The following is a 144,179-nucleotide window of genomic DNA, read 5'->3' as shown; positions in this document are numbered from 1 at the left end:
TTGATTTAGTTTTCTTAGTAATAAACATGATCTTATGCTCGCTCAGCGCGCTTCAAGTTTTGCCGTTGTGTGCTGTGTGCTCGAGCGGAAAAGCGTGTTACTTCTGTTTCATTGTTCAGTCAAATGAAAGCACTGCAGGGTTTCTGTTGAGGTGACAGCGGGGTTTGGGTTGTCAATGTGAGTATTGCAAACTTTTAAAGATGGAGGAGAGTACTTGTGGTCGCTGTTTCAAGTTATCCAGAGTTGTATTTATAGATCTTGAATATTACAATATTATTAAAATTACAATTATAACATCGACAGCAACTCGACTCGCGCACACCAGCTGATTCAGTCGTTTTCTAGTGACTTACAAAAGAGTGCAGGGCTTCTTTTTTTGTCAACCATAAAAGGCAGAAAAATAAGTGTTAAATGGACAAAACACGTCGAACCTCCAGAGCTGCGGTCATGTCACCCAGCCCATGAAATGCGGAGCCAGCTCCGGTGTCATCTACTGAACGCAAATGCCCAGCTAGTCCAGCCAGGTATGGCAGAGAGGCCTTTACAAAAATGGCCAAATACAAGAGAGAAACTGATAAATAGTAGACGTTGATGAGAAATGGAGCAGCATATTTGGTAGTTGAGAACGCGCCGCTCCGCGATGTAGAGCTGGTTTCCGAGAAATGCAGGCGGCGGAGCAAGATACCCTCTTTGCCACGGTTGCGAAAAAGTATCTGCATGCGCTACAGGCACACGTCTCAGTGCTGCTGGAAACATTGTAATCTCAAATAAGTCTCCGCTTAAATCGAACAAAGTCAACATGTTAGTTTTTCTGGCAAAGAATTTAAAATATGAATAGAAAACAAAAGGCGGAGAGACGCAGTTTTTTTTCAACATCTGACTTATGTTGTTACAAGCCTAAGCTAATATTTTTGTTCTTCGTTACTATTTATATTATTATTGATTAGTATTTGTGAAGTTTCTAAAATGTAACGTTTACTGTTTCAAGCAGTTAAAGTTATTTCTATTTAACTAGGCTACATTATTATAGGCTGTATTGTGTTGTTTTATCAACGAAAGTTAAACAACAAACATGTTCGTTTGTACGGATATTTAGCATAATACTTTGGCCTTTTTTGATTTCTTATTGTTTTACATGAAATGTAAATTAACTTAGGTAGGCTACTTGGGTACAGGGGCGTAATTTGTTGGTAGTATACCGAGGAATGCTTAGACAGTGAATATTGTCATCATTATTTAAAAAATTATAAATAAATAAATAAATAATAAATAAATAAATAAATAAATAAATAAAACACTTACGGAAAGGATGAAATAAAGGAAAGCATGCTCTTAATCATTCTTCATAATCTGATTCGTAGCTATACATGCATAAACTTATATTGCGCCGACAAGAACAAGGCTCTAAAAGGTAAAGTCTAAAGCCAGAGGAGTTATTGATATTAATGTTAGTTGTTAATATGATCGTAAACACTGCGTTGTATAATTAACGCCATCATTGTGTCGTGTCTGCGATTTTTTTTTTCTCGTTGAAGAACAGAAAATTCATTTTATCGCCATCTTCCCAGCCAGGTTTCATGCCACAGTTTCCGTTTTGTTCTTCTCAAACAATAAAGTTTCGCTATAGCAGGCCCGGCGGCAGGAGGGGCTATCATAAATGAGGGCGCAAGGGAGTCTAATAATAAATAAAATGCCATTTTCATTTTCATACATGTGTGGGTTTTGACAATATGTGTTTAATTAAGCTATAAAGATTAGCCTATCAGATGAAATGCATAGTGAAATATTAAATAAATGTCTCATTTGCTGAATATTTAATTAATCTATATCTTTAATATCTTTAAAATCACCTCGCTTTGGCCCAGAGAAAGAGGCGCGCGGCACCAGCGGACCTGTGCTTTCCCAAACAAAGACATACAGTAACTTGCAGGTGAACTATGCATAGTTTTGGGGGGGAAAGAATATAGTGATGAGTGTTTCCCAAAACCCTTAGTTTCTCTGTCGCAGATCCATCATTTGAATCACGTCACTATTAACCCTGCTTTTATTTATTAAATGCTTCCCAATGCCGCATTTCTGTTGCGCGAAAAAAAGCTGCTGCAAATAAACATTTATTTTAGTTATGCCAATGCCATTTTAATAGTTTCATTATAGTAGTTGCTGGTGTGCTTCATCTGCGTGATTTTGATTTGACATTCTTCCGCTAAACTTGCACTGTCTTGGCGTAAATGGGCTGTGAACTGTTGCTATTGAGGCTGAGGCATCACGGTGTGAATAGGCTATAGTTCTCTCTTCAACTTTCAGGTTTGAGGTGGGGGAAGAAGTGGCAGAGGCAATTCAAATGTACCATCTCTAAATTAAAAAAGGCCACTTACTCGGCATCTGTGTGTAAAGATTATTACCTTATTTTTATTTATTACTATTATTTATTTATTCATTCATTCATTCGTCATTCATTTTCTTTTTGGCTTAGTCCCTTTATTAGTCTGTAATTGCCACAGCGGAATGAACCGTCAACTTATCCAGCATATGTTTTACGCAGAGGATGCCAGGAGGGCCAGCTGGGGCTTCGGGACGGAGTGAAAGGAGAGGCAGGTCTTTGCCCCTAGTCTGGGAAAGATGGCTTGCCGTCATTACACTAGTTTTCCGATGGCACACGAGTTACATGCGCCAAACACATGAACAAATAAATTAATAAATAAGGGAAAGAAAACATCTAGCCTTATAGGCTGAGTTCTTTTTGATTTTAATCGCCGTTAAGTTTCCGTTTTAAATGTAAGGCTGTTGCGTAAAATAATAAAATTGCATAAAATAATACAATTTTAATTTATAAGTGACTTTGCTGCGTCCCCCTTGATGTTTCAATAACGCATAATAATCTATACACCATATTAAAGACACTTAAATAGTCTACTTAACACTTTCCTTAAGATCACAGAATAATATGCAACATCTAATTCCGGGGATGTTCTGGGGGCAGGGTTTGCATGCAGCTAGCCCGACAGTGAAAACGCGACATGATTTCGGCCTCACTGATGCCCATTAACACCTGACAGACAAGCTTTTGGTTATGAGAAGGGGGAAGGGGTCTCCACTCTTAAGTGTTTTCACAAACATGAATACACAAAATCGAAAACTCCGACATAGGACGGATGGCGTAACAAAACCTATGCGTTTAAAAACGAAACCGCATTAAATATGGGGCCTTATGAAAATGAATGTTTCTATGCACAACAACTTCTGAACTGAACTAGGCTACCTGTTAGGGGTGGGCGATATGACCTAAAATTAATATCACGGTATTTTTCATCTTTTGAACGGTGATGGCATAATATCATGGTATTACTTTCAATAGCAAAATAATATACATCTCAAGGAAGAACGGACAAAAGAAAGTCTCACTTCTATCACTCTTTAAAAGTTTCGGTTTGGGTCATTGTAAATGCTCAGTCTCGTTATGAGCTGATCTTCATTTCTCTGTGTTGGTGGAATAAAGCAGGCGAGTCAGCCGCACCAATTTATGAGCAGACAGAGCAGGATTCTCATGATGACCACCGGCGCAATTCCGCTCTGTTATGAGCTGTAGTTTCAGTGTAAACTTAGTAAAGGTGAGTTTCTTTGGCAATGATGTGTACAGTGTTAGATTTTATATTTAGCGGACATTTGCGCTGAACACGCGGTGAATGCAACGCATCGAGATTCGGGCACCTTCTCCGAAAACACTCGATTGATCTCAGCTGGCGGATCAACATTTACCTCATGTCATGATCGCTGCCATCTGCGCCATTATTATTATTAAAACTTTAAGTGAGGTTTGCAAACCTGTGCACTTTTCACTCTTCAGCTGTTTGCATTTCCTGCAGTAACAAAAGCTCCCTGTTTATTATATTCATTATATTCAGACACACAAATGCTCCCAAATATATTATGAGGGCGCATATATTAAATTTCGGGCGCTCATGCGACCAAAATGGTTGCAATTTCGAGCCCTGTAGTATAAGGACATGTATTCAGACCACAACTGATCGTTTGAAGAAAATTGAATGCCTTATTATTTAGAATTAGCTATTATTGATGTAAATGCAGCCGTTCAAGCCGCGCAAAATTGATTTATTACAGTATTGACGGTATTAGAAAATCCATGTCGTGGCGCAATGTCACACCGGTGATGACGATGACGATGGGTTAGTAATTATATTATAACTGGTTATGTTCAGGTCAATGAAATAATACCTTTAATAAATAAAATATGTTCGTAAGAACGTGGTGGGCCAGTGATTCCGTCGCTGTCATCAGTGGTTTAATGAGCTCAGGAGAATTCTGCTTTACATTTTTCTATGCATTACTAACATCACTAAACCAGACATTTGTTTTATAAGTTAACCAAATATTCGCAGAGATTGAGCAGTTTTTTTCTGACGCGTTTGCCAGTCAGTGAAAAAAAAGTAACCGTGGCCCTGTTTGCAGGTATTAATATTCGTTTTTTCGTCAATCTGATGCAACTTTTATTATTTATACAGGACGTTAAAATGCAATTAAAAGTTTCAAATCAATTAAACTCAATTTATAGAAAGGCTAGCCTATTTTATGCATTAAATATAACTAATTTCCTTTATTTCTGATTAGACCATGCATTTTAGACTATTTTACAATTGTAATATGTGCATATGCTTTTTTTAAATAACATTCGTTTAACAAATATTTTAGCACATCGAAAGTAATTAAGTGACCTGTTTTTTTTATTAAAACCTTTATGCAAAAGGATCAGAGGATAAATTATCGTAGGATAAAGGTATATGGAAAAACACCAATTGACGGGCTCTGCTTTCGGTTTTACAAGAATCAAGCAGCTTTAAAAAATATAATTTGCTGAAGAGAAATGACAGGAAAAAAAGAAAGAAAAAGATTCAATATATAGTGACTGTTAAAAGAACATTTCTCTTTAATATATTCTTTCGACTCTGAAACATCAGCTAAGATTATGATGAATGACGGAGTTTCTCTATTGCCTGCTTTAGCAGTGCGTCCCGGTCCCGCAGGTTATGAACGAGGAGGCGGAGAGAATGCGCTGTTTAGTTTCGGCTTGATATATTTAAATAAAAACTAACACCGAACTGCTTTATAGCTCAAAAAGTTAAACTAAAATGCACAATTCTTGTTGGTTGCACCCGCGGGATGCACAATGAACCAAACGCGCCATTATTTTAATTTTATATTCGTGAAGAATGAGCCATGAGATTGAGATTTTTGAAGGTGCTCTCTAGCGGCGAAGTTCCTGGCAGAGTAGCGAGTGAAAAAATGTGCATAAAGAAATTGGACAAGAGGAATAACATTTTAAATTATATAACAAGCATCTTATTCTTTCTAATCCTCGCCCAGTTTTAATACAAGTTGTGTTTTTTTTATATTTGTGGCTGGAAAGTTTATTAAGAATATATTTATAATTATATATAATGAAATAAATACATAATTATATATATATATATATATATATATATATATATATATATATATAGAGAGAGAGAGAGAGAGGAGAGAGAGAGGAGAGAGAGAGAGAGAGAGAGCAAAAATAATTTTTATTATACTTTTAGTGATCTGCTTAAGGTAGGTCAATTTATTTTTTTTGCTTTTGATGAAGCAGCATTCAACTTAAGCTCTTTAGACCATGCCCCTGACCGTTTCTCAGTGTTTCGCCGCAATATCTTTAAATAAATTATTTATTTAGGCATATTTTCATTATTAATTTATTTTCATTATTCGTTTATTATTATGTACAATAATTCAGACATAAAATAAGATAGTAAAATATAATCAACAACGAAAATGTAAATAAAAACATAAATAAAAACATAAATGAAAAAGTCTTGTCTTAGTCCTATCAAAACGGCAAACACTAAAAGCAGGCTAAAAGACTGCTTTATTTATTTATTTAAGACTACTTATTTGTACTGAATGTTTGTGCTTTCATGTTAGTTGTCTTTTATTTCTTCAATTCCAAAACGAGTCCTCTTTGCACTTAAAAAGTTTACAATAAAGTGTGTTAACAAATTTTAAATGATTAATGAAGGACTTATAATGCTTTGACCTATTGTTTAATATCATTTACAAGCACAGTAGCATATTTAAAGCTGCTGTAAAGGCTATTTCTTTCCGTTCGCATCCCGTCCCTTTGCGCCCCCTGGCGGCTTTTTCACAAACTGCGGTCTTACACTAAAAACAGAGCAGCAGTTATTTCAAACGGCGGCGGTATAAGCCACGGCGGTAATAGCCACTTTGAACTCTCACCTACTGTACCTTATGTGATCAGATGTGTTCAATTAAAATATAATTTTGATTTAGTTTTCTTAGTAATAAACATGATCTTTCCAGGGCTTAAAGTATTCCGGCACCAAAGATTTTCTTGATTTTGGTATAATTATAACTCCGCACCAAACTGAGGCTTTCATTTTATAGCTGATAAATTACATTGTAATTATTGTAAGGGCTGTGACAATCACTCTAGAACACACGTTTTCTGTTTTGTTGCCAAGTAGCCTATACATTTATGAATATAACGTTAACTTAGACGTGATACAGCAAGTTCAAGTTCAGCAATGAACCTCGCTGGAAAACATATATTACTTATATTACTTATTATATTCGTGGCGAACGAGAAAGGCGAATCAATAATTAGGATAAAGCTATTTGTTGGGCTTGTTTAGAAAAATAAGTGTTAAATGGACAAATAGGTCGAACCTCCAGAGCTGCGGTCATGTCACCCAGCCCATGAAATGCGGAGCCAGCTCCGGTGTCACCTACTAAACGCAAATGCCCAGCTAGTCCAGTCAGGTATGGCAGAGAGGCCTTTTCAAAAATGGCCAAATACAAAAGAGAAACTGATAAATAGTAGACGTTGATGAGAAATGGAGCAGCATATTTGATAGTTGAGAATGCGCCGCTCCGCGATGTAGAGCTGGTTTCCGAGAAATGCAGGCGGCGGAGCATGATACCCTCTTTGCCACGGTTGCGAAAAAGTATCTGCATGCGCTACAGGCACACCGTCTCAGTGCTGCTGGAAACATTGTAATCTCAAATAAGTCTCCGCTTAAACCGAACAAAGTCAACATGTTAGTTTTTCTGGCAAAGAATTTAAAATATGAATAGAAAACAAAAGGCGTAGAGACGCAGTTTTTTTTCAACATCTGACTTAAGTTGTTACAAGCCTATAGGCTAATATTTTTGTTGTTCGTTACTATTTATATTATTATTGATTAGTATTTGTGAAGTTTCTAAAATGTAACGTTTACTGTTTCAAGCAGTTAAAGTTATTTCTATTTAACTAGCCTTCATTATTATAGGCTGTATTGTGTTGTTTTATCAACGAAAGTTAAACAACAAACATGTTCGTTTGTACGGATATTTAGCATAATACTTTGGTCTTTTTTGATTTCTTATTTTTTACATGAAATGTAAATTAACTTAGGTAGGCTACTTGGGTACAGGGGCGTAATTTGTTGGTAGTATACCGAGGAATGCTTAGACAGTGAATATTGTCATCATTATTTAAAAAATTATAAGTAAATAAATAAATTAATAAATAAATAAAACACCTTACGGAAAGGATGAAATAAAGGAAAAGCATGCTCTTAATCATTCTTCATAATCTGATTCGTAGCTATACATGCAATAAACTTATATTGCGCCGACAAGAACAAGCTCTAAAAGGTAAAGTCTAAAGCCAGAGGAGTTATTGATATTAATGTTAGTTGTTAATATGATCGTAAACACTGCGTTGTATAATTAACGCCGTCATTGTGTCTTGTCTGCGATTTTTTTTTTCTCGTTGAAGAACAGAAAATTCATGTTATCGCCGTCTTCCCAGCCAGGTTTTTCAACATCTGACTTATGTTGTTACAAGCCTAGGCTAATATTTTTGTTCTTCGTTACTATTTATATTATTATTGATTAGTATTTGTGAAGTTTCTAAAATGTAACGTTTACTGTTTCAAGCAGTTAACGTTATTTCTATTTAACTAGCCTACATTATTATAGGCTGTATTAAGTTGTTTTATCAACGAAAGTTAAACAACAAACATGTTCGTTTGTACGGATATTTAGCATAATACTTTGGTCTTTTTTGATTTCTTATTTTTTACATGAAATGTAAATTAACTTAGGTAGGCTACTTGGGTACAGGGGCGTAATTTGTTGGTAGTATACCGAGGAATGTTTAGACAGTGAATATTGTCATCATTATTTTAAAAAATAATAAATAAATAAATAAATAAATAAATAAAACACCTTACGGAAAGGATGAAATAAAGGAAAAGCATGCTCTTAATCATTCTTCATAATCTGATTCGTAGCTATACATGCAATAAACTTATATTGCGCCGACAAGAACAAGCTCTAAAAGGTAAAGTCTAAAGCCAGAGGAGTTATTGATATTAATGTTAGTTGTTAATATGATCGTAAACACTGCGTTGTATAATTAACGCCGTCATTGTGTCGTGTCTGCGATTTTTTTTTTTTCTCGTTGAAGAACAGAAAATTCATGTTATCGCCGTCTTCCCAGCCAGGTTTTCATGCACATTTTCCGTTTTTGTTTCTTCTCAAACAATAAAGTTTCGCTATAGCAGGCCTGGCGGCAGGATATCATAAATGGGGGCGCAAGGGCGATGTTTTTATATGATGTGCTAAAATTGAAAAATGAAATTTACATGAAGAGCTTTATTAGTGAAAAGCTGCCGAGCGCAACGAAATGGGCTATAAGCTATATTTGCTCTTATGTGCTGAAATACTTAACACTTTCCTTAAGACCACAGAATACTATGCAACATCTAAATGTCATATAGCCAATAAGGAAAAATTAACATGTTTCAGGTCTCTCCAGTGCATTTGGACTGAATATTTGACTGTGTCTTACTGGATGTCTCCAGTAACTAACAAACATAGAGGCACAAGCAGACTGTAGAATTCATTCATTAATTCTTTCTTTTATTTATTTATTGTCAACCAAATATATATAAATTAATATGTTATTGTGTTGTGTATATTAGTGTTGGAAGTCTATGTGTTGTTGTATTTTTGGAAACACACTCTTTAGGTCTGCATGGTTAAAGTCCCCTGCCAGGATGAGAAAAGCTGCTCACTAATGTGCAGTTTCCGTAAACACAAAAGCACAACAGTCCTTTACAGTCCTATGTGATGAACGAAGTAGACGGATGTAGTCCAGTTTGTTGTCTAGCGAGCGTACGTTCGCTAGAATGATGGAGGGGATAGCGGGTTTGTGGGGGTTAGCCGCTAGCCTTGTTCGGATACCCCCGCGCTTACCCCTCTTCTGCTTCCTCTCGCGCCGCTTGAAGCACCTCCATTGTGGGCGAGGTGGTGAGGTGGGGGTCGGAAGATGGGTAGGCATCCGGAGCAAGCCGAGATCTTGCAGCTCATCAGTGTCCGCGGAGTTTAACTTGTGAAGTTTGTTTCTACCGATGTCGAGCAGAAATGTTCGACTATATGCGCACTTAAGGACAGATAAACGTGACGTTGACGCACAATAACACGGCGACGTACAAGACGAGGAACACAAAAACACATTAATAACATATTAATAAATAATACCAAGTTTTAACACATCTGCTACATTCCAGTGGAGCCTCCGTTGCGCTCTACCACAGCTGGCAAAACTTTCTGAAGGTGGTTTAAGCACCAAATAAGTGGTTTAAATTATGTTAGTCTCCTTATTTCTTTCCGTTTTATTTTAAATATTATAAATGTTTAAAGTTTTAGGTAAAGACGTCAAAATATGCCCACACATGCAAGCTAAACTAGATCATATCTGAGTCATCACGCTTTATTACCCAACCAAAATCAGCGAGGAAAAAATAAATGTTTTAAATTAAATTATATTTAAATGTTAAATTAAATTAAAAAATGAATTTAAATTTTAAATGCCATTTAAAAATATTTGCTAAAATTAATGTGTTACTTAGTTACATTTTTAGGCATTAGCCAAACAGAAAGCCTGTCTACGGTAAATCCACAGGCACTAAATAGCCTACCTTTTTCTTTTATAACACTGTAAACATAACTTTGCAGGTCGATCATCTTCAAACGCAAAAGGCATTTTTAAGTGTCCTAACTTGACTGCTGCTGTAGAATGGGATGTTTTTTTTACATAACTTTAAACGTGTGCTTTAGCTATGTCAAAATGAAAGCAAATTTTTTTAAGGGTTCTGCGTTTTGTCAATTGTATAGCTTTAATAATAATAATAATAATAATAATAATAATAATAATATTAATGGATATAACAAATTATAATATTATAGTATAGACATTTTTACTAGGCTACTTTAATATTAATCCCTAACTGAAAAACTAATGTGAAAATGACTGGCAGCTGTGCTAAAATTAATATAATGGCAAATTTCTTCTGCGTTTTTTTCCCTTTATAGCTCAATAGTTTTATTCAAAGAATATAGTTCTCTCTTTAACTTTCAGGTTTGAGGTGGGGGAACAAGTGGCAGAGGCAATTCAAATGTACCATCTCTAAATTAAAAAAGGCCACTTACGCGGCATCTGTGTGTAAAGATTATTACCTTATTTTTATTTTATTGTTATTATTTACTTATTCATTCATTCATTTTCTTTTTGGCTTAGTCCCTTTATTAGTCTGTGATTGCCACAGCGGAATGAACCGTCAACTTATCCAGCATATGTTTTACGCAGAGGATGCCAGGAGGGCCAGCTGGGGCTTCGGGACGGAGTGAAAGGAGAGGCAGGACTTTGCCCCGAGTCTGGGAAATATGGCTTGCCGTCATTACACTAGTTTTCCGGTGGCACACGAGTTACATGCGCCAAACACATGAACAAATAAATTAATAAATAAGGGAAAGAAAACATCTAGCCTTATAGGCTGAGTTCTTTTTGATTATAATCGCCGTTAAGTTTCCGTTTTAAATGTAAGGCTGTTGCATAAAATAATAAAATTGCTTAAAATAATACAATTTTAATTTATAAGTGACTTTGCTGCGTCCCCCTTGATGTTTCAATAACGCATTATAATCTATACACCATATTAAAGACACTTAAATAGTCTACTTAACACTTTCCTTAAGATCACAGAATAATATGCAACATCTAATTCCGGGGAAGTTCTGGGGGCAGGGTTTGCGTGACATGCTGCAAGCTAGCCCGACAGTGAAAACGCGACATGATTTCGGCCTCACTGATGCCCATTAACACCTGACAGACAAGCTTTTGGTTATGAGAAGGGGGAAGGGGTCTCCACTATTAAGTGTTTTTCACAAACATGAATACACAAAATCGGAAACTCCGACATAGGACGGATGGCGTAACAAAACCTATGCGTTTAAAACGAAACCGCATTAAATATGGGGCCTTATGAAAATGAATGTTTCTATGCACAACAACTTCTGAACTGAACTAGGCTACCTGTTAGGGGTGGGCGATATGACCTAAAATTAATATCACGGTATTTTTCATCTTTTAAACGGTGACGGCATAATATCATGGAATTACTTTCAATAGCAAAATAATATACATCTCAAGGAAGAACGGACAAAAGAAAGTCTCACTTCTATCACTCATTAAAAGTTTAGGTTTGGGTCATTGTAAATGCTCAGTCTCGTTATGAGCTGATCTTCATTTCTCTGTGTTGGTGGAATAAAGCAGGCGAGTCAGCCGCACCAATTTATGAGCAGACAGAGCAGGATTCTCGCGATGACCACCAGCGCAATTCCGCTCTTTGTTATGAGCTGTAGTTTCAGTGTAAACTTAGTAAAGGTGAGTTTCTTTGGCGATGATGTGTACAGTGTTAGATTTTATATTTAGCGGACATTTGTGCTGAACACGCGGTGAATGCAGCGCATCGAGATTCGGGCACCTTCTCCGAAAACACTCGATTGATCACAGCTAGCGGATCAACATTTACCTCATGTCATGATCGCTGTCATCTGCGCCATTATTATTATTATAACTTTAGGTGAGGTTTGCAAACCTGTGCATATTTCACTCTTCAGCCGTTTGTATTTCCTGCAGTAACAAAAACCAAAATGGTTGCAATTTCGAGCCCTGTAGTATAAGGACATGTATTCAGACCACAACTGAACGTTTGAAGAAAATTGAATGCCTTATTATTTAGAATTAGCTATTATTGATGTAAATGCAGGCGTTCAAGGAGCATAATTGATTTATTACGGTATTGACGGTATTAGAAAATCCATGTCGTGGCGCAATGTCACACCGGTGATGACTATGACACCGGTGTACCGCCCACCCCTACTACCAGTTATTTAAAATATCTATATTACGCTCCAAGCATTCGCCAAAACGAAAATATTTTTAAGTAAAAACACAGAACATAGCTGAATAGAGTGTTGCCTGCTTTAAACGATGGGTTAGTAATTATATTATAACTGGTTATGTTCAGGTCAATGAATTAATACCTTTAATAAATAAAATATGTTCGTAAGAACGTGGTGGGCCAGTGATTCCGTCGCTGTCATCAGTGGTTTAATGAGCTCAGGAGAATTCTGCTTTGCATTTTTCTATGCATTACTAACATCACTAAACCAGACATTTGTTTTATAAGTTAACCAAATATTCGCAGAGATTCAGCAGTTTTTTTTTCTGACGCGTTTGCCAGTCATGCCAGTCAGTGAAAAAAAGTAACCGTGGCCCTGTTTGCAGGTATTAATATTCGTTTTTTCGTCAATCTGATGCAACTTTTATTATTTATACAGGACGTTAAAATGCAATTAAAAGTTTTAAATCAATTAAACTCAATTTATAAAAGGGCTAGCCTATTTTATGCATTAAATATAACTAATTTCCTTTATTTCTGACTAGACCATGCATTTTAGACTATTTTACAATTGTAATATGTGCATATGCTTTTTTAAAATAACATTCGTTTAACAAATATTTTAGCACATCGAAAGTAATTAAGTGACCTGTTTTTTTTTTATTAAAACCTTTATGCAAAAGGATCAGAGGATAAATTATCGTAGGATAAACGTATCTTATGGAAAAACACCAATTGACGGGCTCTGCTTTCGGTTTTACAAGAATCAAGCAGCTTTAAAAAATATAATTTGCTGAAGAGAAATGACAGGAAAAAAAGAAAGAAAAAGATTAAATATATAGTGACTGTTAAAAGAACATTTCTCTTTAATATATTCTTTCGACTCCGAAACATCGAACAACGAGGAGGCGGAGAGAATGCGCTGTTTAGTTTCGGCTTGATATATTTAAATAAAAACTAACACCGAACTGCTTTTAACGCTCAAAAAGTTAAACTAAAATGCACAACTCTTGTTGGTTGCACCCGCGGGATGCACAATTAACCAAACGCGCCATTATTTTAATTCTATATTCGTGAAGAATGAGCCATGAGATTGAGATTTTTGAAGGTGCTCTCTAGCGTCGAAGTTCCTGGCAGAGTAGCGAGTGAAAAAATGTGCATAAAGAAATTGGACAAGAGGAATAACATTTTAAATTATATAACAAGCATCGTATTCTTTCTAATCCTCGCCCAGTTTTAATACAAGTTGTGTTTTTTTAATATTTGTGGCTGGGAAGTTTATTAAGAATATATTTATAATTATATATAATTAAATAAATACATAATTATATATATATATATATATATATATATATATATATATATATATATATATATATAGAGAGAGAGAGAGAGAGAGAGAGAGAGAGAGAGAGCAAAAAATTATTTTTATTATACTTTTAGTGATCTGCTTAAGGTAGGTCAATTTATTTTTTTTGCTTTTGATAAAGCAGCATTCAACTTAAGCTCTTTAGACCATGCCCCTGACCATTTCTCAGTGTTTCGCCGCAATATCTTTAAATAAATTATTTATTTAGGCATATTTTCATTATTAATTTATTTTCATTATTCGTTTATTATTATATACAATAATTCAGACATAAAATAAGATAGTAAAATATAATCAACAACGAAAATGTAAATAAAAACATAAATAAAAACATAAATGAAAAAGTCTTGTCTTAGTCCTATCAAAACGGCAAACACTAAAAGCAGGCTAAAAGACTGCTTTATTTATTTATTTAAGACTACTTATTTGTACTGAATGTGTGTGTCATGTTAGTTGTCTTTTATTTCTTCAATTCCAAAACGAGTCCTCTTTGCACTTAAAAAGTTTACAATAAAGTGTGTTAACAAATTTTAAATGATTAATGAAGGACTTATAATGCTTTGACCTATTGTTTAATATCATTTACAAGCACAGTAGCATATTTAAAGCTGCTGTAAAGGCTATTTCTTTCCGTTCGCATCCCGTCTCTTTGCGCCCCCCTGGCGGCTTTTTCACAAACTGCGATCCTACACTAAAAACAGAGCAGCAGTTATTTCAAACGGCGGCGGTATAAGGACCGGCGGTAATAGTCACTTTGAACTCTCACCTACTGTACATGCTACCCCTGGGAGACATTATTAGAAGACATGGGATCAGCTTTCACTGCTATGCAGATGATACTTAATTATATATTTCAACTAAACCTGACGAGATGTCTAAACTGTCCAAGCTAACTGAGTGTATTAAAGATGTTAAAGACTGGTCGACCAACAATTATCTTCTCTTAAACTCAGACAAAACATAATTATTACTTATTGGGCCTAAATCCTGTACACAGCATATCTCACAACTCGACCTGCAATTAGAGGGATACAAAGTTAGCGTTAGCTCTACGATAAAAGATCTGGGTGTCATACTAGACAGCAATTTAACTTTTAAAAATCATATATCCCATGTCACAAAAACTGCTTTCTTTCATCTGAGGAATATTGTTAAGTTACATAGTATGCTATCGATCTCAGATGTAGAAAAGCTAGTCCATGCTTTTATGAGTTCTAGGCTGGACTACTGTAATGCACTGTTTGCTGGCTGCCCAGCATCCTCTATTAACAAACTTCAATTAGCACAAAATGCAGCTGCCAGAGATCTTACCAGGTCTAGAAAATTTGATTACATCACCCCAATTTTATCCTCCTTACACTGGCTGCCTGTTAAATTTCATATTGAATTTAAAATATTGCTTCTTACATGTAAAGCTTTAAATAATCTAGCTCCTGTTTATCTAACAAATCTTCTGTCTCACTACAATCCAACTCGCTCTTTAAGATCTCAAAACTCAGGGCTTCTGGTAGTACCCAGAATAGCTAAGTCGAGTAAAGGAGATCGAGCCTTCTCATTTATAGCTCCTAAACTCTGTAATAGCCTTCCTGATAACTTCCGAGGCTCAGACACACTTTCCCAATTCAAAATTAGATTAAAGACCTATCTGTTTAGTTAAGCATATACTCAGTGCACCACTTAGCGGGTTTCCACACAGATTCTGCATCTTGTTTATATACACTATGAACAGCAGCTACGCTAATTATTCTCTTTATTATCCATTTCCACCTGGGGACACTCTTCCCGAGGCTCTTAGACTATGCAGAGTCATTGATTCAATCTAAGACCAATGACGAGATGATCCCAAGGTTTCCATATCCTGAGCAGCTACTGTGGTGGTCATGGAGGAGTGGAACATTCCTGTGACGCTCCAGAAACAGACGAGTCTTCGCTGAGGCCAGCTTCCAGCCTCCGCCGCTGAGACTGCAGCTCTGCACAAGACGTTTGGCCAGCAGAGAAATTAAAATGGTCGTGCCCAACTGAGTCTGGTTTCTCTCAAGGTTTTTTTTCTTTACTTTCGCCAATTAGTGAAGTTTTTTTTCCCTCTCCGCTGTCGCCACTGGCTTGCATGGTTCGGGATCTGTAGAGCTGCGCATTGTTGGATTTGCTCTTCAGTGTTTGGACTCTCAGTAGTGATTTTTAAACCACACTGAACTGAGCTAAACTGAACTGAATTTAAACACTACAAACTGAACTACACTGTTCCTATTTACTATGACCTTTTTTGTGAAGCTGCTTTGACACAATCTACATTGTATAAGCGCTATACAAATAAAGGTGAATTGAATTGAATTATTCACAATACTTGACTTGACTGCTTCAAAATGCTTTTAAAGCTCATGCTGCATTTTTGTTTCTTAAAATGTTCATTTTCACTGCAGCAGTATAAACCCTTCTTACTGAATTTTTACATCAGTCATTAAACAATCAGATTCAAACATTTTCATTCAACTTTATCTCTCTGTTTTACACAACATTTAAAAAAATATGTTCCTCTGCCCTTGAGGACACACACACAGAGAAAGAGTGGCTTACTGCTGCATTTGCCTTTAACACAAATTACTTTAACTCAATTATCTGCTTATTTTTCCTATGCTATGCGGGTGCTTTCTGGACAATTTGGTTAGTGACTTAGCCAATGTCACTATTTAAATGCCATCAAGTCTAAAATATTTACCTTTAACATTCAGTTAGCAAAGAGTTTACTGTAATTAACCTTTGAACACTCAGTGAATTTAGACATGTGTTTGTAACCTAATATGGATGACAGTCTTCAATTTCACAGTTAAATTAATAAAACTTTTTAAAATTATTATTATTCCAAAGAGTAATCTGAAATAGGAAAAGACGTCATCATTAACCATTGCAAACAGAGCCGGATAACCCATCCATTTAAAGCTCATCTCATGGTCTGCATCACCTTTTCATCAGATTTGCTCATCATTATTAACTTCTGTAAAGTTTGATATTTTGCTTAGACAATCTGTAATGATTTAACACTCATTCTAGAGGTTAGTGACAATATTCATACAACAGGGACAAATTATTCCCCCAAGGCAATAAGCATTATTGTAGCATAGATACAAATATTGTGACAGCTCATAATAAAGCTTGCTTTAGTTGTTGAACTTGCACAAATTTATTCTTTAAATTCTCTGTCTAGTTTTGCATAGTCTTTTAGCCAACCCAGGCTCATTCTGAGAACGTAGTCCCGGGGACGTTTCTGGAGACCGCGAAATAATTCCCGGGAGGTACGTATTTGTGCAGTTTTTGTTTTCGCGAGTCCGCGAGAGGCCGCTGTGCGCGCTTTTTCCCGCGCCGTTCTCGCGTAAACCCGCTAGAGGCAGCTGTCGAACGACCTTCCGCCTGTCTGCCTGTCTTCATGACGGAGTGATTGACCGTGCGACCGGCCAATCGGCTGACCCACCCTCCTCCGTCCCTAAACCCAACCAACCACGGTTCACAAAAGCCGTCCAGAAAAAGAAAAGCCCTCGTCCGGTTTTTACCACGTTTTCGGATTTTGACCACATTCTCACCCTGTGACGAACTTGTTCGCTTCATTTTTTGGATTTTGTTTTTGTTTTCTTACCTGATTCCTGGAACCGCTCTTCCCCGGACTCGAACCCGGTCATCGTCGTCGTCTTGGTCAGCCCCTCTCTGCGCCTCGAGTACACGAAGAGCTAACCGGACAAACTGGTTGCAGCGGGAAAGCCCTCCACACGGAGGCGAGCGGCCGGCTGGCGAGCTCCGAAGGGAACGGCGTCACACCGCCCCGCAGCGTTCGCTTAAAAAAATGAAATGCAGCCGTACGTACCCCCGGCTACGTATTTCGCGGTCTCCAGAAACGTCCCCGGGACTACGTTCTCAGAATGAGCCTGGGTTGCTTTTAGCAGGTTTCAAAGTTTTCCTGTTCATAATCAATGTCTTTTCTAAGACAATCAGCTGGGTTGTATTGTTTTCTTAATATCATTGCTTATTTTGGTTACACTTGCTACGCAAGTTGGTGACAGAAACAAAACACAACTGATGGCTTCACTCAAACAGTCTCTCTCTCTCTCTGTTTTATGCACACAATTTTCCAATAGTCTTAGACTATAACATTAAAATCATTACAATACAGAATGTCAAAAGTTTTTATCTCTCAAAACTCAGTTGGAACTATTTAAAGACAAAGAGAATTTCTTGTAATTATTTTACCTTAACTGCTTAATTCCATTCAGCTGTGTCATCCAAACCATCTCAAAGGCAGTCTTTATCTTTAGACAGCACCATCTCGAAAATGTCCTTTGTCATGCATGAGGACCTGCATCAGTAAAATACTATTAAAAATCAGACACATCAGTTAAAAATCATCTCAGCTTCACATTCAAGAATTCATCTTTCTTAAGAATCAGACCTTATATATCCAGTGCTTTTAAAGCAGCCAACCACATTGATATTGGTAAAATTTTAAGAAACTTTACTGTCTTCAATGGTTCTTGAAAGCCCATTGCCATTAACTTTTTACCAATCATCTACTTCAGGGTATCATACCCTGGCATAGTCCGTTGACTTGTCACAAAGACAGACATGTCCGGATCCCATGCCTTTGGGTCGCTCTCTGTTTGGCCAAAAGAAATTCTTACCCGTCTTAGGGTACCCTCCCCCCTCCCCTCCACCCCCCCCCTCGTGCCAACTGGTCAACTGCCACGCACACTGCAAGCTCCTGTGCATGCTTCCTCCTTGATCCAGTATTTTCTGCAACTTGGGAAAGTGCATTCAAGAAATATGAAAGCCATTGAGACTACCTACTAGAATTCAAACATTGAGACAGGTTAATCAAACACTTAAATCAACTGAACATCAACCTGAGATTTATCAGGGAGTTCAGATATCACCCTACTCTATTAAGTGTCAGGGTACCTCAGTAGCCACCGGGCCCTGTATGTGATGGTGGAGACTAAAGATAAGACAAAAGTTACAAACAGTACTACACCACTGAAGACAAGACAAGAAATTTCCAAACAGTAATAACAACCATTCCAATTAATTATATCTAAAGCTCAGTGGGTAAATTAATGCTTTAAGGATGCTTTAACAAAAGCATTTTCATTCCTTCATTTTCTTTTCGGCTTAGTCCCTTTATTAATCTGGGGTTGCTACAGCGGAATGAACCGCCAACCTATCCAGCAAGTTTTTTACACAGCGGATGCCCTTCCAGCCGCAACCCATCACTGGGAAAACAAAAGCATTTTGCAATCTCTTATTTGTTAAATTTAATGTTTAATTACTAATACCTTTATTAATGCATAAAAAATTATATGTAGAAATTCTGTATTCATTCTAGCATTTCCTTTACATCCGTGTTTGTGATTTCCAACTGATTACTGTGATTATCAATTGTTATGAAACAGGCAGATAGCAGCTCTTAGCTGACGTCTAATAAGAGAGAGAAATAGAGTTTTGTGCAATCCAGAACTATTAATGCATGTTTACTAATTTTAAACATACATTAAACATAACATTAACTTCAATAACATAATTTCATTGTAATATCTTTTTACTCAAGCCCGTCCTAAAACATATAAAACATATAAGTTGACATGCATTTTCAAAGTTAATGCTTTTACAGTCGACAATAGTTTTAGATCTTTTAGGGGTTAACTGCATCCATCAAATTAATATTTGAAACCCCAATTTATGTTACTTATTTCATATTAAAAATATATAAATCCAACCATGAAGCTGCTTGTTTACACAAACGTTTGGCCAGTGGAGAAATGGTTGTGCCCATCTGCGCCTGGTTCTCTCGAGGTTTTTTCTTCACCTTCGCCAATTGGTAAAGTTTTTATCTCGCCGCTGCACTAACTTGCATGGTTCGGGATCTGTAGAGCTGCGCATCGATGGATTGCTCTTCAGTGTTTGGACTCTCAGTAATGATTATTAAACCACACTAAACTGAGCCAAACTGAACTGAACTTAAACTTTGAAAAATGAACTACACTGTTTCAATTTACTATGATCTTTTATGTGACACAATCTTTGACACAATATACATTGTAAAAGCGCTATACAAATAAAGGTTAATTGAATTGAAAACTTACATGGCACATTTATTTATTTTTTTATTTAGTCGTGGTGAGGGCTAAACCAAGATAACAGTGCAGTCACACAGAATCTTATCTTCTAAGACAAAACATAAGCTATTCTTTATTCCCATAAAATGTTACTGTCAGTTTCTTTGCTTGGGGTTTTTGCTACTAGACACTCAATATTTAGATTTTAGCTTTTTAATCACAATCAAATGCCAAAGAAAAAATAATCTTTCTTAAAATCAGTTCAAAAATCATTTTAACCCGAGAGCTTAGCTGAGCCATTTACTACATTCTGCTTTCTTCTATTTCATAATTCTAATGGAGACTAAGCATGCTACTTAATTTCTCAATCATTTTATATTAGAGTTTAACACCAAAAGCAACAAGCAATTGAGAGGGCAATCTTACCAACAGCGCTTGGCTTCTCAGGTGGAACGGAAGGTGGAAGTTTCACATTATGGATGTACAGCTGACAAATCTGCAGCAACTGAGGAATATTTTAGTACCTTGTTTAATCTATGCCATGAAAGATTTAGGCAGTTCTGAAGGCAAAAGTGGGTTCAACCTGGTATTTGTAAAGTGTACCTAATAAAGTGACAAGTGAGTGTATAAGCTCTCTTAACAGGTCCTGGAAAACAACATTGTGTTAGACAATCTCTCAAAAATTAGTAAGAGCATTTTCTATCTGTAAAATAATTTTTTTTTCTTAAGGTAACCATTTGCAAAGGTATATTCATGATAATTTTCTATCTGTAAAATACAATTTTTTTCTTAAGGTAACCATTTGCAAAGGTATATTCATATTTAATTTAATGAATAAATAAAAATACACCTCTTATTCCAAATATATGTTGTGTGGGCTAAAATTATGTTTAAATATAATTTTCAATATAATAGTCTTGTTGATGAAAAGCAGAAAGTTTTATGGGGAGTTTTGACAATTCAAAATAATTTTGTAACAAAAAACTAATACCACCACATCTCTTAAATATAGCTGTAGGAATCTCAAAATCTTAAACCAAAAAGAAGATAAATTTATAATGAAAGATTGTAACTATTTAAGTTTATTGGACCTATTCATTATAACAAAGTCAATTGTTTTAAACCTCCCTCCTCATAATCTTTAATCATATCACTCTTATGTATGTAGTGAACTTGATTATTGCTATTATCTTTTTGGCTGAAACTGCTTTCTATTTTTAAGATTCTACCAAAGATTGTTATGTCTCTCTGGAACCAATTGGTCATTATTAATTTAAATAAATAAAAAATGTCAATATTTAAACTTTCTAAATTTCTTGTTTTTTGATAACTATATACCTAAATATTTAATTCAGTTTTTAACTGGAATATTGTACAATGATATATTGGTGTGGTCATGGATGGCCATTAGCTTGTATTTTGACATATTTAACCATAAACCTGAAGTTTTTGCGAAGTTTCTTATACACTGGAGTGCTATGGGAAATTGCTTTTCATTAAAAAAAAAAAAAAGATCGCATCATCAGCAAATTGGCTGATAAACTGTTTCCCTTCTAAATTAATACCTAATATATTTCCTATTTTGATAAAAATAGATAACTTTTCTGCAACTAAGATAAAAAGTATTAGTGAACAGCCACATCCTTGTCTAATGCCTATTTTTACTTGGAAACGTGGACATGTGCCTTGTGTAAGAGATACAGAGCTGTTTATATCTTTAGTGACATCATTGTAGCTGTTACGGTAGCCTCGTTGTGTGTGTTTGGGGCTTCGTTGCTTAGATTTGCAATTTTTTCTATTTTTTATCATAAAATACATCCCTGTTCACTAGTATTTGACTTTCATACTAAGGATAAACAAACCCTAAAGACAAATACAAATAAATCTTCTTTAAAATGTTCTGTCTCTTGAGCATCCACCTGTAGCTTGTAGCTTTAGCCTGATAGCACCGCTAGTCAGCCAAAACTACTTCTTTCACTTAGGCCCAATCCCAATTCTATTTTTGTCAGTTTTTTTTTTTTTTTGCTTAGTCCCTTTATTAATCAGGGGTCACCACAGTGGAATGAACCGCCAACTTATCCAGCATATGTTTTACACAGCAAATGCCCCTCCAGCTGCAACCCAACACTGGGAAACACCCATACACCAGTAGCGATTATGCTAAACTGAAATCTCGGAAAAAAGTGTCTGTCCTTCATAGCACTTGTTTCACTCAGAATAGAGAGATTATAATGAGATGTCAGTTTTCTCTTTTTCCTGCTAAGTATGCTTTATTAAATGATTTTGTGTAAATGACTGTAGTGGTGAACAGTGTTGTTATTTTAAGCAATGGTTTTCTGTGCTTTTCTGTAATTTCTGTAAGTTTATCTTTTTGTTTCAAATTATTGTATAGTGGGCATCATGGTAGCGCAGTCGCCTCACAGCAAGAAGGTTGCTGGTTCGAGCCTTGGCTGGGTCTCGGTCTTGGTTGGCATTTCTGTGTGGAGTTCGTATATTCTCCCCGTGTTCGCTAGGGTTTCCTCCAGGTGCTCCGGTTTCCCCCACTAGTCCAACGTATTCTAGGCGCTATAGGGGAACTGGGTAATCTAAATTGTCCGTAGTGTATGTGTGTGAATGGGTGTGTATGGATGCTTCCCAGTGATGGGTTGCAGCTGGAAGGGCATCTGCTGCGTAACACATGTGCTGGATGTCGGCGGTTCATTCTGCTGTGGTGACCCCCGATTAATAAAGGGACTAAGCCCAAAAAAAAAAATCAATGAATGATTTTTATAGCAGATCAAACAAACAGAATAAAGATACTATTTTTTTGCATTTTTTTTTCCTAGCCATCTACAGTACATTGCAAATACGGTTGAATGCAATTTGATACAACGTAGCTAACCTCAGAAAGTGAATACAGTCATAAAGTAGTCCAACAAAACATTGTTTGAGTTAAAAATATATCTTAATTTCATTAAAGGGCATTTAAGAGACATTTTGGAGAATGAATAAGAATAAAATAATGGTCAGCTGAGAAGCTGATTAAAAACCATATCTGATTGGTACTGCCCGCTCACACTGACCCTCTGCAATTTGCATTCAGAAACAACCGCTCCACTGATGATGCAATTGCTTTCACCTTGCACACTGCTCTGTTCTCTAACTACCTGGACAACAAAAACACATATGTGAGAATGCTGTTTGTGGACTACAGCTCAGCATTCAACACCATAGTGCCTGCCAAACTGGTGGTGAGGCTCCTGGCTCTGAGTCAACACAGCTCTCTGTGCAACTGGATCCTGGACTTCCTGTCAAGCAGACGCCAGGTGGTCAGAATGAACAACATCACCTCATCCACACTGATCCTCAACACTGGTGCTCCACAGGGCTGTGTTCTCAGCCCACTCTTGTACTCCCTGTACACACATGACTGTACATCCAAACACAGCTTCAACGTCATCGTTAAATTTGCTGATGACACAACGATGGTGGGCCTAATCACCAATAATTATGAGACGGCCAACAGAGAGGAGGTGCACACTCTGACGCAGTGGTGTGAAGAAAACCACCTCTCACTCAACATCATCAAAACAAAGGAGCTGGTGGTGGAGAAACCAAGGAGAGAGAAGAGAGAACACACTCCCATCATCATCAATGGGACACCAGTGGAGAGAGTCAGCACTTTCAAGTTTCTTGGAGTCCACATCGCTGAGGATTTGACATGGACCGCTCACACAGACGCAGTGCTGAGGAAAGTGCAACAACGCCTCTTCTTCCTCAGGTGTCTTAGGAGGTTTGGAATGAGCCCCCACATCCTTCGCTCGTTCTACACCTGCACTGTGGATAGCATCATGACTGGCTGTATCACCACCTGGTATGGAAACAGCACCAGCAGCAATCGCAAAGGCCTTCATAGGATTGTGCGAACTGCTGGCCACGTAGTAGGAGGTGAGCTTCCCTCCCTCCAGGACATCTACACCAGGCGGTGCATGAGGAAAGCCAAGAGAATCATCAGCGACTCCAACCACCCAAGCCATAGACTTTTCTCTCTGCTAGCCTCAGGCAGACGGTTCCGCAGCATCCGGTTACGCACCAGCCGACAGAAGGAAAGTTGACTTGAAAATCCCATTTGTTGACGTGACTTGAAAATCCCATTTGCGATCCTTAAACAACATGCCGAGAAATAATAAAAAAAAAACAGCTGATATTGGCATTCCCGAAGGCACAGAGGGGTCACATCTGTCTGCATTTATTGAAACTATGCTACTCAAGGTTTTTGGAGAGCAAAACTTTACCAGGAAACCGGAGGTGGATAGAGCCCATCGTTCTCTAGCACCCCTCTGAAACCTAATCAAGCCCCCAGGCCCTTCATCGTGCCAATGCATCACTACCAATTGAGGGAACTAATTCTTCGTTTGGCCAGGGAAAAGAGACATGTGTTGTACAAAGGAATGCGCATTCACTTTTACCCTGATGTTAGCGCTGAGGTAGCGAAACAGAGAGCGGAGTTTAACTCGGTCAAGGCTAAACTCAGAGGCACGGGCATTGAATTCGGCTTGCTTTTTCCTGCACGGCTACAGATAAATCAGAACGGACCGAGACATTTCTTTGACTGTCTGCAGCAGGCTTTGGAATTTGTTAAAGGAATTCTTCCCCATCACCAAATGAGTAGAGGCACATCGTGGTAGGAAATGTGTATTTTTATTTACTCTACTTAACTCTCCGCTGAGGTTGGATGACCTCATTGTTCCAGAGGATGGAGAGCTGGAGAGACTAACTTTAAGTTAATTTAAATTTAAGCTTATTCTGTCACACACTCTGTATAAGTTCAAGTTCAAATGTCACTTGTTTCTGTTATTTGTAATAATTTAGTCCCATTGGAGTAGAAACACAAGCTGGTGAGTTATGGTTGTTTGTATACCAGCAGACAGGTTTTGTTCAGTGTGGGTTAAGACATGGGTGGGGGAGGGGTGTGGTTACACAGTGTTTTTCTCTCTTTTATTTGTACCTTGCATTTATCACATCATGAAAGGGGTCAAAATGTTTGTGTTGTTCGTCGTAAACTCCGTATTTTGTCATTTATCTACAACTAATTTGGTATCATATCTAGGTTTTATCAATGTGATGTTAATTTCATAACATGGAATGTGAGAGGCATGTTTTAAAAAGAGGTAAAGTTTTTTTCTCACTTACGACAATTAAAAGGTGACATTATTTTTCTCTAAGAAACTCATATTATAAACTCAGACATAATTAAACTACAAGGGGACAAGTATTTCATTCAAACTTCAATGCAAAAGGCAGAGGTCCGGCTATTCTCATCAGAAAAATATTTCTTTCACCAGTGAAGGCTATCAGTGACCCTCATTGTCGCTATGTGATTGTTGTAGGTCATCTGCTGGACAAGCAAGTGATTCTTGTTAATATTTATGCCCCAAACTTTGACGATAGCAATTTTTTAAATAAAGTGTTCAATTTTATTCCAATAGCTGATGGTTATGAATTAATTATAGGTGGGGATTTCAACTGCATCTTGAACACATTCCTTGATAGATCCTCTTCTAAAATTATACAGCCCTACAAATCAGCTATAAATATCAAGAATCTTTGGGTATCAATTTGGACTATTAGACCCCTCAAGATTTCTTTCCCCTTCCTCCAAAACATTTTCTTTTTTTTTTTTCTGGTACATCACTCATACAGCCGCATTGACTTTTTTTTTTTTTTTTTTTGTGGATAAGAGTCTCATTCCCCTGGTTTCATCTAGTATGTATCATAGCAGTGTTATATCTGATCATGCCCCATCTTCTTTTGTACTTAAAGAACCAATTAAGCATTCTTCCTTTACGCCCTGGAGACTAAACTCTTTGCTTTTGGCAGATGAAGAATTTGTTAATTATTTAACCAATGAGATTAAGATTTATCTGGAGTTAAATGACACACCTGATGTATCTAGATATATATTATGGGAGGCATTAAAAGCTTACCTGCGTGGCAAAATAATTGCTTCCTCTTCATATGTGAAAAAGAAGGAACTTGCTAGGCTTCGGTATATTTCAGAGGCTATTAATAAGTTAGATGAACGGTATACCATCTCTCCTTGCCCTCATTTATATAAGGAAAGAGTTAGTCTTCAAGCAGAATATTATTTGCTATCGACAACACAAGAAGAGAAGAGGTTGTTAAAAACCTGACATACATTTTATGAATTTGGGGACAGAGCGAGTAAACTTTTGGCTTTTCAGTCTCGTCAATTAAGTAATTCAAGGATGATTACTAGCATTAAGGCTCCTTCTGGATCTATGGCATATACTCTTCAGGATATTAATGAGAGCTTTGTCCATTTTTACTCTACCTTATACACCTCAGAATATACCAATGATCTTACACTTTTAGATTCTTTTTTTGAAAAAATTGACTTACCCACTATAAGTTCTGACTTTAATTCTAATCTGGGAAGACTTGTAATAGTCTCAGATATCTTGGAGGATATTGCAGCAATGCAAAGCAGTAAAGCTCCAGGACCTGACAGTTTCCCGAGTTTTACAAGAAGTTTGCAACTTTACTGGGCCCTCTTCTTGTGGAAGTTTATAACGAGTCCTTTGTTGCTGGAACACTTCCCTTACCACTTACACAGGCTTCTATCTCCCTTTTAGCAAAGGAAGACAAGGATCCTACTCATTGGGAATCATGTAGGCCAATTTCACTTCTAAATGGGGACTTAAAAATTGTATCAAAAATTATTGCATTACGCTTAGTACCTGTCAAGTCTTCTGCAATTTCTAATGACCAAACTGGATTTATTCGTGGACGTAATTCTTTTAACAATTTACGAAATGTATATAATGTAATGTACACACATTCTACCCCAGGTGAACAAGAAGCAATAATATCTCTAGATGCTGAAAAGGCGTTTGACAGACTAGAGTGGGAATACCTTTTTTACACTCTTAAACAGTTTGGCTTTCCTACAGACTTAATTTCTTGGATCAAACTGTTATATGACTCTCCGGTTGCTTCAGAATGAACAAACAATGTATACTCTGAATATTTCCCACTGCATCGGGGCACCTGACAGGGGTGCTCTCTCTTACCGTTGTTATTTGCAATATCGATTGAATAATGGTTCAATCGATATTGCAAATAACAACGGTGAGAGAGAGCACTGCTACGCTTCGTCAGTCTCCTGACTTTAAAGGTGTTATGAGACATGGTACAGAGAATAACATTTCCCTATATGCTGATGATGTTTTGCTATATGTATCAAACCCAATAATTTCAATACCTAAAATTGTGTCATTAATAAAAGAATTTGGCAAATTCTCTGGTTTTAACCTAAACATTAACAAAAGTGAGTTTTTCCTAATCACTCCACCTTCCTATAGAGACTCTTCCTTTATCCCCTTCAAAATCGGATCTGAGAGTTTCAGATACTTGGGTGTAAAAGTCACCAGATCATTTAATAATTTGTTTAAGGCCAATTTTTGTCCACTTATGGATCATTGTAAAAAAGACTTTTTGAGGTGGTCCTCTCTGCCCCTGTCTTTAGCAGGTTGTATTAACCTAATAAAAATGTCTGTTTCACCACGGTTTTTATATTTATTTCCAAATATACCTATTTTTATTAGGAAGAATTTTTTTACTAAGCTGGACAGTTTAATCTCCTCCTTTGTGTGGTGGAACAAAACTCCTCGCATCAGGAAGACTTTTTTACAAAGATCAAAAAGTCAGGGAGGGATGGCACTACCTAACTTTCTATTTTATTACTGGGCAAGTAATATTCAGAAAGTAATATACTGGTTATCTAGTGTGGATCCCCCAAATATCCCTGTGTGGGTACAAGGGGAACAATCTTGCTCTAAATTCAAACTTAGTTCCCTGGTTTGCTCTTCACTCTCTCTAATAGGTAGCAATTATATCTCCTCCCCTAATACCGTATTGATTCACACCTTAAAAATTTGGGCCCAGTTTAGAAGACATTTTGATCTACAGTCAGCTTCCATTTTGGGTCCTGTTGTCTCTAACAGTTTATTCCCACCATCTTACATGGACTCTGCTTTTTCTACATAGGGGGAAAGGGGAAATGGGTTTTTAAAAGATTTATACTTAAACAATACTTTTTGCTCTTTTGAAGAGCTTGTAGGACATTTTGCATTACCCACATCTCAAATTTTTAGATATCTGCAGATTAGGAGTTTCATCAAGAAGGTATTTGTTCCCTTCCCAGAAATACCCCCTATATCACCCATTGAGAATTAGCTTGAGCTGAATGCACAAGGCAGGGGACTCATCTCAAGCATTTATTCAATTATTACATCTATAAACCCACAGAACTTGGAGTTTATTCGTGAAGCTTGGCAAATTTATTTGAACAGAGAATTTTCAGATCTAGAAGGGGCAGATGCCTCACTCTGTGCTAGACATGGTTTAGTTAAATTTAAAGTTTTCCATAGGCTACACTTTACTAACTCTAAATTACCAAAAAATGTACCCAAATGTTATCCCTGCATGTGGTAGATGTTCACAATCACCTGCTCATATGTTCTGGTTTTGTCCCAAGTTAGAAGAGTTTTGGAAGGGGATTTTTGAAACATACGAACAGATATATACAGTAGCATTCCAATTGACCCAGATCCATTGATGGACATTTTTGATGTCGTGCCTGAGAATATAGATCTCAGTAAAGACATACTTTCAGTTATTGCCTTCACTACACTACTAGCAAGACGTTTAATATTATTCAAGTGGAAAAGAGTAGACCCAAGGGGCGTCGCTAGACCCAATTCACTGGGGCACGTGCCCCAGTAAAAATCTCCAGTGCCTCTGTAAATGCATTGAGATATGATTTACTTCATATGCAAGTGCATTTATTAAGAGTGGTAATTCCAAAATAAAGACGGTTGTTTTCTATGTGCAACGCTGGTGAAAGCAATGTAATCAAATCGCAAGCTGACACATCTCCGCCTGTGCGCAGAGAACCCGCGAGCCTCTGGCACGCGCTGCTCTCGCACGCGCTGCTCTTCTGCCGGTGCGAGTCCCGGTAGTTAACATGCGCGCCAAAAAAGCAGGCAACCTGCTTGTTACGCGCCGCTCATGCGTTGTAAATCCAGCGTAACAGCCTTTTTTGTTTTGCAAATCGACAAAACTAAAGTTTAAACAATATGATGGTGATCTTACTAAGCATGCCTCCTGATAGATTTTTTTTTGTATGAAGCAAAAAGGAGGGATGACGAGTCAGGGAGGTAAGACTTAATACACCTAATTATCTGCCATGTGTCAAGTCTACAACAGATAATTCAATAACACATCTTTTTTTTTTGTATTTTATTGAATTGTCTATAGAATTTCATTCAAATGACATTAATATTTATGCAAAAGTAATTTCCTAAATGATCTTAGCATATCACTCCAGTTGTCTTAACATTGTTTTCCAGTTACATTTAAGATTATTTAGAAGAATAATTGTATAATAATAAGAATACTTTTATTTATAATAAATATATATATATATATATATATATATATATATATATATATATATATATATATATATAGTGTATTTATTTATATATATATATATATATATATATATATATATATATATATATATATATATATATATATATATAGTGTATTTATTTATATATATATATATATATATATATATATATATATATATATATATATATATATATATATATATATGTAAGAGAGGTATATGGGGCGGCATGTGTCAAAAAGTTTGATGGATTGTAGCCACGCCCCTTTTAATATTATAATTTAATTACCGGAATTATAATTTAATTACCGGAATTAAAATTTAATTACCAGAATTATTAATTTAATTAAACTGATAAGAATCTAATTACCGGAATTATTAAATTTATAGTAAAAAGAGGCGGGACCTAAACCGGAAGTCCCGCCTCTTTTTACTATAAATTTAATAATTCTGGTAATTAAATTATAATTCCGGTAATTAGATTCTTATCAGTTTAATTAAATGATTATTCATTCCTGTAATTAGATTCTTATCAAACTAATTAAATTATAATTCCGGTAATTGTGATATTAAATTAAAATTAAATATTATTAATTAGATTTTAATCAAATGAAATAAAATATATCAACCGTTATTAAAACCATATTTTAATTATTTTAATAAATTATAATATATTTTCAATATTGCAATAAACTGTATTATAATTATATACTATTATACACAATTATATTACATTTTATTTATTGCAGTAAATTATATTATTGTAATTATACAATTTTTATATTATAAGAATTGTATAATATTATTATTTGTATAATATTATAATTTATACTAATATATTATATTATAATTAATAAACTATAGTACATACACCACTGTCTGACGTAGCTGTCCTGGGTTGTTGCCTGCGCTCTGGTATGTGTGTGTGTGTGTGTGTGTGTGTGCGTGTGTGTGTGCGTGTGTGTGTGCGTGTGTCTCTGGTCAGGTGTTGGGCTGGTTATTTTATAATTACTTTAATAAAAGTAATTATAATTTAAGCAATAAAATAACCATAAAAAAATCCAAAATAAGAATCAAGTAAATAAAAATAACTGTGATGGGTAACGTAAATACCACGGATGATAAACACAAAAACCAGCCAGATCAATCATTATCAGCTACACAGCAAAGATCTATCGAGCCCCATACGGCTAGTTTCTTAGACGATTTGCAGTTCAATTATAGAGACGATGCTTTTAACATCAATCCTATTTTAAGTCGAAATTTAGATGGCCTGAATCAGGAAAATGAATCAAATTTGACAGAATACGAACGATTGCTATTATCTAGCGAACAGACCGGTGGAGCACTAACTCAGGAATGCTAACAGTAGGCCGTCAGATATTCCGATTGACTATGATCAACCATCGACTAGTAGTGCGATAGATAAAATGGGTAATAACAAAACAATGCATCCGTCAGTTGACGATGATCTGCAACCATCAACATCCGATATTGTTGAACCTTTAGGTCAACGACATATCGACATTGATACATTGTTGAGAGATGAGGGTGATGTAAACGAATATCATGTTTTACCAAGACCTCGTTTCAACAGCGTGTCGGTGCGTAGGTCTTTGAATATGAGAGAAATAAGATCTCAGGATTTAGCGACGTGCCACATACGTTTACACGAAACCATGGATGACATAGTGCATAGTGTCATTCGCTAGACATATTGGCGGTGATGGTAGTGTTATCAATTTATGCCTTAGAACCCCCGCTCTGAAATCCGATGTAAATGCTGATTTAACACAGAGTAATAATTATGACGTTAATCTTTTTACAGACCAAATTGTAAATATTCTGCAGAGCGATGACCAGTTAGCAGCTAACAATGCTGTCGAGACTGAAGCAGATGTTGTAATGAACAGACTAGGAGGCGGTCGACCTCGTCGTAAACTTGCTGATTTGGCATTTGATCAGGTAATCAAAAGAAAAAAGACGAGCTTAGTCATACCTACAAACATATCAAACAAACTATGCTTCTCTATATGTCTAGCACATTTTCTAGATCCTCAATTACCATAGTGTGAATTAGAAAACCGTGCATCGATCATACACAATAAAGCTGGTCTTACTATCCAAGACGAAGTAGGCCTTCACGACATAGCTAGATTTGAACGACTGTTTGATATAAAAATAGTTGTTTTTTTATAGGACTAACACGGGTGTGTTACAAACCTACGTAAATAACAGAGCGCCACACCTTAAAACGGTGTTCCTTTATTTACAAGACGATCATTACTACATGATTCTTAATTTGAAGTCTTTTATAGGCGCTAGCTATGTATGTGAATTCTGCTCTAAAGGGTTTGCGTACCTTAGACACCATCAATGCAATTACGTCTGCAACGTCTGTTTCGAAAGCGAATGTTACAAATATCCTAAAAAAACCATCCATTGCCCCGATTGTTTGCGTTATAGCAAATCGGCTTACTGCTACGATGCTCATAGGAAACCTGTGCTTGAAAGAGAAAAAGTACCTTGTGACGTTATAAAATACTGCAAGGATTGTGGTAGACGTTACGAAAAGTATAAGTCTCAGCACAAATGTGCACCGATCCGTTGCGAGGCATGTCATGAAGAACTTACCGACGCTGGGATACATAATTGTTTCATTAACCCTGAAAGAATTAAAATCCCTCAGAATAAATATATTTATTTATTAATATTCATGTTCGATGATACGTTTAAACATCGTTACATCGATAGCATATCCTTCATACCGATGGCTCTGTCCAAGATGCCCTCTGCATTAAATCTCACCACGACAGAAAAAGGTTACTTTCCGTCCAAAAAGTTCTATGGTTATGACAACCTATCTGAAAAAGATCAGGCAAAGTTCGATGCATGGTACACCACTGCTTCACAATCGGTCTTTAACTTTAAGGAGCAGTTGTACCACTATAGTGAAAATGACGTTATCTTGCTACGCGAAGCGTGTATGAAATATCGAGAATCCTTCATAAAGTGTACTCAAATTGATCCGTTCAGTTTCACGACTCTTGCAAGTTGTTGTATGGGTGTCTTCAAAACTCATTATCTCAGAGACGACACGGTAGCTCTAACCCATAATAATGCGTACATTCACCAAAATAAGACATTCTCAAGCGTATCGATCGAATGGCTGAAATATGTAAAAAAGTCTAGAAACGTTGACGTTCACCATGCTCTGAATCATGGTGAAATGCAAATCGGTAAATTTTTCTTAGACGGGTACTATGAATAGGACGGATCCAGGTATGCTCTCGAATTTAACGGTTGTTTTCACCACGGTCATCATTGCCAGTATGAGCCCCACAGACTGAAACGCTTTCGGCTATCCCGTACGGCGTTCTCAGAAGATAGTCTGACGAAAAGGTCGAAATTCTACAAAGTGTTTATGGTGTGAAAGTAGAGGTTACCTGGGAGTTTGAATGGGGTAAGATGAAGCAGGCAGATGCATCTGTGATAGAATTTATGAATACTTATTCGGCTCCCGAGAGACTGAAACCAAGAGATGCTCTTTTTGGTGGTCGCACGAATGCTTAAAAGTTGTATCACAAAGTGGCCGATGGGGAGAAAATTAGCTACCTTGATTTTGCCTCTTTATACCCATTCTGCCAATCAAAAAAGAGCTACCCTATAGGACACCCGGAAATAATTTTCAATGATTTTCAACCGATTAAAAATTATTACAGTCTTATCAAAGCCACTGTGTATCGGCCACGTAAATTACTACATCCAGTCCTCCCTTACAGATGTGGCGGTAAACTCATGTTCCCCTTATGCAGAACCTGCGCACATACTGAAAACCAGACATCAAGCTGTGGTCACACGGATGATGAGAGGGCTCTTTCTGGGTGCTGGGTCAGTATTGAACTTTTAAAAGCGATAGAGAAAGGTTATGTTGTAGCCAAAGTCGACGAAGTTTGGAATTTTCCTGAAAGGACGGACAAGTTGTTTAGCGAATACGTTAAAATGTTTTTACGTTTGAAACAACAAGCATCTGGTTACCCTTCAAACGTCGTCACCGATGCTGAAAAAGAGTCTTATATCCGCGAGTACTACGAGAAAGAGGGGATTCAACTTGACCCCACAATGATTTTTCATAACCCCGCCCAGCGGTCTATAAACAAGCTGTTGTTAAATAGTTTGTGGGGGAGGTTCTCCATGCACGAGAATTTGCCGTGCACAAGGCTTGTGCATGACCCTGAAGATTTCACCAGGATCGTTTTTGGTACAACTGATAATTTGAAATATTTCACATTCATCTCAGATGATGTAGCGCTCATCCAGTATTAACTACCTCAAGACACTCCTAGTACTACTCGCGACCTTAATGTGTTCATAGGGGTGTTCACAACAACGTTTGCCAGGTTGGAATTGTACAGTCTGATGGACAAACTCTGAGATCGTGTGTTATACTCTGACACAGATAGCATTATTTTTGTATCTAAGGACGGTGACTGAATGCTGCCTCTCGGTGATCATTTGGGAGAACTGACGGATGAAATAGGTGACGGTGATTATATTACTGAGTTTTGTTCCAGCGATCCCAAGTCATACGGGTACCGTACCGCCGCCAGTAAGGTTTGCATGAAAGCTAAGTGTATAACTCTGAATGCTAAAAATTCCCAAGCAATAAGATTAGACACATTGATTGGTCTGGTTGAAGGGTATGTAACATCTGGTGATGACGCCCAATACATTTTAGCTCAAGCTGACAACATTGTCAGGAATAAAAAACACCTGACGCTGCACAGCAAATCAGTCGTTAAAAAGTTCAAGGTGGTGTATAACAAACATAGACTTTTACCGGATTACACGACTCTGCCTTATGGCTTTTAATTCAATGTACAGAGGAATGCGTGAAGCGGTTGATTTTGATTTCAGGCTTCAACATCCATTTTCATGTGTTATAAGCGGACCATCCAATTCTGGAAAGTCCTTTTTTGTAAAAATGCTTTTGGAAAATGCTGTAAATACGGTTTTTAAAAAAATTGTTAATGTTCTTTTTTTTATGACTGTTGGCAGCCTTTGTATGATGAATTGCTTAAATTGTATGACATTAAATTTATTAAAGGTATATCTCAGAGTCTGAATGATGATCATTTACTACCATGTGATAAAACAAACTTGTTAATTATCGATTATATGATGAAAGAAGCTAGTGGAAATTCCGAGATTGAAAAAGTCTTCACACAATACGTCCACCATCGTAATCTCTCTGCAATTCTTATCGTACAAAATTTGTTTGTTCAAGGCAAATCCAGCAGAACCATCAGTTTAAACAAAAATTATTTAATATTGTTTAAAAATCCACGTGATGCAAATCAAGTAGCGGTGTTGGGTCGGCAGATGTATCCTGGTAACACAAAATACTTTATGGAATCCTACCAAGATGCCGTCAAGAGTCCTTTCGGCTATCTCATGATAGACTATAAAGCTAAAACTCCGGAACAATTTCGTCTCAGAGCAGAATTGGTTTCAGATCGCCAGGTGGTCTATCTCCAGAAAAAAAGAAGAGCGCAATAACGAACCATGTCCGCGAGACTATGTAAGCATCTACCTGTATTAAAAATGTTACATAAATCTAGTCCAAAACAAAGATGACTTATTCTACAGTCAGCGTCTGACGATCTCATTTTAGCACTGTGTGATCTCACTCTCAACATCTTATATGGAGTTATCCCAATCAACAGACATCAATACAGATAGTTGAAAAAGAAGAGGGAGGAGATAAAATTCCTTGCTAATAAAAAATCAACATAGCGGCTAAGAAAAAAGTCTTTAATCAGACCGGTGGGTTTCTTTTACCGCTCCTAAGCGTCGCTGTACCATTTCTTTCAAGTTTGATCGCATCTAGACGAGAGTAAAGGATGGAGTATGCTGAGAAAATGTATCTCGCAGAATCAGCTGGATAAAATGCAAACAATAAGCACTCGCGAGAACATTCAAAAGGTCGTAGAAAATGATCTTGATACGGCTATAAGAAATATTTTACTCAGGACCAATTTGGATCAAGGTGAAAAAGTTAAACTTTACTCAAACATCTTAACCAGATATTTAACAATTGTTAAGCTAGGCGATCGTGAGAGTAGTGTTTTAACACTTTCGCTACCACCATCAGAACACGATCATAAAGTTAACTCTGTCGAGATCCATGCTGAAGACAAGTTGAAAGATGATGTGACGTCTGAAGTTCTAAAGAACGTACCGACGAAACATGTAAAAAATAGCAGATATATATTAGACAAAATGTCTAAGGCTAAAGATCTCAGCTCCTGGTCCGAGTCTGGTGAGTTTGTGTTTAAGGGAAAAACCATACCTGGTTCACACATGCTTGATTTAATAAACAACGTTACAGCACCGCAACAAGTACGAGATGACAGAAGACCTAAAGGCTGGACAGAGTTTCTTAAAGCTGGCGCTGAATTAAACATTCCTTTTTTGACTGTACCAAACCAACAAGTTAGAAGCAAGATTATTACTTTAAAAAAACAATCCTATTGACGATGCTCAGCAGACTCCTAAAAAGGGTTGTAAAAAAAGAAAATCACATCAGAGGACACAACTGTCGGATGAGGACATGTTTAATTCACAGACTCGCGATAGCGGTCGATGGTTGGATTATTAATGTCAACATGTTTCGTGATCTTTAAATATTTTTATGTTTGTGTATCACTTTCTTGAAATAAAATTCAACAAAACAAATGATGATTGTGATTTTTATTTGTCATTAAAATCATTCATGCATCATGGAAGAGTTACAAGTCTGAACACAAGGGGTACACAAATACATGTTATCACTGCAAACATTAGAATTTATTTTTTTTTACAAAAAGTTCAACAATTTTGTCATTTTTAACATAATTTTCACTATACATATTCATCACATGGTTATAGTCACGACCCCTAGACAGATGATACAAGAAAAAAACACAGTGATGACCAAATACATTTGACATAAAATCCTAGACACGTTTTGTAGAATATCTTGTCACTGTAGTATTTGTCATTAAAAAGTTTTTGATAGACATTGGAAATCCTTCACTGTCCGGTTTGTTGCCAAAACTGTCAAAAAAACATCCGATACCATCTCGCGATAAATAAACGGCTAGCCAGTGTTCACCCGGCATGTCGGAAGGGTGTGTGTTAATAATAACCATAGTCGGTAAGTTTGTTAACGGTTTTTCAGGTAGTTGATCAGATGGTAGAGTTCCGAGAAAATGAGTGTTACACGTAATTTTATCCATGATAGCGTTTAGCTGTATGGTGTTCATAACCGATTAATAGTAATCAACCACAATCTGCCTTCGATTAGACACCTCAATGATGCTGTCAAACACTGAGTAGATGATGAGATTGATGGTATGCTGCAATGCTTGTCTGAAACGGGCTTCGAGTCTGATATTTCCAGACTTGATAAGCGATACGTGTTGACCACAGTCTTCGTCCGGTGTAAGGTTGAATGCATAGAGGGAATATCCCCTGGCAAATTCAGATCTGTTGATAGACAGAGCGTGGTTTTTAAGATGCCTGCCGGTAGCCGTTACGAGTTGATAAAATTCTCGTACCACAGAGCCGTCTGTAAAATTTGGCTGTAGAGGTTTAGCAGGAATTTGTTGACCGTCGACGTAAATGGCTGAGAACTCCAAATCCGAATGTTTGAACGCGAAGGGGTTTTTATCATAAGAACCGGTAAAGGCGTCGTTATCGGTCATCCCCAAGACGATTGATTTCGGTAGAGTACCCAAAAATAGATTTTCCTGATTTGAAACTCGGGCTCCTTGTGGTATGGAGAAATTTTTCAGGCAAACCCTGTCAATCGGATACTTAGCATTGGTGGACAGTAAGGCCTGAGCATGGGCCAGCCGCACATTCGGTGCGACTGTCACTTTCTTGACAAATAGGGATGCAGACACAATCTTTAATTTATAGGCTACGTCATCACTCCTCATCAGACAGAACTCGTCTTTACCTTTGATCATGCGTATTTTTATATCGACGCCATTGAGCATAAATTTTTCTTGAAAGAAAATAGGTGCCATCAGATCGACTATCTTGGTTGTGTATGATGCCCTTTTCGTCAACCCCTGGTTATTGTCAGCTGGATCTTTGTCGTTCATATGCCCAGCCGTGTGATAAAAAGACCTGCGGAGAATGATGATTCCAGCGTGTCTTTGCTGTAGTTGATGAGACTCTCGATGATACATCTGTACGAGTGGTTGCTCGAACTTTGGGAAATCAATCGGTCTCCGAGACTTACGTCGACTTGTGAGAAAATTGTGGCAGCAGGGTAATTGATTAAACCAACTTTTACAGGATCTGCTACTTCACCGCCATTAGGCTTTGTGATTTTAAGTCTCAGATGCATCAATGTGTTATTTAGATCGATGTATTCCTCACCGGACCCTGCTATAAAAAACTCCAAAGGCGACGAATCCGAGATGGCCGACAGAGGAGGTACCTCCACATACATATTCTTCTCTATAGACGTCTGTGTTAAAGGTACTGTAAATACGTCAAGCTCCGACTTAATACACTCTTCGGACATGCGATGCAGTAGCGCCATGTTAGAAAATGGTGTTTATGCTTCTCTTAGCGCCTTTGTTTCGTCTCACAGTCTTCCTACGCTTCCTGTGTGTAAGTGTCGTTTTCTTGACTGTGCGCTTTTTCTTTATAGGGTGAACACGCCTCCTGACTCCTGGTGGTTTAGACAATCTCTTAGGGGCCATACCATGAGCCCTGAACCGTCTTGTTGTCTATCGTCACGAGCTCTTGACAGCACGTTTGAAATGACGTCCGATGCTATGTTTTTGCAGCCGTTTTCAAGTGAGGTTTAGCGATGTTGAACCCTGTTTTTAACAACGGGACCGCCATCCTAAACAGACCTCTGAATAGTCCTCCCAGGCCTGACCCGTACATGACGGCACCTCCTGCATATACGGGGAGCCCGCCTCTGGCTTGATTTTGGTAGTAGTTGACATAATCGTTGATTTCGCCATGGTGTGTATTGTAATAAGACATTTTAAAGACCCGAATGTCTCACCCGTCTAAAGTGTAGTTTCACAATAACTTTACCGTAAGCAAATCTGACCTCGCGATTTTGATCGTCCTTTATTTCTATGTTTATGCGGTTTGTCGTATCTGACACTGACGATATCGTTGTTTTCACCGGTTATATGTACGCATCTTAAAAGGGGCACGTATGAATCACCAACTGATTGGTGGTCGATGATGTCGGAGTAGACATATAATGTGTAGAAACCTCCATTGATGTCAGCTTGATGGGGTGCATATGTGGTGACGGTCTTAGTAAAATCTGCTTTTTGATGGTAGGCTGAATGACCTAGTCCCTCTCCAGGTTTCACTCCTAATATGGCCCCTAGTTTCTCATAGAAACCTATAGATACGCTAGGTTTTGCCACCAAAGGAATTTTATTTTTTAATTTATCGTAAAACAATATCCTTGATGGTTTGATAACATCATTTATAATTTTGATCACGGTTGGTATATCCTTGTAGTACCCTCCTGGTATTCGAACCCGCCTCGAAACAAAGAAACCAGGTAGATCTTTAAGTACTTTTGTTTCTAGTTTTTTTCTCTCTTCATTATCAGGGTCGGGGTATGTGTCTAGGTTGAACATGCCATCATCGTCAGTAATGTTATACCAGCTTCTAGGATATTCAATTTCCGCGAGACCCACTTCCCAATCACCTTTCAGGTGTATGGTTTTAGACAAATTAGTCGTAAAACTAGATATACGATTTTCAGAATATACAGATAAAGAAGCGTTACACGGGAGCGTAACGTAGAAACCGTTGTTATCCATAGCTAGATTGTACAATAATTTAAGGTTTTTGCAAAATCCATCAGAGCTTTTTTGTCTATATAACTATTACATTTCGAGGGCCATCCTAACCATTTCACTAAAACAAGTGTAGACCGTCCTTGCTTTTTCTCACCTCTTTTCCACTTTGAACGATGTGTTTTCATTCACACATATTTTCTGTATCTCTTGCTCATAAAAAACTCCTTCGATAACATCACCGTCATAATCTTTGAACCTGTAGACGGGTGGTTGGCGTGGAATACACTCAGAAACTGTAAAGAATTCTTCGGTGTAGTTCTGTTCATAACCTTTGGCAAACGGACCTCTTACTTTGGAAATCCTAACTACGTCGCCAATGGTGTATTTGAACACTGGTTTCTGAATCTTTATGTTACCGTAAGAGTTTTGAAACACCGTAGCTTCATTTTCCTTGCAGACATCAACGGGTCTCATCTTAATAGTCTTGTGATAGCTGTTGTTGTATCCTGTCATAATATCTTGTAAGACATCGATGTATCGCTGGGAATTAGTAGCAGTTAGAAAACGCCACATTCTACTTTTTAATGTTCTATTAAAACATTCCACAACGCTGGCCTTTAAATCAGTAGCCATTGCAAAATGATTAATATCGTGTTTTTTCATAAGATCTTGAAAATGTTTGTTGAAAAATTCCTTCCCCTGGTCAGTCTGCAACTTCTGTGGAATGCGACCCTCCTCGAGTATAGACTTGAACACTTTAGTAACTTCGACTCCGCTCTTATTCTTCAACACCCGACTCTACGCATACTTGCTGAATACATCTATACAAGTCAGCATGAATTTATTACCGTCGTTTTCCGTAGAATAGGCTGACATATCGACGAGGTCGGCTTGATACTGAGTATCAACGCCATATACCGCTACTCTATTTCGTTTGTATTTTAATGGTGCTGTTTTATGTAAAGTGTAAGCATCTTCCCCGGTCAACCAGGCCGATACCTGTTTATCATTTAGACGGACTCTACTCTCCTTAAACACGGCATCTTTTAAGCGTTTTTTACCGCCTAAAGTGCCGGGGGTTGATGGATCATAATAAACATTCTTCATTAAATCAGACATGCTTCTGTTTTGCCAGCTCTCAAAGAATAATGCAAAACATTGTTTGTACTAGTCTTTTTATTTAAAGCAAGGAAACATACATGACATGAAATCAGAAAATGATTACATAACGACTTTACAAACTGTCTAGGTAGCATAGAAATTGTACACATTTTTCGGTACCGTTAACACAAACATTAATCATATTGTCCCATGAATTATCCAGAGTTCTTACAACCTTCATTTCATTCTTGAAATTTGCCACCCGTCTGGACCGTGATAATCGGTCAACATTCGCAGCTTCATTAATGATTTTACATAAAAGACCATTTAACTGATTTTTGTAGTACTCTTTTAAAAAGCTTTCAAGTATCTTACTAGGTTTACATGTATTCCCCATTGTGGAGTTTTAGCCAATTCGAGGTCTAACCACTGCGGTGCCAGAAATCGACAGCGTCGCTGACGATTTTCTCACAGGAGTCGTCCAGAATCTTGGTCCTGATGTCTTCCAGTCTTGCGACGATGAACGGTTCGCTCCTCAATTTATGTAGAATGCCCAGGACAGTCCCGTGGATCATCTGAGGCTGCGACTTTAAGCCTACACATATCATAGCCTGTGACACAGCCGTGTGATACTCAGGTTTGATCAGTTTATTGACGAGTGTTCCAAAGTGTGTGTCGAAGTAGAATGGTGATGGTTCAAACAGACAAGTGTGTTGCAGCTGGCTGGGGTGGTCGATAGCACAACCCTCGCATACCTTTTTCAGCTGAGCGTCAATGAGGTGCTGCATGAGCACTGTGATCAGAGCTTTTATGATCTTGAAACCGAACTGCAGAAACACCCATCCGTGACTTTGCATGATCATCTTTTTTGTACTTGTTGGTCAGGTATGTCAGGTTACGGTATCCTAGTTCGGTGCAGAATTTATCCAGCCAGTTTTTTTCATCGTTGTCCGGTTCAGAAGATTTGAATATCTCAAAGCATGGTAAGTCGCGGTCTAATGCCGAAGTTCCGAATTTCGGAAAGCACGGTAAGGCGTTGTCATCAGGAGGACCCGAATTGATATCCTCTGGCCTGAAGATGGCAAATTCTGAAGAGAGTTGTTGAGACATGCTGTAGTACTGTGGTGGTCACTCGCCGATTAGGACTTTTTATGCTCGTAGTAGATGGGCGGAGACAGTTGTGAATGATCCCTCCCACGGCACACAGACCTCTGGGGGTGAAACAGCTGAACTTTAATATTTCTGTATCGATCATTCAAATCACACCATATGAACAATTGGTTTATTGATCCAAAAATGTCAGCCATCTTGTCGACGTCTCTCCAGAGAATGGGTAGAACCATTTCATATCGTTCGTTATGCTCGTCAGCATGTATTGTTCTGGAACGCTCACGAAGCTTTGTCTTGTCATCGCATAAGAATATGTAGATGCAGTCTTCAGGGTTCTTTTCACAGTTGTTTCCAACCACTCGAAACCGATTGTTTGGTCTTTCAGAATCCCACTCTGCGATAAACAATGGCTCCTGTTTAGAATTACGGACATCTGGCCAGACATGTTTGTAGAATAAGAACCAGTCTTTAACTGTTAGGATCAGACAAGGGTCCTCCAGAGCATGCGGTTCTCCAGATTCTGTTATGTACAAGGTAACAGACCACTGCTTTTTGTCAAATAAGTAATGACAAATGAGCTCGCTGGGCATAGCAAACTCATTTTTCACGTATCGTTTATTTTCGTGAAGAAAATTTGTCAGTTTCACGCTGGTAATCTTTTTTCTAGGGGCCATCATAACCCTTCTCATTAGGTGGTCGCCCGATTTTTCTTCCATAGAGATAGGGTTACCGTTTAAGTCGGTATTGATCTCGTCGCACCAAATCTGACCGGGTCTGCTAGCACTTACTTCGAAGGCCGACATGGCTTTGACATAACAGTCACCGTGTTACTAGGTCTATATATATATATATATATATATATATATATATATATATATATATATATATATATATATATATATATATATATACACATAGAGCGATACCATCTACAGATGACACACCCCACGTTCTGACAGTTTTATGTCGTGTCAGCAATTTCCTATCATTATTTAACATTAGTACAAAGATTGACTCATCATTCTATCGTTCTGAAGCATCTGTCTGGTTGTGGTCTAACGGCCAACAATTTTCCCTTATCTCCTAACACCATATAGCAAATATGTTGTAACAACCACCATATTTCGTTATCTTCTAACACCATATAGGAAATATGTTGAAACAACCAACAGACAAGTCATCTATCTTTCACAAGCAGACTTTAACCGTCTTCAAATTACCAAGACACACACACAAACACACACACACACACACACACACATACACACACTTAAACAGCCGGAAAAAGCTGCGCTGAACGATAGCCATGTAAGCGGACGTTTGCGTTTATTAAGCAAGCGCTATCACAACGTTCTCTTATCACATAGCCGGATATAGCGATTGCGTTATAACAGTCATCAGATATGTCTTCTATCTTTCATAAGCAGACTTCAACCGTCTTCAAATTACCAAGACAGACACACAGCCAGACCCAGCCCAACACCTGTACCAGAGACACACACCCAGGAGAGCTACGTCAGACAGTGGTGTATGTACTATAGTTTATTAATTATAATATAATATATTAGTACATAATATAATATAAAAATAATAATATTATAAAATTCTTATATTATAAAAATTGTATAATTATGATAATATAATAATATAATTTACTGCAATAAATACAATATAATATAAATATGTATAATAGTATATATTTATAATACAGTTTATTGCAATATTGAAAATATATTATAATTTATTACAATAATTAAAATATGGTTTGAATAACGGTTGATATATTTTAATTAATTTGATTAAAATCTAATTAATAATATTATAATATTTAATTTTAATTTAATATCACAATTACCGGAATTATAATTTAATTAGTTTGATAAGAATCTAATTACAGGAATTAATAATAATTTAATTAAACTGATCAGAATGTAATTACCGGAATTATAATTTAATTACCGGAATTATTAATTTAATTAAACTGATAAGAATGTAATTACCGGAATTATTAAATTTATAGTAAAAAGGGGCGGGACTTAAACCGGAAATCCCGCCTAAAAGGGCGTGGCTACAATCCATCAAACTTTCTGACACATGCCGCCCCATATTCCTCTCTTACATATAGTGTGTGTGTGGGTGTATATATATATATATATATATATATATATATATATATATATATATATATATATATATATATATATATATATATATATATATGGGGGAAGGGGGTATGTGCCCCAGTAGAGCTTTATGTCTAGCAACGCCCCTGGTAGACCCCCCAACGCATGCTGGCTGGATAAAGGAAGTGATGTCTTACATTCAATTAGAAAAGATTAAATACATGATTTGAGGCTCGAAACGCAAGTTCCTAGACAAATGGTCCCCCTTTATTAATACTTTGAAGAACTGCCTGGCCTTTAGAAAAAAAATTATTTTATTTAAATTTTATGTGTTATTTCTATATTATACTCCTTGGATGTTACCAAACTCCTCATGTCAAATGAAAACATATTGACCAAAAATATGACAATGTATTTTCTCAATGTCAACTTTGATATATTTAGAAGGTTTTGTGATTCAAGAAAATATATATATTATAATTATAATTATTATTAATTAATTTGTTGAATTTTTTTTTATTTTATGAATTTTTTCTTTTCTTTTTGTATTAAGATGCACCTCTTTTGTATATTCCCTCTTTTGGATGCTGCCAAGCCTCTCATGTTAAATGACTGAATGGACTGAACAAATATGGTACACTCACTGTCAACTTCAGGAACTCTGGAATTTGTATATATATATATTTATATATATGTGTGTGTGTGTATGTTTGTGTATGTGTATGTTTGTGTATGTATATGTATGTGTATGAATATGTATGTATGTATGTATGTATATATATATACATATAAAAACATCTGGATCCAGCACCTAAGCTTTTCACTCATAGCATACGTGCTGCTGATGATGTGACAATAAAAGTGATTTTATTGATTTATTTCAAATTATTCAACTAAAGCAACAAAAGGGGGAGGGCGGTTGGGTGCTATTTATTTTTTTGTGCTTAGCTTGGGAATTATTTTATTGTTGCAATCAAGATTTTTTCTGATGCACTTCATGTAGTACAGCCACATGAGGGCAGCACTAATAACATGTTTGTAAGGATTAGGCCTGTAAAAAGTACATTTTTTTTAAAGAGAAAACTGAAACCCTTCAAGTTCCTCTTGAGTTAGAGAGGCCAATGAGGTCTTATCGTGTTAACTGCTTGTGTCCGTATGTTCTTGTATAATTAGCCAATTAAGTGGATTTTTTTCAGTGTTAAATGTGCACTTTATTTATTGGTTGTATGTATATTTCGTCCATTACGTGCAAACATTACCTTTAAAGGGTTAATTTAAGTTTATGTATTTCTTTTCGTAGTTCTGTTGGCATTGTTGGGACAGATTCCATCTGAGGTATGCCTTTAGTATGGAATGTCCTGTATCAGACCTGACCATTGTTTTTTCCTACTTATTTTTTTCAATGTGCTCTTTATATCCAAAATGCTGCTGGAAAAAGTATTCATATGTGGTATATGCATATAGCATGGGACATCCTGTATCAGACATCATCAGTTTTTTATTTAACTTATTACAAATTAGGTCTTTATTGCACTTTAAAGACACATTTCAACAAAAGTACTGCAGTAAAACTGGTTTCATAAGAGTTATGTATATAGTATGGGACATCCTGTATCAGACCTGACCATTATTTTATTCTACTTATGACAAATGAGGTCTTTACAGATCATTAATAGCACATTTCTCCAAAACACTGCTGTAAAAAGGTTTATTGTGAGGTATGCATATATTATAGGATGTCCCTTATCAGACCTGACCATTGTTTTCTTCTACTCATTTAAATGGGGTCTTTAGCGCTTTAAAGACACATTTTACCAAAATGCTGCAGTAAAAAGATTTCACATGAGGTATGCATGTATAAGCTAATAAATATAATATAGCATACGTAGCAGGAAAAAGAGAGAAACTAGCATCTCGTTATAATCTCTCTATCCACTTGTTAATCGGACGTCATGCAAAGCAGCTTCCGGGTTCAAACGCTTTATCAAACTGTAAGGAGAGACTCATCAAATGGTAATAATAAACGTTTACAAAGCGATGTATTACTTTTGAAAATCCTGATTGCAATATATGTGTCCATGCCTTATATCAGATGGCCAGAAAGTGATTAATTTTGTAAAATTTGTTACAATTTTGGTATTTGTGATGCAGCAAGCTCAGAGACTGTTGTGTACACCATGATTTTATATAAAAAACAATTTAATATGTGATATGTTTAAAAAGTGGTCATAAATATTTTCTCAATTCAAATAAGTAGCGTCTTGGACCCTGAAACAGTATTCCATACATCACCAATACGTTACAACTTAACAAGCAGATTCTGAGCGAAACGAGTGCTCTGAAGAGCACTTCCTGTTTTGTTGTTGAAATTATCATCGTAATAATAATACGTGCACACTGAAATACAATTCGCTGCTAGCTTGACTGTGTTTTTCTGAATCGTGGCTGGCTTGACTGCAGTTTCATCCTGGTGCAGTCCTTTTTATGTCGGAGTTTGCAAAATAAACAATACAAATGGCATTTTCATTTTGCTTTCAAGATGGCAGCGTACGACGGTAATAATAACGTTATGATTTAAAAAGCTTGGCTCTTATTGGTTAAACTGAATGACACACAATATTCATCTGATCTTGAAATGATCTTATAAAGTTTATTTATTTGCTAATCAATCACACAGTACTTTTGCAATGTATAAGTCTTTTGAAAATAAAATGTGTTTTAGAGAAAATTTGTCATAGCCCTGAAAAGTTTCACTTTCTAACAGCAGTAATAAACTGAATTGCAAGGATGAAAAAGTACACTAAAACAACAACAAAATGTAACTTAAAGTGTACAACACATACAAAGATGAAGAGATGATGCCAACCATCGAGGACCAACACAGACTTAATACATAAATACTTCATTAAACATGTACACATAGACATCACTTATATACCATAAAATTGCATTTGCTATAATAATGTGCACATTTTTGTAAAGCTGCTTTGAAACACAATTATTGTAAAAAGTGCTATACAAATAAACTTGAATTGAATCGAATTGAACCTCTGTTTATTTAATAATGTGCTTTGGAAGTATGCTTTTGATACATTTTTACAAAGTTCATTTTCAAATGCATAATTAAAGAGCCCCTATTATGGGTTTTTGAAAATTACTTTCCATGCAGCGTGTAACACAGCTCTAAGTGAATGAAAACATCCAGCTTAGGTTTAAATGTAAAGGTACAGCATATTTAAAACTATTGATTCTTTAGCGCAATATTTGACTCAAAGTCCAATAAACGAATCAAGTTGGGTTCGGATCTTTTGTTTGATCGCATCGACATCGATATGGTACATCACCAAATATGTATCCATATATATCCAGTTCCATTAAAATGTGCACGGGCTTTCCCTCCACACACTCATGACACGAAGATGGCGATCACTGACAGATGGAGATTCGGCTGCGGGGAATAAAAGGTTAAAGTTCATTTTCACAACCATGCCACAGTATAGCCAACCGTGTGCTTTGTTCCTGTCATTTTTCAGATTTTTGATACAATAATCTATTCTGCAGCGCGGGAATCGTCGGCCGTTTGCTATTGAAGGAGCAGCAGAGACTATAGGACTTTGTCAGTAACTGCTACAGTTCAAATAGACCAGTTTCTTCTTCCTCCGGATCATAACATGCAAGTGTCATTAAAATTGTTGCCTCATTATGTGTAGTTTGCAAAATATGTGTTTAATTGTGTGTTATAAGTTGTAATCACCCCGTATCTATTATAGATCAGTGCTTGGATGTATCTCTCAGGTTAAATCTGTATGGGGCTTTTCACATATCATGTCCAAAACCACATTAAAAACGTGAAGCATGCTTCTTTCTTTACTGATTTTAAGTGCGTTTCTGAACTGCCGATCCTCTGCTGTTTGCATTTGTTAAGGCCACCATCAGCTGTTCCTTACACATGTAGCGCAGTCAATTTTCAAAATAGTTCAGCTTTTGCAACTGTGTGGATTAATACTGAATGTGTGTCATTGTTATTACTTGGGGTTAGGTTTAAGAGTAGAGCAATATGCTAGTCTTTAACTGCATTGATTTATTGCATTCCTGCATTGGGCTCTCATATACTCTCTGGCTGCTATTTCATATTTTATCATTTCTCTCTGTCTCATGCTGATTGCAGTCGATCAATCGCAACAGACTGGGTCATTGGACCAATCACGCTAAGCAGGGGTTTGGGAACAAATGAATCGCTGAACGATTCATATGGGAGTCGCTGGGATAATTACTAAAACCAAAATATGACCTTTTTAAATGCAAAATAGCGGCTCTTTAAAATAATACTAAAATATATTTACATCAAATGCTAAATAAATGCACTTGTAAAAAGTAAACTAAACATTCAATTAAAGTGCATTTTTTCTGAAATATTTTTAGAAAATATACTGCATTGTAGTTTTTTAAGGTGTGTTAAAAGTTGCATTATAAAACTATGTAAAAGTATGTTGATAATACCTTAATATAAATGAGATAAACGTTTTGGTTAGCATACTTGCTATGTACTATTGAAATTAAAATGTAATTGCAATGTAACGTAGTATACTTTTTTAACAAGGGAGGACTGTTTATCTAAAAAAATGAAAAACTGTATTTTTGTTTGTCTTGCTACGATTTATTGTTATTTCTACACATTAACAAATTTGTCCATAATACAGTTGACAACCCCACAAAACTAATTTATGCAAATGTTTGGACACCCCCTGTGGCGGCGTAGTAATGTGCACCTGTATATTGTTTCCCCCAGAAAAATCATCATTTCATAAGTCCCGCAGCTGTAGAATCACACAACTACAGACTGGAAAAACTTTGACATGGCATTTTCTAGACCTAGTAAATTTTGGGAAACTTATGCAAATAGCAATGACATAACCATATTTTACATTTGTACTTTCTCAGATGGTATGTGATATTTTTACAGGGACACTTTGTGTGCATTTTAATGCTAAGCTGTTTTTTGCAAGGGGGTGTTTCCCAGTGATAGGTTGCAGCTGGAAGGGCATCAGCTGCATAAAACACATGCTGGATAAGTTGACGGTTCATTCAACCCCGGATTAATAAAGAGACTAAGCCGAAAAGAAATTAAGGAAAAGAATGAATGGTTGGCAAGGTAGACTAGACTTACATTGTCTAGTTCACTGGCGGTATGCTGGTTGGCAATGTAGCCAAGGACGCATATAATTCTCTACTGTTAAGGCATTCAACAAGGTAGCCCAGGCATACAGTCTAGTTCACCATAGTGTTAAACCCATCTGCAAGGAAGTCAAAGATAGAAGAACATGTAGTCCAACACATCTTAGCGATTTTTCTGCTTGTTTTGGAGATGTTTATTTCATTTCATCCACTACCCATGTGGATAAATGCATGTGCTTATGCAACTGTTGTTTATTCATTAATTTTATTGGTTTGTTTCGTCTTCATGTTCTCCTGCCTTGTATGATAGGTTACATGTTTAGTATGTTTGCAGCAGTGTGTTATATCTTCAGACTGCATTTCTGTGAATATGCTAGCAGTAACAAGTCTCAGTACTTGCTCTGCTAAATAATAAAAATAGCCATCACAACAATGTAGTAGATCTATGAAGCCAAGAATAAGCACATCAACATTGCTACATACAGTTCTCGTGACAGAAATATATATATATATATATATATATATATATATATATATATATATTTATATATATACATACAGTTGACGTCAGAATCATAAAATCATTAGCCCCCTTTGCATTTTTTTCTTTTTTAAATATTTGCCAAATGATGTTTAACAGAGGAAGGAAATTTTCACAATATGTCTAATAATATTTTTTTTTCTTCTGGAGATAGTCTTATTTGTTTTATTTCAGCTAGAATAAAAGCAGTTTAATTTTTTTTATGAACCATTTTAAGGTCAAAGTTATTAGCCAATTAGCCCCTTTTTTATAGTCTACAGAACAAACAATCGTTATGTAATAACTTGCCCAATTACCCTAGCCTGCCTAGTTAAACTAATTAACCTAGTTAAGCCTTTAAATGTCACTTTAAGCTGTATAGAAGTGTCTTGAAAAATATCTAGTAAAATATTATTTACTATCTGTGGTGTTTTACTCATATATATATATATATATATATATATATATATATATATATATATATATATATATATAAAACGCACTACATTCTGTGGTGAACACTCGACTTCTTTTTTATTTTCTACCTTCTCTCCACCTTTTATAAACTCTCTCACTGGAGTCCCCAGTGGTGCAGTTTTACATTACATGTTTTAAGGTAACCATGAAATACTGTATCCTTCTCAACACAGCATTTCCCCTTTTTCTCAAATGAATAAACTCTAAATTAATACATCTCTAAATATATCAACTTATGACTCACTCAAACAAAATTATCTTAAATCAACATATTCACTTTACCTATACCAATTCTCCTGGCCATTTTCAGTAACCAATTTTCAAAACAAATGCAACCATTTTTTCAACTTAATACTAAGCAACATTTACCAAACAATTAAGGATTTGGTTTACATTCAACTTTTTTTTTTTTTTTTGAATAGGGCAGCGATCTGCCTACACCCTTTACATGTCTTTTTGATCTGACTTATTTGTTTCTCACAAATACTCCATCACATAGTCCTGAGTCCAAGCAGGCGGGCGTCTCGGTCTAGAATCTCTGTTTAGATCCAAGCAGTATTTGCATTTGTACAGTCTCTTCCAGCTATTTCCTCTTTTACAGAATTCTCCTTTCTTTCTGAGCATCTTGAGAGACTGACTTGAGAGCTGAATTCCATCTTTTCCCATCACTTAACAGAAAAGTACTCGGTCCAATTTGTTGTTCCTCTGACATTGGATCAGTGAACCGAGCTTCTCCTTTCTTCACATGAAAAGGTTTTCTGACTCTCACCTTATCGCCAATCTGTAGATTTAGGAATTTAGATCCCCTCTTACAATCAGTGTACTGCTTGCTTTTGTGCTGTTGTTGTGCCACACGAGCTCTGACCTGAGTGAATTTATCAGGGCTATCTTTAGGTGGAAGAACATTCAACTTTGTTCTCATAGGTCGACCCTTCAAAAGCAGAAAAGGAGATTTACCTGTTGTGGCATGGGGCGTTGCTCTTTAAGTCTTCAACATAGTCAGAACCGCAGATTTCCTGGATTTACAAGTCATCTCAGCTGTCTGAAGACATTCTTTAAGCACACTGTTGAATCGTTCAATGGCTCCATTCGCTTGAGGGTGGTACACAGTTGACTTGATGTGCTTTATTCCCTGCATTTTCAGGAAATCAGCAAACTCAGAGGAAATGAACTGTGGTCCATTATCCGTTGTGATAGTACAGGGGTTTTCTTCCCAAGCAAAGATTGTTGTGAGAAATTTCACAACCGTCTCTGTTGTCACTGAAGGAGCAAAACCCACTTCTGGCCATTTGCTGAAATAATCAATCAGGGTTATGGCAAATTTACAGTCAGTAGAGCCCCTCTCGAATGGTCCCACTATATCAATGGCAACATGTTGAAATGGACCTTTCAGAAACTCCACTGGTTGCATTGGAGCTGCAAACGTTTTTGCTGATTTGTCACTGGAATGACAAGTCACACACTCTGACAGAATGGCATGAACCAAATCATCCATTCGTGGCCACCAATACAGTTCTCTCAGACGCTGTTTGGTTCGCACTAGACCTTGATGACCTTCATGTGTCAAGTGAATGAGGCATTCCCGCAGTAAAATAGGGACTATCAGTTGATTCCCTCTGAAAATCAAAGGATATTCAACTGCCAGCTCATCTCTCACAGGGAAGTATAGATGTAAATCATAAGACACAGATTTTTGTAGTTTAGGCCACCCTGCTTTGATGATTCGGTGTAACTGTGACATTTCTGGGCAGTCATCACATTCTGTTTTAAAGCCCATCAATGGCAGTGCTGCCAGAAATGGTTGAAATTCTGCAATTTCAGAAATCAAATCTTGTTCGATGGGTACATCAGCATCTGTATGGGTTAATGGTATCCTTGAGAGACAATCAGCTACACAGTTTTGTTTACCTGGACGGTACTGAACATCATATTGAAAGCACAGGAGTCGAGCAGACCAACGAGCAATTCTCATGCCAGCTCTATTCATGCCTTTTGTAGAAAGAAGTGTAGTTAGAGCCTGATGATCAGTTCTCAAAGTGAACCTGTGTCCCCACACATATGTGTCCACCATCTTTCTACAGCCCAGACACACGCCAGTGCCTCCTTCTCCACAGCTGAATATTTTCTTTTTGATGTTGTCAGTGTCCTGGATGCAAATGCAATTACCCGTTCAACCCCATCAGAATGAAGTCGTGGCAGGACAGCTCCAAGGCCATAATCGGAGGCATCTGTACTAATGCTGTACTGTGCTAAGATGGCGGCGCGTGCAGACGCAGCGGCTCGGAGCTCCCAGATACACAGCAGCGTTTTTTTTTTTTTTTTGTCTACTAAGTTTACTCTGCCAGGCGCTAAGCAAACAGTTACACTATGGACGTGCCGAACTACTTAAAATAGGGAACCGTTGTCAGAATTACTCATCTGGAAACTTCAGTTCTATTCCACCGGAGATCTTACTCTCTGGGGAGCTCAGTGGAAAGCTCATCATAACGCCTGCAAAGCGCCGGAGACGGCGAAGAGACCAGAAGCAAAAGCGAGGAAAGAGAGCTGGCATACGGGCTAGGCTACAAGCTAACCTAAACAGACCAGCACTTCCGAGTCTCTTTCTTACGAACTCCCGGTCACTCGTGAACAAGATGGACGAAGTAAGACTAAGGATTATTTCACATCGCCTGAACAACTGTGTGATGGTAATCACAGAGACTTGGCTGGATAGCGCTGGCCCACGATGCGGCGATCGAGCTAGCAGGCCGCTCCGTATACCGAGCAGATAGAACGCCCGACTCTAGTAAGAACAAAGGTGGCGGAGTGTGTATATACATAAATAATGACTGGTGTACATCAGCGGACATTATTAGGTCGCACTGTTTACCTGACATCGAATACATGTCACTAAAATGCAGACCTTTTTACACTCCAAGAGAGTTTGCTGCTATTGTTATCACAGCTGTCTACATTCCACCACGGGCTAATGCTAAGCTAGCGCTAGAAGAACTGCATGAAGCTATTAACAGCCAGCTGAATGCATATCCAGAGGGAGCTGTGATTGTAGCAGGGGACTTTAATCATGTGGATTTAAAAACGGTCATGCCTAAACCACACACCAGCATACACTTTCCCACCAGAGACAACAGTATATTGGATCAAGTATACACCAATATCCCAGGAGCTTATAAAGCAGCCCCATCACCTCATCTAGGTTTATCAGACCACATCTCCATGCACTTGACTCCGTCCTATAGACCGTTGATCTGCAGAACAAAGCCAACTGTAAAAACGGTCCAAGTTTGAAATGAGGAATCTTCTTTACGCCTACAAGACTGTTTTGAAAACACAGATTGGGACTTGTTTGCGAGCACGGATCTGGAGGAGTATAGTTCATCTGTTTTAGCATATATTGCTTTCTGTACTGACTCTGTGCTAACCACCAAAACCAGCGTGGTGTTCCCAAATCAAAAACCATGGTTTGACAGGAACGTGTGCTCTTTACTGAGAGTGAGGAACGCTGCCTACAGGTCAGGGGACAGGCAAGCTTACAGAAATGCACGAAAAGATCTAAAGAAAGGCATTAAAGCAGCCAAGTACATATATAAGCAACGGCTGGAGGGACACTTTGAAAACAACAACCCTCGCAGCATGTGGAGAGGCATTAAAGCCCTAACAGACTATAAGAACAGCCCCTCATTGTCCAGCCATGATGCCTCGCTTCCTGACACCCTGAACGAGTTTTTCGCACACTTTGACAGTGACTCCAACAGAATGGAAATCCAGACAGCACCATCACCCACAGAGGAGACGATACCCGTCTTCGAGTGTCATCAGGTGAGATCCACTCTAAGGAGGATCAATGTCAACAAAGCAGCTGGACCAGACAAGGTTTCAGGTCGCACACTTAGGTCTTGTGCTGACCAACTGGCGGGGGTGTTCACCAACATCTTCAATCTGTCTTTAAAGCAGGCCGTAGTCCCTATGTGCCTCAAATCAACAACCATTGTTCCAGTGCCCAAAAAGCAATCAGTGAAATGTCTGAACGACTATCGCCCAGTTGCTCTGACACCCATTGTAATGAAGTGTTTTGAGAGACTTATTCTTTCACACATCAAAACAAACATCCCTACTGACCTGGACAGCCTGCAGTTTGCTTACTGCAGGAACAGATCAACAGAGGATGCAATCTCAATCACACTTCACACTAGCGTTTCTCATCTGGAGCATCCCAATACATATGTTAGGATGTTATTTGTAGATTTCAGCTCTGCATTTAATACCATCGTACCATACAAACTGGTAAACAAGCTGAACAATTTAGGATTAACCCCTTCACTCTGTTCTTGGATTTTGGATTTTCCAGACCACAGAATGTAAGAGTGGGCAACCACATCTCATCCACCATCACCATTAATACCGGAGCACCGCAGGGCTGTGTCCTCAGCCCAGTACTTTTCACCCTATTCACACATGACTGCAAACCCATTCACTCTTCCAACACTATAGTGAAGTTTGCTGACGACACCACAATAATAGGACAAATCTCAGGTAACAACGAGTCTCACTACAGAGAGGACGTTCAACACCTAATCAACTGATGTGTCAATAACGATTTGGTTCTGAACACCTCCAAAACAAAAGAGATCGTTGTAGACTACAGAAGAGCAAAAAAGGACACCACCAACCCCCCTCCACATAAATGGCGAGGAAGTTGAGAGGGTAAATAACATCAAATTCCTAGGCCTACATCTGACAAAAGATCTCACATGGACCATTAACACCACCCACTTAGTGAAGAAAGCTCAACAGAGACTTTTCTTCTTAAGAAAACTCAAGAAAACAAAAGTACCGACCCAGCTCTTACTAAATTTCTACAGGAGCACGATAGAGAGCATCCTCTGCCACTGCAACACAGTGTGGTACACAAGCTGCACTGCGGAAAACCGAAGAGCTCTATCCCGGACTGTTAAGACTGCACAGAGGATCATAGGAATTAAACTTCCAAACCTCGATACAGTCTACGCTAGCCGCCTACAGAGGAGAGCTAGCAACATCATTAAGGACCCTACTCATCCAGGACACAAACTTTTTGCACTACTCCCATCAGGGAAAAGATATAAGGCAATTAAGACCCGCACAAACAGGCTAAAGAGCAGCTTCTTCCCCAGAGCTGTAGCCTGTGCCACCCCTCCTCTTTGAACACATTAACAGTCACAACCCCCCCCTCCCTCACTCCCTACCTTCCTGATGTTCTGCTGCTAATGCACAAAGACACTTTATGGATATTTATGTTTGCACTCATTTGCCATAATGTAAATACTGTGACTTATTACATTTAGTATATTTTATCTTACATCTTATATTTTTAGTATCATGTCTATTGTTGGTTTTTATGTGACTTATTACATTTAGTATATTTTATCTTGCATCTTATATTTAGTATTATGTCTATTGTCTGTTTTCTCTCTTTTTATATTGCTGCTGGTCTCTGTGAGTTACCAAACAAATTTCGTTGTACAACTACAATGACAATAAAAGTTCTTTACTTTACTTTACTTTACTTTAATGAATGTGGGCCGCAAAGATAGCCTCATAGATGGCCAAAACAGGACTCTGCACCGTCATTAGCTTAAGCTTCTCAAAGATTTCAACAGTGACTGGACTCCACTGCAGTGCTGTCTGTGCATTAGCTCTGAGCATCTGTCTCCATGGCTCAACCAACGTTGCGTAGTTTGGAAGAAATTTGTTGAACCATTAAGTGAGGCCTAGAAAGGAACGTAAAGCTACTGTATCTGTTGGCCTAGATGCTTCTGCGATGGCCTTCAAGTGTTCAGAGCTATGACTTGGTTCTTCTTTAGAAATGACATGACCCAGGTAAGTAAGGAATGGTAGCTCTATTGAAGGAGCTTTTGTAAAAGTTAATCTGCAAACCAACCTCCTCCCATCTTTGATGAACAGCTTGTAGGTGCTTATCATGGGCCTCCTGCGAATCCCCATACACTATAATGTCATCCAAGTAACTCCTTACACCATTCAGTTCCTTCAGGATGGTTTGCATCATCTTTTGGAAGGTGGATGGTGCTGAAGCCAGTCCAAACGGAACCCGAGTGAAACGGAAAAGACCTTCAAGTTCTGTAAACAAATCCTTCATGTGAGGAAATGGGTAACAGTTCATTATGACACTCTTGTTGGGTTCACGAAGATCTACACAAAGTCTAATGTGTCCATCCCTCTTTTGCACAACCACCAGAGGACTGACCCATTCCGATGCATCAATTGGTTCAATAATACCTGATGTGTGGAGACGTTGAAGTTCAGTGGACACATCTTTGTGGATACTGAGAGGCAAACATCTCAACTTCTGATGTTTTGGTGTCACTGTTGAATTGATTTGCACTTTGTGAACAAATCCTTTCACACATCCCAGGTGAGGAGTAGATATTGTTGTCAGTGCATTCACCGGACCTGTGGATTGCTCATTAGGTTGAAGTGATGCAACTAATGGTTTATTTTCAGGGTCAATGTGTTTTACTTTTCCACTGGCAATGTCCAGATTGCGTGATGTAATTAGGTCTAGCCCTAGCAAGGGGGATTCTTTAGTTACCACAAAAAAAGTTGCAGGGACAGCAGTATTATTCTTTGAAACATTTTTTAACGCTGAAAGCAACCAATCACTGGTAAGTTTGCATATGTAACAAGCTTGATTTTAGGCTTAAGCAATGTGCATTGGGAAAAGTGTTTCATATATACAACTTCTGGAAGTATAGAAACTGATGCACCAGTATCCACAACCAGTGGATCTATTGTGTGGAACCAATACACATTGTGTGGTACAGTGGTACAGTGGAACCTTGTGTGTCTATTACCTCTTGGTGCTTCAACATTCACTTCACATGTGATCTTATCACTGGCTGCAACAGTTTCTCTCATGTTATCCACACAAAGCACTGTCACATCTGGAACAACAACCTCTCTGACTTCACTTGCAGCAGCTTTACACATTCGGGCAAAATGGCCTTTCTTTCCACAGAATCTACAATTTACTTTAGCAGCAACAGAGTTTTTATCAATCGCCAGGGGTTTATCTGATCCACATTGTAAGCATTGTCGACGTTGCTGACCATTGCTGTTTGCTTTTGATCCTCTGATCGTTTCTGAACAGACCGTGCATGGTTTGCTGAACTTGTGTCTTTCTTTCCTCTGCTGTACTTAGTATGCTTACTAATGGTTTGTACAGGTATCGTAGCAGCATTGGCATTATCAAGCAATGAGGAGTTTTTAACTGCAGCTTCCACTTGACAGGCGATTGTAATCGCTTTTTCTAACGTGAGATGATCTTCTAAAAGTAATTTGTCTTTCACTGCAGACAATGACAAGTTTGTGATCAACTGATCATGTAGCATTTCAATTTCCATTTGACCAAACACACATGGAGCTGCTAAAGCTCTCATTGCTGCAAAGTATTGAGTAATCGTTTCATCCGCCCTCTGCACACGCTATCTAAAGGTGTGTCGGCATGCAATCAGGTTAACTTTAGGCACAAAGTGTTTCTGAAGTGCCGTCATCACTTCATCAAATGTAGTACCTTGGTCTGGCAAAGTATAAAACAAAGGCTGACCTTCCATCCCCAAACAATGTAGCAAGACCGCTTGTCTTCGCGTCTCCGGCTACGCATCTCCGGTTGCCTGAATAACTATCATATAGTTCTGAAAAAGTTTCTGTCATGTCTCAAATGGAATCGGTGGTACCCCACTGACAAACAGAAACGGGGCAGGCTCGGCACTGATGCTTTCATCCTTGTCTCCAATTTGTGGTGTTTTACTCATACATAACACACTGCATTTTGTGGTTAACACTCGAATTCTCTTTTATTTTCTTCCTTCTCTCCACCTTTTATACACTCTCACTGGAGTCCCCAGTGGTGCAGTTTTACATTACATGTATTAAAGTAACCATTAATTACTGTATACTTCTCAACACTACACTATCATCATGGATAAAAGATAAAATGAATCAGTTATAAACAGGGGGGTTAATAATTCTGACTTCAACTGTATATATATATGTGTGTGTGTGTGTGTGTGTGTGTGTGTGTGTGTGTGTGTGTGTGTGTGTGTATTTTGCTAAATATGTATTTTGCATAAAATTGTCAGAAATTATTATTGTGTTATAAATAATGTCAATGTTAATGAAAAAAAGTTTGTGGTGCTGACAATGTTGTTAAATTATTATTCAAGAGTTCACACTTAACTCATGATTTAAAAAAAGCTTGTTTGGCATGCTGTCACGGGAGAGAGGCCTGAGCTTAAGGGATCCTTGAGTCCAGGGGTCCCTCCCTTTGCAGGGCGAGGGGAGATTGAGCACAGGACAATCTCAAAACTCCCCCGCAGCTAAGGCCAAGGTGAACTTCCTGAGAGCGAGACGTCTAGTAAAAGAGACTTAGGTTTATTTCGTCTATAATGTAGAGCATATTTGGGTCTTGGGTGGAAACTGGGGAACCCGGGGGAAACCCACACGGACACGGGGAGAGCATGCCAGCCACGCACAGAAATACCAGATGGTCCAGCAAGGAGCCAGAGCCATTGAAATTCTTGCTGGTCGCTGGGCCGCCCGCTCTGGATAAAGGTGAAAAAAGGGGAGGAGGGGGGTCTCCTCAAGATGAAGATGGTTGTAGAAAGAAAAAGAGGATACATATATAGGAAATCAGGATCCTTTGATTGGAGGATCGTGATTAGTTAATATAAACCAGCTGGGTCAATCATAAGTGCGTACTTCTCTCGAAATTAGTTTAATATATTAAATTTCACTTTAAGAGTTCACACTTAACTCATGATTTAAAAAAGCTTGTTTGGCATGCTGTCCCGCGAGAGAGCCCTGAGCTCAAGGGATCCTTGAATCCAGGGCTCATTCCCTTTGCGGGGTGAGGGGAGATTGAGCTCAGGACGATCTCAAAACTCCCCAAGAAGCAAATAATAAGCGCTCGGGACAGCAGCCCCGTATTTACACAGAAAACCCCCCAAAATGCAAGAAAAAATGCTATATCCGGCTGCTGGATATACAATATGGTACAAAAGATAATGGTGAAGTTCTATGCAAATAAGTGAGTAAGTGACGCTGGGAATAGGGAAAGAAAAGGGAAGAGCTGCTGGAAGTAACATGATTACTATGCATGATACAGAATATGGTAAACATGAAATGCAAATGAACTATGCAGAATAACGCTATGTAGATATTGGTGAATAGCTGTACAGAATAAATAAACTGATGCGGCGAAAGCACTCGATGTTGGCAGGGGAGACAGGAAGGTGAGGGTAACAGGTCTTGCGAGAGCCGTAGCTCAGATTGACTCCTGGGGAGTCAGATGTAAAGGAGATTTGTAAGGGTTGAACAAATGGATGGCTTATTCTAGATGAGTGACGAAGGAGTGATCAATGTTGAGCTAAATGGTTTGATAAAACCAACTGAGCTTCTTTAAGGTGAAAACGACTGAGGCGAATGTAGGATTTAAAAGCTTCAGAAGACCAAAGACAGAGGGTCTGGATCTGATGCTGGGAAAGCCTATTGGTAGCTGCAGTAGTTGCAGCGCCAATTCTGAACGAGTGGCTAGAATATGGTTCAGGAGGGAATCCTGAGAGGCGGGGGACTTCTTTGAGATGTTTCTGAAACCAGAAATGCGATACTGGATGGTTAGCATCATCAGTAAAAAGGGTGGCTAGAGGGTTTGTTTCTTGTAGTCTCCTTAAGTTAAGGTATGCTGTGATGGTTTGAAAGGAGTGGGTGGGAGAGGGAGTATTGAAAATGTAAATAAAATGTCCTTTGTGGAATTGATCTATTTTACTCTGTTTGATGAGAAAAGCAAGGGTTTCCTCATCCTGCAAAGTTAGGTCTGCTATGGTGGGGTGGAGAGAATGGTTGAATTTGGATGTTACGGTGAGTTCAGAGCATCTGAGGAAGCCAAAGTGAACATGGCATCTAAAGTGCATGCTGTGTTAGGGGAGATGTAACCTTTGCGTAAGGTGCAAATGCATGAGGAAAGGATGTTGAGAATTGTCTAAAATCTGGAGTGGTGAGGTGAGTTCTTTGAATGCTTTTGATGAGGAGAGAAGTTTGAGAATTGAAAATGGCATCAGAGGGGGATCCGTTGATTCATTTGTGAAAAATTGGATCCCACTGATGTAGTTTTTAAAGAGCTAGCTTGGATAGGTTTGGCTGTGTGAAGATGCGAAATAAAGCAAGTAATAGAGAGTAGGGAAAAATTGGGAAAAGATAAATGATGAATGTTGTGAAAGTGTTTGAATGTGTTCCATGCTGTGATGGATGACTTCAGAGTTCTAGGGGCTACTGCTTGGAGGATGAGGGATAAGGATGTTTGGCAGAGACTAAAAAGGGGGTGGCTTAAGGCAATATAATTTCTGAAAAGGGAGGGACAGGTGTTGTGTTGAGGTCCGCTTCTGGAGCCAATGACCAGAATTTCTGACAGAATTTGATTGCGTACGGCATTAGAGATGGGCGGAGGCTCCATGACGAAAGCATTATGCGGCGGAGGTAGGGGCGTGGCAGTGTTTACGGTGAATGGAGAGCATGCTGAAGAAACTTGTGACTGGAGTGCCGGATGCTGAGCTGGGTTGTTGCTGGAGTGAGCTATGGGGAGAGAAAAAAAGGGTGGTTATTAGGAGGGTTTTGGGAAGAAAAAGGCAGGTTAGAATATATAGGGTCTGGGGCAGGGGTTTGAGAAGAGAAAGGAAAGTTTTGGTTGCTTGGAAGGGCAAGAGGAGCGAAAGTTGGAGTGTGAGCTGGAGCATTAGAAGTAGAAGATAAATGAGGGCTGTTAGTAGATGGCTAGGAGGGGCGGGAGGCCAGGAAAAGTGGTGGAGAAAGGTACAGTGAATGATTTAGTAGGAGGATTGTCCTGGGTTAAATCTCGTTGCATAGGATTGGGCGATGTCAAATGATGCGGATGTGCTTCCAGGGGGTGTGATCTTGGGGGGCTTGGCTTGAAGTATGCTTCTGTTTTAATTTTCTTTTTCCTGATAGCAGTTGAGGGTAGCGTGTAAATCGAGAGCTGCTTTTTTGGGTGGCTGGTCTGGCTGAGGAGCTTGTGGAATGGTGGGAATCCGATGTTGCTTTGCTGTATAGTTTAATGAGTTTCGATTTTTTTTTAATTATTTTTTTATTGAACATTTTGATTTTGAACAAAGTCCGAGATCCACCCAACAAAATATGTATAATAAATCTAAAATTAAAAAAAATAAATAAATAAATTTAAAAAACAATATTGTAATAACAAGTACAAAATTAGGATTGAAACATAAATGATAGTCTCTCTCATATTTGACCAAAATTGTACAGTTTTTTTTACTGGCACCAGTTATTTTGGCTGGGGTGTATTCCAGACTAATAATGTCCAGTAGCCTCCAGGATAGATCAGTTGGAGCAGATGGATCCAACCATAGTTTCAGGATAGTTTTTTTTTCAGCAGCAGCAGTCAGAACAACTGACAGAGTCCTTTTTTGGTTGATGGATAAGAAGAGTGATGAATCGTTCAGCATAAGAAAAAGCAATAGGTCGCATTGGATCTGAGTTTCCATTAATTCTGATAGAAAGTCTCGTACCCTGGTCCTTAATAATGCAATTTGGGGACATTCCCAGAACATATGTATATAGGTACCTTGTGTAGAGTTGTTACATAAGTGACAAAAGGGGTCCGGTTTTCTTTTCATTTTAAATAACAGGTAGGGGGTGGCATAAGCTTTGAAAATTAATTCATAATGAATCATTTAGTGAGCTGGGTTTTTTGAAGTTACAAAACAGTTCTCCCAAACAGTCTCCCAATCAATAATTGTATTGAGTTCTCTCTCCCAGAAGCTCTCAATTGATAAATTTGAATATTGTCGTACTGTAAGAGATTAATAAATTATATTTACAATACCTTTAGAGTCCAAGCTGGAATCTATCCAGTCTATTATAAGATGAGGGGATATTTTGGATGACCAAGGTACTCCATATGATTTCAGCGCAGACCTCAATCTTAAATATAAGAAAAAAGGAGAATCCTGGAAGAGAGAATTCCTCTTTCAAAATCTGAAACGATTTAAGTCCATCATCATTGTATAGGTCCTTTAACACAACGATACCATTTTCTCCCCAGCATTTGTATATAAATGGTTTGTTACCAGTACATATATTATTGTTATACCAGATGGGGGTGGCGGATGGATGGAGGATATGGCAGAAACGTAAGATGAGGTAGGTGAATTGTTATTGTTTCTTGAGGTCGAAGAAGAAGGTGATCTGTGGCGTGAAAGTCTGCTGGTGTAAGAACGGGTGATGTGACGGCATCTCTCGGCAGCCTCTGGCTCGGGTTGAGAGCTCGGCGGAGCTGAGCGTTGAGGGGCTGCAGTTGGAAAGTCGGGGAGACTAATTGATGTTATATCACTGGAATTTTCCTAGCCAGCCGTTAATAAAAAAAGTTGTACTGAACACTCCTGGTCAACACCATGATGCACTGGCACCTTTCAAAAAAAGTTAATTTCTCAGAATTTTACATGTATACCTGCATTGCATCAACATGTGTGACTTTTTATGCATATGACAAATAGGGTTGACGTGTTTAGACAAGATTTAGGAACAGTTAGCAAAAGCAAGTATTATTTTATTTTGACAAAATAAACAGTTCGATTCATTAGTCTATTTCAACATATGCACATTTCATATCTTTTATAACATAAACAAAGAAATCATAAATCTTGTAAAACATAAATTATGCATCAGAATGTTAAATATCTTAACATAAATAATCTAAGATAGACAACTCATATGAACTCAATGAATTTAACAAATGAGTTCAGTGTATTCACTTAATTTGACCTCTTTTTTAATGCTGACATACTATTTTCAATATCTTTATGAATAACATACATTAATTAATTCAATTCCTTAACCAACTCCCATGTTCTTCAAATAGCATTGTTTATGCTTTCTTAGCTTTTACAAAGAATACACCAGTAACATCATCCACTCCCACCTTCATTTCTGGTGGCATGTGGTAAATACAAAGCTGCAATAGCTCATATCCACTGTCCTTCAGGCTAGCACAGACCTGAGACTCATTCAGAGGGACCACAGGGATGTACAACCCTGGTGCACCCAAGTAGAAGCTTTCCCCTAGGGCACCAATAAGGAACAGATATCCACCTTTTTTAAGCAGACTGGAGATGTTACGCAAGGCATGGGTGAATGAAAGCAAGTCATGGGTTACACTCTCTAGGCAGAAAGATGACACCAGACAGTCTGCTCCAGAGGGGGGTAAGAGCCCTGGTAATAATGGGCAGGACTGGAGTACATCAAGCGGCAGCACATCAGACACAACTGAGCGAAGCCGTGTTGCTTTCTCTACCCATGCTGATGAACTGCAAAACATCAAAAAGTTGAGGACACAATCAGATATTGTTCAGAAGTTGTTTTGTATTTCGTATATGTATGTATATTTTGTATGATCATTTTACTGGGTGGTGTGAAATAATTATTATATAACATACAACCCCAAATCAGAAAAAGTTGGCACAGTATGGAAAAGGCAAATAAAACAAAATAGTAATTTCCAAATTTACTTTGACTTGAATTCCATTGCAGTACAATATAAACACAAAATATTTCATGTTTTATCTGGTCAACTTTGTTTTATTTATAAATATACATTCTTTCCTGTCATTCAGACATGCAACGCATTCCAAAAAAGTTGGGACAAGAGCAGTTTAGAGCTCGTAATCAGGTAAATTGGTTAAATAATGATGTGATTTGAAATAGGTGATGTCAACAGCTGATTGTAAATATGATTTGGTGCGAAAGCAGCATTCAAGAAAGGTCTAGTCCTTTAGGAGCAAGGACAGGCCAAAGATTGCCAGTTTGCCAACAAATATGTGAGAAAATTATTGAAATGTTTATAAACGTTCCTCAAAAAAAGATAGGAAGACATTTGGATATTTCACATTCAACAATGCATTACATGATTACAAGTTTCAAGGAGAAATGAATGTTGTGTGCATATGTTTTTGAATCACTATCATTATTGTGCTGACACAGACCGCCTGTGCTACTGTTCTCTGCCACTCAGGGCCCTTTATGCTTTATCTAATTGATTCATTAAATTGATTTGAACTTATTTGAAGCCTCTGACCAATCTTTGAAGCTCTACCAGTAAACCTGAGGGGAGGAGGGGAAACCTGTGTTGGTTAGCATGGTCAGTACGGCTTCAATAGTGTACATCAACCGTTTGGGTGATGTGCGCTACGGCCGCATGTCTCAGCTCACTCACCATCTGTACCTGCGGAGTCATGCGGCCAAATAGCTGCGCACCATTCATATGCTGGATGAGCTTTACTGTGCCAGCTTACACGCTCACACGACAGTTACGTTTCTGGGAGAATGGAGACTCCACCCCGTTATAGTCCAGCGTTTATAGGCACGCTTTAGAGAAGCCCAGGTCATCCTGCTACTTCTCCTGAGCAGTCCTTTGTTAGCTGCTTTCCCTGCTCTGCACGAATGTGCTGACTCTCAACTGGCCCCGGGTTTACACAATATCCATTTTTCCCCAGCGAGCCTGCTCACACAGACTCAGTGCAAGGTCAGGTAGATGAGAAGCGGGTCTCGCTCGTTGCACCTCCTTGGCCCAACCGGACCCGAGTTTCTGGACTCACACTCCTCCTGATGGCCCTTCCCTGACAAATTCCCCAGAAGAAGCATTTCCTTTTTTTGAGTCGGGCACCTGTTCTGGAACCTCCATGGATGGTTCTTTGACAGAGCGCTGAGGACTTAGGTGACCTATCAGTTCGATGGCTAACACCGTCACTCAGGCTAGAGGACCCTGTATAAGCATGCCTATGTCCTGTAGTTGAGTCTATTCATTGTGTGGAGATTCTCTCTGAGAAGAACACCGGACATGCCAGATTGGTGTCCCTGCTCTCTGTAGGGCGGCGAATGGTAGCGCGCTGAGGAGGCATAACCTCATCAGCCAGTTCCTAAGAGGCGCATGCCATAAGATGGTTAATTCCATCCCCGCCCCCTCTCTTGCCCTCTTGGGATCTCTCTAGCCCCAGGGGTTATGGTGAGGTCCATTGAGCCACTCCATTCAGTATCTGTAAGTTTTCTGTCCATGAAGGCAGCTCTGCTGGTCGTGTTGGTATCAATCAGGAGGGTCCGAATTTTCGGTCAGCGTTTCAGCCAACATTTACCTGAGACCCCAGTTCAGCTATGTGCCAAGTTTTCTACCACCCTTTTAATATTAGGTAGTAATCATACAAGCGCTGTCTGTGGAGGAGGCAGACCCGGCACTTTCATTGCTATGTCCAAGCACTGCGCTTAATGTGACACATAGAGCATACGTCTCTAAGCAGCTCTTTTCTGTTATGTTCGGCAGAAGGGAAGTCCCGTTTCAAAGCAAAGATTGGTCCACTTGATAGTTTATGCCATCGCTCTCACTTTGTGTGCCAGTGGGAACCGTGTCACCCAGGAGAGAGAGCACACTTAAAAGAGGGGTGCCTCCTTTTGGCGTGATTATGCGGCGCCTCTTAATAGATTATGTAGAGCTGTGGGCTGGGCGACACCTAATACATTAGCAAGATTTTACAATCTTTGAGTGGAGCCAATTACTGGCTAACCCTGGTCAATTGGGAGAAAATTAAGTTCGGTGTCAAAAATGCTTGCCGCACCATGCTCCCTAACCTGGAGATACATGCGCCTTTTCTCTTCTGCTAGTAAGTTCCCCATTAGACAATGCCTAGAGAATTCCTCTAAGGCCCCCAGCACTCGACTCAGCGGAGGAGCCAGGTGCCTGGCTCAGTGTGATGTCTGGTATGCCCATCTAGGTCTCCACACATGCTGAGGTTTGGTGCCAGCTTTGCGTGGCCCCCGATGGCAATCCCATATGTTTATTTCAGCCACGGAGTGTTCCCCCTGACCAGGCGGACTCGTGTCTTCCCTACTCGCTTACCAGTTTATCATATGTAGTACTCCACCTCCATAGGGCTAGTCCATATGTTCTTATTGCCATCAAGTCTCCCATCTTAGGTAGCAGCAGGCCTCTGCAGTGTCCTCCCCCTTCGGGGACTGGCACGCTTTCCTAACGTACTGTTGTATATCTAAAATTCCTAGTCTATATTAGCTAGGTAAAAGCACATTTAAAACCCCTGATCAAAATTTTTGAATTATTATTCCCATGTAATGGTAATTAAAGTGCCTAGGGGACGTTGGAAGTTTGCACTCTTGGTGATGCTTGTGCGCTCACGCTTGGCAGACTTCACATCAGGAGTGTAACGGGCTTAGCTGCTGAGGCGTTTTTCATACACAATCCACCATGTCTGATATCAGACACACGTTGAAGTTCCCATGAAGAGGATCATCCTGGTTACGTACGTAACCCACGTTCCCCGAATAGGGAGCAGAGACTTGTGTCTCCACTGCTACAGCAGCTGAGCCTCCAGCTGTTAGCTGAGTGATTGGCTCTTAAGCAGGCAAAATTGTAATGCTTGCTTCTTAGTCGTTAGCTGATATACTCTGTTAATAACTAATTGCTGACAACTGTGAGCTGAGCTCTGCCAATTCATTTGGCATTTCATTGGCCTGTTTTCTTACTCTTCAGAGTGATTGATCATCTGGCGAACTCTGATATGTCTGTTATCAGACACATGGGTCTGTTCCCTATTCGGGGAACGTGGGTTAAGTACATAACCAGGATGTTTTTGGTTACAATTCTTTATTATTGTTCATTTATTCGTTTGCTGGAAATTAGAACTGTATTTAGAAATAATTTTGAATAAAATCTTTGGGCTTAACAAACAAAAATAAATATGTAGGCTAATGAATGTCTTCAGCGTAGTGCGTATACCATTTCCTTATCCACGAAAGTAATGGAGTAAAGTAAAAAGCCGAAAGGGGGAGACTCATTTTTTTATCTTCGTTTAGATGGTCTGTTAAACTATTTTCTCGCCAGTGAAGCATTCAGTTTTTTCACGTCCACCATGTAAATAGCAAATGCGCCATGGCACGACACAACTGACTCTTAAAGGGAATGGGAGATGAGACACTAATTGGTTAAACGCATGTTATGCTCAAAACACACCCATAAGACATTAAGCACAACCCTGTTAGACTATGCGTCACTGCACAAACCAAATTTTTCTGTCCTTAAAATAGCAAAAGTGGAGTTGGACATGCCATTAATGTTTTTGCGCCATGCACTTTACACTTTGCGCCTAGACCATTAAAATAGAGCGGGTAAATCCACTTTTGCTATTTTAAGCACAGAAAAATACACTTTGTGCCCTGGCACAAGGTCTAACAGAGTTGTGTGCGTGGCACATTTGCTATTTACATGGCGGACTTTGTGAGTGGAAAAACTGAATGCTTTACTAGTGAGAAAACAGGTAAACAGACCATCTGCAGCAAAAATAAAGAACGGACTTCCTCCATTCAGCCTCTTTACTTTCTCTTTAGTTTAGTTTTACTCTTTACTTTATTCCTTTACTTTCGTGGATAAGGAAACGGTGTTGTACGCACTCTACTGAAAACATCCATTAGCCTACATATTTAATTTCGTTTGTTAAGCGTAAAGATTTGTTTTAAACTTATTTCTAAATCCAATTCTAATTTCCAGCAAATGAATAAATGAACAATAATAACGAAGTGTGGTCAAAAAACATAGTTATATCCAAACACATGTCCAATTCTTATGCCCCATATGGTCCAAACCCTGAAAGGTAGACAAATCTAAACTTTTTTTTTTTTTTTTAACAAATATAAATAATAATAACATGAGTCAACCCAGACCCCACCCCCTCTTTTTTATTTTTTAACATTAAAAAAATAAAAACAGAGGAGGGGATGGGGAGGTGGAGGGATGCCGGAACAAAAGTCAACAGAAACTTATATAAACATGTGATGATTTAATGACCCACCTGACTGATCAGGCTCCTCCTGAACTTATTTATGGAACTTCATTAAATGCATTCAGTGCTTATTTGATACATTGTTTGCAAATGTCTTTACATTTTTGTAACTTTGTTTCTTTTTCCACTATGTGTATGAGTGTGTTTTCCTGATGTTTAATTCTTCTTAAATAGTCTTATGTAAACGCTATGATGTATTGCTCCAGAAATTACTTTTGCACAATGTGTTTAAATGTAAATAAATGGAGAATGACATGATATTTGTTGTTTACTCATTTATTGTTTATGTTCTTTACAAAAACAAAACCGGAATATCAAAACCAAACACAAGGTAAGCAGTTTTTACTTGAACTAAATAATCCTTTAAAGAACTGAGACAAGTGTTTTTGCTTAAAGTAAAACATTAAGTATTTCATTCAGTACTTTGGCCTTAAATAGATAGTTTAAATTGACTTACCCTCAAGCATTGGTGTAAAGTAACAAATTACAAATACTCAAATTACTGTAATCGAATAGTTTCTCAGCAATTGAAATTTACTAAGTAGTTTTATAAATGTGTACCTTTCCTTAAGTACATTTTTAGTGCAGTATTGGTACTTTAACTCCACTATTTTCCTTCAACCTGCAGTCACTACTTTATTTTTTCTTGTCTATGGGGATTAGAAAACGTCCAACATTCAACCAAATATCAACATGTAATGATGTTACAGCTTGATGTTGTCTGGACATTAGCACTTTGATGTCTATCAGATATTGGATTTTGGTTGCCATACCTGATGAATAAATCTCAGTATTTGACGTCAATTTGACGTTGGATTTTGGTCACTTTCAAACACAAGCTAAAATCAACCAAATTACAATGTCACTTGACGTCGTTACTGGACATTAAAATAACATTGTCCTTAGACGCTGGCTAGACATTGAATTTTGGTCACTTGACATCACAACCTAAATCTAAACTTATATTAACATCTTATGACGTTGTGTGCCTGCTGAGCAATAACTAAATGCACTACAGAATGTTACGTTTACACACATTCACAAATTACATGTAAACGCATCAGCTTTTTACAGCGCAATACTCACTACTCACTACTCTTGAATACCTTTGAAAGGTCTACTTTTTACTCATACTTTGAGTAATATTTACAATGGATACTTTTACTCTGCTTGCACTTCATTTTTAGGCAAGTAATGGTACTTTTACTCAAGTATGATTTTTAAGTACTCTTTCCACTACTGCCCTTAAGTGGTTCCAAACCTTTCTGAGTTTTCTCCTTCTGTTCAAGACAAATAAAGTTACAAATCTGTAACCACTAACTTCCATGTTAGGATAACTAACAAATACTATGGAAGTCAGTGATTACAGGTTTCCAGCTTTTTTCATAATATCTTTCTTTGTGTTCAACATATCTGAATGTTGGATTTATTCATTGTTTTATGTTTTTTTTGTTCTCTATTTACTATATAATGTATTTATACTATGTACTATGTAATATATGTACTATGTAATATATTCTAATTAAAAATTATATAGTATTTACATTGGTTGTTCTGTTGTTGCTTTGATTACATTCATTGTTCATTTTTGTAAAATACTTTGGATACAAGCATATGTCAAATAATTTGTAAATATAAACATAATAGTGTTCAAACTAAATCGAAGTATATTAAGACATTGATTCATACAGATCCATATCCTGAATTTAGGACAGTTTATCAAAATAACAATTAGTGATGCTCCGATTGATCGGCCCCCGATCACGATCGGCCGATATTGGCTAAAAATAGCTTGATCGGCTAACCCCAAAAGCGCCAATCAAAAAAGACGATCACTTGACGTAAATTACTCGCATGAGTTTTTCACATAAGCATGCACGGCGCACAGATAAACAACAGCAGAACAGAGTGGAGCTTACCAGTGGCAACATGAGTTCCCCCGTCTTTTTCAAAGTCAAATAAAGATGTAAAGTTAGACGTTTGCAATGTATGTCGTGATAAAATCCCTCGAGGTGGAAGCAAGCAACGGCATTTTAACACCACTAACATGATTAGGCATCTTGGAACCCGCCATACAACTTAATATGTCGAGTATGATTAAATGACGTAATCATACAGCAGGGATAGTACGAGGTGGAAAGACATTGCGTTCAGAATCATGAAATTCATTTGTCTCGACGAACAACCTGTGATGGAGGGCAGACGCCTGTCCAATGTCCCTGCTAAACTTAACAGCACACTTTATTGATTCAAACTTCGAAAGACACAACATTGTGCTACACCGTCAGGATTTCACAGGGTCACATTCTGCGGAGGCTTTGGTGAACGCATTTAGCTGCATGTTTCAGTCACGGGGGATCCAAAGTGGAAAAAAAATCCACGCAATTGTAACCGACAACGCCAATAACACGCAGAAACGATGAGAGACGCAGATTTCACTGGCCTGTCGTGTGTGTGTGTGTGTGTGTGTGTGTGTGTGGCACACCCTTCAGCTTGGTGTGCATGTATGGCAAGCCGTTTTGACATTTAATCTATAACCCGTACTAGTATCTATTTTCATTTTACGTTTGCTTATTTTTAGATACTAGTATCTTTTCCATTAAGTACTAGTACTTATTATTCATTAGATACTAGTGCTTATTCATTAGTGCCTATTCTTTAGATACTAGTGCTTTTAAAAATATACTAGTGTTAACTCATTAGACACTAGCTCATTTTATTAGATACAAGTTCATCTAGTTGTTCCTCCTTGTTTCTTTGCCTTGTTATTTAGAAAGGAAGGCATTAGTTTACAGTAGCTTACTACATTATTTTATTTTTTTTGGATCTGATGTAGTTGGCTCCTGGCTCATAATAATAACAGAAAAACACATTTGCCATAGTTTTATCCTTGGTGGCAGTAGCCAGCTTTGGTATAGTTTTACATTTTGCTGCCAATTATAAAATGTAATCAGTGTATTAAGAGGCTGCATCCTATTAAGCTGATCTGATGTGTGTTGGTCTGCCTGACCCCTCTTTGTTTGGAATAATTTGAAGTATTTTACTCTGCCTTATTTGGAGAAGATGGCCTACAGTAGCCTAAGTTTTCATTTTCTAAAATAAATCCTTGGTGGACAAGTTCTTGACTGTAGCATATTTCTACAGGTTTTTTTTCAATATAGTTAATTTAGAGTTTGTTTCATTTCTAAAAATGGTGCAAACTCTGCTAAATTATAGATAAAAGATTCCCATTCACCTGCCATTATGTGATCGGCAATCGGCAGATCATGATTTTGGTGATCGGTAATCGGTGATCAGGCCCAAAAATGCTGATCGAAGCATCTCTAATAACAATCCCTGGCATGTTCAGTTTATTGCGGTACAGTGCATTCAATTTTCTTATGCTTCTCCAGCTTGACCTTGTTTATGTGATGTATCTCTCTTATGTTATTTGTCTCTCTCTAATTGTCTCTGGTTGCACATAGAAGTGATCCCAGCAAAATGGCCCATGTGTGACATCACACAGAACAAACGCAAGTGACTGACAAAGACAGATTAAAATGATATCAGTAAGGGGAAAATACTTTTTCCTATCTAAATCATTACCTTGGAATTATAAGGTTTTATCTGCACTCTGAATGATTTCGAGATATTGAGCTTCAAAGTTTTTGCATTCCATAGCAGAACAGAATGGGTGTAACATTTGTTTTTTTAATAAAAAGTCTTGTGTAAACAAGAATGTAAAATGTAAACAACTTATAAAAAATAAATTGTCAATTAATAAGAATATGTCAATAACTCAATTTTGACAAAAATGTCAGATAGAACCTTATAATTCTAAGGTGACGAAATATTTAATGTTTACTTACAATCAAGATTTTTTTTTCACCTGTGTGATTTATATGTGATTAAAGGTGTCAAAGATTCTCACCTGCGGCCCTCCAGTTCACACACATATTTGAAGTAAGCAGTCCAGTCTATCATGCTCTTTCCCTCCTGTAGCCAGCTTTGCAGCTCCTTTCGATTGACCTCCAAATAATCGGAGAGGATGACATGATCAAATCTCTCACAGCCACTCATGACCTGGTAGAGAGTTGGGCCTGATCCCACATCTACTAATATGCCACCTCTTATATCATCTGGGGGAAAAAAAATAGTATTACTTTCATAATTCTGAAATTATAATAACAACATGAAAGCAATTCAGGACTGTAGCTTAGTGCAGTGATTTTATACTATGTGTCTAATTTAATAGATTGGGATGAGATTATTCTTGATAATGCATACTTCCTGCAACAACAACAAAAAAAATCTCTCACGTTTCTTGCCGAAGTTCCTGTCACAGTCTGATCATGTCACAATGACTGATGAACCCACTCAGTATACACTATTCATAGTGTAACACAGAGCTTGTTATGCTTGTTATGCATTAATAAAAAAATATATTTCAAAAATTAACAAAGTCATACCTGTAGTATTACCAGAACCACTGACATTTCACAAGATACGGGGTAGGGGAATACTAATTCTCATGAGAACTTTGATATTTCCCATGCCATTGGGGAGGGGAAAACCTAATCCTTGCGAGAACATTGATATTTCCTGTGTATATTTTTTTTGGTGGGGGCACATAATTCATATGGTTTACATGGTAGGTGCAAAGCTGTAAAAGCTTGCACAGAAGCTTTCTAAACTATTTCTCTTTGTGGGTTCTCTCTTTAAGCTAAAGTTTTCTGTCAGTTAGATTTTGTCACAGGTTTTTGACAGTGAAAGTGACATTTTGGAGAATGTGTCTAAGACAGAAGATAATCTTGAGGAGGACCCTGATTATGAGGCATCCTCCTTAGATTAGAATGAGACTTCTAGTGTTGACCCTCCTGTTGTCTCTCAACCACCAGCAGACACATTACCTTCCAAAAAATGGAAAATTATTATGGTCCCATTCCCCACTTGAACGACAGGTTAGACTTAATGCTGCTAATGTCAGCAAAATGGTTCCAGGGCCCACTAGATATGCTGTCAGTCATGTTCAAGACATACAGTAAAATCAGCTTTTCAGCTTTTCATTAAACCATCATTTGAAAATTATATACTTGAAATAAAAAGCTTAGAAGGAAAAGGGGTCTAAAGGGACAGCTGGAAAAACGTTGATGTGACTGATTTGCAAGCCTACATTGGGTTTCTCATTCATCAAGCAAGCCTTTGGAATGCTGACACTGCAAGGTCAAAATTACCAGCCACCATGTCTTTGAAGACAATCAATGTTTTTTCCCATATCATATGCTTTGATGACAAAGAAACAAGGCACGGCAGACGAGAGTGTGTCAAACCCACAGCAATACAGGATATATGCGACAAGTAAGTCCAGCGATTGCCCATTCTTTACAATCCAGGCCACGACATCACTGTGGATGAATCTCTGGTTCCATTTCTTGGCGCTGACCCTTTAGACAGTACATGCCCAGCAAACCAGCCATGTATTTCAGAGTGTTGTTTAGTAGTGAACAAAGACATCAATTCCCTGAAACTAACCTTTGGCAAAAAAAAAAAAAAAATCATATCTGAAGGTCAAATTTACCCCAGTGGAAAAAAAGGTTTTAGCAGACGTTAAGGTAACAGGAGAGTTAATATTTAAATTCCAAATCCTCATTTGGGCCCTCGGTTTGCATACACTGCCACTTGATCAGTCGTCTAAGTTTGCAACTGACTCTGGATGCAGGTGGTGCCGTGCGGCTCTCATGTACTGTTTGTGTTCGAATCACGCATGCGCTGTATTATCAGCCACCTTTTGTGAAATCTGATCTCAGTGTACTGTCTAGTAACTGAATAACTCTGGAAATCAGTTTATATTCAAGCCAGAGGAGGAATCAGGCGTGTTAAAAACTATTTCAAAAGAAAAAACAAACAAACAAACAAAAAACACCATCTCTAAATTAAGTTTACTGCACTCAAAAAAATCAACTAGGCATGTATTGGATTTACAAAATAAAAATTTGTCAGATTGAAAAGAACAAATCAAGTTTACGTATGTTAAATGATTAATTCATGCTATTTGAAACTGAATCAAGAAATAATCAAATGAATTTGATCAGAACATGTTGATTCAATGAGACTGAGACGCTTCAAATCGACAACTCTCACTCTGGAGAGTCACTTCGCGCATATCAGTAGGTGGCGGTAGTGCGTTTGGATGTCACCAAACGAAAACAACAAGAAGAAGTATCACCGCGTGTTTTCAACACAGCGACAGGTTGAAGCTGACGTTTTGTGCAGTTTGAACTTGAAGGCGCTGCTTCTAGTTGATCTGCATTCTTGAAATCGAAGGTAAGTACTATATATACACGTTTTTAGTTCCTACTGTCGGGATTATAGATTAAATATAATTTATTAGACTATGACGATGTTTTTAAGTAGGTTTATTTTCTCACGTTGTTCGGGTTCTCAGCTATAGAAGTTCCACCTTAATGTTAATTTAACGCAAAAAAATAGCTTTTTAACAATTAATTACTCAAACTACATTTAACCCCAGCTCCACCCCAGCAAGGGGAAAGGAAAATGGGAGAAATTAGGAACCAGAGTCGAACGCGCCACCCGTTTGTTTCCCTACAAGTTAACGTAAGTTGTATTAATGTGCATGTTCAAATCCTCTTTTCATTCTGACTAACATTTGCAAGTGCCAACAATGGTTGTTATTAGCAAAATTACCGTTGGCCTGGCCCCTTCGCGTGTATCATATACTACCAAATATAGACTTTAAACACATCAATCTTTTCAAACTTAATTTCGAAATACCGAATAATGCTACCAGGATTTTACAGTATAAACACATCTCGAGTAAAATGTATAATGCAGTCGGCCATATGTGGAATGTCCTAAAAAAATTGCAGTTAAATGATATGATAGATTAGGTATGCATGTTTATATATATATATATATATATATATATATATATATATATATATATATATATATATATATATATATATAAAAAACTGTATCTAGTATTACCAAACAATAATGTTAATTTTATTTGGTCAAATTTTCGAAGTTTGTTTTTAAAATTAGGGGAATGCTTGTGTTTTTGTTGTTTGTTTTATGACCTTTTTTAACATTAGTCCTATGTATTTTTTTCCACAGTGAAATTGTTAATTAGAAATACATCAAAATATAACGTGTTCCCCATGCTCTTTTGGTGCGTGCCTGACCTTTATTGAATGGTAAGTTGTTTTTTTAACACTCACACACAGTAATGTATAACTAACTGTTTTTGATTAATGAACTTTTCTTTTCTTTCTCTTTCAGTGACGTGAATGTGGCAGTGCAGAAAGTGTGTTGCGAAGGAGAGTTGTAGGTACAAATTACTTAAGCATTATAAATTAAATCATAGCTTCGGAAGCGGTAATCATTATGTTTGTGTATATTTAAATTGTCCCTGCACATTTTCAACATGGGTAGGCCTTAAAACCCATGTGTATAGAGCTCACCCATTACATTTTACACAGACAGCAACAAGTTCATGTACTTTTCGATGCGAATTATGTGAGCGTTCTGACCTTTCCACGGAAAAAGATTTTTTTCTTCACATTGGAACCCATTTAAAAAATAATGAGACAATAAGTTGTGTATTTTCTGGGTGCTCATTCAAGACAAACAGTTTAAGTACATTTTATTCACACAAAAAAAGAAAGCATAATTCCCAATCACAGAAAGACTTTAAAGCAGGTTTAACTGTGTGTGCTGACTCTGCACATAGCTCTGAAAATGTAAGTGCCAGTTCTACAGATGTCTCTCATCCTGACGTTGACACTGAGTCAGTGTCAGACAGTGATGATATTGCTGGGGTCAATTTGGCCAAATTAATTGAGAAGAAATTAGCTGTTTTATTGTTGAAATTGGAACATATATATCATATTCCTGCCAGAGTGTTAGATGAATTGTTGGAAGAACTGCATTTTTTATTAAGCTCTGCTTGTGTACCACTCACAAATCGCACTCTTACAGACATTTTCAAAAGCCATAACCTCCAGATTAGTCAAGCTGTTACTGAAGAACTTGCCAAATCTGTTAGTGTTTCTAACCCTGTGGCTCATTTTGGGGAAGTATGGACCACTTGCTACTTCTTACAAAAGAAAACAATACTACAAACAAAATTTTAAAGTTGTAGAGCCTACAGAGTATTTATTGTCTGTAGATATGCTATTGCTGGAAATATTAAGTCACAGTCATATTCTGGATAGAGTGATTAACCAACAAATAGCTAGAGAAAATACAACGCTTTCGTGTAGTGGTCAAAGTGTGTACAAATCTTTTTGCGATGGCAAGCATTACACTACAAATAACTTTCCAGCTGCTCAAGAACGCTACGGTTACTAAAGTAACCCTTCGTTCCCCGAGGGGGGGAACGGAAATGGAAACCTTACTGCGTCCCTGGCGAAGGGTGTGCCACGCAGTAGAGCGAGCGCACCTACAACGCCCCGAGACACAGTCTTCCAACGTGTCCCCTGGCCCTCACTTACCTGTTCAGAAACAGTTATGTTTTCGGGGAGTCGCAATAACCCAGTAATATAGGTTTGATACGACAGTACGTTGGGAAAGCGTTCAGTCCCGATAGGGAGGACGCTGCGGAGCTCACCTGTTACCCAGAGGGGAGACCTGGTGACAACCTATGGACTAGCCCAGAGATGGGGAGTCCTTGCATAAGGATGGTTAGCAGGGAGGGAAGACACGAGCCTGCCCTAGAAGGGGGGACTATACCGTGGCTGAGTGAACGTATGGGATCGCCAGCGGGGATCACACATAGCAGGCACCTATACCCAGAACGCGGGCTGACCAGCGGGCATGCCGACAACGTAACGGGCCAACACCTGACTCCTCCGCTGAGTCAGGTGCTGGGGGCCTCGGAGGAACTCTGCAGGGTTCGCCAAAGAAATGGGGAACTAAACTGACAAAGCTGAAAAAGCGCACGTATCTCCGGGTTAGGGAGAGTGGCGCAGCAAGCGTGTTTCGACACCTCAACCGAATCGTTTACTCAATCACCAAGGGTTGCCTAATACCCTTGAGGAAACCGGCTCCACTCGCAGATTGTAACCTTGCAAATGTATTGGGTGTCACCCAACCCGTAGCTCTACAATGTCTGTCAGAGAGGCGCTGCGTGCTAACGCCCAGGAGGATGCGATGCTCCGTAGTGGAGTGCGCTCTCTCCCCCGGGGGACACGGCTCACCCTGGCCCAAAGGCGAGGGAGATGGCATCCACTATCCAGTGGGCCAACCTCTGTTTAGATACGGCACTTCCCATCTGCCGACCACTGTACTGGACAAAGAGCTGGTCAGAGGATCTAAGGCTCTGAGTGTGGTCCACATATATTCGCAAAGCGTGAACAGGACGCAACAATGAAAGGGCTGGGTCTGCCTCCTCCACGGGCAGCGCTTGCAGGCTCACTACCTGATTCTTAAATGGCGTGGTAGGAACCTTGGGCACATAGCCGGGCCGGGGTCTCAGAACAACGTGAGAGTAGGCCGGCCCGAATTCTAGGCACGAGTCACTGACCGAAAATGCCTCCAGGTACCTAACCCTCTTAACCGATGCCAACACGACCAGCAGAGCTGTCTTCAAGGACAGAAATCTCAAGGATACTGAGTCGAGTGGTTCGAAGGGATCCCAACGTAGGCTCGTAGCACTACCGCGAGATCTCAAGAGGGTATGAGAGGGGGGCGGGGTGGAAACATCCGCCTAGCACCTCTGAGGAACTGGATGATGAGGTTATGCCTCCCCACGGTGCCGCCATCCACGCATCATGATGAGCGAAGATGGTGGCCACGTAAACCCTCAGTGTGGAGCACGACAGCCTTCGCTCCACCTGTCCTGAAGGAAAGAAAGCACAACACTGATCTGGCAAGATCGGGGGTCTTCTCGGCGAGAAGCGCACCACTCAGTGAATAGACTCCACTCCAGGGCGTAGGCATTCCTCGTAGAGGGTGCACTAGCCTGAGTGATGGTATTACCCACTGCCACCGGTAGGTTACCTAAGTCTTCCTCGTCGCGTCTTATGGACCCCACGTGGAGGTTCCACAGAACTAAGCGAGGGTGCCAGATGGTGCCCTGTCCCTGAGAGAGTAGGTCCTCTCTCAAAGGGACTCGCCAGGGGGGGCGTCGCGAGGAGGGAGAGTTCTGATATCCAGGTCCGGTTGGGCCAGGGGTGCAACTAGCAGGACCTGCCCCTCGTCCTCCCTGACCTTGCACAGAAACTGCGCGAGTAGGCTCACTGGGGGGAGTGCATACTTACGCATGACTCGGGGTGGAGTCGCCATTCTCCCGGGGAAGGAGCTGCCGTGAGAGCCTGTTGGCCGCACGGTTGAGGCCATCCGGGGTGTGAATAGCAAGCAGCGACTTCAGCCGCGTATGACTCCAGAGGAGCAGACGGCGAGCGAGCTGAGACATGCAGCGGGAGCGTATACCCCCCATCCGGATGGAATACGCTACCGCGGCCGTGCTGTCCGTCCTGACCAGCACGTGTTGACCCCTCAGCACTGGTAAAAAGCAGCGCAGAGCGAGAAACACTGCCAACAGCTCTAGGCAGTTGATATGCCAATGCAGCTGGGTTCCCCTCCACAGGTCCGCAGCAGCATGCCCGCTACACACGGCCCCCCACCCCATACTGCAGGCATCTGCCGAAACGACAGCCTGCCTGGACGCCTGACCTAGGGGCACACTGGCCCGTAGGAAGTAGGGGTCCTTTCCAGGGGGTGAGGGTGCGGTGACACAGCGCAGTGACAGTCACTCGGTGTGTGCCCGCATGCCATGCGCGTCTGGGGACCCAATCGTGAAGCCAATGCTGTAGTGGTCTCATATGGAGCAATCCGAGCGGCGTGGCCGCGGCTGCGGATCCCATATGCCCCCGGAGCCTCTGAAATAATTTCAGGGGGACCACTTTTTTTTTCCTTTCGAACTCTCTCAGACAGTTCAGCATTACCTCGACGCGCTCTCGTGAGAGGCGCGCCTCCATAGTGATCGAGTCCAGCTCCAACCCGAGAAAGGAGATGCTCTGCACGGGGGCGAGCTTGCTCTTTTCTCGGTTGACCTGAAACCCCAACGGGCGGAAGTGCCGGAGCACCTTGTCTCTGTGCATAATCAATTGCTCCCGAGAGTGGGCTAAAAATCAGCCAGTCATCGAAATAATTTAGCGTGCGGATGCCGGCGAGCCTAAGGGGCGCGAGGGCACCCTCCGCGAGCTTGGTGAAAACTTGCGGAGACAGAGAGAGCCCGAAGGGGAGGACCTTGTATTGCCACGCTCGACCTTCAAACGCAAACCGCAGAAACTGCCGGTGGCGTGGAAGTGTGGAGATATGAAAATACGTGTACTTCAGATCTATTGCTGCAAACCAATCCTGAGGACAAACGCATCGCGTGATGCGCATCTGCTTAAGCATTCCGAAGCGCAGCCTGTGAAGGCAGCGGTTCAAAAATGTGCAGATATAGGATTGGCCATAGCCCACCGCTTTTTTTTTTTTTTTTGGGCACGATGAAGTGCGGGCTGTAAAACCCGCGCTCCATCTCGGCTGGAGGGCCGGCTCGATTGCATCCTTCGCCAGGAGGACAGCAATCTTCTCTCGCAAGACAGGGGTGGACGCAGGACTGACCCTGTTCGCCCGTGAACCTGGGAGGCCGTTTTGCGAACTGAATCGCATAGCCGAGTCTGGTCGTATGGATGAGCCATTGCGATGGACTGGCCCGCGCTAACCAGGCAGGCAGAGCGCCCACAAATAGTCTCACCCGCACGATCGCTGACGTGCCAGCGGCGGGGCAGCGTGGAGAGAGTGGGCTCATCCGGGGAGCGCTGGGGTCCCACAGGAGAGCAGGAGAGGAGATGTTCTCGTCTCGCACTCAAACTCCAGGAGAGGGGCTGGGAGTGGAGAGAAAGGAGACCGTTCTCTCACGCTCCGTGAGCCATTGGCGAAATGCACCGATCCTGCGAGTTGGAAGGCATAGCGTCCCAGACTGGCAGTGTTCGGGCTGTCACATCCGGAGGAGGGGAAAAGTGCTCTTTCACTGAGGATTTTGATGGAGTTTTTTTTTTTTTTTTTTTTTTTTACGCCTTTAAATAGCGTGCCCCGCCCTCCAGCGGGGAAAGAGCAAATTCCCTCCTCCCCAGATGGCCCGCCTCAGGGACGCTTCGCGGTCCGTTTTACCGAACTTAGCGGCGCCCTGGGCGGGGGACGCTGGTTGCGCGCGCGATGCTCGGCGCAGCCGCGTGGCCGGAGGCGCAGGCAGGGGCGGCGAAGCAAAGCTGCGGGCGGGCGTCCTCGGCGAAAAAGCAGTGGATGTGGATGGCTCGGCGGGGGGGAGCGGTCATACAATCCCGCCGATAGAGACCTCGCCCATCGCCTCCGACTGCTCTATCACCGGCGTGAATTCCTGGGCGAATTCACCGCCAGTGTCGCCGAACAGGCCAGCCTGGGATATGGGTGAGTTAAGAAAGCGAACTTTGTCAACGTCACGCACATCACCAGGTTTAGCCTGAGGTGGCATTCCTGGATCACGGATGTGATCATCGTCCTTCCCAGGGCACACACAGCCGACTTTTTTTTTTTTTTTTTTTGTAAGAGCATAGTCGGTTGCGGTGCGGAGCGCATGCTCAGTCCTGGGTCAGAACCATCCTCGCGCAGCCGGGCCAGCGCCTGCGCTTGGTAGCGCTGGTAGGTGGCCATAGCGTGCATGGTGAGGGGGAAGGCGCACGCAGCACACTGCGTGAGCCTACTGTGCCCATCCAGGAAGAAGGGGATGGGGAGGCTTAGAAGGTCTCGCCTTCATCCTCCACATCACACCCCTCTAATCGGTCCGGCCGCGGGGCTGGGGGATAAACCATCTCCAGAGCCACGGCCGAAGCAGCCTGGGGAAGCACAGCCGCAAAGTCTGCTTCTGGATTCGACGCCGCGCTCAAAGTCCAGGAGGGAGCGAGCGGGTTCGAATCCTCGTCAGACCTTGACAGCCCAACCTCCAAGGATGGTGAGGATGGAAGCGCACGCAGATCGGGCAGAAAAAAGTGCCCTCAGGAGAGCGTGAGTTTACTGTGCACATCCGGGAAGAAGGGGACGGGAGGCTTTGAAGGTCTTGCCTCCTTATATCCTCCACATCACACCCATCTAGTCGGTCCGGCCGCGGGGCTGGGGGATAAACCATCACCAGACCCATGGCCGAAGCAGCCCGAGAAAGCACGGCCATCACGTCTGCTTTTTAGATGCTAACACCGCGCTCTCCACCCCGGAGGGAGGGAGCGAGCGGGCTCGCATCCTCATCAGACAATGACAGCCCATCCTCCGATGCAGCGATGGACATCTGACCCCCGGTGTCATCAGGTGAGAGAGCGACCATCCAAGGACGGAGCGCTTCTCTTCACCTGAAGCTTGGATGGAGCGCGTGGAGGAACGAGAGGTCCGCGGCCCGGGGGCGGCGGATTTACTCCCACTGAAACCCTCAGATCTGCCCGAGTGCCAACCGCAGTGCGGGGGTCAACTGGGGTGGGTGGCTCTTTTGCAAGAGCGAGCCGCGATCTTTAACTGCGCAACAGACATGACATCAGTGATGGCATGCACTGCCCGCGAGCACCGCATTAACATGCTGGACCCCCAGACATGAAACGCTGTGCTCGTGCCCATCATCCGGGGATAGGAAACCACCGCATCCAGAAACGCACGGTCGGAGTGACGTCTTGAAAAAGACGCGCTGCATGACCGTGTTGCTCTTTTAGGAAAGCTTTTTACCTATATACAAACCGCTCTTGGAGGACCGGACCCAAAGGACGCCAGGCAAGGGAGAAATACCCAGCTCGACCATCTGCCACTGCGTATACGCACTCTGGACCGGGAGAAGCTGCTTCTCGATCTCTCTCTGTAGACACAGGTTGGAGATACCCTCAAAGACTCTCTCAGAAGCTTCGTGAAAGGCTCTGAAAGCGAAAGGATGTCGAGCATGGCACTGGCTGCGTCTTTATAGCATGACTGATTGTCATTGACGCCAGCTGTGTACGCTGACGCTGCCAACTCATTGGCATTTCATTGGCCCGTTTTTATACTCTTTCAGATGATTGGATTCTGACGAAATCCCCATAGTGGAAGTTTCCACATAGCATTGGAGTTCCCCATCCGAAGGGGAACTGCAGATTTTAATTACACTCTATATTGATGATTTTGAGGTTTGTAATCCTCTTGGGACCTCGCGAAAAAAGCATAAACTTTGTGGTGTATATTGGGTCTTAGACAATTTACCACCAGGCTCACATTCTGCTCTTTCATCCATTTGTTTAGCACTGCTTTGTAAAAGTGAAGATTTAAAGACCTTTGGCTTTGAAAAAGTATTGGATCCACTGTTAAAAGACTTGGTACTCTTGGAGCAACGTGGTGTGTATATTGCTCAGTTAAATGAATTTATTAAAGGCACTGTTACTTTTGTGATAGCAGACAACCTAGGAGCTCACGGACTTGCAGGTTTTGTATAGCTAAGAAATCAGAAATTCAGACATTAACTGCGGGTACATTTGAGTGTCGAACACGGGGACTTCACGAAGCACATTTAAAATCTGCTCTAAAAAATGCAAGTTCATGTTGTGGTGTTAAACGAGATTGTGTTTTAAGTAAGAATCTTACACATTTTTATGTGACTGCTGGCTATCCCCCAGATATAGTACATGATTTATTTGAGGGTGTTATACCAGTGGAGCTAGCTCATTGCTTGGCCCTTTTGATCTCAAGAAAGTATTTCTTTAGAGAAACTAAACAACTTGATCCAAAATTTTGAGTACAAATGGGGAGATAAAACAAATCGTCCTCACTAGATACCACAGACTTTCTCAGTAAAAAAAAATATTGGTGGAAATGCACATGAAAACTGGGCTCTGCTTCGATTGTTGCCTTTCATTGTTGGTCCTCTTGTTCCTGAGACTGAACCTGCCTGGCATGTTATTTTGGATCTTAAGGACATAGTGGAGCTTGCTGTAGCCCCTGTCCTTTCTGATGAATCAATATCCTATCTTGAATGTAAAATCCTTAACATCGCCAGAAATATCAAGAGCTCTTTCCAAATGGTCACCTCCTTCCTAAGCATCATTATTTAGAGCATTATCCTCTCATGATTCGCCTCTTTGGGCCACTAGTTCATAGGTGGACAATGAGGTTTGAGGCGAAACATAGTTTTTTTAAACAGGTTGCTCGCCATACCAATTGTTTTAAAAACATACCTCTCACACTTGCCAAAAAACATCAGCTCATGATTGTGTCTCATTTGCACTCTGACCAGAGAACACCTTTTGTGGTTACTAATACCTCACCAGTGCCAGTCGATTTACTGCAAACAGATATTGCAGTCATGATCAAACAAAAGTTACCAGGTGAGACAGACGCCCATATGACATCGAATGTGTCATACCATGGTATGAACTACAGCAAAGGAATGATTGTTGTCCATGGGTACTTATTCGGTCTACCCGAGTTTGCTGAAATATTGCAGATCTGTATTTTGCAAGGCAAGATCCATTTTGTAGTAAAAAAGTTTGCTGCTTGGTACAGAGAGCACTTCAGAGCTTTTGAGTTGAGTATGTCCCATGTAAAAGAGGTAGTTCTCATTGAGCATGGGGAACTGGTAGATGACTACCCATTAGCAGCCTATTCAGTAGCAGGAATGCGTCTTGTCACACTGAAGAGACATATTGAGTGGCAGGGAAAACAGGAGTAATATTTGTGAGTATCTTTTCACAATACATCACATGGCAAAGTTAATTTCAGTTATGATTTGCACTCCAGCTATTAATACATAACACAATCTTGTGCTGATCAGACAGAGATCTTTTTAGCAGCCTGAGTCTTTTTCCAACAAGTTACATTTTCCTAGCTGTATTTTTCTGATCTATGCACCTAATATTTTGAGTGCCCTGAAACACTTTTGATGCAAAATATTGACTCAAAGCAAACACAATGGGTCTTTCCCACCTGCAAGTGGAGTAATGTCTGATCAGGTCCTTAAACTACATAGGAAATAATTGGGGGGAAAAACATATATGAGATATAAAAACTCTTCTGTGTAATTGTCTTATCAGTATAAGATTTAAGTTTTGATCTACTGTCTGTTTTAATATTTAGCCTATTAGACTGAGGATCATCTTTGCTGATGATGATATCAGAAAGCTTGTTCTGCCAAGGGGACTTCCAGACTCCTTAGAGGAATTGTGCCAAACAATAAAGACAAGCTTTGGAATACAGCAGGATATCCGTCTTCAATATCAAGATGCAGAATTTGGAAATGAATTCATAAATCTCTCAGAAATCATTGAACTATATGATAAAGCAACTCTGAAAGTGATCTATTTGCAAAGTAATGCAAATGAATATGATGTAAGAACACCTCTCTTTCAAGAAGAAGAGGGCACAACAGAATGCTCATCATTCTCTTCGGGTGATACAGAGCCCGTTTCATCTCCATCTCCATCTACAAGGCAGTTGGTTTGGCCAAGTGTTTTTACCATCCCACATTTCAAATATGAGGCAGAACTTCAACTTGAGAAGGCTAATGCTGACTACAAAACAAATGCAACTCTTTTGGACCCTTCACCAAAACTAAAATCCCACATTTTGGAAAGCCTTGCAGATGAAATCATTAAATTCAAAGCCTACCCTAATGATAATGATTTGAACGATGAGGCAGAAGCTCTCGTCAAAACTCATCCTTGCCTGAGGGAACAGGGGTCTTTTAATGGCTGTTATGGGTGGAAGATTAGTCTCAAGTATAAAATGGCAAACTTGCGGACTAAACTAAGAGGCCTAGGATGTGCTGAAGTGGAGATAAATTCACTCAAGAGCAAGGCCACTGACAAAAAAAAGTCTAGCAGCATTGAATGTGAAGAAACCAAAACGAGCTGAGGTTAACTACTGTCCACAGCATCCAAAAGGAGAAACTGCCGACAGTCTGGAGCAGGAGAGAATCCAAATGCTATCAGAAATTAAAAAAAGAAACAATGACCCCATATTGACTGAGAAAATGGAGAAGACTTTCTCATATAGAAGACGAGAAGTTCTTCAAGCAGAGCCAATGGTTGCAGACTTTAAAAGCAGATGGCCTGCTCTCTTCAGGGTGAAAGAGGTGTGTACCTGATCACATTTGGTTTATATATACCCCGTAATGTACCTACAAATACAGGCTGAAAGGGTTTTAAGAGAACATAGATGATGAAAAATCATCACTTGTGCTTTTATTCAAAGTCAGAGTAGATCATATTTACATGACTGTACATATCTTTCATTGCTGATAGAAAATATGTTACAACTGCTTGTTTATTTGCATGCTTATTTAAGTATGAGATTTAACAAATGCATACTTTATTAAAAGTTGTTAATGTTTTTCAGATTGATAGGGAGTTCTCACGGATTTCTACTATACCACTTCTTTCTACGTTCTTCGCTGAACTTGACCGGTATTCACCAAGATTGATTGAGATCTTCAGTAAAAAAGGCGGGGCATCAGGGAAAAAAATCAGACAGATCATGTGTGCCATCTCCAAGGTTTGTACTGATAAATGGGTGTCATTGTCATTTGCAATGCAGATAGAAAAAACATGTAGACTTATACAACAATATAGAACTGTGCTGCCTCTGAAAATTAAGTTAACCATAACTGTGTTATCAAGTGTCTCTGTACTTACTTGAACGAAGACCCTGAAAAGCTAGTAAAGGAGTATTTGGTGAGTTTAATAGAGAAAATAGAGTTTTAAAGTCCATATGTTCTGTACTACAAGTTTGTTTTCCCCCATGTTCTATAAAGAAAGTTTGACATGAGAGAACATATTGCTTTGTCAAATTACTGAGCTGGCTGAGTTGTTAATTTATAAGAAAATGAGGATACATCATAACAAATAACTTATGGGAATTCTTATGTAGTTAACTGCTTTATTTTTATCTATATTGTTTGAGATTTCTTAGGGCCTAATTTACAAAAAATAAATTGAGGCATGCCACAAGGAATAGATAGCATCAGGAAAAAGTACAAGCATGCATGTTTTATTGTGGTGCATACAAAGGTTATAACGTATTAGCTACCTTGTTAATTTTAAATATGATGACCAAATAAATTAGAACAATCTTTCTGACAGTTGCAACAAAACAGAAGGCATAACCTTGTAAATGTAGAATTTACAGCAAAGTTCCTGTATTTAAATAAGTTTGACTGTAAATGTGTACCTAATAAGTATTTAAGCTTATATATATATATATATATATATATATATATATATATATATATATATATATATATATATATATATATATAGTTTTTTTTTTTTTTTTTTTTTTTTTTTGTGATTATTAATGTATTATGTTTCACAGGATTCAGACACGGAGTCACACAGTGCCATGCAGCAAGCTGTGATGGGAGTGTATGTCATATTGAAGGAGGAAGGGCTGCCTGATGATGACCCAGAGGACGTTGGTGTCATAATTGAAGGTGTGGAGGTCCTCACTGGCTTGAATAGCATTGCACAGGCTTGTGCTCTGTTATTTGGACTAATATACTGTTTGAACCTGAGCTACCCATCAGATCTCAAATGCACTTTTGAGGTCTGGCAGAAGATCTTTTTAAATCTAAATGGACAGAGGTTGTCATCCAAGGCACAGTTCCTCAAAAACAAGCTTTTGGGGTAAGTGAACTTGAAAAAGACTTTGGAGTTCTGGAGTTCCTTGTGTTTATGGACAACTGTTATTTGTGGCATTGTTTCTCTTAAACAAGCTTCAGGAGCAAGTTAGCTTGAACAAGACTTTGACACTTTAAGCAAGACACTTTAAGTTCCTTATGTATTCACTTTGAGTTCCTTATGTATAAACACCTGTCATACAGTCATTTTTGGCACAAATTTTGGCCCAAATAAGCTACTTTGTTTTATTTTATTTTATTATTATTTTTGCTGAGACATCAACAGTGTTTTGGCAAAGGGTACTTGATTAAAGCTGTTGTTGCACACTTATATTTTATTTCCGGGAGTGGAGCAGTCACATATACACAGTGGTGGATTGTTTTTTTCCAAATGTGAATGTTTTCATGTGATACAACAGCAAGCTTTTTGCTAATTCATATTTGTTAAATTTATTACTAAAATATTGCCACACAATGTTACTGTATTTGTTGGTTTGTTTTTATTAGGCCAAGGTTTGCCTTACATATTCACAATAAGATTAGTGTCCTAAAGCATAGTTTGGGAATTGGTTTTCCCAAGAGCTTGAATGTTATGCATGTTATGTTGTTGGCTATATGTTTCCTATACATTTTATACTTTTACAATTTGAATTGGAGTACCAAAGTGAAGAAAGCTGTTTAAACTCAATTGGTAAAAAAAAAAATGATTTTAACGTCCTACAGGTATTGCTTGGGGATCAGTTTTCTTAAGAGCCAAGGTTATTTTGTTGGCTAAATGTTTCTTATACATTTTATATTACATATTACAATTTTGGATATTATATAACATTTTGTATCAGAATATTAAAGAAGAAATTTGTTGAAATGTGATTGGTGCCTGCTAAAGGTTATAATAAAAGATATCTCTCTCTCTCTCTCTCTCTCTCTCTCTCTCTCTATATATATATATATATATATATATATATATATATATATATATAACATGTTTTCTGTCCTTTTTGTGTTGAATTACTTAATTTTAAATCTTGCTTCATAGTATTGTCATTTAAAAAATGTAATTTAAACAACAATATTGAACAAGAAATTTACTAGCTGATTTAACAAGACATAATTTTGTTAAAGTAAAGCTTTAGTATTACATTGAGTAAATTAGAATCATTTTAATTAGAATAACACAATACAAACATTTTGAGTCAATTAGTTGCAAAGAAGTTAGACTAACATATTGAAACCATGTTTTATCTACAAATGTGCTTTGTGTTCATACAACATGTTCAAAGCAGTTCACGTTTACTTGATTGGATTAGATGCATAAAGGGTGCCACGATTAAATCATGTTCATTCAACAATTTTTTTTTGAGTGTGTAAAGTCTCCAGCTTTTCCAGGTGCTTACAGATGTTAAGAATGTGGCAGTCAAATTGTTAACAAGAATAAGCCATATCACCATGTACTTGCTGATTGCACTGGCTCCTTATTAAATTATTACACAATTCTGTGCCGTCTTATTGCAATCTTATATGCTACACACTACAGTTGGCCATTAAGATTCTGTGAATTTGTTTGTTTTATTTATTTATTTTCCTTTTTCTTTGTTGCTGCAAGTAGGGCACCATTGCGACTAGCACTTCCGGTAGGATGCTTAAAAGCTCACATTTAGAATTATCATCAGCGAGAGCAGTGTTTCTCAACTGGTAATCTCAATTTGAAAGTTGGTGCCAATACAGTTTTGAGTGGGTTATGGAGTATTTTGTGATGAACAACTTTGACTTTGAATGATGTGTGTTAAAACCATGCTTCTGTCCAATGCAGTTCAGGTGCGAGTGAAAAACACTCTCCTAATTCTGTGTCTGTCATCAGAAAAGATGTTAAAGTACAGTGTGAGTGTTCCTGACCAGTCAGCTGTTATACTGTGCTCAGTGGTTCAAGTGTGCACGCTCATACCATGCAATACATCACTGCATTATAGAGCAAACCATATTACTGGCATGAAACTTAACATGTAATTGTATGTTAACATGGCATGCAATTTCCAAAAATTACCAATGAAAGTATGTTACTAATATTGATGCTGGTTGGTTTGCATGTCAATTCTAATCTAAAGCAGATTTTCATATTGTGTGTTTTCACTTTGTGCCACTCTTCCAATTTTCTATTTCTGCATCCCCTTCCTCTGTGTGTGTGTGTGTGTGTGTGTGTGCGCCGGCAGCGGCTTCCAGTCTGCTTGGTTTGTATGTGTGTTTCCGTCAGTGTTTGGACTGATTGGACGGATGATTGCCTCTCTGTCAGTTTATTAGCGCGGTTGGAAATTTTATATCGATCGGCGAATTGATATAAGAGCACCTACTTTATGTTTGGATTTTTCCTCTCGTCCGGATTGTTAGTGTGCCAGCATAATTTTTGTCTCTGCTTTATAGGAGCATTCACATTTACATTTTAGTCATTTAGCAGACGCTTTTATCCAAAGCGACTTAAGCTGCGGTCACACTTGACATTTCTTCCCATAGACTTCCATTCATACGCACGCGAATGCGTCAGACCGGAAACGCGGGGTCATGCGTTAAGTTTCGCAGGTTGCTGCAGTGCAAAGTTCAAGCTTGGTGAACTCTGACCTGTGAAATCGCATCATTTGACTGCGTGAGACCAATCTAGGATGAAAACACAACCTCTGTGGGCAAAAATGTAAAACATGGAGCAATCGCTCGCTTTTTTAAATGTCTAATAAGCTTGTTTAATCCCGCCCCTTTTCGCAGCGCCTCATGACAGAATTTCGCACACACAAAGCCCGGTGTGACCGTAGCTTTACAAATGAGGACAAGGAAGCAATTTACACAACTATAAGAGCAGCAGTGAACAAGCGCTATAGACAAGTTTCAGGTGTGTAAAAGTCTAAGAAGCAAAAGATTAGTAGAAAAAAAAAAATATATATATATATATATATTTTTTTTTTTTTTTTTGAGAGAGAGAGAGAGAGAGAGAGAGCACAGTTAGTGGTATAGCCAGAGAGGCAGTTGCAGATTAGGAAGGAAAGTGGAGACTAAACAGTTGCGTTTTTAGTCGTTTCTTGAAGACAGCAAGTGACTCTGCTGTTCTGATGTAGTTAGGGAGTTCATTCCACCAACTGGGCAGATTAAATGTGAGAGTTCGGGAAAGTGATTTCTTCCCTCTTTGGGATGGAACAACGAGGCGACGTTCATTCACAGAACGCAAGTTTCTGGAGGGCACATATATCTGCAGAAGTGAGAGCAGATACGAAGGAGCACAGCTAGAGGTCACTTTGTAAGCAAACATCAGAGCTTTGAATTTGATGCGGGCAGCAACTGGCAGCCAGTGCAAACGGGTGAGTAGCGGAGTGACATGTGCTCTTTTGGGTTCATCAAAGACCACTCGTGCTGCTGCGTTCTGAAGCAGCTGAAGAGGTTTGATAGAACTAGCTGGTAGCCCGGCTAGCAGAGAGTTGCAATAGTCCAGTTTGGAGAGGACAAGAGCTTGAACAATGAGTTGAGCAGTATGTTCAGATAGGAAGGGTCGGACCTTTCTGATGTTGTAAAGTGCGAATCTGCAAGATCGAGCAGTTCTAGAAATGTGGTCAGAGAAGTTCAGTTGGTCATCAATCGTAACTCCAAGGCTTTTTACCATTTTGGATGCAGTGATGGTTGCTCCATCCATCTGGATTGAAAAGTTATGGTGAAGAGTCGGGTTGGCAGAAACTTCAAGCATTTCTGTTTTCATGAGGTTAAGCTGGAGATGATGATCTTTCATGCTACATTCATGCTACAATTCATAAGCATTTGCTTCTACTGTCTGAGTGATGTCTGAATTCTGTCTAAACAACTATTTTAAATGCATTTTAAATCGAATTGATGGTCCAGTCACCTTGGTGGAGCCTGCGATAACAACTGCATTAGGCGTTGTGTTAATGCTGTGGTGGACTTGTGTTCTTGTTTGATTTTGTCAGATTTTTGTGTGTTTCTGTGATTTTTATTTTTGTTTAAGATTAACTGGTTTGAGTGTGAAGTTCTTTTTCAGTTGGTGGATTTTTGTGTAATCATTTTTTTTTTTTTTTTGGTTTCTTGCAGGAGCTAGGGGCTCATGGTTGAAGGAACTTTTTTTGGTGGTGGTGCTGCTGTGCCAGTGTTTGCTGTGGGACACTTTTTCACGCATCAGGGTGTGTGACTTGAGTGTGCTGTATTCTGAAAGTGTATGGTGGATAACTATTGTCGTGGTTTCCCGCTTTTTTCTTAATGAATCAAACTTAGTCTGGAGGTTATGAATATCAGAAGAATATGCTAGATATTAAAAATATTAGAATATTTTTCAAAAAAGCAGAGACAGCCTCGAGCAAAACCATTTCAGTCTCTCTCCAGGACAAATCCAAAGTGTCAGTCTTCTTCACAATCTTAATAGTTTTTTTCTTCTCCCCACCTCTAGGTCATCTTGTTTTAACTCCGTCCATTTTAGGATATTTTCTCTTTACTGAGAGGTTTAGTAAATCTTTAGGTGCTCATGTCATTTTGGGCCCTGTCCACTGCAATGCAAACCTGTTTTCACACCAGAGTTTTCTCTCCATAGATTCAATCACTTCTGATAGTTTACTTATGAGAGCTTACTGTTTTACAAATAAACTCTTTCTCCAGTCGCTCTAAACAAAAGTGACCTCACACATTCCTCAGCAGAACACCCATTCTACACACACCACCAGTTGTCACCTTTCTTCTCAACATACACCACCAGTTCTTTCCCTTTTTCCTCAAGATACATGTCTATACAGATGTTACTACTTCAATGTGTTCCTTTTGGCGCCATTCATACCGCGGCGACAGCGGTACTTGGTGCGCCAGCAGCTTTTGACCGCTGGGTGGCAGTTTAACCACAGATATTCAGCTTTGCCTTTCCACAACACTAAACAGACTTTTCTGTGCGTACCTTATGTGATCAGATGTGTTCAATTAAAATATAATTTTGATTTAGTTTTCTTAGTAATAAACATGATCTTACCAGGGCTTAAAGTATTCCGGCACCATGCCGGATCTCCGGCGTGCGGCCGTGAGAGAAAAAAAAAGAGCTTGCACATGCGGTTTAGTTGGGGATGCTCAAAATAACCGATTAAGCAATAACCGAAAGGGCGCGTTTGTAACCGATGAATGGTATCAGTTAAATGATTAAAATATGCTTTATACATTTTTAAAGTTTGGCTGCATACGGGGCATCTGTTAAATGGTTTACTGACTGCAGCCAGTGTTTTACGCTCTGCTTATGCTCGCTCAGCGCGCTTCAAGTTTTGCCGTTGTGTGCTGTGTGCTCGAGCGGAAAAGCGTGTTACTTCTGTTTCATTGTTAAGTCAAATGAAAGCACTGCAGGGTTTCTGTTGAGGTGACAGCGGGGTTTGGGTTGTCAATGTGAGTATGCCAAACTTTTAAAGATGGAGGAGAGTACTTGTGGTCGCTGTTTCAAGTTATCCAGAGTTGTATTTATAGATCTTGAATATCACAATATTATTAAAATTACAATTATAACATCGACAGCAACTCGACTCACGCACACCAGCTGATTCAGTCGTTTTCTAGTGACATACAAAAGAGTGCAGGGCTTTTTTTTTGTCAACCATAAAAGGCAGCGCGGTGCGCCGCGCGTTTTTGGAACGTAAAGGCGTGCACTTTGTGATCGGCCCCTAAATGTACAACAAATATTTGTTAACTCTTTGGATGGTAACACATGCAAACACACGTTTCTACAGACGCATTTTGCCAAAGAAGCAAATTGAAAGAAGGATATTTCTGGTCACAGTTTCACACAGAGTTGACATTAACCAGCGCTTATGCAGATCACCTCTGTGCTGTCTGGAGCCGCTTTATAAACTTAAAAAAGCAGGCTGTTGATGATTTAGGGTGGGCTACAACCAACAAACCCCTTTTTTATTTTATTTATTTAATTTTTTTGAAAAATACAGTTATTAATATTTCTTATATAATATCAGCTTTTAAAATAGCCTACAATCTACGAATCAAACAAATCCAAAGATTTTCATGATTTTGGTATAATGATAACTCCGCACCAAACTGAGGCTTTCATTTTATAGCTTATAAAACATGTATGCAATGTCATATGTAAGGGCTGTGACGGTCACCGTGATGACGATCACTCTAGAACACACGTTTTCTGTTTTGTTGCCAAGTAGGAAACATTTTGGATACGTGGCGAACGAGAAAGGCGAATCAATAATTAGGATGAAGCTATTTGTTGGGCTTGTTTAGAAAAATAAGTGTTAAATGGACAAACACGTCTAACCTCCAGAGCTGCGGTCATGTCACCCAGCCCATGAAATGCGGAGACAGCTCCGGTGTCATCTACTGAACGCAAATGCCCAGCTAGTCCAGCCAGGTATGGCAGAGAGGCCTTTTCAAAAATGGCCAAATACAAAAGTGAAACTGATAGTAGACGTTGATGAGAAATGGAGCAGCATATTTGATAGTTGAGAATGCGCCGCTCCGCGATGTAGAGCTGGTTTCCGAGAAATGCAGGCGGCGGAGCAAGATACCCTCTTTGCCACGGTTGCGAAAAATTATCTGCATGCGCTACAGGCGTCTCAGTGCTGCTGGAAACATTGTAGTCTCAAATAAGTCTCCGCTTAAACCGAACAAAGTCAACATGTTAGTTTTTCTGGCAAAGAATTTAAAATATGAATAGAAAACAAAAGGCGGAGAGACGCAGTTTTTTTTCAACATCTGACTTATGTTGTTACAAGCCTAGGCTAATATTTTTGTTCTTCGTTACTATTTATATTATTATTGATTAGTATTTGTGAAGTTTCTAAAATGTAACGTTTACTGTTTCAAGCAGTTAAAGTTATTTCTATTTAACTAGCCTACATTATTATAGGCTGTATTGTGTTGTTTTATCAACGAAAGTTAAACAACAAACATGTTCGTTTGTACGGATATTTAGCATAATACTTTGGTCTTTTTTGATTTCTTAATTTTTACATGAAATGTAAATTAACTTAGGTAGGCTACTTGGGTACAGGGGCATAATTTGTTGGTAGTATACCGAGGAATGCTTAGACAGTGAATATTGTCATCATTATTTAAAAAATTATAAATAAATAAATAAATAAATAAATAAAACACCTTACGGAAAGGATGAAATAAAGGAAAAGCATGCTTTTAATCATTCTTCATAATCTGATTCGTAGCTATACATGCAATAAACTTATATTGCGCCGACAAGAACAAGCTCTAAAAGGTAAAGTCTAAAGCGAGAGGAGTTATTGATACTAATGTTAATTGTTAATATGACCGTACACCTGTGTTGTATAATTAACGCCGTCATTGTGTCGTGTCTGCGATTTTTTTTTTTTTTTTTTTTTTTTTTCTCGTTGAAGAACAGAAAATTCATGTTATCGCCGTCTTCCCAGCCAGGTTTTCATGCACAGTTTCCGTTTTTGTTTCTTCTCAAACAATAAAGTTTCGCTATAGCAGGCCCGGCGGCAGGATATCATAAATGAGGGCGCAAGGGCGATGTTTTTATATGACGTGCTAAAATTGAAAAATGAAATTTACATGAAAAGCTTTATTAGTGAAAAGCTGCCGAGCGCAACGAAATGGGCTATAAGCTATATTTGCTCTTATGTGCTGAAATACTTAACACTTTCCTTAAGACCACAGAATAATATGCAACATCTAAATGTCATAAAGCTAATAAGGAAAAATTTACATCCAGGTCTCTCCAGTGCATTTGGACTGAATATTTGACTGTGTCTTACTAGATGTCTCCAGTAACTCTAACAAACGGCACAAGCAGACTGTAGGATTCATTCATTAATTATTTCTTTTATTTATTTATTGTCAACCAAATATATATAAAATAATATATGTGTGTGTGTGTGTGTGTGTGTGTGTGTGTGTGTATATATGTGTGTCAGAGTCCAGAGGTGCGAGGGGAGGAGGTGCGTGGGGAGGGAGCGGGGAGCAGAGCTGGGAGAGAGTTCAGCTTCAGTCTCCTGCGCAGTCTCCTCCCTGATGGCAGCAGACTGAAGAAGTTGTGCATTGGGTGGGTGGCATCTGCTGTTATGCAGAGGGCTTTACGGGTAAGACGTGTGCTGTAAATGTCCTGAAGGGAGGGGAGAGAGACACCAACGATCTTCTCAGCTGTTCTCACTATGCGTTGAAGTGTTTTCCTGCAGGATGCATTGCAGGTTCCAAACCACACAGTGGTGCAGCTGGTCAGGATGCTCTCAATAGTGCCTCTGTAGAAGGTGTACATGATTGGGGCTGGTGCTCTTGCTCTGAGTTTGCGGAGGAAGTAGAGACGCTGCTGTAATTTTTTGGCATCCTCAGTGCATTTGTTTATGTAGGCTGTAACAGTCTCAGCATACTCCTGGAGGTCAGTGGTGTTGTTGTAAGTGGCAGCCTGTTTGAACATATCCCAGTCTGTGGTATTGAAGCAGTCTTGTAAAGCCTCTGAAGAACCTTCTGGCCACACTTGTATCTCCTTGCAAACCGGTTTGGTGACTTTAACGATCGGTCTGTAAGCAGGCATTAGCATGACAGTTAAGTGGTCCACCAAGGTGGGGGAGGGGGAAGGCTTTGTAAGCTCCTCTCTGTGTGGTGTAAACAAAGTCCAGTGTGTTATTGCCCCATGTTGGAAAGTCTATGTGTTGTTGTATTTTTGGAAACACACTCTTTAGGTCTGCATGGTTAAAGTCCCCTGCCAGGATGAGAAAAGCATCGGGGTGGGCTGTCTGCTGCTCACTAATGTGCAGTTTCCGTAAACACAAAAGCACAACAGTCCTTTACAGTCCTATGTGATGAACGAAGTAGACGGATGTAGTCCAGTTTGTTGTCTAGCGAGCGTACGTTCGCTAGAATGATGGAGGGGATAGCGGGTTTGTGGGGGTTAGCCGCTAGCCTTGTTCGGATTCCCCCGCGCTTACCCCTCTTCTGCTTCCTCTCGTGCCGCTTGAAGCGCCTCCATTGTGGGCGAGCTGGTGAGGTGGGGGTCGGAGGATGGGTAGGCATCCGGAGCAAGCCGAGATCTTGCAGTTCATCAGTGTCCGCGGAGTTTAACTTGTGAAGTTTGTTTCTACCGATGTTGAGCAGAAATGTTCGACTATATGCGCGCTTAAGGACAGATAAACGTGACGTTGACGCACAATAACACGGCGACGTACAAGACGAAGAACACAAAAACACAATAATAACACATTAATAAATAATACCAAGTTTTTAAATCAATAAGCAAACTGACGCATCTCCGCGTGTGCGCAAAGAACAGGCGCGCCTCTTGCAGGCGCTGCTCTGAGAGTCCCGGTAGTAAACATGCATGCCAAAAAGACGGCTACCTGCTTGTTACGCGCCGCTCATGCGTTGTAAAACCAGCATAACAGCTTTTTTTGTGTTGCAAGTGGACAAAACTAAAGTTTAAACAATATGATGGTGATCTTACTAAGCATGCCTCCTGATAGATTTTTTGTATGAAGCAAAAAGGAGGGATGACGAGTCAGGGAGGTAAGACTTAACAAACCTAATTATCTGCCATGTGTCAAGTCTGTATTTATTTGAATTGTCAATAGAATTTCATTAAAATGAAATTAATATTTATGCAAAAGTAATTTCTTAAATGATCTTAGCATCACTCCAGTTGTCTTAACATTGTTTTCCAGTTACATTTAAGATTATTTAGAAGAATAATAATATGTATATAAGAATAATAATATGTATATAAAAATAATGTATAATAATAAGAATACTTTTATTTATAATTTATAATTATTTTAAAGATTATGACTTGAGAATATGATTTTACCTCAGCGCTGCACTTTTCTCCTTTGCCCTCGCGCTGAGTTCAGGTGATGGAGTGTTGTGAAGTAATTAAACTATTCTCAGTTTAATGTACAGTGTCAAACTGGCACAGGAATATCAGTATAATAATATAGGCTTTGCTAAAAGGCTGGTCAAATGTCTTTTTTTACAGAAGCTAACAGACGCGCATGCTGTGACCACGGTGATGAGTCAACAATCGCATATATTTTGACTTATTTAAAGTAGGCTTTAGCATATAGTAATTTTGTGTAAAGACATTTATAAAAATATGTAGCTAATATATCACAGGGGTTTGTGTAGCAGCAATTACGGGAGCATTAATTAAATCCTTTTTCCCGTGGAGCAAAACAAACACTGCACAGTAGCGGATGGAGACGCACAAAAATATATATTAATTATATATATTTTCGTCGGAAGAAAAATATTCTTTGAACGAATTTTGTTTTGTACAATTTGAACCTTAGTTTTTGTCGCTCAGTTATTTACAAAATAAACAAGAATAACTAATAAACTGAAGTGAAGCGATGTGCCTCAGGGTCCGCTATATGCCGCGGCAAAAACACAAACTGTCTGTTAAATACAATCGTAATATAAATAAAATAAAAGTGAAATATTCAGTTTCGAATATTGAATCTTTGTTAACTGTATGATCAAAAAAAAAGAGCAGCCTATATTATCAATCTTTACGACAAACATCCATTGATCGCTCAGTTTTGCTTTAGTTTAATCAAAGCGTTTGAACTTTTTGATATTTTAGTCAAAGTGGTCTGCATAACCAATGATTGAGTAAAAACACAGAACATAGCTGAATAGAGTGTTGCCTGCTTTAGACGATGTGTTAGTAATTATATTATAAATGGTTATGTTCAGGTCAATGAAATAATACCTTTAATAAATAAAATATGTTCGTAAGAACGTGGTGGGCCAGTGATTCCGTCGCTGTCATCAGTGGTTTAATAAGCTCAGGAGAATTCTGCTTTGCATTTTTCTATGCATTACTAACATCACTAAACCAGACATTTGTTTTATAAGTTAACCAAATATTCGCAGAGATTCAGCAGTTTTTTTACTGACGCGTTTGCCAGTCATGCCAGTCAGTGAAAAAAAAGTAACCGTGGCCCTGTTTGCAGGTATTAATATTCGTTTTTTCGTCAATCTGATGCAACTTTTTTTATTTATACAGGACGTTAAAATGCAATTAAAAGTTTCAAGTCAATTAAACTCAATTTATAAAAAGGCTAGCCTATTTTATGCATTAAATATAACTAATTTCCTTTATTTCTGATTAGACCATGCATTTTAGACTATTTTACAATTGTAATATGTGCATATGCTTTTTAAAAATAACATTCGTTTAACAAATATTTTAGCACATCGAAAGTAATTAAGTGACCTGTTTTTTTTTATTAAAACTTTATGCAAAAGTATCAGAGGATAAATTATCGTAGGATAAACGTATCTTATGGAAAAACACAAATTGACGGGCTCTGCTTTCGGTTTTAAAAGAATCAAGCAGCTTTAAAAAATATAATTTGCTGAAGAGAAATGACAGGAAAAAAAGAAAGAAAAAGATTTTTTAAAAAAAGAAAGAAAAAGATTAAATATATAGTGACTGTTAAAAGAACATTTCTCTTTAATATATTCTTTCGACTCCGAAACATCAGCTAAGATTATGATCAATGACAGAGTTTCTCTATTGCCTGCTTCAGCAGTGCGTCCCGGTCCCGCTGGTTATGAACGAGGAGGCAGAGAGAATGCGCTGTTTAGTTTCGGCTTGATATATTTAAATAAAAACTAACACCGAACTGCTTTTAACGCTCAAAAAGTTAAACTAAAATGCACAACTCTTGTTGGTTGCACCCGCGGGATGCACAATGAAACGCGCCATTATTTTAATTCTATATTCGTGAAGAATGAGCCATGAGATTGAGATTTTTGAAGATGCTCTCTAGCGCGAAGTTCCTGGCAGAGTAGCGAGTGAAAAAATGTGCATAAAGAAATTGGACAAGAGGAATAACATTTTAAATTATATAACAAGCATCGTATTCTTTCTAATCCTCGGCCAGTTTTAATACAAGTTGTGTTTTTTTAATATTTGTGGCTGGGAAGTTTATTAAGAATATATTTATAATTATATATAATTAAATAAATACATAATTATATATATATATATATATATATATATATATATATATATATATATATATATATATATATAGAGAGAGAGAGAGAGAGAGAGAGAGAGAGAGAGAGCAAAAAATTATTTTTATTATACTTTTAGTGATCTGCTTAAGGTAGGTCAATTTATTTATTTTTTTGCTTTTGATGAAGCAGCATTCAACTTAAGCTCTTTAGACCATGCCCCTGACCGTTTCTCAGTGTTTCGCCGCAATATCTTTAAATAAATTATTTATTTAGGCATATTTTCATTATTAATTTATTTTCATTATTCGTTTATTATTATGTACAATAATTCAGACATAAAATAAGATAGTAAAATATAATCAACAACGAAAATGTAAATAAAAACATAAATAAAAACATAAATGAAAAAGTCTTGTCTTAGTCCTATCAAAACGGCAAACACTAAAAGCAGGCTAAAAGACTGCTTTATTTATTTATTTAAGACTACTTATTGTACTGAATGTTTGTGCTTGTCATGTTAGTTCTCTTTTATTTCTTCAATTCCAAAACGAGTCCTCTTTGCACTTAAAAAGTTTACAATAAAGTGTGTTAACAAATTTTAAATGATTAATGAAGGACTTATAATGCTTTGACCTATTGTTTAATATCATTTACAAGCACAGTAGCATATTTAAAGCTGCTGTAAAGGCTATTTCTTTCCGTTCGCATCCCGTCCCTTTGCGCCCCCTGGCGGCTTTTTTCACAAACTACACTAAAAACAGAGCAGCAGTTATTTCAAACGGCGGTGGTATAAGGACCGGCGGTAATAGTCACTTTGAACTCTCACCTACTGTACATCTCTAGATGGTTATATAGGTTGACATGTTCATTGCACACTTTTAAAGAATAAAATAATCTTCATCACTTTCACGGGTGATCACTCCTGTGGGTAGCCCCAGTCCTGTAAGTTACTGTCACAGTTTGTTTCATAACATTTCCTTTTCGTTATTTTGACTGAAAGTATATAGTTTGAGTATTTTGTGTGTGGATTAAACATTAACATCTTGCAGTGCCTTTTACGAGTAAGCCTCTAGAGGTGACTTGGCCACCGGGACTTTTTTTAGCGCTATTGTGTCTTTTTAAAAATAATTATTGTGAATAAACTTTTGTATTTTTGTACGATACTTGTGTCTCCTGCCTGCTCTTTAAATATCTGAAGAGACGAATCTGTGTGACCTTCCTATATTTCAATTCCTGGGTTTGTATCCTAGGTTCAAACTGAGTTGAGCTTGGGGGTAATTGTTGGTTGCCCTCCCTTTCCCCATCTAAGAAAAAGGGATATAACAACTAAAATAAAACTGTACAGCAAGAGTCGAGTCAATTCCACCACATTCTAGCATAGTCAGTAGGATTATTATTGACGTTGAAGTTTGCTTTGGTTGTTCAACATTTACACTTTACCATTGCACACACTTTTAACATTTTAAATTTAAGAGTCTCTTTAACACATGTTTATTTTATTATAAAGAGATGAGATATTTTGTTTAAATATTTTTGGTTTTCACTTTTAAAAATAAATTATTTGCCTTAGTAATGTTGGTAAATTAAATTAAATTTTAAATTAAATTAAATATTCCTAAATAGATTGTTAAAAAACATTCAATTATTATTGATACCGAATGACAGGAAACATGATATTTTTGCAATATCCCCCAGCCTTATCAGTATCTGTACTTCTACTTTAGTAAAGGATGTGTGTACTTTTGCCATCTCTGGCTAACACAAAGTGTCATAAAGATCTAGATAAAATATCATACAAAAAAAAAAAAAAAACAATATGAAACAAACAAAATCTTTAAAAAATAGGCATATATAATTCTATTAAATTAAAATGTTATTATTAGTCCAATTGTGCAAAACTGAATATTATTTGGTAATTCTTCACAGTATTGCTATTGTGTAGCTTATAGGCTAAGACTGAAACCAAGAGCAACCACATCTTTCATCCAGTCCTGAGTGCGTTTTCCAAACATTTGAACAATGCTAGTTATAACGTAATGACACTCTAAATTGGATTGACAACTTTTTTTATGAAAATTCCCTGAATTATATTGTTTTAGATGCACACACATGGTGTTTCTTTGTGGAGTTTGCATGTTCTCCCTGCGTTTGTGTGGGTTTCCTCCGGGTGCTCTAGTTTCCCCCACAGTCCAAAGACATGCGGTACAGGTGAATTGGGAAGGCTAAATTGTCCGTAGTGTATGAGTGTGTGTGTGTGAATGACTGTCTATGGATGTTTTCCAGTGATGGGTTGCGGCCGGAAGGGCATCCGCTGCATAATACATGTGCTGGATAAGTTGGCAGTTCACTCCCCGGATTAATAAAGGGAGTAAGCCGAAAAAAAAAGAATGAATGCACACACAATTAAAAAAATCCAATATTAGATTTAGTTTGGGGTGGGAGGGGGGACAACAAAACGAGTTATGTCTCACTGTTTTCCTACCAGTGCAGCTGAAGGGCACCCAGATGTTAGGTAGCGAGACTGATGGTTTGGGGGATGTCATGGCAAGGTACGTGGGCAGTCCGGACACTGCTGACAGTGTCGACATACCTTCACTTTCAGTCCTGGCTAGTAGTAATCCTGGCCAGCACTTCAAAGGACTCCTGTCAAACACCTGAAATTTGCAGACGACACCACATTTATTGGCCTCATCCAGGATGGTGTTGAGTCTGCTTACAGACAGGAGGTTATGGAGCTGGCTGTCTGGTGCAGTCACAACAACCTGGAGCTCAACACGCTCAAAACAGTGAAGATCATAGTGCACTTCAGGAGAACCTCCCCTGCTCTACTCCCACTGAGCATCATGAACAGCATTGTGGCAACAAGGGAGTCATTCAGGTTCCTGGGCACCACCATTTCTCAGGACCTGATGTGGGACACTCAAATTGACTGCATTGTCAAAAAGCTCAACAGAGGCTATACTTCCTTTGTCAGCTGAGGAAGTTCAAACTTCCATTATTGAATCCTGTGCATGTCAATAACTGTCCAAATCTGTCAATAACAAACCAAATCTGACGTCCGAAGACTACGTCGGATAGTTCAGACTGCTGAGCAAATCACAGGTACAACCCTCTCTACTCTACAAGAACTGTACTTATCCAGAGTGAGCAGAAAGGCTGCCAAAATCACTTTTGACACTACAGAGGACAGTGCACCAAAATAGCCCAACACAGAAACAGGTTCTTCCCTCAGGAAATCCATTTCATGAACACTCTATGATAGTAATTGTAAAACAAACATCATTACTTTTCATACACTTATTTATTTAACAACATACTTTACATGCCAATTTGAACAATAACAGCTGCACATACAGTATAACATTGTATATAGTAATATACATGTACATACACTTGTCAATTTGTATATTTGCATTCACTATTTACTTCTATTTGAAAAAAAAAAACATATGTATTAACTGTTTTTTGATTTGCCTCTGTCATTCTGTTGCAGAAGCTCTGTCACGAAAACAAATTTCTTGTATTATGTGAACATACCGGGCAATAAAGCTCTTTCTGATTCTAATAGCACCACTGTTGGACCTCTTGGAGGGTGGCCATTACCCCGCAATGTTCATGTGGAGCTGCATGTATGGCTGACATCAGTTGTATCCTGGAGCGATGTACCACTAGCCGCTGCCAAGTGATCCAATACAACAGACTGTTTTTGATCACGAAGTAAGAGGCTGGGTGAGGTGCGGGCTGGCGGACCTCCTGGTCCACCAGGCAGACTCTGGACAAGCATTTTCAGAGACTTCTATCTACTCGCTGATCTTGGTGTAGGGAACCTCCTGCTGTGACCTGCAGAAAAGTCTCTGAGGGAGGCGAGACACAACCTCACCCTTCCTGTCACTCGTGGATCTAGCTGACAGCCCCTGCTTTCTCTTATTCCGGGGAACCTGGACTGTCCGTCTCACGGGGCCTTTGGGAGCAGACCAGATGAATAAGCACACCTGGTCCCCAGTTGATGGCGATGGTGTGGAAGCACCGGACTTCTCGTCCAGTGCTGAGGGGGTCAGCGGTCTGTGTACTGGATGCATGGTGCCCTTCGCAGGTTGCCATATCCTCTGCTCTCTCTCTCTCGGAGGATCGGGGATCGGATGCTTATGCCAGCTCAATGCCTTCCATCAGCTCCGGCCAGTTGGCAGAATTGCGAAGCAAGATGAGTTGTCGTTGCTTGAAGGGCAATGCCTGCAGCAGGCGGTCAATTACCAACCTCTCAATGACCTGGGCGGCTGATGGCTGGTCTTCTCACAGCCAAAGACAGGCCAGATCCAGTAATCACACTGACACAGATAAGTAGTGTAAATCCCCATAGAGCTGTTTATTGTAGCAGTGGAGCAAAGAATAAGTGTGCTGCGATGTGCAGGGCGGTAAGTTCAATGTCCAAGGATCTGGTGATTGTGTGAAGTACGGGTCAAGGTGCCCAGTGGAACAGGAAGACTGCAATAAGCCTGCTTTCATCAATTCAATTCAATTCAATTCAATTCAATTCAATTAATCTTTATTTCTATAGCACTTTTACAATGTAAAAAGATTGTGTAAAAGCAGCTTGACATAGAATATTATAGTAAATTGAAACAGTGTCATTCCAGTTTTCAGTTAATTTTCACTGCTGAAAGTCCAAACACTGAAGAGTAAATCACTGAAGTCTGTTAAATACTCTTCTTCCAATGAACAACAGCTGTCCCTGAACGGCGTACTGAACAGAAGATGCAAACACCACACTGGGTGGTCTGCCACATCACAGACACACACACATATACAGTTGAAGTCAGAATTATTAGCCCCCCTGAAATATTAGTTCCCCGTTTATTTTTTCCCCAATTTATGTTTAACTTAGAGAAGATTTTTTTTCAACACATTTCTAAACATAATAGTTTTAATAAGTCATTTTCAATTACTGATTTATTTTATATTTTCCATGATGACAGTAAATAATATTTTACTAGATATTTTTCAAGACACTTCTATAGAGTTTAAAGTGACATTTAAAGGCTAAACTAGGTTAATCAGGTTAACTAGGCTGTCACGGTTGCAGGTTTGTGTGCTCTCCGGAGTGTCTGTTTTGTCACGTGGGTTTATTTTGTTTTGGTCGCCTTTCTGTTTCCTGTCTTCTACAGCCCAGTTTCCTAGTGACTTTGCACGTTATTCCCACCCTGTTTGGTTTATTCTGACATTGTCAAATAAACTTTTACTTGCATATTGGATCCTTCTCAGTATCATTATTACACGTGTCGGGCACCACATTGTCTGGTCTCAGTCATTTAGGACTGCTTCAAGTGCGTTAAACTTTAGGAGAACTCATCATGGATAACAAAATTTGGTTAATGATTTAATCACCTAACAATGGTGCTTTGCAAGCCTTTCAACAAGAAACTTGACTAATTGCCTCACGAGACAATTAGTTTTTTCATGACCCCCGGGGTCATGTGCCCTTTATGTGGGACATGCTGTTAGATTCACACTTTCGTAGAGAAAAAGGATCTCTGGAAAGAAAGCATATGAATGAAAGACAATCAACTGAAGTGTTACAATTAAGGCAGATGTATCTTTGAATAATGTGCCATAGTTTTCCTCATATACTATGTGTTTAATGCAACCATTGTAAACAACCAAGATAATCAATGTGTTTTTAACCCTCATAGCAGACGAAATCTTCTGTATGTGTCTGGAATGTATGATGTCTGTTACTAACACTAGTGACATTTACAATGCATTGGTGCAAATGAAAAACTAGTAGTACAAATAGTATTCGTCTTGTAACATTTTATGTAAGATAGATACAAACTTACAAGATATTTCACCATGTAAAATTAACAAGCAGTCTGTTAATGATTGATCCTGAGTACTATGGTATGGGGTTTGGCCCTGCCCTCCATGGCAATTGCTCATTGGAAGACAGTGCCATTGGAATAGACCAAACCAGATCACCTAAAAACTTACTGCAACAGTAAAACTTTGCTTTATGCATTAGCTTGCTCACGCTCGCTGCTGCTCTTCTAAATTTTTGGACCGCCAAAGCTGAAGAACTGAAACCGGCAACTAGTCCATATACATGGTGTATATGTTTTACGCAGCGGATGGCCTTCCAGCCGCAACCCAGTACTGGGAAACACCCATACACACTCATTTACACACCTATGCAGTTTTATTAACATTCATTTCAGAGAACTCCATCATCAGCCTCAGTGTGGTAAATGAAACCATATTCAGGCCAACTGATCCAGATCTGCACAACAAAAGGTTCAGCAAAGAGAGAACATTCGGCTTCTCTCTTGTCTTAATTTAGACACTATTTTTCTGTACATAAAGCGGCATTTGCATTCAAATCGCATTAATTACAATGTACATCTGGCAAAACCACTAATATCAGTGCATTTTTGTACAAAACACAACAAAAGGTAGGCCCAATAGTATCTGGATGCAGTCATGATGATGCAAGCTAAGATTGCCTATCTCAGAGATGCAATGTCAGACACAATGTACTCAATGGATCTAGTGACGTCACTGGGGTCGGGTTAGATGTGGGCTTTAAAAAGCATTGCATGCAGGCCAACTGCACCAGGTCTACATCGAGACCTCTTTCAAAAAACTGAAAAATACAAAAGGTGTGTAATGAAAACTTTAGGTGTTTGTAGTTTTGCTGTCTTTATATCTGTATTGTGTGGATACTGCCATTCAAAATGTCTGTGTTTCGTTTCACAGTGGCGTTGTACATTTCCACTTCAGATTGTTAAAGGGTCATAAAACTCCCTGTCTCAGCAGAGTGTTCACACCACTAGTTTAAAAAAAGTCAGGAAAGTGGATTTAACTCCAATTGTCTCATTACAAATCAAGCAGAATGGCTTTGTGCTGGCTTGTGGCAAAATAAGTTCATACTTATCTGTCCATTCAACTTTGAATTGTCGATTGTCTTAATCAAGTTTTCTTTTCCCTGAGACCAACATCTTCTGACATTCAAATGATCGCTATGGTGTGTTAAAGCAGGTGCATGTGTGAAGCCTTGTATGATCACTGAATGTCATGACAACAGAGTCATGCAGAAAAAACTTGAATATTTTGCCTTCATTTTTATTTCGGCCCGTATTTAAAAAAAAAAAAAATACAAACAACTACACTGTTGATTTGCAAGTTTTATGCATTTATCAATGAAGGAAATCCACAATTCAATACGAAATGTAGTTGGGTCTGGATTGAATACCCTCGCGGTCCGATTCCAGAGCGAAGTCTGGACTTTGAGAACCTCTGACCTAAAACAAGCGTGAACCCATCTTTTTCTGGCTTAGAGCCAAAGCGCAAAAGTTTGAATCTGGCAGTTATTTGCAGATATATTGACACCAATATAAATAACAACACAATCTCTACACTATGTATGAACATCATCCCTACGATATGATTATAAAAGAAACTCAAGAAAATAAGCTCTTACCTTCCTTTGTTTTCTTTTAACATGTTCTAGTTGGTAGAAGTGACTTGCAAATACATTTTCAATGATTTTCATAAGAAAAACAAATTATTGCTGATTTTGAAGACGTTGTCCTAGACCTAGCCATGCATAATTCTGCCTGCCGGTGCAGTGCAGTGTCGGTAATACATTCTGGCAGCCAGAAAATTCATTAAATTCTTGTTATAATTTCATGCTGTTATTTATTAATTTTTATTCTCTAATTTGTGTTGTGGATGATATGGACTTGACTGTACTCATGATATTTTCAGAGTCAAGTACGAGTAAAGTTCACCCGAGTCTTTGACAAGTCCAATCAAAATTAGACTCGCGGTCCGAGTTCCAGTACCTCAACACTAGTTATTTCCACCCTTCATAGAAAGATAAAAAATATGGGAGAAATATGGGAAAATACATCCTGAAGAACAGGATGATGGCTGGTAAGAAACTTAAAATACAGGAGAATCCTGAAAAAAAACTGGAGGGTTCAGATAATTAAGTTATAGATAATTCATTCAGATAGATAAGTTAGATAACATTCTCATATCTACTGTAAATGCTGCTCTCTGGATCACTGTCCATCTTCACTGTGTCTCTGTTTGTGTTGGTGCTGTGCAAATCAGCTGTTTTTTTCACGTAAGGAAACTTTTTTTTTATGCAAATCCTTCCCTTTTTTGCCACTTGATATTCCCCTGCTTAAACAAAGCTGAACGCACCCCCTTTACTGACTTTTTTTCAAACTAGTGGTGAGAAAACACTCTGCTGAGACAGGAGGTTTCATGACTCTCTAACAATCTGAATGTATTTATTTATTTAAATCCTGGAAAATAAGGGTTGTGGGATTCTGCGGCTCTCTACAAGACAAATTGAAGGTCACATCTTTAGTTTCTTGGATATAAGTATGGAGGAAGTTTTATGTATATGCCTCCACTGTCATATTATAAAAAACAAAAACATGGTCTTGGGTATCATTGACATCAAAACATGATCTTGACTGACATGTCCTGAAAAAATGATAAAGTGAAGTTACTAAAGTGATGCTTAATTTCAGGCAGGATCATTTTCGTAAAATGTATATTGATATTTTAAGCATGCAGTTAGTGTTGGTGCTAGGATTTTGATCTGGGCCAAACTCCATGTGCCCATCCATGGAGCCATGCGTGAACCAAAATAATATAAGTGAATCTTAGTGGGAGCAGAATGGCATAATTTTGGGCAGAGCAAGGAGCGGATGTTTTAAAGATCAGCTCCGAGCACACTGAGAGATAAGTAGCAGACACAATAAGTATGACTGAAGTAACTAAAATAGACTGTAGTTGTCCTTCTCAATGCGACGAGGCTGGACACTGAGTAAGGGAGCATGCAGGTATTTATGGGTGATTTGTGATGAGTGGGGATGACGTGCAGGTGCGCTTGGTGATTAAAATTCAGGTGACAGCGATTGTGCTGACTGAAGCTGCAGTCACACTACAGTTTGAGATTGCGAAATTCTGTCGTATGGCGCTCATACCTGCCAACATTCCCGTTTGTCCCAGGAGTCTCCCGTATTTCAGACCCATCTCTCCCGCCCACCTCCTGTATTGTTCTGTCTCCCGGAAAACTCCCGCTCCTCAGCTTTTTGGTTCAGTCCCCAAGTGCACCAAGGCGCAACCAACTTCATAGCTGCTCCCCAGTTCACACGCACTTCCAACCCCGCTCTTCAGTTCGCGCGCACCTTGCACCCTATCCCACCCACCCCTCCCCTTTAGTTCGCGCGCATCCACCAACCTCCGCACCCCCCCCCCCCCCCTCTCCCACCGCTCTTCACTTCACGCACATCCCCGGATAAATCTCCCAGATTTTAAGATCCAAATGTTGGCAGGTATGACGGCTCTGCAAAAAGGGGTGGGATCAAACAAGATGATTATACATTTAAAAAAGCAAGCGACTGGTCGTATTTTACATTTCTGTACAGATAGGTCATGTTTTGATCCTCAATTGGTCTCACGCAGTCAAGTGATGTGATTTCGCAGGTCAGAGTTCACCACGCTTGAACTTTCCAACGTAGCGAACTGCGAAACTTGATGAATGACCTTTGCATTTCCGGTCTGATGCATTCACGTGCATATGAATGGAAGTCTATGGAGAAAAAAGTGCAGTGTGACCGCAGTTTGAGGACGGGGTAAATCAGGTGACAATGAGTGGGGAGAACCTGGCCTGTCTGTGACATAAATGATCCATTTATAAAATACATAATTTAAGAATATAGCCTTTACTGAAGAATAAGCCGAATTCTATGCAATAGATAATAATCCTTGCATAATGAGGCATTTTATTTAAAAACTATATATATAAAATTAAGGTAATTTTAATTAATGTAACTAAATGTAAAAATAAAACTGTTATATATTAGGTTATAATAAAATGTTCAAAGACATATATATGCATGCTTGCTGTCAACAACGCATTATTTAAGCGCATTCCACATTGTGGCATCGATGCAATCTGATGCTGTCTTTAATATAAAGAGACTTACATTACTTTTAATATCTGTATTTGGCTAACAATATTATCCCCTTTTGGAACAATATTGTAATTAAACTATCCTTTCAGCCAGGTCTGGTTCATGCCAGCCACAGAGAATAAATTTGTACAATTTAGTATGATTTGCTTATCCCCCAATGAGGGTTTGGGGGTGGTGCAGTGGCACAGTGTGTAGCGCTGTCACCTCACAGCAAGAACGTCGCTGGTTCAAGCCTCGGCTGGGTCAGTTGGTATTTTTGTGTGGAGTTTGCATGTTCTTCCTGTGTTGGCATGGGTTTCCTCTGGGTGCTCCGGTTTCCCCCACAGTCCAAAGACATGTGCTATAGGTGAATTGTGTAAGCTAAATTGTCCATAGTGTATGTGTGTGAATAAGAGTTTATGGGTGTGTCCCAGTGATGGGTTGGGACTGGAAGGGCATCTGCTGCGTAAAACATATGCTGGATAAGTTGGTGGTTAATTCCACTGAGGCGACCCCTGATGAATAAAGGGACTAAGCCGAAAAGAAAATGAATGAATGAATGAATGAATGATGGTTGGGTTTTGGGGTGGGGTTGTGCCACGCCTCCTTTTTGAAATCGTACGACTGAACTCAACTAAATTGACAAAACATAAAATATTTACATTTTGACTTCTGGTTGTGTGGACTAATGGAGTAAACGTGTTATTTGTGAACTAATAATCAAAACAATTTTATGTAAAACTTTCATTTCGATTAAACATGACCTCCACATTGCTTAAACAGGGCAAGAAAAAAGCGAAAACTGACCCCACAGAAGACGCCGCGAATGAGCTGAACATGGCGGCGATGGTAAAACGTTTAGATCAACATCGACAGACTCTATCGGCGGAGTTTAAATCCTCCATTTCAATTCTTGAGGAGAAGATGGACGGCTTTCATTCTACGCTGTCAGATCAAGCACAAAAGATTCCATCGTTGGAATCAAACGCCAACGTACTCGACGAGCGGGTATTGGCTTTAGAATCAGTCTGTACCACTCTGACTGAGACCTGTACGAAATTACAAGATAAAGTTGTGGACCTTGAATCGCGTAGCCGGCGGAATAATATTCTGATTGTGGGAATACCAGAGTCGCTCGAAGGGCCTCGACCTTCGATATTTTTTGCGCAGGAACTGGTGAACATTCTGGGGAGGAAGTTTTATCCTCTCCTCCTGAGATTGACCGGGCACACAGGGCTTTGTATAGCAAACCAGTGACGGGAAAAAACCCGAGGCCAGTCATCATTCGACTCCACCGATACAGACAGAAAGAGCTGATTATCCGAGAGGCCAAGGCCAAAAGAGGCAAACTAGAATATCAAGGAAAGCCAGTCGCCATCTATGAGGATTACGCACCCGAAATTGCGACCCAGTGCGCCAAATATCGGTCCGTGATGTCAGAGCTGTATCACCTTGGATTCAAGCCAACACTGTTTTTCCCTGCACGGCTTTACATCTGGACCAAGGACAGAGGAAAGAAGATGCTCTCCTCAGTGACGGAGGCGGAAAACTGTGACGTCTGCCTGCTCAGAGCACGGGCCATAACATTGATATGACACAAACGCCAGACATCCGAACATCATATTTTCTGTAACATTTCTGTGAGTTTTGTTGTTGCTTTCTTTTACCTAAGGAACTGATACAGACTAGATTTACAACGCAGCTGCCTACTGCACCTGCCTAATGACTTTTGGTCATTCATAACATTGTTTCTAAATATTACGTTTAAATGGCTTAAGTTTATCTGTTCTTATATTTGACGTTATCACATATAACTTGCCACGGCATGGAAGTGTTTATTATTTAAACTAGGTGTCTTTATTGTATGGGCACAGACATTCTTTTTCAGTCTACTTATCTAGGTTACAAAAGTCATGTTCTTGTTCTAATCTTCAGGGCTTTTAATTATATTAAGGAAACGAGACCCAGAAGCACAGTGTGGTTAGTGGAAGTTGAGTCTATGTGCTCAGGTATTTTGCTTATTAAAGAGGGTGGGGGGCGGGGGTGTTAATATGGTTTTCTCAAATTATTTTCTTTTTTTTCTTTATTTATCATCTTTTTATATATTTTTTTATTTGTTTATTATTTATTTATTTTATTATTTTTTTTATTTTTTATTCTATTTGCATCTCCCTTCACAGTGCCTTTGTTCTTCTGGTTACAACTTGCCAGTTCAGTGCTATACAATCTCCATTAACACTTAAGAATGGTTAACCCTAATATGTCAGGAGTGGGAAGTGTACGTCTAGTATCTTGGAACACCAAAGGAGTGAACAATGCTATCAAAGCTAATAAAGTCTTAACACATTTACGTGATCTTAATGCAGACATCATATTCCTCCAGGAAACTCACCTGCGAACATCTGATATACTTCGTATTAAGAGGGCCTGGATGGGTCACATTTTCATTCTAAATTTCATTCTAAATTCTCTCAGAGGGCTCGTGGGGCTGCTATCATTGTCTATAAAAGAGTTATGTTTGAACCTGCTGAGACCATTGTAGACCCTAATGGCCATTTTGTCATGTCTCAGGTAAGCTATGCAATACTCCCGTTATCTAGCTTCTATATACGCCCCCAATTGGGACAATGATGAGTTTTTTGTTAAGTTTTTTTCAAGTGTACCAAAAGTTGATGAACACTATATAATCAGAGGAGACACTCCCTCGCCGCCTTCCCCGTGGCGACATTGCGCATGCTCAAGTGACGTCACTGTCACTGGACGGTAGCCTCGGTAGCTTCGTTGCGTGTGTTTGGAGTTTAGACTCGCAATTTTACATTTTTATCATAAAATACCTCCTCATTCGCTAAATATTTGTCTCTCCTACTTAGGGTGAACAATCCCTTAACACTTATACAAACAAATCTACTTTCAAACCCTCTGTCTCTCGAGCATCCGCCTGTCGTTTGTAGCTTTAGTCTGCTAGCACCGCTGGTCAGCTAAAGCTACCGACCTCTTTCATTCACTTATTTTCTCACTTACTGGGTTTGCTCTTCACCTTGTACAATGTCGCTTGCGTGTCTGTCCTTGAGTGCAGGAGAAGCATCGATGGAGGCGTTGGAGCTGGAGCTGGAAGCAGTGGAGTCCCAGATTCGCTTCCTCGAGACGAAGTGAGCGCGGCTCCGGGCTATGCTCTTACCCCGTACTCGCTCGTCTGAGGTAAGTGTGCAATACAATCACGATACTCCGTCTACCTCAACCCCGCACGTTTCTCTGTCCAGGTCCGTTCACGCAGACACCCGGCTACCACGGCCCCTGGGTGCAGCCGCGTAATGTGCTTGCCGGGTCCCGGGGCAGAACGTCTCCTCCTCCGGTGTTCGAGATCCTCACGGAGAACCACTTCGCCCATCTCCACGGGACGGACCGCGATGTGGCCATCATCGGCGATTCAATCGTGCGCCACGTCCGCTCCGCTTCCTCCAAAGGTAACAAAGTACGCACTTTCTGCTTCCCTGTTCGCCCGAGTTAAGAATATTTCTGCACAGATACCTACTATCCTGAGCGCTGCCGAGAGCCTTGGTGTCGTTGTCCTCTACGTGGGGACGAACGACACCGGGCTCCGGCAGACGGAGATCCTGAAGAAGGACTTCAGGAGCCTGATCGAGACACCCTCAACGCACCTCGCCCGCCACGCAGATCATCGTTTCTGGACTGCTTCCTACCTACCGCCGAGGAAATGAAAGGTTCAGTAGATTTTGCTCTGAATAAATGGCTATTAACATGGTGTGAAGAACAGAAATTGCTCTTTGCTAATAACTGAAATCTGTTCTGGGAGCATCCTAGGCTTTTCCACGCTGACGGGCTGCACCCAAGTCGAGCTGGAGCTGAACTCCTGTCAAACAACATCTCCAGAATACTTCGCTCTATCTGACTAGTAAGTAAAAATTCACAATTTAGCCATACAGACTCCTATTCATCCCACACAAATAACAGTAATGCATACCTGGCTAACCCCATACAGACTGTGTCTATTCCTCGTATTATTAAATCAAGAAATAAACGTACTGTGTGCTCCAGAAATAATCTATTAAGAATTAAACCAGAAAAACCACTAAAAAGTGAAGATACAAATTTCATAAAGCTTGGTCTCCTAAACATCAGGTCACTAGCACCTAAAACACTTGTCATAAATGAAATAATAACAGATATCAATCTTAATGCACTCTGTCTTACTAGTTAAATTGATAAAATACTAATTGTAGGAGACTTTAACATCCACATGGATGACGCTAACGACACATTAGGGCTCACGTTTATGGACTTACTACATTCACTAGGGATAAAGCAAAACGTTATTGGTCCAACCCATCGCTTAAAGCATACACTAGATCTAATTCTGTCTTTGGAATTGAGGTCATTGATGTAGACATTTTACCACAAAGTGATGACATTACAGACCACTACCTTTTACTATATAAGCATATAAGCTGTGTTTACCTGAAATTAACAGATCCGCTCCGATATATCGCCATAGTAGAACTATTGTTGTTCTATACGCAAATGACCTTGATGTAGTAACCAGCAGCATGGATGCCATCTTTACTAGCACTCTAAATACTGTGGCACCCATCAAACTAAAAAAGGCTAGAGAGAATAAAACTACACCATGGTATAATAGTCATACCTGTGCTCTCAAAAGAGCAACCCGTGCCCTGGAATGTAAATGGAAAAAAAACTAATTTAGAAGTTTTTAGAATTACGTACAAAGACAGTATGTCCAGCTATAGGAGGGCTCTAATATCTGCCAGGGCTGAGCACCTCCGCAAACTGATAGAAAATAATCATAACAATCCTAGATTCTTATTTAACACCATTGCTAAATTAACAAATAATCAGTCATCTTTGGAACAAAACGGTCCACGCAAATTAGTGATGATTTCATGAATTTTTTCAGTGATAAAATAGAAGGCTTTAGACCGAAAATAGGAGATATTAAACTTTCTGCACCGCCTTATACTTCAGATCCAGTAAACATCCCACCGAATCAAAATAACCTACAGTGCTTTAAAATCATAGAACAGGAAGAGCTAGATAAAATTATAAATAGTTCTAAACCAGCTATGTGTATGTTGGATCCAATTCCAACAAAATTACTGAAAGAATTGTTCCTGTTATAGGAGAACCTCTTCTTAACGTTATCAACTCTTCTTTATCTTTAGGCCATGTTCCAAATCCTTACAAGTTAGCTGTTATTAAACCTATTATCCTTCCTCCAATCAATGTACTCTCTCGAAATCAGGCAGTGTAGGAGCGAAATACACCTCCCAACTGAGACTGTCGCACCCTTGGGGATTTAAAAAAAAAAAAACAACGCAAAGCTTTTTCATTTTTTTCACAAGTGCATCACACGTTTTCTATAATCGATTTCTTTCTAGTAGACAATAAGTTATTAAATTATATTACCACATGCACTTATCATGCATTAGTTATTTCCGACCATGCTCCAATATCTATGGACAAAGCATTGCCCTCTACTAGATCATCACTTCCTATATGGAGATTCTGTTCCCACAGACTGTCAGATAGCACATTTAAGGATTTTCTTTATTCACAGATCAATTTCTACTTCGAGCTCAATCAGACTCCAGACATTACCTATCACACCTTATGGGAGGCCTTCAAAGCATTCATTCATGGCCAGATTATTTCGTATACTTCACAAATGAAAAAAAACGAAAAACATCAACTCACTAAATTAGCTGATGAATTGTCTAAGTTAGATGCCTCTTATGCCTCTTTACCTTCACCTACCCTCTACTCTAAAAGAGTTAAACTACTTTCAGATTACAACCTACTGTTGACAGAGCAAACTGAGAGGCAACTTAGACAATGTAAGCAGTGCCTTTTTAAGCATGGGGATAAGGCAGGGAAACTTCTGACCCACCAGGTTCGGTCAGCTAGTGCATCTAGATGAATTTCAAGCACTAGATCCCCAACAGGTAAATTAATAACAGAGCGAGCTGAAATTAATTCAGTATTTTTACAATTTTACGCTCAACTCTATGCTTCAGAAAATTCCTTAAATAATGCAGCAAATTTAGATGTCCTCAATTTATTGGAGTATCCCTCAATTGACAAAAGCACAGCTAAAGAGTTAGGGGTTCCAATTACAGAACAAGCGATACATGCGGCAATAGCATCCATGTAATCAGGCAAATTTCCAGGCCCAGAAGGCTTTACTGTTGAACTTTATAAAGCATTTGCCTCTGTTTTAGTTCCTATATAAGTAAGACTTTATAACGATTCATTTAAAGTAGGCTCCCTCCCCTCTACTTTATCTGAGGCCTCTATTTCTTTACATGCTTAAAAAGGATAAGGATCCCACCTCATGCAGTAGTTATAGACCAATATCAATGCTTAATATAAATTTCAAAATTGTTCCCAAAGTTTAATGTTTTCGCCTTCAACGTGTTTCACCCACTTTTAATTGCTCATGACCAGACAGGCTTTACCCCAGGGAGACATTTTTTTTTTAATACCCGGAGGCTTCTTAACATTCTCTTTTCTCCACTTTCCGACTCACCTGAAATTAATTTGTCCCTAGATACAGTGAAGGCCTTCGATACGGTGGAATGGGGTTATCTGTTTTTTGTTTTGGAAAAGTTTGGGTTCGATTCTAGCTTTATATCTTAGATTAGACTTTTTTATTCTTCTCCTATAGCATCTGTACACACAAATGGTATGCGTTCGGCTTCTTTTTCTCTCCAACTTGGAACACGTCAGGGCTGCCCCCTTTCTCCTTTACTTTTTAACTTAGCTATAGAACCTATAGCCATTTGGCTTCGTTGCCACAATGACTTTGAAGGAATTAAACGTCATGGACTAGCCCATAAACTTTCTCTATATGCAGACAACCTTTTATTATTCATTTCGAACCCTGTCACCTCTATGCCCCAATTTTGAATATCTTAAGACAAGTTTAGCCAACTGTCCGGCTACAAAATAAATTTATAAAAAAGTTGACTTTTTTGTTAATTCTCAATCCAAAAAACTCCCCCAATCTTCCTTGCCCTTTAAAATAACCTCTGATGGCTTCAAATATCTAGGAGTCTGTTTTACAAATTCTTACAATACATTATTTACAAATAACTTCCAACCGCTCGTGGATAAATCAAAGCTGGACATGTGCAGATGGTCCTCCCTGCCTTTATATCTTGCAGGTCGTATAAATCTTGTAAAAATAGTTATTTTGCCTAAATTTCTTTATCTTTTCCAACATTTACCAATTTGTATAAACAAATCATTCTTTAAAAGCTTTGATGGTCTTTTACACTCATTCCTGTTGGGAAATAAACCTGCTCGCCTTAAGAAGTCAATCCTACAACTCCCCAAGGCTAAGGGAGGCCTAGCACTCCCCAATTTTCAGCTATACTATTGGGCTTGCAACATTCATAAGCTTCTTTATTGGAACAATGAAAGTAATTTTGAAAACTGTCCACCTTGGGTACATACTGAATCTTCATCAACAAAAAAAAAATCCCCTATTCTGTTGTGTGTTCTCAACTTCCCTTAGCTATAAGTAGTGTTTCAAAAAATCCAGTAGTGACAAATACCCTCAAAATTTATATGCAGTTTAGAAAACACTATGGCCTACATAGAGGTTCTACCCATATGCCAACAATGTAATGCCTATTGTCCAAGACCATTTGCGCGAAGCCCAACGCGCCCAGCAACGAATATATAACCGGCCAGCCCAACCAAGAGAATTCCATCCGGGTGACCGAGTGATGATTCTTATACCCACCACCACATCAAAGTTCTTAGCATCATGGAAGGGTCCATACACGGTGGTTGAGAAGGTGGGTCCGGTAAATTATCGGGTACGTCAGCCGGGACGAAGGCGGGAAGAACAACTCTATCACATAAACCTAATGAAACGTTGGATAGCACCCCCTGGCACCCTGGTGGCCTTTACAGAGGAGAATACACCAGTGGTCCATATAGGAGAACAGCTCTCTGCTGCCCAGAAGGGGGAGCTCCAGGCCCTGGTTGGTCAGTTCAAGGATGTGTTCTGTGAAAAACCGGGCCGAACGTCAATCATACACCATGACATTATACCCCACCGGACACCATCATCCGGCAAAGGCCTTATCGAGTGCCAGAAACTCGCCGGCTGGCTATAAACACAGAGATCGAAAAGATGTTGAAGTTGGGGATAATCGAACCTTCACGCAGCCCGTGGTCCAGTCCTGTAGTAATGGTACCGAAGCCCGATGGCACCCGCCGCTTCTGTAATGACTTCAGAAAGCTGAATGAAGTGTCCAAGTTTGACGGGTACCCCATGCCCCGGGTGGATGAGCTGCTGGACAGACTGGGTGGAGCCTGATTCATTTCAACACTGGACCTCACCAAAGGTTATTGGCAAGTGCCCCTTAGTCCGGAGGCCAGGGAAAAAACCGCATTCTCTACACCCGGAAGACACTGGCAGTACCGGGTTCTTCCCTTCGGGCTCCACGGGGCCCCAGCCACATTCCAGAGAATGATGGACATCTTGCTGCGGCCCCACCAGCCATATACAGCAGCTTACCTCGATGATCTGGTTGTCCACTTGGAGTCATGGGAAGAACATCTATCCCGCCTGCGGCGGGTGCTGTTGGATCTGCGACGGGCCGGACTCACAGCAAACCCCGGAAAATGCCATCTAGGTCTAGAAGTAGCCAAGTACCTGGGTTTCCATATAGGAAGAGGCCTCATTCAACCACAACAAAGCAAAGTCCAAGCACTGCAAAACTCCCCACAACCAACAACAAAAACCCAGGTACGTGCATTTCTGGGGTTAGCGGGCTACTATAGATGTTTCATCCCTAACTTCTCATCCTTAGCCAACCCGTTGACAGACCTGACCAAGAAGGGACAGCCGGAGAGGATAAGATGGAGCCCAATAGCAGAAAAGGCGTTCCAGGCACTAAAGACAGCACTCACATCTTCTCCAGTACTACACGCACCAGACTTCAGCTGCCCCTTCATCCTCCAGATGGATGCTTCCGACTCGGGCCTGGGGGCGGTCCTCTCCCAGGTCCATGACAAAGAAGAACACCCCATAGTATATATAAGTCGGAAGCTCACAACAGCGGAAGCCAAATACGCAACAGTGGAAAAGGAGGCCCTGGCAATCAAGTGGGCAATCCTGGAGCTGAAGTATTACCTGTTAGGAAGACCGTTCACCCTCGTAACAGATCATGCACCCCTCCAATGGATGGCTACGGCAAAGAATAATAATGCTCGGGTAACCAGATGGTTTTTATCACTCCAGGATTACCACTTCAACGTTCAGCATCGAGCCGGGGCCTCCCACGGAAACGTGGATGGGCTGTCACGATTATGGTCAGGATGGGCAGGTCTGTGGGTGGGGGGGGGGGGGGGGGTTGGGATGTGGCGAGTATACTGATGCAATGTCGCCATGGTCCCATATTCATCCCAGCTGCCTTCTCATCACAGTGGATCAACCACAGCTGGGAGTCATTAAGGGACACAGATATAAGCAGCGTCGGAACAACCAAGGGTGAGCTTCATTTCTACCAATGACTCCCGAGCTAACCTCTGTGTCTCTCTCTCTCTATCCCAGCGGACTCACCGACCAACCCATCACGGCCCCACTCTCTATCCCCGGAGCACCTGCACGCTTCCTGGCCAGAAGAGCACCTTTACACCCCTATTCACTTTACACTATACCTGTAAATAAATCACCCTCCGGGGAAAAGTCTGTACCACAACCCTCTGTGTGAGTGTTTTCCCTCTAACTCGCCACAATATGTTTTGGACATGTCCACAGTTAGCCACCTTTTGGTCAGATATTTTTAATACATTTAATAAAGCCCTTAAAATCAATATACAACCTGATTTGACAGTCTGTGACAGCAAGGTTCTTGCCTTCACCACAATTCTAGCCAGACGTGCCATACTTTTAAAATGGAAACACACTTCCCCCTACACATGACAAGTGGATACAGGACATTTTTTACAGTATCAGACTTGAAAAGCTGAGATGCTCACTCTCTGGCTCACTAGATTCCTTTTATAAGACTTGGGATTCCTTTCTTGATTACATCAAAGGCCTGCCTATTACATCTGGTGCTGGCAAGCTGTAACATTTACCATTTTATCAGAAGGTTTTATTTATTTATTTTATTCATTATTATTATTTTAATTATTTTTTTCCTATCTGTATCCAGTTATTCTAATGTCATGTGCTTATGTATTTAATTTTCTCAATTTGGTATTTATGTATTTATTGTTTTGTTTAGTTAATGAATGAGAGGTTAAGGAGTGGGATTAATAATGGACAATAACATTACTGTTTACCTCTCAATATTTAATTTGTATTGTCATACAAAAGACCAATAAAAAAGATTGAAATAAAATTCCCACAATAAAATTTCCATTCCATTTCCATCATTGTCTTTTGCTTGAGGACCAGGACCAATTCGAGATTATTCTAAAATCTGTCTAAAACCTATTACCCCAAGTCTATGCATAATGTAGCATAACCAACACTAGGTCTGCACAATATTATATTAATAATATTTTTATGGCGAATTAACAATAATATTTCCCAGTGATGGGTTGCAGCTGGAAAAGCATCCGCTGCGTAAAACATATGCTGATAAGTTGGCGGTTCATTCTGCTGTGGCGACCCCTGATTAATAAGCAGCAATCACTAGTATGGGTATCTGCAGGCCAGCGGGAGGTTGGAGATAAGTTAAAAGTGCTCATTTACAGTTTATTTGGACCCAAGGAAATTTGTCAGGAGCACCCGTGTCTGTTTGACGTGTCATCTGAGCAATTTCACAACTGGGTCGAAAAAGAAAAAAAAAACCCTTTTAAACCCAGGTGAGCAAATATGTACATTTTCTACCCCACTAAAGGCTTCTGCGATTCTTTCTATTGAAAAGTCATGCAGTGTGAAACCCCGTCACCGATCCAACTTGCAGTGTAAACAAAGCAGCGACAAACCGCTAGCCCAGATAGTCATGCAGTGTGAATACATCTGTGACACGATTATTTTGAAAATCATGCAGTCTGAACTCTGGATTATGTGCATCAGGGCCTTTCCAGCAACGTTTTTTTTTTTACGTGCATATCCTAAACGCGCATAAAATAGGAGGTTGGAAACATAGCTACTGTCTGTCTCTGTTTTTGTATGAACGCCGTCTTGGCCGCACTCGGGCCATGTGCACGAAGTCCGGGTGTGTGAAGCATGTGCTCTCTCGTCCTGGTGTTTGTTTGTTTTGTTCGTGGCAAGCTGTTTTATTTTCACAACAACATAGAACATTAACAACATCCAGTCATTTATTTTCTTTTCAGCTTAGTCCCTTTTTAAATCAGGAGTCACCACAGCGGAATGAACCGCCAACTTATCTAGCACATGTTTTACGCAGTGGATGCCATTCCAGCCGCAACCCATCACTGGAAACCATCCACACACATACACTACGGACAATTTAGCCTACCCAATTCACCTATACCACATGTCTTTGGACTTGTGGGGGAAAGCGGAGCACCCGAATGAAACCCACACAAACACGGGGAGAACATGCAAACTCCACACAGAAATGCCAACTGACCCAGCTGAGGCTCAAACCAGCGACCTTCTTGCTGTGAGGCGAATGTGCTACCCACTGCGCCACCGCGTCTCCACATTAACAAAAGAACATCGTAAAATCTTTATGCACCCGCAGTGTTTTCAACAGCACAGAAAAACGAATAAACTTAATAAAAATAATAAAATTAATAGCCCTGCCCTAAATATTTTTCACATAAATTACAAATTTAGATTACAAAATGAAAACACAGACTGAATTCCTTTTAAGAACCAGCATAGGCTGTTTATTTTCAATCATATGTTTTGTTTTTTGTTTTTTGTTTTTTCAATTAAAAAAGCAGATTACCTCAAGTTGATTGCTTTATGGAAAATAAGCATTTAAATAGCCTAATGCTCTGCTGTAATTCTTATATCACAATTATTGATAACAATAGAAGTTATTATCTTAAAGGCTATGTCTTGAGCATCTGATTTTACCTCAGAGCTCGTGTGATATTATTTTCTCTGTCTTACTCACTGTGAGTTCAGGTGAGATGTGTTAAACTGTCCTCAGTAGCACCGAAACATCATTTGAAAAGCTGGTTATCTTCCTGGCAACCAGTGGCATTGCTAGACATAAAGCTCTACTGGGGCACTGCCCCCTCCTCAAAAAAAAAAAAAAAAATATATATATAATATATATATTATAATATAATATAATATATATATATATATATATATATATATATATATATATATATATATATATATATATACACTCTATATATTTTTTTATAAATATTTATTATAAATAAAAGTATTCTTGTTGTTATACAATTATTATTCTAAATTTTTTAAAATGTAACTGAAAAACAATGTTTAGACATAACTGGAGTGATATGCTAAGATCATATAAAAATCTTTTGCATAAATAATAATTTCATTTTAATGAAATTCTATAGAAAATTAAATAAAAAATAAAAAAAAGATGTTTTATAGAATTATCTGTTGTCTTAAACTTGACACATGGCAGATAATTAGGTTTATTAAGTCTTTACCTCCCTAACTCCTCATCCCTCCTTTTTGCTTCATACAAAAAAAATCTATCAGGAGGCATGCTTAGTAAGATCACCATCATATTGTTTAAACTTTAGTTTTGTCAACTAGCTAAACAAAAAAGGCCGTTACGCCGGTTTTACAACGCATGAGCGGCGCGTGACAAGCAAGTAGCCTACTTTTTTGGCACGCATGTTAACTACCGGGACTCGCACCGGCAGAAGAGCAGCGCGTGCGAGAGGCGCAGGGGTTCTCTGCGCACACGTGGAGATTCCTCAGTTTGCTTTTTGATTAAACACATTGCTTTCACCAGCATTGGTTCGGTAGCACATAGAGAATAACGTCTTTATTTTGGAATTACCACTCTTAATAAATACACTTGCATATGAAGTAAATCATATCTCAATGCATTTACTGGGGCACTGGAGATTTTTACTGGGACACGTGCCCCAGTAAATTGGGTCTAGAGATGCCCCTGCTGGCAACCATGGTATTAGAGATTTTAAAGAAAACTAATATTGCCTAAATTTAACAACAACAGATCTTATCAATGTCACATATAGAATGCCCTTAAATAGTGTATAGCCTATACATGATGGCAGGGGCATAGCGACTGGGGGGGACGGGGGGGGGGGGGGGGGGGAATATGTCCCCCGCACTTTTAGAGACAGACCATTTAGAAACAGGTGATTAATAATGTAAACCTTTGGATTTCATACAGCTGTCCCCCCCACTTTTAAAATGTCCACTACACCCCTGGATGTGTCATGGATTGGTCAGGCTCTCACGACCCCCACTCACGAAGATCACCATCACCTGACTTCTAATGAGCACACAGCTGCATCACATTCACGAGCACCAGATAAAAGCACAGCACTCCAGTCGCTCATTGTCCGGGCTCGTCTCGACGAAAGCGGACAACTGAGCGACCACTCAGCGTAGTCATCCTCAGCTAAAACAAACGATTTACTTACCTGTTCTCTTTGTATTCCTCCTAGTCTTCCTGGTCCTCCCGAATCGTCCTGTCTTCCAGTCCTTCCAAGTCTGTGTCATCCTCTGTCAGCTGTATCTGGTGTGTGCTGTCCATCCTCGTGTATTCCTGTTACCCAGCCACGGAGGAAAAGACCCCAACATCATTCCTGATCCTCCTGGCTATCCTTCATGTGCTCCTTGTTGTCATTTAATAAACACCCTAACGTTTCCTTACCTCTGTCTCCTGTCCGCTTCATAACAGAAGCCCGGACCCATAACGACGACAACATGAGCACCCCCGATCACCTTCAAGAGCTGGTGGACCAGTTGAAGCGGATTCTACAGCCACCAGCTCCACTTTCCAACGCACCACCAGCACCGAGCACTTCCGCCTCCACAGTTTCTTCTTCGGCCCTTCCTTCCAGTCCCATGGCCCGACCAGCGCCCTACTCAGGCGGAGCGGGGGAGTGCAATGGTTTTCTGTTCCAATGTTCCCTCATATTCGAAATGCAACCTTCTCTATATCCCACAGATAAGTCGAAGATCGCCTACATCGTATCTCTACTCTCTGGACCTGCACTTAAATGGGCTGAGACGATCTGGAACCAAGCCGGGCCGGTCATGAATTCCATCACTACCTTCACGGAGTATTTCAAAGAGGTGTTTGGACGTTCTGATGGGGAAGTAGCCGCTGGAGAGCAGCTGTATCATCTAAAGCAAGGTACTCTATCTACACAGGAATATGCTCTCCGGTTTCGCACTCTAGCAGCTGCAAGTGGATGGAATGAGAGATCGTTGTTGACCACGTACCGGCTCGGCTTGGAACCCACTCTCCGAATCCAACTGGCCACATTAGATGATACAATGGGTCTGGAGAGATTCATCCAACATTCTCTCCGATGTTCCGATCGTCTCCGTTCCTATCAACAGGACACCATCACCCCCTCGTCTGCACTCCTCCAATCGCCTGAGTCAACAGCCTCTCCAGAACCAGAACCCATGATAATAGAGTCTGGAAGACTGACATCAGCGGAACGACAGAGGAGGCTGACCCGGGGTCTGTGTCTATACTGCGGTGTCAGTGGACACACCCGTATGGAGTGTCCCCTTCGTCCCATTCGGACTTCAGTGAGTGTATTCAGTACGAATATTGAACAATGTAAACCACTTACTACCACCGTACAAATAACTACTGCCTCTATTTCTCTCCTTGTCACAGCCCTCATCGACTCCGGGTCAGCAGGGAACTTCATCTCCCAATCCCTCTGTCGTCAACTCCACCTCCGTACTGAGGCGTCCTCGCATATATACCAGATACAACCGATAACCCAGTGCACTCGATCTTCGACCCGTATCCATCGACAATGCGAAGACATCCTTCTTCAAGTGGGGTTGTTACATCAAGAGAGGATTCAATTTCTGGTTCTGGAGGGTGCAAATATGGACATCATTCTAGGGCGCCCGTGGCTGGTGAAGCACGATCCCATCATCTCTTGGGGCACAGGAGAGATAATGAAATGGGGATCTGGATGTACACCTGCCTGTTTTCCAAATCTCCCTCTTCAAGGTCGGAACCCCATTTCTTTGTTTGCAACATCGGTCGAGAGCCCTCCTGAGAAGCAGTCTATCCACATTCCTAAGGAGTACAGCTCCTTTCATGATGTCTTCTGCCCCAAGAGAGCTTCCCAGCTACCGCCGCATCGGCCATGGGACTGCGCGATCGACCTAGTTCCAGATGCCCAGTTGCCAAGAGGTAGGATCTACCCGCTCTCGCTTCCAGAGAATCAGGCAATGGAAGATTACATAAGGGAAGCTCTGAGTCAGGGGTACATACGTCACTCCAAATCACCAGCCGCCTCAAGCTTCTTCTTTGTGGCCAAGAAGGACGGAGGGCTGCGTCCATGCATCGACTACAGGGTCCTAAATAACGGTACAGTAAAATACCGATATCCCCTTCCTCTGGTACCAGCCGCTTTGGAACAGCTCCGAGAAGCTAAAGTCTTCACTAAATTGGACCTCCGCAGCGCGTATAATCTGATAAGAATACGTGAGGGGGACCAATGGAAGACAGCATTCGTGACCCCTACTGGCCACTATGAATATGAGGTCATGCCTTACGGTCTGGTCAACGCCCCCTCCGTATTCCAAAACTTCATTCATGAAGTCCTCCGGGAGTTTCTTCACCACTGTGTAATAGTGTACATAGATGACATCCTCATTTACTCCCGGAGTGAGGCCGAACATCGCCAACACGTTGCGGAGGTCCTACACACATTGAGAGAACATCACCTCTACCTCAAAGCGGAGAAATGCTCATTCCACCAGAAGTCGATTCATTTCTTGGGATACATCATTGACCAAACCGGTATACGTATGGATGGGAAGAAAATTGAGGCTGTTCTATCCTGGTCAGAACCCACTTCCATTAAGGAGCTCCAGAGGTTTCTTGGGTTTGCTAACTTTTATAGACGGTTTATCAAGGACTACAGCAGGATTACATCACCTCTCACTAATCTCCTCAAGGGTAAACCCAAAGGACTGGAGTGGACCAAAGAAGCAGCCGCAGCCTTCCGCCTTCTTAAGAAGGAGTTCACAAGGGCCCCACTCCTGACTCATCCTGACCCAAATCTTCCTTTCGTGGTGGAAGTGGACGCATCCACCACCGGCGTCGGGGCAGTATTATCTCAACATCATGATACACCGCCCCGACTGCATCCCTGTGCCTATTTCTCTCGGAAGTTGAGCCCGGCGGAGCAGAATTACAGCATAGGAGACAGGGAGCTTCTAGCAATCAAGCTAGCCTTGGAGGAGTGGCGTCACTGGTTGGAGGGAGCCAAACATCCGTTCCAGGTGATCACAGATCACAAAAACCTCCAATACATCAAAGAGGCCAAGAGACTATGTCCACGTCAAGCCAGATGGTCACTTTTCTTCTCACGTTTTGATTTCTCCATTTCCTATCGTCCAGGACCCAAGAATCTAAGAGCAGACGCTCTCTCTCGTTTACACGAGCATCACGATCATGAAGAACTCCCAACGAAGATTCTTCCCGAACACATCTCCATTTGTCCGATCACCTGGAACGCTCCTCCAGTCGTTGCCACTCCGGAAGCCCCTGCTCCGCCGGGATGCCCTCCTCATCGGCAGTTCATACCACCTGAACACCGGGTAGATCTGATCCACTCCTTACATACCTCGCTAGGCACTGGACATCCAGGGATCAACAATACTCTCTCGCTAGTATCCCAACGATTCTGGTGGCCAAACATGGCAAGGGATGTGAGGCAATATGTTCAGGGCTGTAAGGACTGTGCCCAATCCAAGAGCCCACGTCATCTACCCGCTGGAAAGCTCCATCCCTTGCCGATTCCGAACCGTCCCTGGTCACACCTAGGAGTGGACTTTATCACTGACCTCCCTTCGTCAGAAGGTAATACCTGTATTCTAGTCATAGTAGATAGATTCTCAAAGTTTGTCAAACTAATCCCTCTGAAAGGTCTTCCCACAGCCTTTGAAACTGCCGACAATATCTTTAATCAAGTCTTCAGGTCATTTGGTATTCCAGAAGATATTGTGTCGGACAGAGGTCCACAGTTCATCTCACGTCTATGGAAAGCCTTCTTCAAGCTCCTAGGTGTGGCCGTCAGCCTCTCTTCTGGATATCATCCCCAAACCAACGGGCAGACAGAGAGGAAGATTCAGGAGGTGGGACGGTTCCTGAGGACCTTCTGCAGTGGTCACCAGAACTCCTGGAGCCAGTATTTGGGCTGGGCAGAATATGCCCAAAATTCACTGCGGCAACCCTCCACCGGACTCACGCCATTCCAGTGCGTCCTGGGCTTCCAACCACCGCTCTTTCCCTGGGATGGCGAACCATCTGATGTCCCCGCAGTGGATCACTGGTTCCGGGAGAGCGAGAGAGTCTGGGACGAGGCTCATCAACATCTGCAGAGGGCAGTCCGTCGAAGCAAGGTAACCGCCGATAGGAGAAGGTCTGAAGAACCCAGATACACACCCGGACAAAAGGTGTGGCTATCCACCCGGGACATACGCATGCGACTGCCCTCTCGCAAGTTAAGTCCCCGATTTGTTGGTCCCTTCACCATCGTGGAACAGGTTAACCCCGTCACCTACAAACTACAATTACCCTCTCACTACCGTATTCACCCTACATTCCACGTATCACTCCTGAAACCCTATCACGATCCTGTTCTTCCCTCCACAGAGCCTGACCACGAAGAGGAACCCCCTCCTCCACTGCTCCTAGAAGAAGGAGCCGTCTACGCAGTGAAGGAGATCTTGCGTTCCCGACGTCGTGGTGGCCAGTTGGAGTACCTGGTGGACTGGGAAGGGTACGGCCCCGAAGAAAGGACATGGGTTCCCAGAGCTGATATTCTCGATCCTAGTCTCATGGTGGAGTTTCATGAGAGCCACCCTGAGTTCCCAGCGCCTAGAGGCAGAGGGAGACCACCACGGCGTCGGAGGTGTCGGCCCTCAGGAGCGGGCCCTGGGGAGGGGGGTACTGTCATGGATTGGTCAGGCTCTCACGACCCCCACTCACGAAGATCACCATCACCTGACTTCTAATGAGCACACAGCTGCATCACATTCACGAGCACCAGATAAAAGCACAGCACTCCAGTCGCTCATTGTCCGGGCTCGTCTCGACGAAAGCGGACAACTGAGCGACCACTCAGCGTAGTCATCCTCAGCTAAAACAAACGATTTACTTACCTGTTCTCTTTGTATTCCTCCTAGTCTTCCTGGTCCTCCCGAATCGTCCTGTCTTCCAGTCCTTCCAAGTCTGTGTCATCCTCTGTCAGCTGTATCTGGTGTGTGCTGTCCATCCTCGTGTATTCCTGTTACCCAGCCACGGAGGAAAAGACCCCAACATCATTCCTGATCCTCCTGGCTATCCTTCATGTGCTCCTTGTTGTCATTTAATAAACACCCTAACGTTTCCTTACCTCTGTCTCCTGTCCGCTTCATAACAGGATGATGGCAAAGAATCAAGTTTTTTTTATTAAGATTGTTTCATCTGTCAATTGTAGTCTAGGTCTGCTCTTTACAGAAGCTTTTTAAACTGATGCGCACATACGGTCACAGTAGGCGAAAAGGCACATGTTGACTTTTCTTTAAAGTATTGGCTACTATAGCATATAATAATTTTTTACATAGCCTTTATAGCCAAGTATTGCATTACTTTGCATACTTTTTTAAGTTTATAAAGCTATAAAATAAAAGTCTCAGTTTGGTGTAAAGTTATCACATGTAAAACTCATTTAAGTCAATCGAAATTTGTTTGATTCCTAGATTAGGCTATGTAGGCTATTTTACAAATGGATCTTTTATAGGGACTATTAATAAATATCATTCTCCAAATGAAAAAAGGTTGGTTGTTTGCTGATTGTACTAAATCATCAAAACTATATCTGGTAATTGTGTTTATAATGGTGGGGTGCAGGAGCCCATTCGGAGCGAAAGAAAACCCTGACACTTTTGACTTGTGGCCATTTTCAAAGCAGAGCACATTTCAGTAAGTTTTGGTTTGCGGCTTCTTTCTCCACTTGTGCAAATAAAAGGAAGTGTTTATGACGCAGATCCAGGGCAAAGGCAATCACTAATAGCGCTGGTTTGGTATCAACTCATCTCTGTCAAACTGTATGTACTTCACCATAATCCTTGACAGACTGAAGACAATCAAGCCTTTCAACACAGAGTCCTTCTTAGACAGCTTTTATCTAATCACAAATCGTACAATCGTACAAAAGAAAAATCTAATAAAACTATGTGTATACTGCTATCTTTTTGATTGATTGGGCAAGTTTGGCTGGGCTAAGCCCACTCCTGTCCATACCTAGAACCAAAAAATCTGATTATTCCGTTTCAGTCTGACACAACATACACTGAACTGAAGCAAGTTTTTTTTATTAAAAAACACTCCTGAACTCACTGCAAGTGAGATGGAGAAAATTAAAGCACACAAGTACTGAGGTAAAATTAATTCTCAAGACATAATCTTTAAAATAATGACTTGTATTAAAATGTTTTTAACAGTTTATGATAGAGGTTTGTGATCCTCATTATTCGTAGATTGTAAGGAGTAAATGAGCAGCAGGGAATAAAAAACCTGGAGCAAAGAAAATAGAAAATACTTGCTGCTCTACTCCGCTCACATACTCTCGCATGGACAAAATGGGGAAAGCAGCAGCAATTGAAATCCACCAAACAAAACCCATTGCCCAACCCCATTGATTTAGCACTGATTTTAATACATAAAAGAAGTTTGTAGCCAAGGTGGAGTGTCACCCTGTAATGAGCTGACAAGTGTGTGAGCAACAAGGATGTTGAATAGGCAATAGTATTTAATTTGTAGGGGAAGCTACACCCTCAGTGACACCAGTCAGAGTAAACAAACATGTTATAGCGATTAATTTAGTACTCAGGTCAGGGAAACATATACCCTGCAGTGAATAGCATCACTGCATATGGCACACAAGTCTAGAGAAAAATGCAATACCTTTTTAAGAAATGGAGATACCCATGAGGAGAAATATTGAGAAAGGCTGCCTAGCCTTTTGATCTATTTAGAGATATTACATCCAAAAAACTACCTCATAATTTATTATCCCTCATGGTTATGAGTCCCTGTCTTCTATTAAACAAAAAAGAAGATACTTTGAAAAATGCTGATAGCTGGACCCTACTGGCTTTCATAGTAGAAGAAACATAACCTACTTCAGAAGTCAATGGCTTCCTGCTTCCAGGATTTTTCTGAATATCTTTTCTTTCAGAAGAAGAAAGAAAATCAGAACAAATGTGAACATGGGTGAGTAAATGATGGCAACATCTTTATTTTGGGTGAACTATTCCTTTAATTGCAAGATGCAAATTCCAGGGACAAAGACTTCATCTAGAGAGGGCACCATCGGTATATACATACACACACACACACACACACACACACACACACACACACACGCACACACACACACACACACACACACACACAGTTGAAGTCAGAATTAATAGCCCCCCTGAATTATTAGCCCCCCGTTTATTATTTTCTCCAATTTCTGTTTAACTGAGAGATTTTTTTTTTCAGCACATTTCTTAACATAATAGTTTTAATACCTAATTTCTAATAACTGATTTATTTTATCTTTGTCATGATGACAGTAAATAATATTTTACTAATTATTTTTCAAGACACTTCTATACAGCTTAAAATGACATTTAAAGGCTTAACTAAGTTAATTAGGCTAACTATGCAAGTTAGGGTAATTAGGCAAGTTACTGTATAATGATGGTTTGTCTATCGAAAAAAAATTGTTTAAAGAGGCTAATATTTTTGACCATAAAATGGCTTTTTAAAAATTAAAAACTGCTTTTTTTCTAGCTGAAATTAAACAAATAAGACTAAGAAGAAATATTTTTAAAAATTCAAAGGGGGCTAATAATTCTGACGTCAACTGTATATACCCTCAATTTGCTGCTCTTTCTCTTATATGCACGCTTACCTTCAGTAAAGGCTCTGTGCAGACAGCTCAGTTTCCATGGTACAATGCTACTTCTTCGTTCAAAGTCTGCTCGGGGTGGAGTGTAGTTGTAGTGCAGATAAGCTGCAGGATCAAAACCTTGGTAACATGACTCCATGCAAGTCACCATCTTAATCTTTTCCAACTTCATCTTCTGTCTTTCTCTGTCTTTCTCCATTTCAGTTTCTTGAATCAACGTGTCTTTGCTGAAGACCACATTTATACCTGGGCGTGAATAAGGTGAAGTTTTCTTTGTACTTTCGTTCATGAGCAGTTAAATTAGATTTTTTGGGGTTTGTGCTTAGGGGCAGTCATTTCTTACTGTTCAATTTTATCTCTACAGATAATGGCAGTGTTCTGCCAACGTAACCTCTTGACTTTTTGGTTTGAGGCACTGATAATATCTTAGTTATCTTTTTTTTTTCAGTCAGATTACTTTTGGAAAATGTATATTTTTATGTATTAAGCATGCAGTTTATGTTTGGGATATGGCTCGCTTTTGGGTATATATATATATATTTCCCCAATTTCGGTTTAACTGAGAGTATTTTTTAAACACATTTCTAAACATAATTGTTTTAATAACTAATTTCTAATAACTGATTTATTTTATCTTTGCCATGATAACAGTAAATAATATTTTACTAGATATTTTTCAAGACCTTTCTATACAGCTTAAAGTTACATTTAAAGGCTTAACTAGGTTAATTAGATTAACTAGGCAGGTTAGGGTAATTAGGCAAGTTACTGTACACTGATGGTTTGTTATATATATATATACATGCTGAAGGTCCAGAACAACATCATCTGCAAATAACAGAGATGAAATCCTGTGGTCCCCGAACCAGACTCCCTCCGGCCCAAGGCCGCACCTTGAAATTACGTCCATAAAATTATGAATGGAATTGGTGACAAGGGGCAGCCCTGCTGGAGTCCAACATGCACTGGAAACAAATCTGACTTATTTACCGGCAATGCGAACCAGACACCTACTCTGTTCATACAGGGACTAGACAGCCCTCAACTCCCCAAGCACCCTCCACAGAATGCCACGAGGGACACGATTGAATGCCTTCTTCAAGTCCACAAACACATGTGGACTGGTTGGGCATACTCCCATGAACCCTCGAGCACCCTGGTGAGGGTATAGAGCTGGTCCAATGTGCCACAGCCCGGACGAAAAGCGCATTGTTCCTCTTAGACCCTAGGTTCAGACATTGGCCGGATCCTCCTCTCCAGTACCCTGGCATAGACTTTCCCCGGGAGGCTGAGGAGTGTGATCCCCCTATAGTTGGAGCACACCCTCCGGCCCCCCTTCTTAAAAAATGGGAACCACCACCCCAGTTGCCCAGTACAGAGGTACTGTCCCCGACCTCCATGCGATGTTATAAAGACATGTCAGCCACGACAGCCCCACAACATCCAGAGACCTAAGATACACAGGTTGAATCTCATACACCCGCGCTGCTTTGCCACTATGGAGCTTGAAAACTACCTCAGTGACCTCAGCTTGGGTGATGGGTGAGTCCACCTCTTCATCCCCAGTCTCTGCTTCCTCAATGAAAGACATGTCGGTGGGGTTAAGGAGATCCTCAAAGTATTCCTTTCACCGCCCGACCACATCCCCAGTCAAGGTCAACAGCTCCCCACTTCTGCTGTTAACAGTGTCGATTTAGAGCTGCTTTCCCCTCCTGAGGCGCCGGACAGTTTGCCAGAATCTCTTTGGGGCCGACCGATAGTCTTGCTCCATGGTCTCCCCGAACTCTTCCCAGGCCCGAGTTTTTGCTTCCACAACCGCCCGTGCTGCAGCACGCTTGGCCCGTCCATACTTATCAGCTGTCTCGGGAGTCCTGCAAGCCAACCAAGCCCTGTAGGACTCCTTCAGCTTGACGGCATCCCTTACTTCCAGTGTCCACCACCGGGTTCGTGGATTGCCGCCCAGACAGGCACCACAGACCTTACGGCCACAGCTCCTCACGGCCGCGTTAACAATGGAGTCGGAGAACATGGACCACTCAGTCTCCATGTCTCCATCCTCCCTCGGGATCTGGTCAAAGCTCTTCCGGAGATGAGAGTAGAAAATCCCTCTGACTTGAGGTTCAGCAAGACGTTCCTAGAGGACCCTTACAATACACTTGGGCCTACCAGGTCTGTCCAGCTTTCCCCCCTGCCAGCGTATCCAACTCACTACCAGGTGGTGATCGGTTGACAGCTCTGCCCCTTTCTTTACCCTCTTTACTCTTCCCTCCTTGTTCTCTGTAGTTAAAGAGTAAATACAGCATTTGGGGCTTGTAAATTTCATTGTGCATTGTTCCCTCCTTGTTCCCTGTAGTTGCAGGGTAACTCTTGAAGGCAGTGAAATAAATATACAAACACACAATATATTTCTTTACTTTGTAACCTTTATTTTACTAAGTAGGGATTTTAAAACACTTCATCGTTATCAAACATTGCCTCGTCTACCATTGTCTATACACTGTTAACCCTTACTGTAGATTATGCAGTAAATGACAGTAAAATAGCCAGTGTTTTGCTTTAATAAGAGGAAACAGTATTTTACTTTAAAAGGAGTAGGATTTGTATGAAATTGTGTAGTGCAAAGAATAAAGTACAGTCATTTACTTTATGTGCTCATTACAGGTAGTAACTGTGACTATAAATTACTGTCCCATCTACTCTGATGCTTTATATTGCTATTTGTAGAGCAATATTTCGAAATAATAATTTTCTTTCTCGAAATATATTTTTCTATATATAAAATAAATATTTTAATACTTTATACAGTGTTAGGTTGTGAAACGAGCCAGGTGAATAGTATTTAGCAGTAAATGCATTCATTTTTTGTTAGGAAACAGCAAAGGTTCCTATATGGGTCATTTTTGACTCATATTTTAAAATTGATGTACAAATACATAAACTGAACTAAACAGAAGTATTTGTGTGAGTTTAAAACAAGATATTTAATTAATAGCTGTAATTGTAAACAGCAAAATGCATTTAATTTAAAGCATCGGCAAAAAAAAATTGCTCAGCCAAGATTGAAATAACATAGGAAATTATTATGGGTCATTTTAGAACCCTGGTGTGCATTAAAAAGGTAGTGACAAAATAAAAAAATTAAAAAATTCAAAAAGTAAAAAAAGAAAAAATGATACAAGGCTTTGTGCTCACGAAATACTTTATCAAAGAATTCCTGGAATACTAAGTGATGAAGTTAAAATCTTGCAAAGATATAGAAAAAATCAACTTAGTCTGGTCACTTTAGACCCATGTTGTGTATCAAAGGGTTAATATCACTTTCTTTACAGATATAGTTCACAAAAAACCAGTCGGTTGTACAGTATAATACCATGAAATGCTTTCAGCCAATCTCACATAAACTCTGTAACATGCCTTGGCAAAAAAAATATATATATATCAACGTTTTTTATTTTTTTTTATTTTTTTAATATTTTTAACAAATATAACCTTTGATTTCCCTTCTTACATAAAACCTCACCATTAACAGAAAAAAATAATAATTTACAACAAACCAAAGGTCCACACACTATTAGGAGTCTTCTCAAATAACCAGTATTTTTCTACTGACAGCATAGTCAATGATTTTCATCTCTGAAATAGATGAGATTCAAGTCTGACTCCAACTTAGCTTCACTTAGCATTAGTAGTTGTAATAAAGTATGGCAAAGTATCTTAAGCTATCATGGAGAATCCTGGCTCCTGGTAGTGAGGTACCACTGACAAGGTAATTCATAAAGAACAGCTGTTATATCCTGTTCCTAGTATGATTCACAGACCTACTGATTGAATAATGAAGAAAAAAAACTGAATTGCAATTACACAATGCCAAATTTCACCTTGAAAGACATAACAGAAGGAGCCAGGTGGATGTCTAGAGGCAATTTATTACAAAGATGGGGGAAAGCAATGGACAGTTAAAGCCCTGTCAGAGGATAGTGGATATCTTAAAGGACAAAAAAAAAAAAAAGAGTAAGAAGAGATATGTATCTGTGAGATATGATTAGGTTTTACCGTTAAGACCTTTAAAAACAAATGATAAAATTATAAATTGAATTCTAAAATGAACAGGGAGCTATAAACAGAAGCAAAAATTGGTGTAATGTGATCAGTTCTTTTTGCCCTGGTCATTAGCTTTGCAGCAGCATTTAGTACTATCTGTAAGCAGGCAATAGATAACTGAGGGAGACTCAAAAACAATAGTCAGTGTGAGAAGTAAAAAAAAAGAACAAATACTCTCTTAACTTTGTTTACAGCAGTTTGACTGCCATCTTCATGACAAAGTGTTTTAAAGCATTGAGAAATTTTTCAAATTTTGTTTCCAAACATCACATTCATCTTCACATCTAAATATTGCAATGCAACCATATATATATATATATATATATATATATATATATATATATATATATATATATATATATATATATATATATATATATATATATATATATATCTACATATATGTATTTATATGTATATGTTAATAACATATTAGAGAAAAACATCATATAATATATATTTTTATTTGTTTTGCAGAAAAACAGATACAGTACTAAAGTGCTGCATAAAATGGAAAATAATTTTGGATATGTTAAATCTGATACAGTGAAATGCAATAATTAAATTGCATCCAGTCAGCCATATTCATTAGCCATAGTAAGGGTAGGAAAAACCCTATCACAGTAAGTGTGATTGTGATCACTTGAATGCTGCTGGATATTTATATACTGTAGGGTCAATTCAGGCTCTTTAGCTTCGTTTTTTCTTCGATTGAACCCATTGTGAAAGGGTTGTGTTTTACGGATAAAACCAAATTATCTTCTACCTTGAAGAAATATTGCATAATTGCAAATATTGTCTTTTTGTGTGTCAATCAGCCAAGCTAAGGGGGAAGTAACTGAAACTGCAATTCATCGAAATTCCACTAGTCCCGACTGCATATTAGAGCACATTTCTATTGACCCCAATGTAAAATGGCCAACTTTACAGCAGAAAAAAGGTTTTTACAGCCTGGTACAAAAAAAAAAATTATTCTGGTGTATATATTACTGTTTATGACAACTGTAAGGGGGGTCAATTTTTATTAACGTATTTTTATATTGTTTATATTAAGTTATATTGAGTCTGCATAATTAGGGGAATGCCACTTGAGTGACAGCTAGGTCTTGATGCTCGTCACATCACTGAACTCTGCATATACATACATACATACAATCTGACAGATTGATTAGCTGTAGGCTATAGAGCAGTCATCTGAAATATTGTCATACAGTGTTATGCCTGGATTTCATAAATAGCCTTGCATTTACTAACACAGACTATATTTGGAAAGTATTATAAGTATTTGGAAGTAATTTGCGTTTTCCTCCTGTAGAAAAACATCATAAGTACAATGTTTAGTGGCTCAATGTATTACAAAAGTGTTTTTAAAAGTCTAAACACTTTAGCCTGTATCTGATGAAAAAATTACTCAAGTAAATAGTTACTTTTCATTATATATATATATATATATATATATATATATATATATATATATATATATATATATATATATATATATATATATATATATATATATATGGTGGATAGAGTACAAAAATTTGTACTCAATTACAACTACTTTTACATTGCTGAAATTATACTCAATTACAAGTGTTATGAATGAGACACTCGAGCCGCTCTCTCCTTACCACCAGAGGGAACACTCACCCGAGCACTGACACATATACAAACTACATTACCCATCAGCCCACTTACAAGGAACTCAAGATTCCCAATGAATACTCTGACCTGACTGAAGCTTTTAGGAAACAAAAGGCCCATCAGCTGCCTCCTCATCGGCCTACAGACTGCGCTATCGATTTACTACCTGATATCACTCCCCCCAGAGGCGGAATCTTTCCATTGTCACGCCCGAAATCTGAAGCCATGCAAAAATACATTGACGAGGAGTTAGCCAAGGGTTTCATCCGGCCATCCACCTCGCCCGTAGCAGCTGGCTTCTTTTTTGTGAAGAAAAAGGATGGTGAACTCAGACCTTGTATTGATTACCGTGGCTTAAATGACATCACAGTGAAATTCCAATATCTATTACCCTTGGTTACTACTGCCCTAGAACAGTTGCGCAGAGCTAAATATTTCACTAAATTAGATCTATGCAGTGCCTACAACCTCATCCGCATCAAGGGTTGGGACGAATGGAAAACCGTGTTTTCTACATCCATGGGACACTATGAATACTGTGTGATGCCCTTCGGATTGGCCAACAGTCCCTCTGTGTTTCAATCGTTTATCAATGACGTTTTTAGAGACATGCTAGGTCGCTGGCTGACTGTATACATTGATGACATTCTGATTCACTCCAACACACTAGAGGAACATGTGAGTCAGGTGAGGTCTGTACTTAAACACCTTATTCAGTTTCAACTATATTCTAAGGCAGATAAATGTGAATTTCATAAGACCTCCACCACCTTCTTGGGGTACATTATCAGCCAGGAGGGAGTGGCTATGAATGAAATGAAACTCTGATCCAACAAACCACTCTTGATACACCACCTCCAGCTGAATGTCCGCCTACTCTAACATATGTGCCTGAGAACTATCGTAATCAACTTCTGCCGCTTATACACTGCACTCCCAGTTCTGGGCACCTGGGGATAACCGCCACCCTGCAACTACTAAAGAACCAATTCTGGTGGTCTACCATGACAGTCAACATTACCACCTTTATTAGGAACTGTACGGAATGTGACATGTCAAAAACTCCCAGATATCTACCTGCAGGCCTTCTACAGCCTCTTCCCATACCACAACGTCCTTGGTCCCATATTGCAGTTGACTTTATCACCGACCTACCCAATTCCCAAGGACACACCGCAATCTTCACCATCATCGACTGTTTCTCGAAATCCTGTGGACTTGTACCCCTGACCAAACTCCCCACTGCCTTTGAAACCACTGAACTCCTGTGTAACAATGTGTTTATGTTTTACGGACTTCCTGAAGACATAGTGTCTGATCGGGGACCCCAATTTTCTTCCAGAGTATAGTCAGAGCTTTTTAAGCAATTGAACATCAACATCAGTTTGACTTCAGGCTATCACCCAGTCTAATACACAGACAGAACGTTTAAATCAGGAGATCATTCGATTCCTTAGAACTTACTGTCATCAGAATCAGTCAGACTGGAGCAGATTTTTGATGTGGGCAGTATACGCCCAAAACTCTCTGCAAAAACCTTCTACTGGATTAACCCCCTTCAAATGCACGCTGGGCTACCAGCCACCACTATTTCCCTGGTCAGAAGAACCATCTGATCTTGCTTCAGTTACCGATTGGCTGCAACGCAGTAAGGAGACCTTGAACTGTGCTCACATCCATCTTCAACGAGCCATCCAAAGTCAGGAGAGACAGGCCAACCGGCGTAGGCAGCGCCAACCTGATTACGCTCCAGAACAGTGGGTCTGGCTATCAACTAGGGACATTCGATTAAGACTACCCTGCAAAAAACTCAGTCCCAGGTATGTGGGTTCTTTTAAAATTCTCAGACAAATCACACCAGTTTCATTTCGTTTAGAATTACCCACTAACTACCGTATTTTACCCCTGTTTCATGTGTCCCTCCAGAAACAGGCAAGATGATTCGGAAGTGATGCTTCGGATTTAGAAGTGATTCGAAAGGAGAGCGAGAGACGAGGGACTATGGGTGTGCTCTTCCTCCTCTGCTGGTCGATGGCCAAGAAGCTTACCAGGTTCCAGAACTGCTCAATTCCAGGCGCCGGGGCAACATACTCCAGTATCTCGTGGATTGGGAGGGAAATGGCCCAGAAGAACGTTCATGGGTCCCTGCAAGAGATATCCTTGACCCTTCACTGACAGAACAGTTCCACCGATCTCATTCGGAGAGGCCACATCCTCGACCTCGAGAATGACCCCGGCATCGTCAACCCCCTCACGTCAGGAGCCGTTCGCATGGGAGGGGCTCTGTTATGAGTGAAACACTCGAGCCGCTCTCTCCTTACCACCAGAGGGAACACTCACCCGAGTACTGACACATATACAAACTACATTACCCATCAGCCCACTTACAAGGAACTGATTTCAGCAACAGCTGATACCTATCTCACACACACACTACATATACTGTCTTCACCATCAGTCCATGCAAAGTCTTGTTTTGCTCTGCGGACATTTCTAAGCGTGTATCCTGGTTTGATTATTCCGTTTCTACCCCTGCCGCATCTCGACTTCTGATTGTTTGCCGCCTGCCTCGACACCTAGCCTGCCTCCCATACTTCGTCTATTAGCTGCCAGCCCTGACATTAGCCTGCTGTCTGATTCCCGACTATTAGCCGCCTGCCCCAACATTAGCCTGCCTTTTTGTACTCTGTATCTGCTGCTTCTAGTTAATAAAACTGCATATGGATCCCCAGTCTACAGAGTCTTCGTCACAACAAGTAAAAGTACTGGTGTTAAAAAGTACTTAAAGGGCACCTATGGTGAAAAATCTATTTTTCAAGCTGTTTGGACAGACATATGTGCATGTATGGTGTATAGACCGTCATATTGGGGTGATATAAACACACCCAGTCCTTTTTTTTTTCAATTTAGCAACATAAAAAACGGTGGACCAATTAGAGCGGTTTTCTGATTGACTGCAACTTTACGTATGAGTGTGGTCCCCCCGCCCACCGAATTGATTGACAGCTGCACGTATTAACATGTCCCGGTAGTCATGTGTATAATCATATCAACAAGAGAGGACGCAACCAGGGCAACCGGGAATAAAAGGTGTGTTCAATTCGTTAGGATCATCAATCATCATCCAATGTGATCAAGAGTGAGTTTCACATTTTTAACATGTTTTAAAACAGTGCACATGTGTAATGCATTACAGCGATTTATCTTAGCTTTACTTTATCAGCACAGCCGCGTGTCAGAACAATTATAAAGGAAGACGCTTCAGTCCCCGTTTGAGGATGTTAAATCAGGTTTATTTTGTACATTAAAATAACAGATATCCATACAGCACCACTGATAAACCTGTATCCTGTCACATTTGCGTGCAAAAAGAGTGCAAAGCTAAACGGGCGCTCTGTCTGTCTCTGTGTGTGTCTGCTGCGGTGTGTGTGTGTGCGCATGAAATTTGTGTGACCCTGCCATGCAACTGCACAATAAATACTAATTGGTAAAGTTCTTACTGTAGTATTTCTCACAAACGCTACGTGAGATCTGCTTCCTTTAAGTCTGTCTGTTGTCTGACGCTGCCGAGGGAGGAGATAAAGGCACGCAGAAAGGCACATAGAAACGGTGGGCGTGGAGGACTAGCCTTAGAGAAGCAGTACACCAAAACCGCCACCCAGTGAAAAAATGTATAAATAGGAATTTAATAAAAGGTATAATAAAAAATCTGATGGGTGTTTGGAGCTGAAACTTTACACACACTTTCTGGAGACACAAAAAACTTATATTAAATCTGAAAAAAGGGCTAACCTAGGTGCCCTTTAAGTAAAATTACAAATTACTCTTTATAAAAACTACTCAAATTACAAATTACTTTTTTAGCTGGTGGTATTGGTGGAACTATCCATAATTGCTGAATCAGACAAGATCCAGGCAGTAAAACATTTCACATAACACATTTAAAGATACTATAAACACTTTTGAAACCGTGTAAACAGCATTAACTGAACTGTCAGATGTGGATTATATACAAATCTAAACCGGAGCACCACGCCAACATGGGGGAGAACATGCAAACTCCACACAGAAACACCAACTGACTCAGCCGGGGCTTGAACCAACAAACTTGTTGGGTTGAGGCAATAGCAATACCCACTGCATATATATATATATATACATCTATACATACATATATACATACAAATAAAATAAATCAAATGTCACAAAAATTAAGTTGTAAGTCTTCTTAATATTGTGTTTTATAAAACACTTTTGTAACTTTAAAAACAGTATTAACTTATCCCAGTGTCATAACTTACAAGGGAAAAACAGTATGCCTTATCAATATACATTTAAGATATTAAAACAAGTACATATTAAGCAATAAAATAAGAACAAACAAACAAATTAGGAATTAATGAATTAATACAGTCTATATTCAGAATCAGAAAGAGCTTTATTGCCAGGTATGTTCACACATACAAGGAATTTGTTTTCATGAGAGAGCTTCTACAGTGCAACAGGATAACAGAAACAGGACAAAAAACAGATAATAAATATATATATATAAAAAAATAGAAGTAGTGAGTGCAAATATACAGATTGACAAGTGTATGTACATGTTTATTACTATATACAACGTTATATGTGCAGCTGTTATGTGCAAATTGGCATGTAAGTGTGTGGTTAAATAAGTGTATATGTGTATAAGAGTGTATGGCAAGTAGTGATGTTGGTTCCACAATTATTATCATCAAGTGTTCATGAGATGGATTGCCTGAGGGAAGAAACTGTTTCTGTGTCGGGCTGTTCTGGTGCGCAGTGCTCTGTAGCGTCGACCAGAAGGTAAAAGTTCAAAGAGGCAGCGTGCTAGGTATGAGGGGTCCAGAGTGATTTTGGCAGCCCTCCTGCTCACTCTGGATAAGTACAGTTCTGGGGGAGTAGGAAGGGTTGTACCAGTGATTCGCTCAGTAGTCCGAACTATTCGACGTAGTCTTTGGAGGTCGTATTTAGTAGCTGAGCTAAACCAGACAGTTATTGATATGCAGATGACTGATTCAATGATGGAGGTGTAGAACTGTTTCAGCAGCTCCTTTGGGAGGTTGAACTTCCTCAGCTGATGAAGAAAGTACAGCCTCTGTTGAGCTTTTTTGACAATGGAGTCAATGTGAGTGTCCCATTTCAGGTCCTGAGAGATGGTGGTGCCCAGGAACCTGAATGACTCCACTGCTGCCACGATGTTGTCCATGATGCTCAGTGGGGGGAGAGCAGGGGGGTTTCTCCTGAAGTCCACTATCATCTCCACTGTTTTGAGCATGTTGAGCTCCAGGCTGTTGTGACTGCACCAGACAGCCAACTCCTTAACCTCCTGTCTGTAAGCAGACTCGTCACCGTCCTGAATGAAGCCAATAAGTGTGGTGTCATCTGCAAACTTCAAGAGCTTCACAGAGGAGTCTTTTGAAGTGCAGTCATTCATGTACAGGGAGAAGAGCAGTGGGGAGAGGACACACCCCTGGGGGGCGCCAGTGCTGATTGTGCGGATACTACATGAGAATTTTCCCAGCTTCACCAGCTGCTGCCTGTCCGTTAGGAAGCTGTTGCTATTACAATGATGATGGATTTACATGTTCTTGTGATGATTATTTAAAAAAAATGTTTTGATATTGTGAGTATAAAGACAACAGAAATATACACAAATAAAATAGAATATTTATAATTTCATATGATGCCTCTCTTATCTGTACAATCAATAGATGATTTAATTAGAAAAAATAATTACCTAATCGCGCGAACTGAACTGTCAGAAACTACAGAACACTGCCTAGTGCCTAAACATATTATTAATAAATTAAATATCACATAAATTAAGTTGTGTTAATTAATATGTCTTTCATAATGTGTTTTTTCAGAATATAAACTGAAGTCTTGTAACAGGGTTTCTGCAGATATCATAATGTCAAGTTTAAGATTTTTTAAGACCTCTTTAAGACCATTAAGTATTAAATTTAAGACCTATATCACAATATCAAAAACACGCAAGAAAGAATGCAAAATCACAAAATTTGTGGTAAAATAAAATTATTTAAATTCAACAGTACTAAAGACAGGTTAAACTAAAAGTACTAAAGTACAGGAAAAAAACATCCTGAGGCTGATTTATACTTTTGCCTGGCTGCGTGCACCTCACGAAACAGACGAGGCTTTAATACTTGACGCGTTCATCGTTGTGATATTCTTTAAAACGTCAGGGGCCGGTCAAAAGAAACCCACCGTAAAGTCAGACGGATAAACAGAGAAGTAGAAAGTTTCCGGAACTACGTCATATCATTAATATTGTTCAAGATTTTAAAAATAATTATTTTTTTATTATTTTTATAATTTTTATGATTGCAAAGTTTGGCGACGCGGTGGCGCAGTGGGTAGCGCTCTCGTCTCAAAGCAAAATGGTCGCTGGTTCGAGCCTCGGCTGGTCAGTTGGTGTTTCTGTGTGGAGTTTGTATGTTCTCCCCGCATTTGCATGGGTTTCCTCCGCGTGCTCCGGTTTTCCCACAGTCCAAAGACATGCAATACAGGTGAATTGGAAAGACAACATTTTCTGTAGTGTATGAGTGTGTATGGATGGTTCCCAGAGATGGGTTGCGGCTGGAAGGGCATCCGCTGCGTAAAACATGTGCTGGATAAGTTGGCGGTTCATTTTGCTGTGGCGACCCCTGGTTAATAAAGGGACTAAGCAGAAAATAAAATAAATGAATGAATTACTAGGTGGCTGCCCTGCTGGCCTAATTAACAAACTTCAGCTGGTTCAAAATGCAGCTGCTTAAGTCTTTCTAGAACAAAGAAATATGATCATATTACTCCAGTTCTTTCATTATTGAGTTGGCTCCCTATTAAATATCCAATAAATTTAAAAATGTTATTGACTAAGGGAGCTCCTAGTGTATTATAGCCACTCACATCCTATATGCTCAATTAATTCTGGAAAATTGATAATTCCCAGAATATCAAAATTAACTGTAGGCAGTAGATCTTTCTCATATCTGGCACCTAAACTCTGGAACAGCCTTCCTAGCACAGTTCGGGAAGCAGACACACTCTGTCAGTTTAAAACTACATTAAAGACACATCTCTTTGCTTTAGCATACACATAAAACACAAATGCTTTTGAAATCCTCTAAAGGATTGTTAGTCTGCATTATTTAGGGCAACCAGAGCCAGGAACACTTCCCAAAATACATTATAATTTGAACGGCATCTGTGCTTATGGTAGTCTTTTTTATTACTCTCGAGGTCAAAGAGCAAAGAGGTGGTGGTGCTCCTCAACAGAGAGGTGGACACAGACAAAGGGAAAGAGGTGGTGGTGCTCCTCAACAAAGAGGTGGTCACAGACAAAGGGAAGGAGGTGATGGTCTCTCCTACGTACGGTGAACAAACCCTTTATACATCTATACAAACAAATCTGCTTTAAAACGTTCTGTCCCTCAAGCATCCGCTTGCTGTTTGTAGCTTTATCCTGCTAGCAACGCTAGTCAGTTAAAACTACCGACTTCTCCCATTCCCTCATTTTCTCACTTACTTGCCTTGCTCTTCACCCCGTACAATGTCGCTTGTGTGTCTGTCCTTGAGTGCAGGAGAAGCATCGATGTAGGCGTTGGAGCTGGAGCTGGAAGCAGTGGAGTCCCAGATTCGCTTCCTCGAGGTGAAGCGGACACGGCTGCAGGAACAACAAGCCCTGCTCTTTGTGCCCCATGCTACGGCTGCCTCATCTGAGGTAAGTGGACGATACAACCACAACACTCCCTCTACCTCAACCCCGCGTGTTTCTCTGTCCAGGCCCAGCGCACTGAGGACGCGGTTCATCCAGGCATCGTTCACGCTGACACCCGGCTGCCATGGCCCCTGGGTGCAGCCGCGTTAGGTGCTCACCAGGTCCCGGGGCAGAACGTCTCCTCCTCCCGTGTTTGAGATCTCCATGGAGAACCGCTTCACCCCTCTCCGCGAGAACTGGTTGCGATGTGGCCATCATCGGGGACTCCATAGTTTGCCACGTCCGCGCCGCCTCCTCCAAAGGTAACAAAGTACGCACTTTCTGCTTCCCTGGTGCCCGTGGTAAGAATATTTCTACACAGATACCTACTATCCTGAGCGCTGCCGAGAGCCCCGGTGCTGTCGTCCTCCACGTAGGGATGTGCGACACTGGGCCCCGGCAGACGGAGATCCTCAATCAAGCTTCAGGAGCTAGATTGAGACGGTTTAACGCACCTCGCCCACCACGCAGATCATTGTTTCTGGACCAATACCTACCTACTGCCGAGGAAATGAAAGGTTCAGTAGACTTTTTGCTCTGAATGAATGGCTATTAACAAGGTGTAAAGCAGTGTTTCCCAACCCTGTTCCTGAAGGCAGACCAACAGTCCACATTTTCAACCTCTCCCTAATCAAACACACCTGAATCATCTCATCATAACATCAGAAGAGACTCCAAAACCTGAAGTTAATGGGTCAGATAACGGAGACATCCAAAATATGTACTGTTGGTGTGCCTCCAGGAACAGGGTTGGGAAACACTGGTGTAAAGAACAGAAATTTCTCTTTGCCAATAACTGGAATCTTTTCTGGGAGCGTCCTAGGCTTTTCCGTGCTGACGGCCTGCACCCCAGTCGAGCTGGAGCTGAACTCCTGTTGGACAACATCTCCAGAATACTTCGCTCTATCTGACTAGTAAGTAAAAATTCACAAAATTCACAATTTAGCCATACAGACTCCTATTCGTCCCACCTAAATACCAGTAATACATATCTGGCTAACCCTATAGAGACTGTGTCTGTTTCTCGTATTATTAGATCAAGAAATAAACATACTGTGTGCTCCAGAAATAATCTATTAAAAATCAAACCAGAAAAAACGGTAAAAAGTGAAAATACAAATTTCGTAAAGCTCGGTCTCCTAAACATCAGGTCACTAGCACCTAAAGCACTTATCATAAATGAAAAAATAATGTCTCACTGAAACCTGGCTGAAACAAAATTACTATATTAGTGTAAATGAAGCAACTTCTCCAGGATTCTTAAATAAACATGAGGCTCGTCAAACTGGTCGTGGTGGTGGAGTTGCATCAATCTTTAGTATTTTCTTAATGCTAATCAGAGAAACGGACTTATGTTTAACTCCTTTGAAGTATTAGCGCTTAATGTTATGCTTTCAGATATTATGCAAAAACCTATGTTATCTCTCGCTTTAATCACCATATATAGAC

At 39.7% G+C, this 144,179-nt stretch overlaps 1 protein-coding gene and 1 long non-coding RNA gene across 2 annotated transcripts in view; one reads left to right on the top strand and one right to left on the bottom strand.

Moving 5' to 3' along the window:
- Positions 1-62,544: 62,544 nt before the first annotated feature.
- Positions 62,545-129,398, bottom strand: LOC130238860 (phenylethanolamine N-methyltransferase). Its single transcript, XM_056469975.1, has 3 exons — positions 129,203-129,398; positions 71,427-71,634; positions 62,545-62,983 (listed from the first exon to the last, which is right to left on the bottom strand). The coding sequence occupies exons 1-3, from the start codon at positions 129,396-129,398 to the stop codon at positions 62,545-62,547; spliced, it is 843 nt and encodes a 280-aa protein (XP_056325950.1).
- Positions 129,399-143,049: 13,651 nt separating this feature from the next.
- Positions 143,050-144,179, top strand: part of LOC130238611 (uncharacterized) — a 4,278-nt gene continuing 3,148 nt past the window's right edge. The window contains exon 1 of the long non-coding RNA XR_008838641.1: positions 143,050-143,644. This is a non-coding gene — a long non-coding RNA (uncharacterized LOC130238611). The remainder of the gene's footprint in view (positions 143,645-144,179) is intronic.

The sequence above is a fragment of the Danio aesculapii genome, chromosome 12 (genome assembly GCF_903798145.1).
Source record: "Danio aesculapii chromosome 12, fDanAes4.1, whole genome shotgun sequence".
In the NCBI taxonomy this organism is placed as follows: domain Eukaryota; kingdom Metazoa; phylum Chordata; class Actinopteri; order Cypriniformes; family Danionidae; genus Danio; species Danio aesculapii.
Note: the sequence above shows the minus strand (reverse complement) of the source record. Positions and strands in the feature narration are given on the sequence as shown.

Excerpts from the sequence above, each read along its gene's own strand:
- LOC130238860 (XM_056469975.1), bottom strand. The coding sequence starts at position 129,398 with ATGGAGAAAGACAGAGAAAGACAGAAGATGAAGTTGGAAAAGATTAAG. Across the intron at positions 71,635-129,202 it reads GCACAGAGCCTTTACTGAAG|ATGATATAAGAGGTGGCATA; the intron begins GTAAGCGTGCAT and ends TTTTTCCCCCAG. Across the intron at positions 62,984-71,426 it reads TGTGAACTGGAGGGCCGCAG|TTCATCAGCATGGGTAGAGA; the intron begins GTGAGAATCTTT and ends GATGTTTTGCAG.